Source organism: Ochotona princeps, chromosome 3 (genome assembly GCF_030435755.1).
Source record: "Ochotona princeps isolate mOchPri1 chromosome 3, mOchPri1.hap1, whole genome shotgun sequence".
Classification (NCBI taxonomy): Eukaryota; Metazoa; Chordata; class Mammalia; order Lagomorpha; family Ochotonidae; genus Ochotona; species Ochotona princeps.
Window position 1 is genome coordinate 25,276,962 of NC_080834.1, and position 142,517 is coordinate 25,419,478.

At 56.3% G+C, this 142,517-nt stretch overlaps 2 protein-coding genes across 17 annotated transcripts; one reads left to right on the plus strand and one right to left on the minus strand.

Moving 5' to 3' along the window:
* Window positions 1-14,405: 14,405 nt before the first annotated feature.
* Window positions 14,406-81,171, minus strand: PCBP3 (poly(rC) binding protein 3). Of its 16 annotated transcripts, none has more exons than XM_058661202.1 (14): window positions 81,066-81,171; window positions 41,279-41,430; window positions 39,836-39,859; window positions 38,043-38,075; window positions 37,570-37,686; window positions 35,781-35,912; window positions 35,165-35,293; window positions 30,481-30,555; window positions 27,999-28,040; window positions 19,834-19,909; window positions 19,180-19,236; window positions 17,377-17,429; window positions 15,164-15,333; window positions 14,406-14,532 (listed from the first exon to the last, which is right to left on the minus strand). In XM_058661202.1, the coding sequence occupies exons 1-14, from the start codon at window positions 81,073-81,075 to the stop codon at window positions 14,496-14,498; spliced, it is 1,107 nt and encodes a 368-aa protein (XP_058517185.1). In that variant the 5' UTR covers window positions 81,076-81,171; the 3' UTR covers window positions 14,406-14,495. The 16 variants fall into 16 exon arrangements, with proteins under 16 accessions (XP_058517185.1, XP_058517183.1, XP_058517184.1 ...); XM_058661200.1 differs by having other exon boundaries at window positions 19,180-19,239; XM_058661201.1 differs by having other exon boundaries at window positions 19,834-19,912.
* A 35,836-nt stretch (window positions 81,172-117,007) lies between these two features.
* On the plus strand, window positions 117,008-118,277 carry LOC131479800 (dynein heavy chain-like). Its single transcript, XM_058661226.1, has 2 exons — window positions 117,008-117,048; window positions 117,122-118,277. The coding sequence occupies exons 1-2, from the start codon at window positions 117,008-117,010 to the stop codon at window positions 118,275-118,277; spliced, it is 1,197 nt and encodes a 398-aa protein (XP_058517209.1).
* The last annotated feature ends 24,240 nt before the right edge of the window (window positions 118,278-142,517 follow it).

Consider the following 142,517-nt stretch of genomic DNA (forward strand, 5'->3'; position numbering starts at 1 on the left):
AGTGAACCCCATAGAATGCTGGGAGAGTGAACCCCCATAGAATGCTGGGAGAGTAACCTGTATGTGGAATGCTGGGAGGGGGTGAACCCCCATACAATGCTGGGAGAGTAACCTGTATGTGGAATGCTGGGAGGAAGTGAAGCTCACATGGAATGCTGGGAGAGTGAGCTCCAGAGGGAATGCTGGGAGAGTGAGCTCCAGAGGGAATGCTGAGAGAGTGAGCTCCAGAGGAAATGCTGGGGGAGTGAACTTCACAGGGATTCTGGGAAGGTGTGAGCCCCACATTGAATGCTGGGAGCATGTGAACCATGAGCGAGCCTCCTGCACAGCTTTGCTCCCAGCGTCTGTACAGGGAGTATCAGGGACCCAGCTTGCCCCATCGACCAACTCTGCTGCCATGTCCAGATCCTGCACAGTCCTCACACAGCAGCCATACACAGCCGTGTGCAGCCACGTGAGCCATGTGAGTACATGCATGTTTGAGTGCAATGTTGCCATCAACAACCATGTCGATGCTCATGTGAAATCTGAAGATCAACTTAGCTGTTGAAGGTTTTTGAAACTGACACACACTCCCGCAGCGTGTGGGTTTCTGAGCCACGTGCACACTTTCGCAGAGTGCATTTTCATGGATGCTCAACATGCCTCCTGGATGTGTCTGTGTGTCATACATGTGGCCAATGTGATGTGTGTGAGACATATATGGAATGTAGGTGTTATGTGTGTTGTGTGTGGTGTGTCACATGTGTGGTATGTCTCACATGTGGTGTGCATATGTAATGTGATGTATAGTATGTGTGTGTGGTGAGTAGGTGCCACGTGTCTGGCATGTTTGCGTGGCAAATATGGATCAGGTGTGTGCTATGGCATATGCGGTGTGTAGTGGGCACATGTCACACATGGACCTGTTACTTGTGTGGCATGTGTGTGGGGTCTGCGTACACGTGTTTCGACAACATCTTGTGTCTGACTGTGGTGTGTACTCCCACCAGGGATTAGAGGCAGGGGTGTAACTCAAGCAGTGGGCATGGCCCAGGGCCCCTTCCCTGTGTCACCCGCTCCTCCTGACGAGGCCAGACACCCAGAGGGACCTGTCCTCCCGGCCAGAGCGCTCAGCCCACGCCCACGTGCACAGGAAGGTGCCCCTGGCACAGCAAGTCTCCCCTGGTGTGACTGCACGCGCAGGCTTTGGGAACCGGCACAGTTTTTCACACAGGTCTCTGTGGACACAGGAAGTCCAGATGTTCTACGGGTTTCTGCTGTGAACTGTGCCCCACCCCTGACCTGGACTGGGGCCTTCTCTTGGGGTGTGCCCCATGTGGGTCCCAAGGAGAACCTCTCTGAGTCAGGGTGCACGAGAGCGGCCCGCAGCACCCACAGCCCTGCACCGCCTTGCTTGCTCTCTCCTGGCAGGGAGGGGTGAAGCGGTGGCAGGACTGCGAGGGGCGAGGCTAGGGGCTGGGCTGGTCCAAGGTCAGACAGAGTGGCAGGGGACACACCAGGGCTGGGGCTGGACTTCCCGGAGAGGTGGGCTCCTCCTCTTGTTCCCGCGGGCGGGAAGAGGCTGGCTGGGCAAGGGCTCAACCCCGGAGCAGCAGCTGGCTCGGGAGCAGGGGCTGCGGGTGCCCCACCCTGCCCTGCACGGAGCAACAGCGCCCTCATCCTCCGCCGGGGAGCCACTCGGCTGGAAGACCCCAACATGGGCGCAGCCAGGAAGCGGCAGGGCCCTGGCAGGGCGTCTTGAGGGGAATGAGGGGGTTCGGCGGCGGGGCGAGGTCAGGGTCAGCACTGGAACCCGGCCCTGGGTGAGCTTCAGTCTCCCATTCTCAGCCAGGGCACCCCGCGGTATTGTCCCTTGTGCCATGTGTCACCAGGGACACACCTAGGATGCAGCCTGCGAGGGGTGAAGACCCCTGGGGTCCCCATTTCCCCTCCGCCAGCCCAGCTCAGGTTTCCTGTGTCTTGTCCTCTCAGAGGTGGGGGACGCTGGGACAGCAGTCCTTCATGTTGTGCCCGGCTCTTGAACACCAGGCCAAGGGTCCCGGCGCCAGGGCCGGGGAACATGGCCCAGGGCGCTGAGGTGAGTGGAGCCCGGGCGTGGCCGCGGAGCCCTGGTGGGCAGTGGGGAGCAGCTGTGGCCCAAGGGTCTGGGATGTGTGCACCCCCGGGCATGCGCGCTGGCAGTGGTAGTCACACAAGAGCCCACTCTGCTCTGCCTGCCCACTCCTGTGGAGACAGAGGCGCCGGGGACTTAGCTCCCAACCTGGCACAGGATCCGTCAGGAAAGCTGTTTTCCACGCCAGGCCAGCAGCCCCCAGGGTGGCGACTCCCAGGCTGTCCCTGGGCCCTTGCCCTGCTCGTAGGCACACGCCTCGCTGGGCCTCTGCCCTTCCCAACCCTGGGCACAATCAGTGAGGGCCAGGTCTGGCCTCACTGCACTGGGCACAGCCCCTGTCTGCCCACCATGCTGTGAGTCACCTGGACAGGAAGGAGCCAGGCGGGACCCATTGCTGGGCTGGCACGGGGGACAACTGGGCCAGGCCAAGACTGAGGCGTGAGAGCCGCTGCCCAAGGGAGGCCCTCGCTCACACTGGCAGCTCACACATCATGCCAGCTGCCTTTCACCTCCGCTCCCTGGGGCCAGAATCCAGTGGGGTTGCTGGGGCACCCCACTGAGGTGTGGGGTCATGAGGGCAGCCCCCTGTGTTCCCAGAGCTGCACTGGGCACTGTTCTCTGCAGCTTCGTGGGCAACTGAGCAGGGAGCCCACAGGGCGAGCAGCCTCCTGCAGCGTGGGGACCTGTGTGACCTGTTGTCTCCCCAACCCCCACCTGTTTGTGTCATGTGACTGGATGCTGGGTCTGTCTCAGAGGTTCTGGGGGGATGCCGGCTGGGGAGGGGCTGAGCCTGGTCCTGCCCCTGCTGGTGTGCCTGAGTGGGTAGTGGGGGCGGCCCAAGGGCTCAGCTCCTGCACCGACATGGGGCACCTGCATGGGGCTCCCGGCTTTGGGTTCTGATCAGCTCAGTTTCGACTGTTACGGCCATTTGAGGTGTGAACCAGTGGATGGAAAAATCTTTCACTCTGCTCTTCAAATTAATAAAGAGATCTTTTCTCATCTTGAGACCTCAGTAATAAAGTCAGTGTGTGGTGATGTAAGGTCCTCTTGCCCAGGCTGAGGTGTGGTGGCCCCCAGGCCCTGCAGGGCTGGCGTGGGGCTGAGGGTACACGCACACGGGGCATCCTGCCCACGTCCCCTGCCAGGCCCCAGACCTACCTGTTGCTCTGAACCCTGAGGCCAGCGAGCTTGGCTTCCCCCAGAGCCCATCCCTGCTGACGGGATCAACTTGAGCCCCCCAGATGGGCTTGGGGATCCCCGGGGGAGAATGTTTCCCTCCCGGAGCCCCGCCGGGGTTGCCTCACCCTGGAACGCAGCTCCAACTACCCCACCCCTCCCCGGGCCCGTGGTGGGGCAGGGCCAGCAGCGATTGCATCACTGGTGTACCCTAACGTGGGAGGGTGATAAGGCCAGGCATCCGAAGGACAAGTAGGGGCCCTGCAGAGATGGGGTGGTCCTGGTGTGACCTGAAGCACAGGTAGGCGTGGCCCACAGATACTGCACCCTGCCAGTGGGGGGTGGGCAGAGCCTCCTTCCACTGCTGGCCCCGAGGCCCTGCCCAGCTGTGGACAGAGCTGTGTCTTCCCTGAGTGGATCTGGGACTGAGCCCAAGGGGATGCCAGGGCAGTGGGGGAATGAGGGGCTCAGACGTGGAGTCCTCCAGCCTCGGCAGCCCCGCGCCCCGCAGCACAGGCTCCTGGCTGCCCACACCAGCCCCTGTCCTGAGCGCTGTGGGCCTGAAGGGGTTAACCTCCCGCCTGTGCTGGCCTCTGCTCTGAACATCTGGCAATGATATTTCTGCAACGGCCGTCTGGAGCCCCCTCGCCAGATGCAGAGGGGAGGGGGGCTGGTGGGCGGCCTGCCCGGCCCCAGGGAGGACTCTCCTGGGAAGACAGCTCGGGCCAGCTGCCGGGCTGGCCAGCACATGCCAAGAGTAGCAGTCATTTCCGTCCTGCCGATCTTGGCTGGGAGACCCCGGGTTCTCAGTAGGTGTGGGAGCGGGGTATGGGCCTGGGGGCTGGCCCTCCCAGCAGCCCCGTCAGACAAGGGGGAGACAGCAGCCTATGCACCCCCATCCTGGGGCAGTCACCCCCTGCTGGGCAGTTACACCCCTGCTGCTCTCTGGCCACCTTTGAGAGCTTCCTCATCCCCGGACCCCACACTCACTCTGGGCCTGAGAAGGGGGTGACCTCCAAGGGGGCGCCCCAGCCCTCCAACGCCCGGAGCGTCTTCACCCAGGGCAGAGACTCCAGGCGGAACTCTGATCCCACCAGCCTGTGTGGGGTGGGGTGTCCTGCTCCCCGCGAGGCCCAGGGCCTTGGGGCAGGCACTGTCCCTCAGTCACCATGGGCCTGCCCGCCTGCGGAGCCTCATCCACCCAGGACCTGACACGTAAGGCTCCCAGCCAGTGACCACCACGATGTCCATGCAAGGGCTGGCGCCTCGCCGAGCGCCCCCTGGTGTACACAAGCTAAATTGACAGGTGGCGCTTTGTGGTCAGAGTGAGCTTGACCAGGCTGGGTTGGGTCAGGCCGCATCTCTGGTCAGCACCTCCATCCCCAACGCCCTCTTGACATTGCAGTCCAGGGATCTGCCATCCTGCAGACCCCCACAGCTCTTGCCCTGATGTGAGGAACTGTGTCCCAGCCACGTGGTGTCCGCCAGGAGCAGGTGTGATGGTCTGTTCTTGTGCGGGCCTGGGGTCTCCTCCCCAGATGCTAGGGCCTCTCCTTGGACTCAGTTGGCCTTTCGGATGGAAGAGGCTGCGAGTGCTAAGGCTTTGGTAAACGGCAGCTCCAGGGAGCCCGGGACTCTAGGCTGTGGTCCCTGCAGTCTGGGCTTGGGGCACTGGTGGCCCTGCTGGGGCCTCAAGGCGGCGGTGAAGGGCCTCATGGCACAGCTAGGCCAAGGCACACCCATGTCCCTGCCTGGGGGCTCGTGGAGCAGAGGTGGGGGCTGGGCTGTGACGAGGGTGGGGCCGCTGTGTCCCTGACTTTGCCAGTCTCCTGCCGTGTCCCGCCCAGCCCAGCCCCAGGTGCAGTATCCACAGGGCCCGTGGTGCTTGCCTGGCACTGCGGCAGGGGCTGGGGTTGGGGCTTGGCTCAGGAAAAGATCTCGAAGGCCAGCCTTCCCCGCCATGTCCGGTGTCCAGGCCCACCCATGCTGGACACCAAGTACAGACAAGGCCTCCTCTGGGATCCTTGGTCAGCTCAGGTGGTGCAGCCTGTCACCTGAGGCTGCAGGCTGGTGGCCAGCAGGTGCAGCTGGAGGGCTAGGCCTGGACTTCACATCAGAGTACATGGGACACATCCCATTGGACAGTCCCCAATGCTCCCCCGGTCCCTGCTTACAGCCCCTGTTGCCCAGGCCCCAGACTCCCAGTCGGGTGGCCCAGGCCTGTCCAACCTGCTGTCAGGGCCCCTGAACAGGGGCAGAGCGGATGCCTTGGTCAGTTGGAGCTCCGGACCCTGACACTGCTTCCCCGGACCTCAACGGGAGCCCTGGGGAAGGGTACATTTGCTCTGAGCCTGGGTGGGAATGGGAAAGCAGCCGGGCCATTAGGGGAGCCTCTGTGGGCCCCCAACTGGGAGTGAGTCTTGGCCTGCTGCAGGGTGCCAGGGCCCACTGAGGTCGCAAGCAGGGCTGGGCAGGCCCCCCCCTCCTCCCCCGGCTGAGGAAGGTCAGGCCTAGGGATGGGACAGAGGCCTCGGGCCAGTGAACAGGGCTGTAGTCACAGGGTGCCCGGGGAGGGACGACTGCGTGGAGCAGTTCTCACAGGGAGAGGAGAGGCAGGCCCCCATTGCAGCTTGAACACAAGCTGAGACAGGTTGTAACTTTTAATTTCAAGAGCTTTAAATCACAGAATAAAGACTGAAGCAGTACAAAAAGCCATCGCTGCATATCTCGCAGCCAACTTCCCGCTACTAACGTCTCTCTTTATTTATTTACTTTAAGATTCATTTATTCATTTGAAAGTCAGAGTTGGGGCAGCAACAGCCAGGATGGGACCAGGCTGAAGCTGGACACTTCTTCCAGGTCTCCTGCACAGGTGCAGGGTCCCAAGGCTTTGGGCCGTCCTCCACTGCTTCCCCAGGTCACAAGCAGGAAGCTGGATGGGAAGTGGAGAGCTGGGACTTGAACTGGCACCCATGTGGGCCGTGATTCTCCCGGAAAGTGTTATAACCTGTACCCTGAGGGTGCTGGCCTCCATTTGTCCTCCTCTGTCCTCCCTCCACATGCTTCCCTGGGCTGCCACCCAGTTGTTGCGAGCGATGCTGCTGCTCCTGCTGTGACTGCACCGTGTCCATGGTGTGTCAGCTCCGGCATCCCAGGCTAGTGGTGCTGGACAGTGGGACGCCAGCTGTCCTCACATGGCCCCGGAGCTGGCCTTTCTGGAGTGACCATCCTGACCCACATCCTGTCCGCCTACCCATCGCTGCCCTCTAGCTCTGGGGCCTGGGGTACAGAACCTCCTGGTGAGTGGCCGCTGTCCTGCAGTGCTGTGCTGCCTTCCTCTTACACTCCTGGCTCCTTGGCCCATTCTCTGCTCGCACACCTGCCACCTCCCTCCCCCAGCTCGCCCATCTCCCCTTCTCCCTATAGGAAGGTTCTAGAACACTGTGCTGACCCTAGGGCTTGGCTCATCCTGGGGTAGGGGCTCTGGGCACAGCACATACTGGACCCCTCCCTTATGTCCTAGGATGGGAGGGCCCTGCATGGGGTTTGCAGACAGGTCGAAGGCCCTGCAGCTTCCCTGCCCACCTCATGGCTGCCTGACCTTGTCCCTGGGGTGTCCCACCACACACAGACGTCAGTGGCCATGGCTCCTCGCCGTCCAGGGGCTGCCCTGGTCAGGTGACTCTCAGCTGCCAGGCAGTGTTCTCTGAGTCCCTGGGTCCATCGGCCACTGTGGCCTCAGTACACACCCTCCCCCTGGCTTATCTGAACTCTCAAAACTCGCTTCCATCTCGAGTGTGGACCTGTGGCCCCTACAGAAGTGGGCACTGCCATGGGGGTGCCAGGGCGGCGGGGAGGGAGTGCTGCCGCCTGTGGCCCACGGCGGGACGCTGTCATTCCCAGTGGCCACTGGGGGTTCCCAGCCCCTCTGTCCAGCAGACGTGCTTGCCGGAGCTTGTCCCCATGTGGACAGTAGTGCAGTACTGTCCCACAAACCCCAACATGGACAGACACGACCTGTAATCCTGTCATTGGACACTGTGTAGCATCTTAGAACGAGTTTTTATTTGCTGGGCTTGGCGGCAGCTCCTGCCACACTCCGAAACCCGCTACACTCTGGGACCTGCCACCGGCCGCATGGCTGAAGCTGGGATTTTTAAGAACTCATTGACACCCAGCAGCAGGGATGCCCAATCAACTCAAGTGCTGCAAACCAATCAACTTGTATCTTAGGCTAACCGGGTACAGAAGCAGATAGCTGTGTTTGGCCACGCTCAAAGCCTAGTGCTGCCTCGGGATGCCAGGAGCCAGCTGCTCGCGGAACACACCGCACCAAGGGACCTGGAGTTCTGCTCCCAAGTCACAGAGGACAGGTGCTGGGGAGGCAAGTTGCGGGACAGACCTGAACCCAGCTGGGTCAGGGTCGTGGGGTCGGGGGTTGCAGCCCCTTCTCACTGGCTCTCCCCAGAGTGTCTAGTTTGGGGTGCAAGTTCTGCACGCAGGGCTCAGGCCCCCGTGGCTGGTTCCTCCGGGAGAGTCCCGTGAGCCTGGGGGAAAGGCTTGGGGCTACAGGCGTGAGCAGGAGGGACCGGCGCAGTTTCTGTGTTTGAAAGGTTAAGAAACAAGCACAGATTCCAACTTGGTGAGCTCAAAGCATCCCTGATCCTGAGTGGTACTCAGAATCCACACATGGTTCCACCTCGGTGGGGCAGCCAGGTAGCCTTCTCCTGAGATGGCCCAGTCACCTGGGGCCCACATATCCTGCTTCCGTTCCCCTGTCCTTGGGAGCCAGCTGTTGTGGGGGCTGCGGCCAGAGGCAGGGCCCAGGGCAGGATGTGCTGAGATCAACACACAGCCCATGGCTTCCTGGGGACCCATGGGACCAGGCCACCCCGATGGGCGATAGACTCAGGGTTCTAATGTCTCCCAGAGGAGTGGGCACTGGTCTGCAGGAATCTGTACCACCCAGGCAAGGTGGGGCCTGCCGCAGCCCAAGGCTGACCCTGGCCCCTGGCCTGCTTGCTGCTAAACCCTTCCCAACCCGACACCTGTGGCAGGTCTCCGTGGGTTCGAGGCTCACATGACTGGGGATGAGGCCTGGCTCCATGCCAAGCTCTTGGCTGAGCATGGCCCCTCCTGGACACTGTGGGTCCCCCAGGAGCACCGCACGCGCTCGCTGCCACTCAGTGCCCCCAGCCCTGCTCCTCTCACCGGGCGCATGTGACCCACAGCCTTGAACTCAGCCTCGTGGAGGTGGAGGGGGAGAGTGGGGAGGGCGGGCGAGCAGAGGTGTGCGCTGCGTGCAGGCCCCTGAGCTGCCGGCGCTTCACTCTCCACAATTCCCGTCTTGGGTGTTCTAAAAGTCGCCGTGGGGAAGACACCCATGGTCGTGTGGGAGAACACCTGGGACACCCGTGGACGTGTGGGAGAACACCTGGGACACCCGTGGACGTGTGGGAGAACACCTGGGACACCCGTGGACGTGTGGGAGAACACCTGGGACACCCGTGGACGTGTGGGAGAACACCTGGGACAGCAATTAGCCTCCAGGTTCTTCAGTCAAGTATCTGCAACATTTCCAGCCACGCCCTGCGGCCACGTGTCTGCTCCCCTGGCTAATGGCGCGGCCTCCACCTGGAAAGTTCTGGACACCAACAGGCCGCAGAGGCCACTCTGTACCCATCCCAGCCGCCTACAGAGCAGGCCTGTCCATGGACAAGCTGTAGCAGCCTGGGGGCCTGGCCCTGGATGCCGCCTCACAGGGCAGCCGGGGATGCACTGTGGGCCACGGGCAGGGCAGGGCTGCTGGCTTGGGCGCTGGGTGACCATCCCTGCCTGCTCCCTGGCTAGATCCTGTGGATTGGGGGTGGTTCCCGCCCCAAGTTCCAGCCGCTGGGGCAGACCGGCCACATTCCCGGTGCATCCCTGACTGGGCAGGTGCTCCCGTTGAGGGCAGAGGCTGAGGGCCCCACAGGCCAGGGCTGTGGTGGCTCATCTGGCAGGACCTGGGGACAGGAAGACCCCACCAACTACCTCAGTGACCCCAGGGCTGGCAGGGAATCCCGTCAGGCTTGCCCAGCTGCAGGCCTGCACTGGGAGGTTCTGGGAGCTGGCAGCATGCGCAGGGCCACTTCACTAGAGCGGAGGTTCCAGGACCTTCCTGGTGTGGGCACGCAGCCGGCAGATGGCTACAGCCCCCAAAGAATGCTGGGTATGGACCGCACATGGGAGCCCAGCACGAGTTGCTCCATCAGCCCCACGAGAGCCAGGCCGAGAAGCAGACGGGCCTCAGGTGGGACACAGGCAGCCAGACAACCGACCCAAGGGCAGAACACCAGTTTCCAGAAAAAGAGACACTTCAGAGCGAGAGAGAAGACAACCCAGGGAGAGGCACTGGTGAGGAACACTTGGTCGCCATTGTTCGCCCTGTCTGAGGACACATGTGCAGCACACATGGAACCCAAGAAGAGAGAACATTCCAGAAGCTTCCTGAGCAGGCGCTGGCAGTTCCAAGGTGGAGTCTCTGGCCGGCTCAGCACCAGCAGCAACAGCAGCAGAAAGTTGCTGTGGAATCCATTTAAACAGTTTCAATATTTAAAAGTGCATATAGTTTTTATATTAAGTTTCTATATTTTGGGTCCAGTGCAATGGCTCAATTGATAACTCCTCACTTTAAAAGCGTTGGGATCCCATATGGGGTTGGTTCCTATCCCGGCTGCTCTACTTCCCATCCAGCTCCCTGCCTGTGGCCTGGGAAAGCAGTCAAGGATGGCCCAAAGCCTTGGGACCCTGCACCCATGTGGGAGGTCCAGAAGAGGCTCCTGGTTCCTGGCTTCGGACTGGCAAGCTGTTGGGACCATTGGGGATTGGTTTAACAGACAGAAGCTTTTTCTCTTGTCTCATCTTCTCTCCATAAATATGATCTACCTTGCCAATAAAAATGAAGGAAACTATGAAAAGGTTTCAGTATTTGAACAGGAAACAGTCTTCCCAGTCACTGGTTCTCTGCTTTACTGCCTGCCAGAGCCAGGGTTGGCCAAGTTGGACCAGGAGCCTGGAGCCCCATCACAGCACTGCATGGGAGTAAGAGACCCGAGTGCATGAGCAGGTACTGGTGCTCATGGGTGTGCACCATCCTCCCCTGCCCCTCCCCTGCTGGTGTGCACCGTCCTCCCCTGCCCCTCCCCTGCTGGTGTGCACCGTCCTCACCTGCCCCTCCCCTGCTGGTGTGCACCGTCCTCACTGGCCCCTCCCCTGCCCTTATTGGGTGTGCATCGTCCTCACCGGCCCCTCCCCTGCTGGTGTGCACCGTCCTCCCCTGCCCCTCCCCTGCAGTTACTGGGTGTGCACCGTCCTCACCGGCCCCTCCCCTGCAGTTACTAGGTGTGCACCATCCTCACCTGCCCCTCCCCTGCTGGTGTGCACCGTCCTCACCTGCCCCTCCTGCTTTGCAGTCTTAGGATGCTGCACTGGCATGGATGGACCTGCGTTTTGACCCTGCTGTCTTATGTGGCCTCACACTCACCAGCTGCTTCCCCTTCAGTACTCAGAGCCAGAAAGTTGCCCACCTAGGTCACTGTGTGCTGGACTCACAGGCACTCACGGTGACTCACAGGCTTGCCACGGCACTCACGGTGACACACAGGCTTGCCACGGCACTCACGGTGACTCACAGGCTTGCCACGGCACTCACGGTGACTCACAGGCTTGCCACGGCACTCACGGTGACTCACATGGAGACAATGACCCAGGGTGGCAGTGGTGACTTGGCAATGCAGTCTCAGCGCAGCATGTGATCTGTATTAGCAGCTTTTCTTTTGCTTTGTGTGAAGACAGCGCCACAGACACGACAGAGCAGGAGTGGAGACATTCTCTACCTGCTTGTCACTCCCCAATGGCCCAGGTGGCCAGCGCTGGGCCGGCCGCAGCCAGGGGCTGCATCTGAGTCTTGCATGTTGGTGTCATTCTGTGCTGCCCTCCCAGGTTGGTGCGGCCATTGATGTCCGTAAGCCATTGTGCCACAGTGCCCGCCCCCAAACAGAATTTTCCAGAATTTAATTGGAAAACAAAAAACCATATGCATCATGATCCAAAACTAAGATTGCACACATGGCAATCGTTGTGGGGTTGCGTGGTGCCCTCAGCTGTGTGGCAGGCACAGATGTCAGCACGTTTACAGTCTGTGGGAACGAGGATGTATCCCATTCGTGACATGCTGTCTTCCGTGGCTAGCCCAGTGAGAGGGACACATGATGTAACAGACGCTAGCATCGTCATTACACCAAGCGTTGTCAACCTTTAAGGACAGGGCGTGACGACCCAGACCCACCCACACCTCACCAGCTGCTAGAAAAGAAAAGCTGAAAGTGGAGAATGCCAACAGCATGCAGACCCCAGGACGGGGGAGAGGCTGGTCTCTGCAGGAGCCAGGCTGTGGGCGGGGACAGGGACACACGCTGGCCTCTCGGGCTGCCTGCCTCCGGGGAGCTCCACAGGCTGTGCCACGGCCTGCCCTCCTGCAAGTCACACGTTCTGCCTGCCCCCCAGCCCAGGCCAAGGACACAAGCTTTAAGGCTGGGGTGGGGGGTCACAGGAGCCTGGTCAGCAGACTCTGGGGCCAGTCCCCTTTCCTGTCACCATCCCTGGTCACCTCCCGTGAGGGTGGGCTCCTGGGGTGAGAGGGATTCACCTCGGTAGGCCAGGGCTCGCCCAAGATCTGCCATGTGAAACCGGGGTCACGCGGCAGCTGCATAGTCTGGGCAGCACAAGACGACATATCCGCCGTCGCATGGAGCAGAGTGGGGTCGCTCTGACAGGCAATCGGAGAGACGTCATCAAACCTGCTCACTAGCAGCCCGGCTGTCGCGTCCTCAGCTCTGTGGAAGTCCCCACAGAAGCACCATACCTTTACTTAGGCAGCCATGGACACTTACAAAACCAGATCTGAAATGAGAAGTTCCTCAAGGAACCCTTCCGGCCAACGTCCGGGAAGACGTGATTCGGTGGGATGTCGGTGCGCCGTCTGGGTGTTCTCCTTTCCACTTTTCTCTAACAGTTTGAGTGATTTAGGAAGGTCGGTTATTAAGGAATCTTGGTTTTTGTGTCAAGATCACTGGTCCTCAAATTGAAAAGTCAAACAACTACCTCAGACTGTGAGCGCTGAGACTGCGAAGCCCTGGTCGGTGCAGAAGGGCTAGTCGCACCTCCAGTAGATGCCCCCCAGGAGCACCCCCAGGACCCCCCGAAGCCCTGGTCGGTGCAGAAGGGCTAGTCGCACCTCCAGTAGATGCCCCCCAGGAGCACCCCCAGGACCCCCCGAAGCCCTGGTCGATGCAGAAGGGCTAGTCGCAGCTCCAGTAGGTGCCCCCCAGGAGCACCCCCAGGACCCCCCGAAGCCCTGGTCGATGCAGAAGGGCTAGTCGCAGCTCCAGTAGATGCCCCCCAGGAGCACCCCCAGGACCCCCCGAGGACCTGGAAAGAGTCCTGGCCAGATGCTGGCTGGGGGAAGGCCCCCAGGCTGTGGGCACCTTGCACTGTTGATTGAGGGATGGGGGACAGTCGCACACCTGGGAGAGCAGTGTGTTCAGGCCAGGTGCTAACCTGGGACTCAATAATTGCACATATGTGGGGTCTAGGGCTTGCCAACTGCTCCATCTGTGTCCGTGCAGGGTGCCTCTCAGCTGGAGCCGGCCAGGCTGGATATGCGCTGTCACTCACGTGGTCCCCTCCCTCTGCTGCAGAGACCAGAGGCTGTCTCGGCCTCCAGCCTCACCTCGCCCCACTCCGGGAGCGCCTGGCCCTGTCTTCTACCTCACTCACTTCAGTTAACATGCCATGTTCCTGGACACGACAGGCTCTAGCTGATCCTGATGGCTGCAGTGTGTCTATGTACCGCATTTCCATCTGCCGGCTCACTTCCCAAAGGGACAGAGTAGCCAGAAGCCCAGGACACCATCTGAGTCTCCTGTGGATGACAGGAGTCCACTGCACACTTAGGTGTACTGCAGGGGGTGCATCGGAGGTGCAGCAGCTCCGGCCAGCCTCCTGTCCATGGGTGCCTGGAGCTGGGTCCTGACTCTCCCGAGGATGGCTAGCTGTGAGGGCCCCTGTCTGCATCCGCCAGGCTCCGCCTTCCCTCCAGGGCCCTGTGACCCCTAAGATTGGGGTGAGCGGTGCCCTGGGGCCAGGACTGTATAGCAAAGGTGTGGGCAGCCTCCTTACCCTCCTTCATGGTGCCCAGCAGCCAGTACTGCCTCCAACCCCGACAAAGGGGCAGGGAGCATGGCACAGGGCAGGGACTGTGGGCCCAGCACTGGGGAGGGGCAGAAACAAGCAAGAGCCCAGTGGTGGGGCAGGATGTTCCCTGAACTGACTCCTGCTGAGGGTCTTCCTAGAGTCATGCCCTTAGCCCCCCAGAAGAAACCAGGGCTCCAGAGTGCCAGAGGGCCGCTAGCAGCCAGCCCATCCACCCAGCCCACCTGTGACAGGGGCCCCCAGCAGCCAGCCCACCTGTGACAGGGGCCCCCAGCAGCCAGCCCACCTGTGACGGGGGCCCCCAACACCCAGGCCTCCTGTGACAGCTGATCCCTAGCACTCAGTCCTCCTGTGACACGATCCTCCCTACCCAGCCCAACTGTGAGTGCTGGTCCCCACCACCCAGGCCACCTGTGACAAGGTTTCCTAGCACCCAGCCCACCTGTGACAGGGGGCCCCCAGCAGCCAGTCCACTTGTGAAAGCTGGCCCCCAGCAGCCAGCCCACCTGTGACAGGGGCCCTCAACACCCAGCTCACCTGTGACAGCTGGCACTCAGCACCCAGCCCATCAACCCAGCTCCCAGGGTCCTTGCTGTCACACCCCTGATTCTGGCATGAGTCATGTGGAAATGTGTGAGCTGATGTTGACTGGGACGGGCGTGACTGCCGGGATCTTTGCCCCGGGAGAGGCCAGAGCAAGACAACAACTCAGCGTGGGCCAGAGCGGGAGACCCCGAAGCATCTAGAACAAGAACACGCCAAGGATGCTGGAGCGTAATTGAATGTGTAATGTGCAGTCAGGGAGAGGGCTGGGGCGCAGCAGAGACCCAGTGGGGGTGTGGCTGCTCGGGTATACACTAGGGTGGGTCAACAACCCTCTCTGGGGAACCATGAGGAAGAGCAGGTGGTCTGGATGGTGTGAGTCCCAGGGGTGGAGACGCTGGGTGGGTTAGAGCGCGCCCATCCCGGTGACCTCAGACGTCAGCCTGGAAGACAGGGCACAAGGGCAGACACATCATGATGCTCCATTCACGGTCACCACTGGGGAGTGAAGGGCAGACGCAGTCAGACATCCTGGGGCGCCCCTGATACCCCCAGCCTTCCCATACTGGCTCCCCCATCTCTCAGGGAGCCCTGTCCCCGGATTCACTGCAGGTCTGCCAACAGCAGGCCTCTCCTCACTCCTGCCCCGAGGCAGGACAGCCACTGGCTCTGGATCAGGAGGGCGGGAAGGTGGGGAAGCACAAACTTGGGGCACAGGTGTCCTTGTCCTATAACCCCGCCCCCACCACACTAGGCTGTCAGGGCAAGCCCCAGGTTAGGGGTCACATGACCCATCAGGGAGGCACCCTGGCTGGGGGGCTCTGGCATGAGAGCATCCTTGGGTGGGTGGAGGGGGCTGTGTGGCCCCTAGACAGGGAGCTTGCTGGCCAGGGCAGAGTCAGGTGCCGCCAGTCTGCTCAGTGCAGCCCCTCACCAAGCACAGGGGACGCTGCTGGCAGTGGGCTGTGTGCTCTGAGGACGAGGTACAAGACCTCCCCTAGGGACAAGACCAGGCTGCCTGAGGGTCTGCCAGGCTGGGGTCCCAAGTCTGGTGCAGCCGCCAGCACCACCCACCTGGCGTTGATGAGATACTGAGCAAGGCTGATGTTGGCCGGGGTCCCCGTGATGGTGATCTGGCGCTCTGATGACCCTTCCGTGGCGTTGGCAATTTTGATCTGGGCTCCTGACATCTGTCGTATTTCATTGATTTTGGTCCCTTGGCGGCCAATGATGCAGCCTATTAGCTGGAGGAGAGACGGAGGCCATTCCTTAGAGAGCCAGCTTGGCCGTGCCCAACACGCGCTGGCCCAGGACGCTTCGGTCCCACCCATGCCACGAGCTCAGGGGTGTGGGGCACAGTGTCCTGTTCCACTACCCTGGGATGGGGCCCCGTGGCCTCTAGGCTGGGGCTGTGGGTGCCTTGCTGGCTGCATCCTTGGCGTGAGGTCCCCGTTTCCACTGCCTACTGCTGTGGTATCTGGAGCCAGAGCAGAGATAAACTGGAGGATGTGTGGCTGTCTGAGGGCAGAGCACACTGGCCTGTGGGCACCAGGTTGGGCAAGGTGGGCATCAGGAGTGAAGCTCAGGACTGGCTGGCATCCCATGTGGGCACTGATTCAAGTCCCAGCTGCTCCACTTCTGACCAGCTCCCTGAGAAAGTGGAGGATGGCGCAGGTCCGTGGACACCTGCACCTTTGCATAGGGAGAGCAGGCTGGAGCTTCTGGCTCCTGGCTTTAGGCTGGACCCGAGCTGGCTGGTCAGGCAGCTGGGGAGTGAGTCAGCAGACAAACAATCATTCTCTGTATTGTTTCAAAGAAATAAATCTTCAAACAGTAAGAGTGTATGAAGTAGATTGCGGGATAGAGGGGTGAGCAGGACCCCCTGCCTGATCCAGGGAAGCCTGAGGGCCTGGCAGCTGCACAGACTGCCCAACTGAGGGGACCACTGAGGAGAACCTGCAGGGACCAGCAGTGGCCCCTGGGAGCCTCATCTGCTAGGACAGTCCCTGGCGCACGGGCCCGGCCGGGGAGCTGCTGGAGTCTCTGTGCTGCCACCCCACCTAGCATGCGGGCATCTCCAAGGTCGGCGGCAGAGCAGCAGCTTCTGCTGCCAGGGCTGAGACTGGGCCAGGAGGGTAAACAGGAGGGAGAACCACTTCCCAGGGAGGCTCTTGGGGGTCACCGCTTCAGCCAGGACGCAGGAGGGTGCCCTGGACACCCTGGGGAGGGCTGCCAACTACACTCACTCCTAGGCCATCATCTTGCTTCTCAGGATAACAGGGGTCTCACCACACCCAGCAGGTCTGTAAGGGGTGCAGACCCCTCCTCACTGCACACCCAGCAGGTCTGTAAGGGGAGCAGACCCCTCCTCACTGCACACCCAGCAGGTCTGTAAGGGGGGCAGACCCCTCCTCACTGCACACCCAGCAGGTCTGTAAGGGGGGCAGACCCCTCCTCACTGCACACCCAGCAGGTCTGTAAGGGGGGCAGACCCCTCCTCACTGCACACCCAGCAGGTCTGTAAGGCCTCTCCTCACCACACCCTAGCCTGTCTTAACCAAAGGAGTGAGCACAGCCTCTCCCCTCCCTTCTCCACACTGCACCATGTGACCTCTGATGTCTTCTTCTGACTCCAGGCGACTCAGCCAAGCCAGGGCAGGTGCCTTAAGCATGGCTGGCAGCAGCTTGGTGCCCAGAACATGTGGGGTGAGCACAGGGAACAGAGGCCACGTGGCCTGGACGAGGCCCATGGCAGCCCTCAGAAATGGGGCTTCCCCGCTGGCCCACAGCTCCCCAGAAAGCCATGGAGCCCACACTGTCCAGCTCTTGCTTGGGCTGGGGACAATCCAGCAACGGAGACCATGCCCTAACTCCAGAGCAGAGCCCTGCACAGCCCAGGGAGCTCTGGGTATGTTGACGGGCACCTGCCACCACAGGTACAGCTGAGGCATGAACGACCTGGGCTGACACCTGTGATATCCAACCCATCTCAGGTCTGTGGGGCCAATCCCAGAGGTGCCCGTGGCTGTCTGCAGAGGACTCGGGGCTTGACTGGCATTGGGGTGGGGCCTTGGAGGTGGTGTCCAGCCCAGCTCCAGCACTCGACTCCCGATGAACCTCTGAAAACCCAACACCTTTTTCGGTCAGTATCCCAGGGGCACACAGAGAGGAAGGATCCACGGGGTCTTCATGGGGCTGGGCCTCTGGGGCCTTTCAGAGCCCGGCCTGGGGTCTCTGGGGGCGGCCAGGGTACATCGGGGTGCCTCAGGGTGTGAGGGCATACTTACATCATTGGGAATGGTGAGCTCATGAGTGCTGGCCGGGGGACTGGCGTCCAGACCTGGGCACACCAAGGAGACACAGTTAGGTGACAGGCATGCTGGACCTGGCCCCTCGTTCCCCTGGCTGGGCTCGGCGGTGCTGAGGAGGTCAGTACAGCCAAAAGACAAGACTCTGTGGGCTCCTGGGCCCCAGTTGCAGCTTGACCTCCCAAGTCCCCACTTGTCACAGAAGAAGGGAAGGGAGGCCAGGTAGGACAGTCCACTCAGTTCCAGCCACATCATGATTTCCACACCATCATAGTCCCCAACTGTCCTGCCACCCTCCAGGCCTGAGGACAGGGAGTCCAGCATGTCCCAGGCCCCGTGGGGCATCGGGGCACAGGCTGTGCTGCTCACATCACGCTAAATGCCATGTTCTGTGCTCGTAGTCAGCCCAGCAGAGGCCTCAGACCTGGGCAGAGGGGCTGGGCATGGCTGCCTGTGCCCAGCTCCGCCCCAACCCACACTGTGGGCAGTTCCTCCAGTCAGGAGCAGGGAGCCCTGCAGACCTCGGGAGTTGGAGGGGCCATGGTTCTCTGCTGAGGAACCATCGGGGCCTCACTTAGGACCCTGGTTAGATAGCTTTTGAGTTCAGTGACTACGGAGTGCACAGAGGCTGTCCAGCAGTGCGCCTCATCGCGGGGCAGGGCCAAGTCAGCCCCTGGGCTGGGGCTCCGTGCTCAGCACCCCCACTTCCTCCACAAGTGGCAGCTATCTCAGACCTTCAGAATGTTCCAGAACCTGAGCCCTGCTCCCACCCCACCTCCTCTCTTGGTCCCATCACTCTCCCCACCCCACCCCCAGCAGGTCTGATGCCTGCACACCTTCAAGGGGGCCCCGCTCTGTCCCCGGCTCCAAGCCGGCCTTTGCTTCTCCCTTCCTTCTGCTGTCTTCATCTTTTAATAGGACAACAGTCAGTGGCTTGTGACCAGGACCAGTGCATAATGGTGGCCTTTAAGGGCCTCCTGAGTGCTCTCCAGGCCCTGGCCACACAGCACCCGAGCAGATGAGGGCATTATGCCAGGGAACCGCGTTCACTCATTTCAGGACAACAAGCTCTGCGCTGCATGTGCACTTGTAGGAGGATGAAGAGAACCCTGCACCAGAGGTCCCAGCACTGCCTGCCAGGACGCCACCCATGCTCCGGGCATCTGCTGCCCACAGAGCAGTCGCCGTCCTCACCGCGCTCCACACTTCCCCTGCCATGGAGCGTGTGTGGGGGGATGTCACATTGACATGTTCTATGGCCTGGGTCAGGTGGAGAGGGCACAGTCTCACAGGGGACCCTTAGCCCACGCCCTCGGCCCCACAGTCCACAGCTCTGCAACATCTTAGCACAGTCACTCAACACTGACCAGCACAGGCGAACGCCTCTCCCAAGGGTGGGAGACACTTAAACACCACACACCCAGGCCACGTTCTTGCTCCACGCTCCCCTATGCTGCATTGCCAGCTGCACCCACGACAGTACCCCAGGGCCTCACCCTGCAGTTCACTTGGGGTGGCTGTGCTGTGCCCTGGTTCAGACATACTGCCTAGGAGCTGGTGGTGGCCCCACCCACCACTGTGGAGTTTGGCAGCTGCTGGAGACAGCTAGCTGCACACAGACCTAGTGCTGCGCCATGTGTCCCTGGGATGCAGGGACAAGTGAGGCCGTCCTTCTGCCCTGCACAGCCCCCTGCCTGCTCTCCCTCCATCAGGGTGAGACCACCCCTGTGCCTTGGACGGCCCCCTGCCTGCTCCCCCTCCGTCAGGGTACTTCTGCTTTACCTGGCGACTGGCCCATCAGATTTTGAGCTTCTTCGGAGGAGTGTAAAGGCAGCTTTTCTGCTGGAGAGCAAAGAAGAGACAGATTTAATGTTTGCCCTCAAGGAGATAAGCTAGGTCCCTTCAACTAGGGAAGCTCAAAATATGACTGGGTGTGGGTGGGTGCTCACCGGCTGGCCTGGGGTCTGGCTCTCACTCTGTGTGGGCCTGGGAGGCCCTCGGACTGCCTGCTCATGGCCCTGTGTTCCCAGGGCAAGTGAGTGCTGTCCTGGGGCAGGAGGAGCCTCCTGAGCGCTGCAGCCACGCCTGCCCAGCCGAGCACCAGCTCACAGGCTCACGGACAGGACTCCAGCAGGGCCAGTGGGTGCACTCCACACGGGACCAGGGGGCCTGTGAGGAGCACAGAGCCCTCAAAGCAAGTGTGTGTCCTTGGCAGGGTGGACATTTCTTCACCAGCAAGACCCGTCAAGGCCTGCGAGGGAAGAACCAGCCCACGCGGGAGATGGACCGACCTCCCCCGCCCCGGCTGGCCGTGGCTCTGTGCTGCCTGGCATGCCTGGCATGTGCTGCCCCTCTGCTACTCACTGTACTTAACAGACAGTTCACAAAGTCCCCAGGCGAGAAGAGGAGGTCAGCAAAGGGCAGCTGGGTACGTACCGGGGAAAGCGGGGTTGGTCTGTCCGAGGGGAGGAAAGGGGGTTTGCTGCATGGCCAACTGGTGGAGCTTGGTCAACTGCTGGGGGCAGGAGGGACACGAGAGCTAAGAAGGTTATTGTCATCGAGTACAAGTCACACCAAATTAAAATGGCAGTCACAGAACTTTGCACAGAGAGGGGGCCATGCGGACACATGGCAGACGCCACAGAGCTCAAGGACTTGGCCTGGGGGAACCAAGGGGGCTCAGGTTGCAGCCAGCAGTCCTTCTCCTCGGCTCCCTGGCAGCGCTGGCCAGAACCTACTGAGCCTTCTTCTCCCAGTGCATGTGGGGGAGGGTGGCCAGGGCTGGAGAGGAGGGCCTGAGAGCCACAGGGCAAGGCCAGCAGGGCTCCCAAGGACTCGGGCTGTGTACACAACCTCATGCTCACACCCATGGGACGGCCAGAGCAGGTGTTGGGCACCTTGGCCTGCTCCCCTAGCGCCCACAGGGCTCCCCTGTGGGTGAGGCCCCATGACTGCCCTGGGGTAGGGGACGCACGCAGGCTTGGGGGGCTGGGGCTCCTCCGGAAGCGGCTTGTGCCCAAGGCTTTGGGGGGATGGGGCTCCTCCGGAAGCGGCTTGTGCCCAAGGCTTTGGGGGGCTGGGGCTCCCCCGGAAGCGGCTTGTGCCCAAGGCTTCGGCGGTGCTGACAGCTGTTCGTTCCCTCTGTACCCCAGCACGGGCCCCGTTTCTCACAGGAACAACGAAACATGGAAGACAGAGGTTGGTGTGGCTGCAGGAGGGAACCGTCCACCTATGGGCCTCCCCGGGACGTGCGCCTGCACCGGGGCCCAGCCTGGGACCTCCTAGTCCCATGTCCAATACAGAACGTACGGTGAGTGGCTGATGGAGGCAGTCCTGCGTCTGCTGCCTTTCCTCCCCAGGAAAGTGGGGTGCTTACCTTGAAAAGCAGCCCCCCCACCTCCCAGGCTGTTCCCCCTTTCTGGCTATTTCAGGACCTGCTTGGGTGATGTGGAACACGGATGCTCAGATGAGGGGACAGTGACTAGGGTCAGGTTTGGCTCTGAGAGTTCCCACCTGGCATGTCATAGAGGGGCACACAGTGTCCTGCTTTGCACAGTTGGCGTCTGCGGCCACTTTAAGACATAACCCTAGCAAGTGCTGGGGTAGGTGAGCAGACACAGATAGGCACTGAAGCCCCTGTGTTACGGGGAGGGCAGCAGAGGACACAGTGAAGCAGCATCATGGGACGATGGCAGGCTGCCATGGCCACCTGCCACATGGCCAGGGCAGTGGCTGAATCACACCAAACCCAGCCCACAAACTGTGAACCCCACTGGGTGGACCCAGGAGCTCACAGCAAGCCACATGAGCCACATGGGGGACATGTCATGGGGCTGGGTTCCAGCATGCATGGGCACTGCAGATTCCTCGGACAGGGGAAGGAGCCCCCAGCCAAGGTCGGGGGCCCAGCAGGTGTGGCTCAGGGCAGCCAGACCTCGGAGGGGCTGCCTCCCAAGTCTGCTGACCCTGGCTGTTTCCATACTTTACTATTCATAACCAGAAACTCCAGCCAGGGTAGGTGGGCATGCTGTGGACATCTGTGGGCCCTACGTGTGTCCAGGGTCACCTGTGGTTGGACCAGAAGCTACCACATGCTCCTTCATTTACCAGCCATGCTACTGTGACAAAAGAGCCCCTCTTATGTGGCCCTGCACTGGTCAGGATGGCAAGCGAGCAGGGTGCAGGCAGCAGAGCCGTGCCAGTCCCGTATCTCCAGGCTTGGGAGTGGGAATTGTCTGGATGGGTCCTGTGGACGCAGCAACACCCGTGCTGCGCTGGCCTCAGGAAACACTGTGGAGTGCTGCCACGTGTCAGCTGTGGCCAGCAATCACTGTGGCCTGCCAGGGTTGCACCTGGCTACCTGGATGGCTGCTCTGTCCTCTCCCTTGTCTCCTGCTGGTTACACAGCTAAGGTCTGTGTATGACGAGTGGCTCCAGAACCCACTGGTGGCGTGTGTCACAGGTGAACCAAGCACCCATCAGGTCAGCCCCCCGGACCCTAAAGGCCTTGGCTGTGCAGCCACCTCATGGTTCTAACCTGTTGCATGTCAGCACTTCTCGTCCGTCTGCCTGGAGGTGTGTGAGTGCCCTTTCCTGCCACTGGTCACTGCCAAAGTTTACATCCAGTCTCCCCAGTCCTGTGTATGCTGCCCACCTGCAGCCTGACCTTGCGCCTGCTCATTCTGACCACACTGTGTGTGGACCTGCGTCCAGACTGGTGGGCCTCCAGACTGCCCGTTCTCATTGCCAGAAGGCTTCCCACTTCCTGGCCTCCCCAGTCCCTCGTGCATTTTCAATTGTCTTCGTGGGGTCATTTTCTTTTTTCCCAAAAGGTGTCCGTTAGAACGCTGTTGCCATGGGCTTGGTGGCCTGAGCCGCCTGAAAGACCCTCTTCCAATGGGTTTTCACGGATACAGTTCTTTCATTATCCCACGTTCTCCTGCTTCCATGGTTGCTGGCTCAAGTCGGTCAGGGTTCTTCCTTGTTTCACAGCATCCTCATTCTAATTTTAAGATCCAACTTTGGTTCTTGGCGCTTGCTGTTTTACTTTGAAGTATCTAGGATGTGTTTTCTTCCACATCCATCCTGCTTGGGACTCATGGGATTCATGCTGTGAGAACTGATTTCTCTTACTCAGTCTGGAAAATGCCCAGGGCATGTCTCCGAAAAGATCACTCTCCATCGAGCCCCCTGGCTCTGGTTCTGGTCGGATCCTTGCCCCTTCCCACTGAGTCCTCCAGCCTGGTGGCTCTCGGACACTCCCCAGGGACTCACGTGTGCTCTGAGGGGAGCAGCTGCAGGGATGGTGTGCTGAGGCCCACGAGGCCGCGCCTGGACCAGCTCAGCAGATCACAGTGTTGCTTGTCTAACCCAAGAAGAGACGCGGGGCAGGGAATGGGCTGGTGGGAACCAAGGCACAGGGATGGCTGCCCGCTTTCAAGATTGCAGTAGCACTGCTCTGGCAGCAGGTGCAGCCCTGGTCACTGACTCCAGAAACACAGACGTGAGGCCCCGCCTGGTAGCCAAGGGGTTCCCCACTCTCCTCCCACAGATTTGAATAATAGATGGAAAGCCCAAACCAGGGCCCACTCGTGAGCTCAGCAGCTGTGCTCGCTGGGCCCCAACGAGGGCCGAAACCCTAAACTGCAGGGTCTGGCCCAAGACTTTTTCTTGACACGACACACATCTCTGCACTTTTTCCAGAGCAGCCCACCAGGCATAGACTTCTCAGCCAAGCCTGGGAGGTCGAGCTCCCAGCAGCTGAGCTGTCCTCTCTGCGTGCCATCTCCTGAGTCTGCACTTCCTGTGTGCGATGGGTAAGCGCAGAGCCCGGAGAACAACATGAGAGGTGAGATCTCTATCGACCCTGTCCCACGGCCACAAATCCCCTTGGAGAGCAGGACGCCGAGTGAGGGCGTTGTGGATGTCCAGATGGCCACGCTGAGAAGGCTCAGGAGCGACACTCCCCCTGCAGACAGCCTCTGACCTGGAGTGGATCCTCTACTAACTCCTAACTCCGCGGTGCTTCGCACTCGGTGGACACTCTCCTTGCATCTGGGCTTTTCCAGGGAGGGCAGCACGAAGCCTAGGCTTCTTCTGACCCTGGCAGTGGCCGCAAGATCCCACCCCAAGGTCCTCATACTGTGGCCGCCAGCACACTCCACCAACGTCCAGCAGTCACTTCACCAACGTCCAGCAGGCGCTCCACCGACGTCCAGCAGGCACTTCACCAACGTCCAGCAGGCGCTCTGCCAAGGTCCAGCAGGCACTCCACCGACGTCCAGCAGGCACTCTGCCAAGGTCCAGCAGGCACTCTGCCAAGGTCCAGCAGGCGCTCTGCCAAGGTCCAGCAGGCACTCTGCCAAGGTCCAGCAGGCACTCCGCTGATGTCCAGCAGGCACTCCACTGACGTCCAGCAGGCACTCCGCTGACGTCCAGCAGGCACTCCACCGACGTCCAGCAGGCACTCTGCCAAGGTTCAGCAGGCACTCCGCTGACGTCCAGCAGGCACTCCACCAACGTCCAGCAGGCACTCCACCAACGTCCAGCAGGCACTCCACCAACATGCAGCAGGCACTCCACCGACGTCCAGCAGGCGCTCCACCAACGTCCAGAAGGCGCTTTACCAATGTCCTGCAGGGGATGCTAATGGGTGTTTTCAACATGGCACGTGTCTGCTGGGGTACAATTGCACCCTGAGTGGAGAGCCTGTGAGCTGTGACTTCTTCCAGAAGAAAACTGGGTGACACCCTGCATGCTATGGAGAACAGAGCCATCTGTCTTCCCTAAGCTGGCCCAGGCTCATGTGCCGGGATGTGGGCTGTTCTCCCTGGTCTCTGAAGCTGCCCTGGGTCTGACATGCCATGAAGACATCCTAGAGAACACGCTGGGTCAGATTGCGATGGACAAAGGCCCCAATGCCAAAGTCCGGCCTGCCATCAGCAGGACCTCATCACCCCTCCACAGCTGATGTGTGGGGAACCACGAGGACCTGCTGAGTGCACCAGGACTCAGTGAGCAGAGCCAGCAGGCAGTCTTCACGTGGTACACATTAGGCATGCTTCTTCCCAGGCGGAGAAACACTCAGCTCTGAGTGAGGAGTGTTCAAGACACATACTTTCACATCATCTGAATGGGGTTTGTGCAGTTTTTGCCCCTATGAGTCAGAGATGACATGCTACTGTGACAGACAGCAGATGCTTTCCAGAGACAGCTAAGGCACGAGGGCATGACAGCTACCGTGTCTGAGTGTGCCCTGCTGCCCACCTGCGTCACTGTGAGTGGCCCAGGTACACAGCCTAGGGTGCAGTCTGGAGTCTGAGTGTGCCCTAGCTGCCTGGGTCACTGTGAGTGGCCCAGGTACACAGCCTAGGGTGCAGTCTGGAGTCTGAGTGTGCCCTAGCTGCCTGGGTCACTGTGAGTGGCCCAGGTACACAGCCTAGGGTGCAGTCTGGAGTCTGAGTGTGCCCTAGCTGCCTGGGTCACTGTGAGTGGCCCAGCTACACAGCCTAGCGTGGAGCCTGGGGTCTGAGTGTGCCTTGCTGCCCACCTACATCACCATGACAGGCCAGGTGCACAACCACAGCCCGCAGCCTGAAGTCTGAGATCAATGCAGCAGTTAGTCCAGTGTCTGGGAGGCCAGGCATCTGCTTCGCAAGATGGCAGAGACCTGGATTGCTGTGTCCTCACATGGGAGCAATCCAAGGGGCAGCTGTTCTAGAGTGTCTTCCTGGAGGGCATCTATCCCAGCTTTAAGGCCACATTACCTGACTCTCCAGCTAGTCAGAAGGCCAGCTCTCAGCATGTCCACCCAAGGCTGCATGCAGGGAGGCAGCCAGAGCAATGCATACTAGTCCAAACCAACAGAAACACAGAGTCTGCGAAGCTCCTGGTGCGAGAACCCTGACAGCCACACGGGAGCTCCCTGTGTGTGAGAACCCTGACAGCCACACGGGAGCTCCCTGTGTGTGAGAACCCTGACAGCCACACGGGAGCTCCCTGTGTGTGAGAACCCTGGGTCAGCCACACGGGAGCTCCCTGTGTGTGAGAACCCTGGGACAGCCACACGGGAGCTCCCTATGTGTGTGAACCCTGGGTCAGCCACATGGGAGCTCCCTGTGTGAGAACCCTGGGACAGCCACACGGGAGCTCCCTGTGTGTGAGAACCCTGACAGCCACACGGGAGCTCCCTGTGTGTGAGAACCCTGGGTCAGCCACACGGGAGCTCCCTGTGTGTGTGAACCCTGGGACAGCCACACGGGAGCTCCCTATGTGTGTGAACCCTGGGACAGCCACACGGGAGCTCTCTGTGTGTGAACCCTGGGACAGCCACACGGGAGCTCTCTGTGTGTGAGAACCCTGGGTCAGCCACACGGGAGCTCCCTGTGTGTGAGAACCCTGGGTCAGCCACACGGGAGCTCCCTGTGTGTGAGAACCCTGGGTCAGCCACACGGGAGCTCCCTGTGTGAGAACCCTGGGACAGCCACACGGGAGCAGCAAGCTTTTCATCAGTAAAACTGCCAAAATCCCTCTCTCACAGGCACACCAGTACCCACCCTCTCCCATGAATTCAACCAAAGTTTCCTCCAAGCTGCTAATGTCCATTGCTGATCATGCGACGCCCACAGGGAGCTTGCCACCTGGCACCTGCCGTCAGAGCCACAAACTGGCCAGGCGGCCAACATTACCATGGTAATCTAGTGCCCTCAGGGATGCCCGCCTCCACATTTCCTTGTTGAGTTGGACATTAAATCCTGCTTCTGCCCTGTGCCCACCTTGTGCACGGCCGCTCTGGACTCAGCACTGGACGCAGCCAGGACACCCCAGAGGCCGGGCCTGGCCCCATGTGGCTTCCATGTTGAATTTCTTTCAGCCCCTTCTATCAGACAGTGCCAGCTGACCATGCCAGTGCCCTGCCTAGCCCTGGCGCACAGCCCCTGCTTTTCCAACCAACTGCGTGTCTGCAGCTCGCAGCCCGTGTGAGGCATGGCTGACTCAAGTTCTGATCCTGCAATGAGAGGACTCCGTCCCTGGCTGGCTGGGCGGCAGGGCAGCGCCTTGTCAGTGCTGGAGGATTTTCCTCCAAAGGAAAGGCCATCGAGATTTATTTTCTACTCAGCAGAAACTTCCTACAATGACAGGAAGTGGAACCTTTGGCTCATAGTTCAAGGTCTTGCTTTATCAACTCCTGAGAGCCCTCGTGGCCCTGCCTTCTGGTCTCACTGGGGTGAGCATCCCTGCTTGGGCCACAGTGCGCCTCCCCTGCCCAGCTGCAAAGGCCTCCAGGGCTTTAGAGGAAGCCACGATTGGCTGGAGAAGCCTTCTCAAAACTCACTTCCTGCTGCTAGCAGCATGCAGCGGCCTCCCCCACCCCACCCGCACCCACCAGCACATCCTCCCTGGCCACTCTCTCAGGTCATCTGCTCTCTGGGTCCCCAAGACCTTGAGCCCTCCTACCCCAGCCTCCTCCCCACCCACTTGCATGCAGGGTCCTATAGCAGGAAGTACAGGGCCTGAGGTCTTTCACTGGCAGCACAAGGGTTGCCCCCAATGGCCGTGTCACCATGAGGTGCCCAGGCCAGCCTGTGGGGAGCCTGAGGATGCCAGCACCCACCCGTGGCAACGACTGCACCCGGATATGACCCGTGCCGATCATCCCCATGGATTCCGCCAGAGTGACGGGAGACAGCTCTGCATCTGATGCTGCCCAGCAGCAAAGGCAAGTCCAACCCAGTGGTGACACAAGGAGTGGCACACTGCAGCTGTGACACCCCCCGTGGTGTCTCACGGAACAGTGCACTGCGGCCGTGACACCCTCAGCCCGCCTCTCCTTCGTGTTCATGGAGAGTCTCCATGTCCAGGCAGTTCTGGGAGGCCGTACCAGGCAACGGGCCTCGGTGGTCAAACGGCCCCAACCACAGAAAGGGAGAACCACCCTGCCAGAACTTCTAAGCCCCAGCCGCTCTAGGAGCCGGGTGCTGGTGGGGAGACCGCCCCACTCCCGGCTGGCACAGCACAGTCAAGTGCCCTGTGCAGACCGCCTGCTGGCTGAGCTCCTGCAGGTGTGCAGGCAAGGTGGGCATTCTTTAGTCTGCTGAGCACACAAGGCCTGCAGCCCCCATAGCACCTCGCTCAGCCCACAATGTAAAGGTGGGCTCTGTGGGCTGTGGCGGCTGGGCTGCAGTTTCTTCACAGACTGACCCTTTATCTCCACATGGTGCTGGCGGTGGGGTGGGGCTGGGGTACTGTGAAGACCCTGACAGCTGCCTGGCCCAAGGAACTGAGCTGCCCTCTCACAGGGTCCCTACACAGACAGGTGGCAAGGATACACTCTGCAGGTGCCCCATGTGAGGAGGGACACCTGGGGCTGCAGTAGACAATGGAAACAATTTGATATCAGGCCAAGTCCTCAACACAAGCAGAATTAGTGCTAAGAGGTTAAAAGGTTATTGAAGGCTATATAGGTACAACACAGGTCAGGACACTGAGAATACAGATTAATATTATTGTGTAATATTAATATTAGTAGCAATCAACAGCAGCATGCAGGTACGTAAATGATAATAAGAGAAGGGTTACAGGGAGACAAAATGAAAACTCACATCCGGGTGGGGTATGGCGTATTGTCCCTGGATCGTGTAGGCCTAGAGAGAGAGAGACAGGATCAGCTCCCACTGAGGCAGGCTTCAGGTATGTGGGGGACCCCTGCCTTGCAAACAGAGGGGCGTCAGGCACGTGGAGGATTCTCCTTCACACACAGCAGGGCTTCAGCCACATGGAGGACCCCCGGCAAACAGTGGGGCCTCGGTCACATTGGGGAATCTTCCGCCTCACAAACATTTGGGCTGTAGCCATATGGGGCACCCCCCTTTCCCGGAGGGGCCTCAGCCACATGGGGGATCCCCTCTCGCTAACAGCTGCATCTTGGTCATGGGCCTCCCTTGCAAATAGCTGGGCCTGCGCCACACAGGGGACCCCCCCTTGCAAGACATGGCTGGGGGGGGGGAGCCCTCTCCCTCAGCCTTCCCAGGAGCTTGGACAGAGCCGTCCTCTCAGACAGAAAAGGGACCACAGTGTCTTGGCGGCCACGCCCCGGCCCCTGCACCAGTCAGAAGGGCCTGGATGAACCAAGGCAGCCCAGGCTCCTCTCTCCTGCCCCGAGTTTCTTCTACAGAGAACCCCAAGAATGGCCTGGTTTACCCCCAAGGGGCAGTGTAGTAATCAACATCCTGAAAATCCAGTCCATTGTCAGAACAAATACTTTGGGAAATATTTATCCCAAGAAATCTAAAATAAATAAATAAATAAATAAATAAATAAATAAATAAATAAATAAATAAATAAATAAAGGAGAAGTTGAGAAAGTGACCAGGCTCAATATGGTAAAAGCTGGACCAAGGGTGTGCATCAGTTAGGGGGCCAATTAGCTTATCATGTACAGGATCAAAGCTTGGCGGGCCGTGGGGTGGGGCACAGCACACCTCAGCTGGGTGAGGGCAGGGTCCCAGGGGATGTCGCTTAGCCTCATCATTTCCTTTGCCTTCCGCAGTGGTGACTGTCCTCCTTCTGGCCCCTCTGACCTTGCAGATGGCAGCGCCTCACCTGCCCATGGGTCCCCCACAAGGAGCTTCCAGGGGACCCAGAAACTCACGGCCAAACCACAAATGCACCACAGTCAAGGGAGAGCAGAGACACCAAGTTGCATCTGAGTAGGGGTCCGGGAACGGGCTGTCGCTCCCAATCTTGGGCCACCAAGGGGCCTGCAATGAACACTTGGGAGGAGACCATGTCACTCCTCCAAGCGCCAGACCCTCCCTCAGGTTTGGAATCTGCAAGGACTGTCACTGGTGGAGAAGGTGAAGGAATCTTAGCAGACACCGCAGCGTGTCCTTGAGATGGGGTCAGTGTCTGGATCCCCCGTGGGGGCTGCTCCCCACGAGCTGGGGCCGTGACTCCAAACATGGTGTCACAAATTCCATGTGTGTTTATACAGTGCCTCTTCTCTCCATGAGGAAGGCCCATGTTTTAACAGGTGGGCCCAGCATGATTGGAGTGTGACAGGGAGGTCGGGTCCACACAGGCTAGTGACCCAGCGAGTCGTAGCCCTGGGGAAAGCCAAGGAGATGGATCAACGAGCAAGCCTCTTGCAGGGGGACAGTCCAGCCTGTCCCTGAGGTCAGCCTGGTTCTTGGGCAGTCCAGTGTTCCCAAGGCTGTGGGCTGGTAAGCCCCTGACCTGTGAAATGGAAGGTGGGACTGAGGCAAGTGTGTGCTGCTGCGTGTAGTGGTCCCGGCTCAGGAGACGGGGATGGGGCCGCCGGCAGGATCTGCCAAGACCCCCTTCCTCTGCAGAGACCACGAGCAGATCTGGACTTGCCTCCTGTCTCTCTCCTCCAGTGACAGCGCGAGACCCCAGGAGGGCTGCCTCTGTCTCCACTCTCCCCTGAGCAAACACACTGCCGCTCCTGGACCCAGAGCTCTTCCAGGCCAAGCCCGGCTTCCAAAGGCTGTGGGGCCTGGGGTGGGGCGGGGCACCCCCCTTGCTCTCCAGAGGCCCTACTGGGCCAGCACAGGCCGCTGCGTAAGCTCCACTGCCCTCCCGGCCCTTCCAGATCCTCTTCTGGCAGCAACTGGAACCCAAAGGCCAGGTTTGTGACTCCTGGTGGCTGGGTCTGTGAGCCCAGGAGGCCAGGTGTGTGACTCCTGGTGGCTGGGTCTGTGAGCCCGGGAGGCCAGGTGTGACCCCTGTGACTCTGCCCTTGTAAGGACACCTGCCTGGGGCCCTGGCTCTCCGGGGCTGGCTCTTCTCCATGGGCCTGAGCTTTTAACACTCCCAGAACCCCCTGAAGCATCTGTTCCCTGGGTGCCGGGGTGGGGCCTGGGCCGTGCTGCGTCTTCCCTGTGTGTGAGGGAGCCTCCCCCTTTCCTCCAGCCTGGCGTGGCCAGAAGAGCTCTGCGTCCTGTGCGTGGGCGGACACGTGCACGTGAGAAGGCGAGAAAACCTGAGTGCACTAACGGGCAGCGGCGGGTGCTGCAGTAAAAGGCTGAGGTTGGCAGTGGAGGCCGCGAGCGGGTCGGCTCTTACCTGACCACCTGCAAAAATGACAGGGGTGGAGGCGGGCTTTGGGCGGTAGGGGATGGTGGCACCTTTCGGTGGGGACTAGGAGAAGGGACAGGAGAGGGAGAGAGAGGTTAGAGCAACTGCATGTCCAGGCCCCTTCCCCTACCTGTCCCCCTCCCCTGGCCACAGCAGCCAGGTGCTCCAGGGGTGGGAGGAGTGAGCCAGCCGGCACAGCTCACCTGCAGGGACACAGAGCCACATCTCCCCCTGGACTCTGTCTGCCCTTCCAGCAACCCCCGACCTGAGAATGCCCTGTAACCACTGTGGCCCTGTCTGTCCCCCACTTAGCCCCTCCCTAGGCCCTCTGGTACCAAGGCCTTTGCACAGGAATCCCCCCGGGACAAGCTGAGCCTGCCCTCAGGTGTACAGTGTCCATGCCCACTGCGCCCATGCGCTTTGCTGGGCCAGAGGTGAGAGCAGACAGTCAGAGATGCCCGACCACAGTTACAAGAGGGTGCTCCCCAGCGCGTGGGCTGCATGCTCCACAGCCGTGCTGACGTCTCTCAGAGCTCCTCTTGCCACTCTCTGCCTGAAACACAGAGTTCCGGTAGCAGGATCAGCAACATCCTCCAGAACATTCCAGCCAAGCTCCCTTCTCCTTGGTGAGGTGACTAGCACCCCTGACCTCCTACGTGGCGTCCCCTTGCGGAGCGCAGTCCCAGCACACAGGTGGGCGGTGAGCCTGGGAGAGCTGCCCTGCTGGCAGACCCTGGAAGAACTTCAGCTGCCCCACCCAGTGCATACAGGAGTGGGCAGCACTGAGCACAGTGGCAGGCATAAGGACTAGACCAGGGCTGCTACACAGCGTCCTGGGTGGGGGATTGCAAGGTGGTTTGAACAGGCCAGGTGTGCTGACAGCGCCCTGGGGAGAGGCAGGGCCTTGGGGGGGGGTCTGATTTGACCCGGGCTGGGACCACAGCCTGCAGGCATCTCTGAAGAGGCTGGGGCTTGCTGCGGTCTCACAGCCCATGCAGGGCTTGCTGTGCAGACCCATCCAGTGCTGCCTGTCCCTCCCTGAGCTCCTTACCTACACTGGGGCTGTCAGGGGGTGCAGCCAGTGACAGCCAGCACCCTTGACAGTGGGCAAATGGTATGTGGCTGTGTCCCCTACCCTCTGTCCTGAAGGTGGGGCCCAACAGCAATGGAATGTAAATCCCATCCTTAGGAAGCCCTCAGCCATTTCCCCCACCACCTGGGTGGTCGCGCCTGCCCACCTGTGACTCTCATCTATCATCTGAGAGGGGGTGGTATTGCACTGTCGTGTAACCACGCCTCTCACAAGCCCCTATAAAGGCCCAGGATGAGGAGGGGCTCACGCTCTTGATGGAGTGCCTGGTCGTGTGCTTCCCTTGCTCTGGCTGCCCCAGGACAATGCTTAGGTAGGTCGATGGAGACAGCTGCTGAGGTCTGTGTAGTAGGTATGGACGACACGAAGGTGTGAAGAGAACAGCTCCCCTGTTTGGCAGGGCCCGGGGGAGCTTCCCGCTGCACGGCAGGGCCAGGCGGATGTCTCCACAACCACCTGAATGCAGTTCCACCCCCCTTTGCAAGGACACCCCGCCACCCCGCTAATTCTGTAATCTATTGAGGCATTGTTGTTTGCCCCTGCGAGACCGTTTCTACAACCAATGTGAGCTTGGGAGGTAATGCTGCCAACAACGTCGTGGTGAACGGGCCTTTAACAATGTATGCTGTCCCGGGTGCTCTGATGGCCCTTGGGCTGGAAGAGCTCAAGAACGTCTGTACTAACATCGTAATACATGCTTTCAAACTAACTTAGGGTTATTGAGTCCGTAGTTGGGAATCTATGTTTAGGGTTTTCTGTCCTTAATCTTTAGGTTTCTCCTTCTGTGATACATTTCCCCTCTAACTGATAAGTCGTAGAATGAGAATTGTAATAGGAGTGTATTACTGATTAATATGTGTTGTCTACTGAGGAATTCCTGGCTGCAACATCGAATGGATAACGCCCCGCCTTAAGGTGAAACAATTTGCAGAATTATCTTTGGAAGCACCCACTTGTCCATTGTAGAGTTGAAATCAAAATGGAGTAAACATGGTTCATTGCTAACTGCAATTCTTTTTGCCTTTGTAACTCCTGCTTTACTTGCCAGGCTAACAAACTGTGAGCTTGCAGGCCTAATGGCCAACACGACCTTAGTGCCAATGGCCCCAATCCCCATAAATCAAGGCTCCAGCCTTATTAACCCATACAGAATTCAAGATCGGGGTCTGGTTGTCACAGGTGGCGCCAAGGTTGGAGCCCAGACCTGAGGAGAGCAGGCAGGGGCTGGCAAGCTGAGACAAGCAGGGAATACATGATCCTTCCTCACTCACCTGTTGTAAATGGTGCCCCCCTTGAAGCTGTGTCAAACCGCCCCTAAAGAAAACTTTGTAGTTGTGCTGCTCGAGACCCGCACCAGGCGGTCCAGTGGGTGCAGCACCATGACGCACAATGTCTGCCTGAACTGTGACTGCTTCTGTATAAGTAAAGGGGACAGCTTCCTTGCATGGTCCTTTATGATCCTGAAATTGTAGTGGTCCAATTCTTTTCTACGCCTAATCCACGCACCCTTCGCGAGTCCCAAACTCGGCTGGAGTTGGCCTCTGGCAGATAGCAATGTTCCTTCTGGTTTGTGTGCTGTCAGGAGTTCCAGGTGAGGTGAGGCCTGGCAGTGATGGAATGTGGGTGGAAAAGCCGAGGAAAGGTGAGGGTCTAAGCTTTGGAAGTGTGTCCAGGTAATTCGTTGCATGTCTCTTAGGATAACTAACAATGCTGGGGAAGCTGGGACATAGGTCTTCAGCTTAACGCATAGACTTAAGGGTAATGACCATTTGTTCCTCTTGGGGTTATGTTTGGTTGGATTATGATTGGCTGGATTGCTGTATGGACTTGTGATTTGCTATTTCTAGTATGCTCTGTTATCACCAAGCCCGGGGAATAAAGGCTCCTTAATAAACCTTAGACATGTCTGTGTCATCTTGCTTGCACCCCCTAACAGGGCATCCCCCCACCAGTCCTTCTGGCCCCAAGTGACTGGCTTCCAAGCCTGTTCTTCCCCAACATGCCCTGGAAGAGGAGCGAGCGAGGCTACAGGCCCGGGCTGCCCTGGAGTGGTGGCTTCTGGCAGCTCTGGTGGCCATCCTCCCAGGCCCCAGCATACCTTCCTCACTTCCAGGGCACAGAGCATGCCCATGCCCATCCCTGCTGTGGGCTGGGGTCAGCAAAGAGGATTTGCAGAGCTGCTATGGGATTTAGCTGAGTTTCTTTCATGGAGCTAGTTGTGGTGTGACTTCTGCTCCCCTTTGGCCTGTATGGGCTGTGACAGCATCACAGCCCAGCACACAGCTGGCCCGCTTGTTCACCGTGCGCAGACCCACTGGCTCACTTCAATGTCAAGTTCCACGAGCAGGCAGTGAGTACCAGGCCGTGGCCTATGAGGCCAGCGTGCGGCCAAGGCCACACCAGGCAGGCCTTGCCATTAGCGACTGTCCCGCACATCACAGGTATGGTCTGTGTCCTCGCTTTCTGCGTGTGTGGGCCTGGACCAGGAGTCCCCCAGCCAGGTGGGACCCATGCAGCCCAGATGGCAGGCCCATCCCCTCCAGCCGTGGGCCAGCAACTGGGCACTGGCACCACGTGCTCAGTTCGACCAGAATATGGGGAAAGTTTCAGAAGGAGGATATTTGAGAAAACATTTTTGACTCTGCAGTGCTATTTTACTTCAGGAAAACAAACTTGCATTTTCCTGGAGAGGCAGCTGCAGCCATGAGGGAGGGGCCAGGAGGGGGCCCTGGCAGAGCTGGGGGTGAGCGGCCTGGCACCCTGGCTGGCCGTGAGGGTCCCTGGCAGAGCTGGGGGTGAGCGGCCTGGCACCCTGGCTGGCCGTGAGGGTCCCTGGCAGAGCTGGGGGTGAGCGGCCTGGCACCCTGGCTGGCCGTGAGGGTCCCTGGCAGAGCTGGGGGTGAGTGGCCTGGCACCCTGGCTGGCCGTGAGGATTCCTGGCAGAGCTGGGGGTGAGTGGCCTGGCACCCTGGCCATGAGGATTCCAGGCAGAGCTGGGGGTGAGCAGCCTGGCACTCTGGCCATGAGGGAGGAGGCCCTGGCAGAACTGGGGTGAATGGCCTGGCACCTGGCTGGGACAAGGCCTCCAAGGTACCCACAGAGGCCAGCAGCCAAACACGTCAGTGGGGATGGATTCAAACTCACATGTCATGGCTTTGTCTTCCTCCCACATTTGAGGGAGGTTTTCTTGCTCATCAGTGCCCACCTGGCATCTCTGAGTCCCCTCATTTCCATTCTCCACTTGGGGATGTGGCTGTCACCTGGGAGCCTCCAGTCTCGGCCCTCCTGCCCCAGGAAAGCCTTGGCTGGGAGGCAGATCTGGGCTCTGGAATTCCTTCCTGAATCTCTCTCTCCTTGGAACTCATAACTTCCTGTCCAAGTCCCCGAGTGTAGGGGTGGCTCACTCCTCCCTTCCCGCTCCCCTACCCCGGCCGAGTGACAGGGCGTCCACTGAGGAAGCAGTGTGCCCTGTCCCGTCCCGTCCCAGCCCCTGCCCTGTGGCACCTGAGGCACCCCAGCCCTGGGCGATGAGGCTGGGGAGCCACGGGCAGAGCACGCCGGCCCGTGGGATGCAGACGGTACCTCCAGCATGACCACACAGATCTGCTTGACACACTGGATGATGGCATCCGGGGTCCCCGAGATGGTCACCGCCCGCTCCGTGGAGTTGGGCAGCATGTCCCCAGCCACCTGGACCTGGGCACCTGTGGACTGCAGAGACTGCACATCGGGTGGGGCCAGGAGCACAGGCCGCAGCGGGCAGCACTATGCAGGACTTTCAGTAGACATGTGGCTAGCAGGCCCAGCCAGCACGGGGGCCGCGCCTGCTCTCCCACCACCCTCAAAGTTACCCCTTCACCCCCGTTCGGTCCCCTCCCCTCCTGGAGCCCCTCCCATCTCTCCACAAGCACAGATATTCCTTCAGCAGATGGAGTCAGCCTGGCCCTGTGAGTGACACCGGTTGGAGCATTCTCACGGACATGGGTCCATTCCAGCACAGACCTAACCTCCTGCATGAACGAGGCCCACCTACAGTCTGTCACTGTGGGTCTGCACGTCCTATGGACTTGCTGTCCCTGTTACAGCTCTGAGCTGCCATGGCCTGCAGGACTGGTGTGGAGCCCGTGGCATGCACAGTGGTCTGCTTTGCTGCTCGGGCTGGCACCCTCTCCCTCCCAGGCAGGAAATATCCTGTTACCTCCCTGATCTCCTTGATCTTGGAGCCACCTTTGCCAATGAGCGAGCCGCACTGGCTGGCCGGGACCACCAGCCTCAGGGTGACCGGTGGCTTGCTGGTGGCAGGGCTGTTGCTCATGGAGCTGATGATGTCCTGAGGAGGAACACGGAAGATTCCTGTCACAAAGGGCAGTGGGGCCACAGGGCTCCTCTTCAGCCGCAGGCCGGAAGCCCTTTGCCAATGCAGGAGAAGCGGCAGTGGCCAGGCTCTGGGAGGACAGCGAGATGGCCAGGGGAGACTCCACACATGCCCCCAGCACAGTGTGGGAGGTCCCTGGGCTGAAGGGGACTTGGAACAGGACACAGGGCCAGGGGACACACAGCTCTGGTCTGACCTTTGTCATACAGGTGTGGACAGGTGGACACATGGGACAAATGGATCCTGGAGTATGGGATGGTCTGGGGAAGACTGTGTGGTGGTGTCCAAAGTGGGGGTGCTGCACAGTGATGGGTCTGGGGGAGAGGATGTGTCACTGACTCAGAGCAATGAGGGGGTGTTTGGTAAGGGCTGCGTTTGGCAGGCGGTTCATCTGGTCCATGTTCCGATGCTCAGGACACAAACGTGCTTCAAGAGGGAGTTGGCAACTCATGTAGTAGCTTGTACCAGCAGGTAGCTCTGGCATGGGACCCTTTGGCCAGCGGGCAGTGAGCAGGTGACGGTAGCCAGGACCACAGGACTCTGGCCTCTTTCCCAGGTGCTCCACGCTACCTTTCCACGCCCTTGGGGCCAGCTGCCTCATGTGACAGGCACCCAGGTGACATAACACCCAGACCTCAGGCCAGAGCTGAACTCAGCTTCCGTGAAATTCAGGCCAGAGCGGTCACTACTGAAGGGCTTAGGGCCTCTTGGCCGCCGGGGGCCCCAGGTCACCTGAGTTATACATCTTTGACTCGTTCCACCATGAACCTGAAGCCAGATAGAGGCCCCATGAAGGGCCAGGTCTCCTGAGAGCCACGCCTTAGGTGCTGTAGGCCAGGGTGGCAGCCCAGGGCACTGGTCTGGCATTGACTTGGACTTGAAGGTAGAGACCAGAAGGGCAAGTCTTCACCTACCTCTACACGGGCAACTGACTAAGCAGACTGCCCGCTGGTGTTCACCCCTCGGAAAATGATCAGTTACTGAAGTCTACTGACCCACAATTCTAAATTCAAATTTAACGACAATCATGGAATGCCGGGCCAATGCCTCTGCTAAGGACACGAGCAGCCCACGCTGGCCTCGACCCTAGCCCCGCACGGCCCACAGCAGCTCCTTCCCAGGTCTGCATGTGCCTCTGCCACGGGCCACCTCTCCTGGCGCCAGGTCACCGGGTGCTTAGCACCCAGACTAATGCCTTATGCTCCTCAGGAACTAAACCAAGCTACACACCTTCCTGGAGACGCCCGCTGCTGAGACCTGGGCAAGACCAGCCAGAACGCCAAGGCCCACGTCACAGGGCTGGCTGCTCACTGGGCATCAGTGGTCGCAGTGTGCCCTGGGTGAGACATGGAGATTGCTGTAAAACCACACTGCACGTGTAGGTGCAGGTGAGTGAGACGGGTCTCTCACCATGCTCACGCCAGAGTGGCTGGCTTGAGGAGGAGGTGCTGGCCCGCCCGCAGGCGGACCAGGATGGGGCAGAGAAGCTAAAGAGAGGCCCTGGGAATGAGCAGGACATCTGGGCAGGCTGGACTGAGCCTGTGTCCGGAGAGCCTGCTGGGGATCAGGCCAGCTCACCACCAGGCGGAGGCATGGCGCAGCCGCTGCTTACCTCCTCAAACTTGTATGCGATCATTGCAAAGGCCTTGAAGATGGCGTCCGTCGGGCCTGTGATGGTCACGATCCTCTCTGGGCAGTTTCCTTCTGAGATGTTGATCCTTGCCCCGCTCTGGAGTGGGAGCAAAACAAGCCCAGAGCCAGGATCGAACCATAGGCCAGCACCGTAACTACCTGGCCCTGCCTGGCAAGCCTCAGCCCTCAGCAGTGATGTGCCCTTGAGAGACCTCCTTTGGAGGATCTTAGCACACAGCCCGAGTGATGCCTCGGGAGCCCATGTCCAGTGTCAGTGGGGACGGCCCCTGCCCGTGTGCCCTGCACTGGAGCCCTGGGCCAGAGACCCCATCCCTGCATGTGGGGGCAGGACACCAACAGGCCCCTGAGGGCATGGGCAGAACCACCTGAGACCCTCCAGCCTTGACGTTCTGCCCTGCCAGGTACAGAGCCTCCCCGGGGAGCCACGCTCACCTCCTCACGCATCTTCTTCACAGTCTCTCCTTTCTGGAATGAAGATCAGACACAGGAAAGAAGTGAGGGAAGCACAGAGCTCAGCCAGCACCGAGCCGTGGACCTGGCCCGGAGCTCAGCCAGCACCGAGCCGTGGACCTGGCCCGGAGGCGGCAGCCAGCCCAGTGTGGACCTGGCCCGGAGGCGGCAGCCAGCACCGAGCCGTGGACCTGGCCCGGAGCTCAGCCAGCACCGAGCCGTGGACCTGGCCCGGAGGCGGCAGCCAGCCCAGTGTGGACCTGGCCCGGAGGCGGCAGCCAGCACCGAGCCGTGGACCTGGCCCGGAGGCGGCAGCCAGCCCAGTGTGGACCGGGCAGAGCTCAGCCAGCCCAGTGTGGACCGTGTGGAGTTGTGTGCTGCCCCTCTGCAGGGCCCATTCTCACCACCACCGTGAGGGAGGGGGAGAGTGCTCTTGTCAGGGGATAGCTGGCCAGGGCGGGCAGGGGCCCCTGTGCCTGGAGGTCCCTGGCAAAGAGTGTGCAGGGCATGGTCCCCACTGCTGTAAGGGCACGACTTCCAGAGAGATCCCCCAGAAGTCCCACAGTATGGAGGATGGAGGGACCCTCGGAGGGGGTGACCATGCAACCAAGCCAGGGAGGTGGCTGCTGACCATGGGGTCTCCTCCTTTCCTTCAGCAACAGGCTCCAGAGCGGCCCTAACCTTCCCGTGGGCACACGCCTTCCCTTCTGACTGAAGCACAGGGTTCCCCACCCTCACTGCCACTGACCACAGCTGGCTCAGACCACAGTCAGGAAGTATCCTCACAGCAACGACCTGGGAAGGAGAACCTGGTGGGGCTGTGCCAAGGTGGGCCCAGGGGTGTGCCCGCAGCAAGCTCCCATGGGGCTGGGTCCCGCTGCCCAGGGGTGTGCCTGCAGCAAGCTCCCATGGGGTGTGCCAAGGTGGGCCCAGGGGATGTGCGTGCAGCAAGCTCCCGTGGGGCTGTGCCAAGGTGGGCCCAGGGGTGTGCCCACAGCAAGCTCCCATGGGGCTGGGCCTTGCTGCCCAGGGGTTTACCTGCAGCAAGCTCCCGTGGGGCTGTGCCAAGATGGGCCCAGGGGAGTGTTTTAAAGCAGGAGGGGAAACCCACAAGACAGTACAACAATGGTGCTCCCATGGGGGGTCCTAATGTCGCCCAGCGTGGTGCTGGGTGATCAATTAAAAGCCCCAACATTACATCAGTAACAGTTTATAACGTTATGGAATTAGTTGACATGGTATTAAGTAACCAAAATGCAAGTTCTGAACCACATCCTGTGAATTCTACATTGACATTTCAATTGTTGGTTTATATACAACCAGGTTCTATACACCTTAAAATGGCTATAGATTACTATTTGGCTGTCTCGTGTCTATTTTAATTTTAGTATTTAGCAGTTTATAGCGTTGAAGCATGATTTTGCTGAACCTGGCTGTTTTTCGGGTAGTTTAACTCTATAACTCTAACAAGACATATGTGAACAGTTTAGGTGAGCATGTTTAGGAGGGGTGTGCAGAGAAACCTTCAACACCCCAGTGAGGAGTGACTAATCTTTGTGTCCCACCCAGTGTGGTGTAAGTGCATCGCCGCTGGCCATTTTTGGTCTGTTTCTAAGCTTTCCTTGTTGTTCTCTATCTATTCTAGATTGTTTGTTTGTTTGTTTGTTTTGAGGGGCTGTCGGAGGAGCGTATCTACTGAGTACCACCCAGCACTGAGATAGTTACTGTCCTCCTTACAGAGACCCCAAGAAAAGGAGAATTTGTTCAATAGTTACCTTGCCAATGATGCTTCCAACTTCCTGTAGGGAAACCAGAGAAAGACGATGTCACAAAGCAGTGGGAGGAGGGGCTCAAGGACACGCCCATCGGGGCCAGTCCCCACCCCCCAGAGTCCTGAGAGGAGGGGCTCATGTCAGGCCGTGGAGGAGGCTGCCTCTGCGCTGGGCCGGGGGTAGCCGTTTTCTAAATGCACAGTTCAGAAGGCATCACGTATGCATTTAAGCCCAGTCAGGCCCAGCCAGAGGTTGCACCTGCCAGCCCAGTGAGACAGACTCCACACTGGGCAGAGCAGCCGGTGGGCTCTCCGCTGCGGAAAACCATCCCTATCCCAGTCAGACTCACACCCTTACCACAGGGGTTCTGACCAAGGACCAGTCTTCTTGGAGCCACGGGGGCGGGGGCTGTGCAGCATGGCACGACCCTGCTTCACCTGGCGTGCCCCTCCCTCCCGGGACAGTGGCAATCCTGGCTCCTGTTGCTGCTGGAGATGGGGACCTGGACACTGATGTTATGTGCGCACATGTGGTGCTGGGCAGGGCGTGGCTGTTCTCTCGCAGTGCCCACGTGTGGTGCTGGGCAGGGCGTGGCTGTTCTCTTGCCGTCCCAGGAGGGTGGGAGTGCCCTTTCTGCAGTGACAGGCACTGAAGCCCAGCCCTGTGCCCGCCTCCCCATGACACCACAGGCAGCGTCTCGGCAGAGAACTGGACAGGAGCTGGACAGCCCAGTGCTGTGGGCCCGAGCCGAGGTGTCAGATCCAGGGCTGCATATGGGCACGACCACGGAGACACACTTGTGGCACTGGTGTTCTGGGTCACTGTCCACAGAAGGACCAGGGAAGATCCTAGGACCCAGGGAGGGAAGGCCAGGATGTGCCAGGCGGTGCAGAGAGGACATGGAACTGTGCCCAGCACCCAGTTAGACCAGGACAAAACTGAAGTGGGAAAGTGTCGCGAGAGATGGGGACAGGGAGAGGATCACAGCCCCAGAGTCCACCAAGACGTGGACAAAGCAGTGGACGGCTGTGAGTGGTGGCCCACAGAACGTCCCTTCCAACCACTAGCGACCAGCACCAGCACCGCCTGGGCCAACAGGAAAGCTACTGCCATATCCGAGCCAAGGGCAGGGGGACCTGAGCCAGCCGCGGTGAGGATGCACTGCAGACACAGTGTGCAGACAGGATTGCACCAGGGCATGGCTCTGCCTGGGCACCTCGCACTGGGTGCTGGACACACAGGAGGCCAGTGTGTGTGCACAGTGCTGCCAGCACACTCATGGGGCACCGGGTCCCACCCCTGCAGGCAGGACGGAGTGGGGCCTTGGGCTTGTCTCGAGGCGCCCCTTGGCAAAGTGTCATCATTGCTTTGTACGTCTCTGATGACCACCTGGCCATGCCCCAGCCGGACTGGCCCCTCGCTCTCGGCAGACCGCACTCCTGTTACCTTCCCGTGCATGAGCAGGCGGATCGTCAGAGTCACGTTCAGGCCACCTTCTGAGACCTTGGTCTCCATGTCTGTCCCAAAGTGCAGCTGGGGGTGACGTACAGCACCAAGGGTGCTGTGAGCAAGGATGGACGGGGTCCAGATGGCGTCACCTGGAGAGAGAAGGTGCAGCAGCTGGGACCCAAGACTCGTCCCTGGGCCCTGAGCCTCTGGGCGCTTCCTGGCCTGCAGGAGACTGTCTCCAGTGGGGTGGGACGATACCAGGAGGCTCCACCTGCTGGGAAGGTTAGGCCCACCAGGTGGGATTCAGCCACATGGGACTGACCCCTGCCCTTGGCAAAGCTATTCAAGCTTCCAGCCTGGGTTCCAGGGAGGCAAGGAAGCCCCAGGCTGCAGAAGCATCTCAGAAGTGAGGCAGGGAAGCTGCAAGCCCAGCTTGCCCCAAAGCACTGGCCCCCTGCTGTGCCAGTCTCTATTCATGGCCTTCAGCTCTGCCACTTCCCCCATCACCTCAGGGCTCCCTGCCTCCCACCACTCTGTCATGTTGGGGTTCGCTGCCCCCCACCACCGCATCACCTAGGGGACCCCGCCTCCCACCACCCCATTACCTAGGGGCTCCCCACCTCCCACCACCCCATCACCTAGGGGCACCCCGCCTCCCACCACCCCATCACCTATGGGTCCCCCCCTCCGCCTCCCACCACCCCATCACCTAGGGGTCCCCCCCCGCCTCCCACCACCCCATCACCTAGGGGCTCCCCACCTCCCACCACCCCATCACCTAGGGGTCCCCTGCCTCCCACCACCCCATCACCTAGGGGTCCTCCCCTGCCTCCCACCACCCCATCACCTAGGGGTCCTCCCCTGCCTCCCACTACCCCATCACCTAGGGGCTCCCCACCTCCCACCACCCCATTACCTAGGGGCTTCCCACCTCCCACCACCCCATCACCTAGGGGCTCCCCACCTCCCACCACCCCATCACCTAGGGGTCCCCCGCCTCCCACAACCCCATCACCTAGGGGTCCCCCGCCTCCCACCACCCCATTACCTAGGGGTCCCTCGCCTCCCACCACCCTGTCACCTAGGGGTCCCCCCCCGCCTCCCACCACCCCATCACCTAGGGGCTCACCGCCTCCCACCACCCCATCACCTAGGGGCTCCCCGCCTCCCACCACCCCATCACCTAGGGGCTCCCCCGCCTCCCACCACCCCATCACCTAGGGGTCCCCCGCCTCCCACCACCCCATCACCTAGGGGTCCCCCCCCCGCCTCCCACCACCCCATCACCTAGGGGTCCCCCCCTCCGCCTCCCACCACCCCATCACCTAGGGGTCCCCCCCTCCGCCTCCCACCACCCCATCACCTAGGGGTCCCCCCCTCCGCCTCCCACCACCCCATCACCTAGGGGCTCCCCACCTCCCACCACCCCATCACCTAGGGGTCCCCCGCCTCCCACCACCCCATCACCTAGGGGTCCTCCCCTGCCTCCCACCACCCCATCACCTAGGGGTTCCCCGCCTCCCGCCACCCCATCACCTAGAGGCTCCCCACCTCCCACCACCCCATCACCTAGGGGTCCCCCTCTCCGCCTCCCACCACCCCATCACCTAGGGGCTCCCCACTTCCCACCACCCCATCACCTAGGGGTCCCCCGCCTCCCACCACCCCATCACCTAGGGGTCCTCCCCTGCCTCCCACCACCCCATCACCTAGGGGCTCCCCTGCCTCCCACCACCCTGTCACCTAGGGGTCCCCCCCACAACCCCATCACCTAGGGGCTTCCCACCTCCCACCACCCCGTCACCTAGGGATCCCCCGCCTCCCACCACCCTGTCACCTAGGGGTCCCCCGCCTCCCACAACCCCGTCACCTAGGGGTCCCCCCTCCCACAACTCCATTACCTAGGGGTCCCTCGCCTCCCACCACCCTGTCACCTAGGGGCTCCCCGCCTCCCACCACCCTGCCACCTAGGGTTCCCCATCTCCCACCACCCCATCACCTAGGGGCTCCCCGCCTCCCACCACTCCTGGCCCCTTCAGAAGCCAGGGAGACCCAGGGGATCATGCCCCCTATAGCTATTTGGTCACTTCTTGGGAGGTTCGGCCTCTGTCCACAGGGCTGCAACAGAGCAGTCCCCAGAGCAGCCAGCAGGTGCCGCTGTCCACACACACAGTCAGGTCCTCATGGATCCCACACTTCTATTGTTCAGTGCTCAACCCATGAGCCCCCAATGGAGGCTCCGTTTTCTGATTTCCAGTGACTACTCGCAGCAAAACTGAGTTACCTGGGCAAGCAAGATGATGACCTTTGAAAAGGGAGAGCCGCCACCCCAGAACCCCTGGTCCAGTGTGCACCAAGGGGCTCCCAGGGAGGAGCCAGGCTGTCCCTCCGGGCTGGACTGAGCAATGTAGGTCACCCCTACCATGGTGGGAGGACAGCTGTCCAGACCATGCCCTGGGAGAGTGCCATGCTACACCCCAGTGAGGATCAGAAAGAGACGAAAGCTAGTGAGGCAGTAGGTGGGTGGGGCAAGGGTTCCTGACACACTCAGGGGATACAGGACTTGGAGAGGGGGTACCCTGCTGCCTGGACCCTCCTGAGGGCATGGACAGCTCCTCTTGGAGGATGGAGGGGGTGCCGGCTTGGGGGAGGCTGCAGTGTGTCCAGGGCTGGCTTCCATAGGAGGCTGAGGATGCAGTTGGGGGCTAGGGGGACAGCACATGCCCCTGAGGGGTGGACAGAGGAGGAACCGAGGGCCGTGTTGATCACACATGATCCCATGAGGGCTCCTCGCTTGTGTGCTACTGTGGCCTCTCCCCACAGGCTGCCAGGCACTGGCCTTTGGTTTAACCTGGATGGACGAGAGGCCAGGCCACACCCACGAGGAGAGCCTGTGGGTGAGAAGAGGTGTGAGAGCACCTGTGTCCTTGTCCAATGGTGGAGTGCGAGAATGAGGGGCAGCCCTCCCCTCTGGGTGGTGTGGGGAGGCCGCTGGGTGCATGGGCAGACACATGGAGCAGACCCACGGACACACGGAGCAGACCCACGTCCACGGGCGCATAGAGCAGACCCACGGACACATAGAGCCAACCCACATCCACGGGCACATGGAACAGATCCACATCTATGGAACACCCCTCTGTGCAGTGTGGGGAGGCCACTGAGTGCAGCATGGGCAAACTCATGGAGCAGACCCATGTCCACGGACACACAGAGCAGACCCATGGACACACGGAGCAGACCCACGTCCACGGCACACGGAGCAGACCCACGGACACACAGAGCAGACCCATGTCCACGGACACACAGAGCAGACCCATGGACACAAGGAGCAGACCCATGTCCACGGACACACAGAGCAGACCCATGGACACACGGAGCAGACCCACGTCCACGGCACACGGAGCAGACCCACGGACACACAGAGCAGACCCATGTCCATGGACACACAGAGCAGACCCACGGACACACGGAGCAGACCCACGTCCACAGCACACGGAGCAGACCCACGGACACACGGAGCAGACCCACGTCCACGGGCACATGGAGCAGACCCACGGACACACGGAGCAGACCCACGGACACACGGAGCAGACCCACGGACACACGGAGCAGACCCACGGACACATGGAGCAGACCCACGTCCACGGGCACATGGAGCAGACCCACGGACACACGGAGCAGACCCACGTTCACGGGCACATGGAGCAGACCCACGGACACACGGAGCAGACCCACGTCCACGGGCACATGGAGCAGACCCACGGACACACGGAGCAGACTCACATTCACGGGCACATGGAGCAGACCCACGGACACACGGAGCAGACCCACGTCCACGGGCACACGGAGCAGACCCACGTCCACGGACACACAGAGCAGGTCCACATCCAGGGGCACATGGAGCAGACCCACGGACACATAGAGCTGACCCACGTCCACGGAACACCGTGTACTGGCCACGTGCAGCTTTGACCGTGACATCTGTTCCTTCTGTCATGAAATGGCTCACTATGAATAACAAACAGGGACCTGAACGGCCGCTGCATGGGAGTGTCACCCACCAAAGCTCTCAGCACCGTCCAACCCCGCCAAAGCGCCCGTTCATGTCAGCACTGAGCCCTCAGGGCCCTGCCCCCGTCAGTGCTGGATAAGACACTGGGTGTGGGGAGCCATGGCAGGTGCAGGGAGAGCCCAGGTTCAGAGGAGGGCAGGTAGGAAGGAGGTGGTGTTCCAAGGAGGGGGTGGCACTGGTCACCCCTCCCCCACGCTTCCACAGCGCCCGGCAGCCAGTGGAGTGGGGCTCACACCGAGGCCCTGCTGAGGCCATGTGTCAGATGCTGTGAGCCAGGCCATGCTGCGGCCAGTCTGTGCTCTCAGCCTCCTAATTAGAAACATCTCTGTCAGGGGGCCAGCAGGGCCCTGGGCGTCTGTTATGTAAATGCTTCTAGCCCAGCGAGGAAAGTGGGTCAGCTCCTGCCAGGGGCTCTTGGGCTGCAGGCTGTCAGCAGCCATCAGTCACACGGCCAGCACTGCCTTCTCCAGAGGGCGGAGGGAGAGCCAGGGCACCCCACGGTTGCACGGTGGGGGAGGACACTGTGGTTATGGAACCCCTGACCCTGAAGAACCCCCCTGCTCTTGCCCACTGCCTTGCTGCAGATGCCACAGGGCCAGTGAGGCACACACACCTGTCCCCTGCCTGTCCCTGATGGGCCAGGAATGACCCAGGCCTCCTGCCCACCTCAGAGGCAGCCGCTGTGCACCCACAGCGTGTGGGGCAGCTAGGTGGCCACCAGAGAAGAAAGGGCTGATGTCGCCAGGACGCAGGGCTGAAGTACGATTCTCCAGCACGCAGCCCCCGTGGAGCTGGCGGCTCTCCCTCCACTGAGCTCTCAGCCCTCCGTGCCTGGGAGTGGACAGATGTTCTCACTGTTGAATGGGAGGGAGAGGAAGGCAGGCATGGCTGCGCCTACAGGAGCCTGGGCTGCTCACTGTCCATGAACACCAGGCACAGACCCACCCGGCCAAGCACGCGATGCAGATGGACTCTTGGGGTGTCCACCCCCGCTCAAGGGTGGCAGCTGGGCCCACCTGGTGAACTCCTCTCCTGGAGTCTGTGTTTATTTGACGGCTTACTTGTTTATTGCTCCTGTGTCCAGTCTGCCACCAGGCCCCAGGGCTCTGCCTTCTCCCTGCCCATCCTTCACTGGGCAGCTCCGCTCTGCCCCTTCCCTGACTGCTGGCTGCACTCTCAAAGCCGCAGGGTGTTAGCTACAGCACAGAGTCCATTTCTGTAAGCCTGGTTCTGCTCCAAGCGAAGTCTGAGGCTGTGTCTCTGCCCTGCTGGCACAGGCCCCGAGCAGGACCCCCACACCCCAGAAGGCCCACCTTGGCTCCCTCCGTCCCCAGAAGTCAGCACCACCCTGGATCAGCAGCCATCTGGGTCAGTGCCTGCAGCGGCACTCAGCCAACAAGGGCGGGCAGGCGGGAGTGCCAGGCAGGACAGGCAGAGGCCATCAGGAGGGGGCTGGCGGGGCCCGGGCTTCCAGCAGGCAGCCCATCCGGGGCCTCCAAGGCCCCTGTGGAGACAGTACTGGACAGTGGAGAGTCAGGGTCCAGGCTGTGAGCACGGATCCTCGGAGGTCAGCAACCACAGGGCACAGGCCACTCCAGCTGTGAGCGAGGACCCACCAGGCCTGCCCTGCCTCCCACACCCACCCGTCTCTTCCGGGGCTCCTGCTGTGGGGCTGCTCCCTGGGGACACTGCTGTGCCCATGCGTGAGACACAGGCAGGGGCCCAGTGAGGCTGCAAGCTTGGCAGGAGGACAGCAGGCCTGCCAGGCACACACAGGAGGGATTAAGACTGTCTGAAGGGGGTTGGCACAGAACAGCAGTGGGTGGGCACCTACACATGTGGCCTGTGCTTCCGTGGCCTTCTAGAGACAGGAGGCCAACCAGCACACATTGGCCACAGCTCAGGCACAGCAGTGACCACAGCTGACCACAGCTGTAGTAGCGACCACAGCTGACCCAGCCGACCACAGCTGTAGCAGTGACCACAGCCGACCCAGCCGACTACAGCTGTAGCAGTGACCACAGCTGACCACAGCTGACCACAGCTGTAGCAGTGACCACAGTCGATCCAGCCGACTACAGCTGTAGCAGTGACCACAGCTGACCCAGCCGACTACAGCTGTAGCAGTGACCACAGCTGACTACAGCTGACCCAGCTGACCACAGCTGTAGCAGTGATCAGTAGCAGTGACCACAGCTGTAGCAGTGACCACAGCTGACCACAGCTGACCCAGCCGACCACAGCTGACTACAGCTGACCCAGCCGACCACAGCTGACCACAGCTGACCACAGCTGTAGCAGTGACCACAGCTGACCACAGCTATCGCAGTGACTACAGCTGACCACAGCTGACCACCGCTGACGCAGTGACCACAGCTGACCACAGCTGACCACCGCTGACCACAGCTGTCGCAGTGACCACAGCTGACCACAGCTGACCACAGCTGCAGCACGTGCTTTTCTTTGACCTGCAGCCTGTCCCTGCAGAGCTGTGTCCAGCTCCGTTGCCCTACCCTGTGCCTCATGTCCAGCTCCCCGCTGCCCCATCCCAGCAGCATCACAAACCTGCTGCAGGGAGCAGGTGGGCACACCTTTCCAAACATGAGGAGGAAAAGACTCAGCAGAATGTCCCCTCACCTGTCGGGGGACAGAGCAGCAGGACGTCCCCTCACCTGACGGGGGACATTGCAAATTTCTGGCAGTTACAGACCCGTTAGGCACAGTTGTGGAACGCAGGGGTCAGAGGAGAGAATTGGTGGGACAGAACGTGGATGACAGGCGATGAGTGAGGGGCTGCAGAGTGCAGGGCCGGGCGCTGTGCTAGGAGGGAGCCAAGGCACGCAGAACGGGGCGCACAGAGAAGGGCTGCGAGGAGGTGGGGGCAGAGACGGGGAAGAGCTTGTCCTCCCACTGTGTCCTCACGGGGCCCAGGGAGCACAGCGTCTCTCTGAGCACCTCCTGCTCCAGCTGACCGCCTGGTGACCCTGTGTCTGCCAGGAGGGAGAGAAAGCCTTTCAAGAATTAATGGCTGAAATTTCCCCAATTTAGCCTAAAGATGGAAAACAACAAATAGGAAAAAGCCCAAGGAATATACCAATGCCTGTCACAGGCAAACTCACAACTAAAGACGGAAGAATTCTGAGAGCAGCAAGTGGGGGCAGAAGGACCAGACTCCTCAGTGAGATCCCAGGGCCGGAAGGAGGTGCCCAGTGCCCTCGGGCTGATGGATGGAAGCCGAGTCCAGGGCAGAAGGGCTACAGGGGCCCCCCAGCATGCCCAGCTGCCTGTCCCTCCAGTAGGCAGGAGCACAATGGAGACAAAAAGCAGGGACCTTGGATCTCGCAGAAGCAAGAAAGGAGCAGCGAGCGCAGAGGGAGCGAACACGACTTTCCTTCTGTTCCTGACCTTGCACATGATGTAGCATGGCTGCGACCGAACCACGGTGAGGTGACGCGTGCGGGATTTTTAAAATATAATTTCATGTGGATTTATTTATTTACTTATTTATACTGGAAAGGCAGGTTTACAGAGAGGAGAAACAGAGGAAGATCTGCCCACTGGTAAACTCCCCAAGTGGCTGCAATGGTTGCAGCTGATCCGAAGTCAGGAGCCAGGAGATTCCTCAGGGTCTCCCACGCGGCTGTAGAGTCCCAAGGCTCTAACCGTCCTCTACTGTTTTCTCAGGCCATTAGCAGGGAGCTGGATGGGAAGTGAAGCACCCAGGACACGAACAAGAGTCCATATGAGGTCCTGGCGATGGAAGGCAAGGACTTTAGCCACTAGGCTATCATGCTGGGCCCAAGAACAGGATACTTAAGACAGAACACTTACGTTATAAATAGGAAAGGACAAAGAATTACGAGGGGAGCTAGGGATTCTTGCCTTCTCTTGAACTCATAATGCTGACAACAACAGAGCGTGTTGTCCGTGTGTACATGCAAAGGAATATCCTGGTGATAACCAAATTGTAGACTCTGCCACCAAAAATCAGGAAAATATGAAATATAGAGAACCAACAGAAAATCAAAAAGCAAAGAGCAAACTTATGCTCCAACATTGTACTTTGATAAAAATGACTTGATTGGGGACTGAGGAAGGAGCAGAGATCCACAGAGTGAATTAGAGAATGTGACCCAGCCATGCAATATAAATACATACAGATACCCTAAGGCCAATGTGTCGCCCCGTGCACTTCAGGAAGCGTGGGGCTCCGATAAACAGTGCAGGACACGCCTCTCCGAGAACGGACAAAAATGCATTCCAAGGGGATTAAGACTTAAACACAAGAAATGCAAACGTAAGTCTAGAGAGAGAACCTGGGAGAGCGGTGGGACTGGAGCAACCTAGGTGTATGAGGAGAACCTGGGAGAGTGGTGGGACTGGAGTAACCTAGGTGTATGAGGAGAACCTGGGAGAGTGGTGGGACTGGAGCAACCTAGGTGTATGAGGAGAACCTGGGAGAGTGGTGGGACTGGAGCAACCTAGGTCTATGAGGAGAACCTGGGAGAGTGATGGGACTGGAGCAACCTAGCTCTATGAGGAGAACCTGAGAGAGTGGTGGGACTGGAGTAACCTAGGTGTATGAGGAGAAGCTGGGATTGTGGTGGGACTAGAGCAACCTAGGTCTATGAGGAGAACCTGGGAGAGTGGTGGGACTGGAGCAACCTAGGTCTATGAGGAGAACCTGGGAGAGTGATGGGACTGTTGTGCACAGGGATTTTTCTTTTAAATCTGACCCAGTAGCACAGGCCAGAGAAGCAACAAGAAGCTTGTGGGATTATATTAAGTCAAAAACCTCCTCAGCACACATGGACTCAACAGAGGCCGAGGAAAAGGGAGCACGTGAGGAGACCCTGTGAGCAGACGTCGGGCGTGGCCAACATCCAAAGGCGGGAGAGTGCAGGCTGCACAGCCGGGCGCAGGTAGCAGACGTGCACCGCCAGGAGGCACGAGGAACAGGACTCAACGTCACCGACTGCCTCGCACCTGTTAGGATGGCTGTCTTAACAGACCAAGGATGGAAGTGCCGGTTGAGATGTGGAGGAGAGACCACCCCACAAGCAGGTGGGCAGCCACTGTGGAGAAGAGCGTGGCGAAGCGTGGAGGGTCCTCCGAAACCCAAGCCGACTGCCACAAGAGTCCCATCGGAGTGTGGCCAGCAGCCGCACACCAGGTCTGTCCACTGCGGCACCGTTCACAGAAGCCAAGACACAGAACGAATGACAGCGTCCACGAGCAGACACATGGACAGAGCACACTGTTTACACACATAAAAGGATGGCAGCAACACGGATGAAGCTAGAGGACATCAAACGGCCTGACCGGCCAGCCCACTGAAGCAGGGAGGAGAGCAGAGGTTGTCTGGGCCGGTGGGTGCAGGAGGAGTGGGAGAGGTGGGCCCAGCATCTGCAGTGGGGTGGCTCTCAGCAAAGCACCGCCAGCACCTGCTGAACACGTGACGACCACTGTCCACGGACTGATCGATGCTCAGCTTATCCCTTCCTGCCACACACAATTCATCTTTCCACCAATGTAAGGTTGGAATGTTTGAAACTCAACCACCGTGGTCCACTAATTTACACTAAAGCAGGAAACCCATGCAGGGACGCACGTAGCCACCCAAGGATCACTGAGGAACACAGGAATCAAGGGAAACTGCCTCACCTTGGGAAAGAACACGGGGCAGGGTTGGAGCGAAGGCGAAGCCCTTGCCCGCAACGCTGGCATCCTTTTGGGTGCTGATTGATGGCCCAGACGTCCCCCCATGACTCCAGCATCCTCTTTGGGCACTGGTTCAAGTCCCAGCTGCTCCATTTCTGATCCAGCTCCCTGCCAATGAGCTCCAGAACGCAGCACAGGATGGCTCAAGAGGTCCCTGCCACCCACACAGGAGCCCCGCTCTGGTCTGCCCTGCCGTGGCTGTTGTTATCATTTGAGGAGTAAACCCGAGGATGGAGGGTGCGCTCTCCTCCCACCCCCCACTCTGTAGCATTGCCTTCCAAATCACTAAACAAGAGCCAAAGGAGACCATAGCGCTGGTCTTCTTGGTCGGTGGCCCGGGGCACCCTGATCTGGAAGGAGGGCTGAGGCAAGTCAGCCATTAATACCGTTCGGATCATGTCCTCTGTTAACCTTGTGCCCACCCTGCTTACAATCTAAGCCAGGAGCAAGGCTCTGGCCAAGTGCCCCGGGGCCTCACCCGCCCTGCCGTCCACTGCTCTGCTCGCCCTTTCAGGGCCAGGCTGAGCTCCCAGCCCCCCGGCCTGGTAATCCTCTAGTCCTAGTGCCTTCTCCAGGCCCCGTCTGCTGAAGGGGCAGGCACCAGCCTGTCTTGGTGTACCTGTGATAAAATGCCCCGAGCTGGTCTGTCACACACAAGCAAGGCTTTGTGGCCCACATTCTGGTGGCAGAGGGTCCAGACAGCATGACACTGGCCTCAGCTCCATCGCATAAAGGAGCTTAAAGGGAACCAGCTACAAGTGAGGGGTCCTTGTTTCCCAACACCCTCTCCTGCGAGACCTCCCCCTGTGGGACCTGCATCGCCCTCTTAGGGCAGTGGGCGTGACCTTAGCAGCTCCACTTGGCCCCAGCACCTCACACTGGGAACCAAGCCCCAGCATAGAAACCTCTGGGAGATTGACGGCATTGCAGCCACAGCAGTCTCCTCCATTCGCCCCCGAACCCCACTGCTCCCTCAGACAAACATGTGAGTGAGTTCTGAGCCCAGGGGCTTAAACACACTGGGAAGCCAGACCCCACTAACGTCTGAGTGTGATTCTCACGAACATTCGAGATGACACCCCCACCCCCACACAGCTGGCCTCCAGCCCTGCAGAGCCAACCAACCACTCACAGGCAGTCCTTCAAAGAAAAACTCCAGGAAGCTTGGAGCAGAAGGCGGATGTGCCGTGTGCAGCACAGGCGGAGCCACGGGATGCGCTGGCCGGTGGCACAGCTGGGCCAGTGTACCCACACGCCACGGGGCAGTTCTCCAAGCACATTCGGCTCATGCTTGGCTAGGCCCTGGTGGCTGTGGCCACACTGAACACGCATGTGCACTAATTACTTCCCAAACAGCACAGTACAACACCAACACAGCAGCCATGTCGTGTTGGGAGACTCTTCTCTGCAGGGTCTTGAGCGGGTCTGCGGGGGTTCCCTCAGCCCGGCCATCTGCCCACCTGTCCACTGGGGAGTGCTGTGTGCTGGGTGAAGGTGCTGCACACGGCCACTGGCAGGAGAAGATATGGGAGCCCAGGACCCTGTGCGTGTCCCACACTCACTGGAGGCCCTGACTGGTCCTGCAGCCGGGAGAGTCTCCAGCCGGGGCATCTGGGAACAAGGCAGCTGCAGTGTCTGTCCCAGCTTTCAGTTGACATACAAACCACTAGTCACCACAAGAGGGCGGAGTGGTCACACTCAAAAAGGAATGCATCTGATTAACACCTAGAAAAGATGCAGAAACACGTCCAGGATGGCAGAACGGAGGCCGGCAGCACAGGGTGGACACGGGGCAGACACGGGGCAGACACGGGGCAGACACGGGGCAGCACAGGGCAGACACGGGGCAGACACGGGGCGGACACGGGGCAGACACGGGGCAGCATGGGGCGGACACGGGGCTGACACGGGGCAGCACAGGGCAGACACGGGGCAGCACAGGGCGGACACGGGGCAGCACAGGGCGGACACAGGGCAGCACAGGGCGGACACGGGGCAGACACGGGGCGGACACGGGGCAGACACGGGGCAGCACAGGGCGGACACAGAGCAGCACAGGGCGGACACGGGGCAGCATGGGGCGGACACGGGGCGGACACGGGGCGGACACGGGGCGGACACGGGGCAGCATGGGGCGGACACGGGGCAGCACGGGGCGGACACGGGGCAGCACGGGGCAGACACGGGGCGGACACGGGGCGGACGCGGGGCAGACACGGGGCAGGGCAGACGCGGGGCAGACGCGGGGCAGACGCGGGGCACACACGGGGCGCCTTGTGGCCGAGCCAGTCCATCAGCGAAGCCAGCACTGCCCTTGTGGCATCTCACCAAGCTCCGGCTGTGTGCTGAGTGGTCCGTCTGTCCTACAGTGCTGTGTGCTGAGTGGTCCGTCTGTCCTACAGTGCTGTGTGCTGAGTGGTCGGTCTGTCCTACAGTGCTGAGTGGTCTGTCTGTCCTGTAGTGCTGTGTGCTGAGTGGTCCGTCTGTCCTGTAGTGCTGTGTGCTGAGTGGTCCGTCTGTCCTACAGTGCTGAGTGGTCTGTCTGTCCTGTAGTGCTGTGTGCTGAGTGGTCCGTCTGTCCTGTAGTGCTGTGTGCTGAGTGGTCCGTCTGTCCTGTAGTGCTGTGTGCTGAGTGGTCGGTCTGTCCTGTAGTGCTGTGTGCTGAGTGGTCCGTCTGTCCTACAGTGCTGAGTGGTCTGTCTGTCCTGTAGTGCTGTGTGCTGAGTGGTCGGTCTGTCCTACAGTGCTGTGTGCTGAGTGGTCCGTCTGTCCTGTAGTGCTGTGTGCTGAGTGGTCGTCTGTCCTACAGTGCTGTGTGCTGAGTGGTCCGTCTGTCCTGTAGTGCTGTGTGCTGAGTGGTCCGTCTGTCCTGTAGTGCTGTGTGCTGAGTGGTCCGTCTGTCCTGTAGTGCTGTGTGCCGAGTGGTCGGTCTGTCCTACAGTGCTGAGTGGTCGGTCTGTCCTACAGTGCTGAGTGGTCGGTCTGTCCTGTAGTGCTGTGTGCTGAGTGGTCTGTCTGTCCTACAGTGCTGTGTGCTGAGTGGCCCGTCTGTCCTGTAGTGGTGTGTGCTGAGTGGTCCGTCTGTCCTGTAGTGCTGAGTGGTCGGTCTGTCCTGTAGTGCTGTGTGCTGAGTGGTCCGTCTGTCCTGTAGTGCTGTTTGCTGAGTGGTCTGTCTGTCCTGTAGTGCTGTGTGCTGAGTGGTCCGTCTGTCCTACAGTGCTGAGTGGTCCGTCTGTCCTGTAGTGCTGTGTGCTGAGTGATCCGTCTGTCCTGTAGTGCTGTGTGCTGAGTGGTCGGTCTGTCCTGTAGTGCTGTGTGCTGAGTGGTCCGTCTGTCCTGTAGTGCTGTGTGCTGAGTGGTCCGTCTGTCCTGTAGTGCTGTGTGCTGAGTGGTCGGTCTGTCCTACAGTGCTGTGTGCTGAGTGGTCCGTCTGTCCTTTAGTGCTGTGTGCTGAGTGGTCCGTCTGTCCTGTAGTGCTGTGTGCTGAGTGGCCCGTCTGTCCTGTAGTGGTGTGTGCTGAGTGGTCGGTCTGTCCTACAGTGCTGTGTGCTGAGTGGTCCGTCTGTCCTACAGTGCTGAGTGGTCTGTCTGTCCTGTAGTGCTGTGTGCCGAGTGGTCGGTCTGTCCTACAGTGCTGTGTGCTGAGTGGTCGGTCTGTCCTACAGTGCTGTGTGCTGAGTGGTCCGTCTGTCCTGTAGTGCTGTGTGCTGAGTGGTCCGTCTGTCCTACAGTGCTGAGTGGTCTGTCTGTCCTGTAGTGCTGTGTGCTGAGTGGTCGGTCTGTCCTGTAGTGCTGTGTGCTGAGTGGTCGGTCTGTCCTACAGTGCTGTGTGCTGAGTGGTCCGTCTGTCCTGTAGTGCTGTGTGCTGAGTGGTCCGTCTGTCCTACAGTGCTGAGTGGTCGGTCTGTCCTGTAGGGCTGAGTGCTGAGTGGTCGGTCTGTCCTGTAGTGCTGTGTGCTGAGTGGTCCGTCTGTCCTACAGTGCTGTGTGCTGAGTGGTCGTCTGTCCTACAGTGCTGTGTGCTGAGTGGTCGGTCTGTCCTACAGTGCTGTGTGCTGAGTGGTCCGTCTGTCCTGTAGTGCTGTGTGCTGAGTGGTCGTCTGTCCTACAGTGCTGTGTGCTGAGTGGTCGTCTGTCCTACAGTGCTGTGTGCTGAGTGGTCGGTCTGTCCTACAGTGCTGTGTGCTGAGTGGTCCGTCTGTCCTGTAGTGCTGTGTGCTGAGTGGTCCGTCTGTCCTACAGTGCTGAGTGGTCCGTCTGTCCTACAGTGCTGTGTGCTGAGTGGTCGTCTGTCCTGTAGTGCTGTGTGCTGAGTGGTCGGTCTGTCCTACAGTGCTGTGTGCTGTTGGTCGGTCTGTCCTACAGTGCTGTGTGCTGAGTGGTCGTCTGTCCTGTAGTGCTGTGTGCTGTTGGTCGGTCTGTCCTACAGTGCTGTGTGCTGAGTGGTCGTCTGTCCTGTAGTGCTGTGTGCTGAGTGGTCGGTCTGTCCTGGCATGCACTGTATTGTTAGTGTGGTCCCGTGGGTTTGAGTCTGCCCTTTCCTGGTCCTCCTCTGCTCAGCGCTGAGTGTGCCCTCAGCGCTCTGTGTCCACGCTCCCTGGCTGAGCTGTCATGCCCATCTGTTCCCCAGAGCACAGAAATGAGTTTTCTTTGAGGCATTAGAATTTCTACTTCTAAACTTTACAGTGAAATGTTTTCTGTCTGTCCATTCCTACTTCAGGGCATCTGTGTGATGGTCTCTCTACATGGGTCACCCCTGGGCAGCCTGGATGTATTGGCTGCTTAGCTGTTGAGTGTGGACAAAGGACTGTCCCTGGGATGCTGTGAATATTATTACAGATTATAGCTGCCACCTAAATCTTCCATAAAATGCTACTTTTATCTTATTAGGAATGGTTGGAGTGGCCGGTTCCAGCGCCTTCCGAGGCTCCAAGCTGTTCCCTTTGGGACTTCGGAGGGGTGCGTGTCCCACGTATGCGCCAGCTGAGGCATGCTGTTCTACTCTAGCCGAGCCTGACAGGTCACGCACACACCGAGGGGTCACGTCTACAAGGCCCCTTCTGCTTTCTGCACCCAAGGGCTCACCTTCTGGCCAGGGACCAGGGCCTAGATCTGTTCCCAGGCCACACACTTCTGGCACCTGTATCTGTGCCAGGACCAGGTGCCAGGTGCGAGGGGACGGAGTCAGAGCAGCGGAAGCAGGACCCCATGGAGGCACTGTACTCCGGCTTCGTGATTGTGCTGGAGGCCGGCCTGGCCCTGCTTCCCGAAGGCCTCACTGGCGCCTGGGGGTCAGGGGAGGCACAGGGCTGCCCCGCTGCTGTTGCAGCTCCGCCCTCCACACCACAGGCCCTCTGCGTCTGGCACTAGAGGCTGGTCAGGGGAAGGGACTCCTTGCTGGGTCTGCGTGTGTTGGCTCTTCCTGGCCTCTTGAGTCGCAGGCCGTGTCCACGGCCCAGCTGAGACCGAGGGAGGGAGAGACTAGTGGACACCCACACTGTTCTTACCAGAACCAAAACCTCACTTCAAGTTTACATTGGCTAAACTGCCAAGACCTGGTTCTAAGCAGTAGCGCTGCGGTGAGTCCATCAGGCCACTGGGCGCTGCTAGAGAAAGAGCCAACATGGAGCTCGACAGGCAGGAAGCAGGGAGCACGAATCCACAGGGACTTCCGCTGAGCCCCACAAAGCGCCCGTGTGTCCATGCCACACAGGAGGGGACAGTGGCTGACAGAGCAGGACAGAGTGCACACCCAGGCCAACTCACCACAGGAAGAGACGACTCACACTAGGCAGAAAAAAAGAAATGGGAATGGCTCACATGACAGTCCTGCAGTATACATTAGACATATAACCAGGAAAACTCCTGGGAAGAGGTTAGCACACTGCAGGGCCACAGCACACACACTGCTGACCACGGCCTCAGCACACACACTCCTGACCAGCCACAGCACACACTCCTGACCACGGTCACAGCACGCACTCCTGACCTGACCACAGCACACACTCCTGACCACAGCCACAGCACACACATTCCTGACCACGGTCACAGCACACACACTCCTGACTGTAGTCAAGGCACACACTCCTGACCACGGTCACAGCACACACTCCTGACCACGGTCACAGCACACACTCCTGACCACGGCCACAGCACACACACTCCTGACCACGGTCATAGCACACACTCCTGACCACGGTCACAGCACACATTCCTGACCAAAGCCACAGCACACACACTCCTGACCAGTCACAGCACAGCACACACTCCTGACCACAGCCACAGCACACACACTCCTGACCACGGTCACAGCACACACTCCTGACCACAGCCACAGCACACACACTGTTGACCACGGCCACAGCCCACACTCCTGACCACAGCCACAGCACACACACTGTTGACCACGGCCACAGCACACACTCCTGACCACAGCCACAGCACACTCACTCCTGACCAAAGCCACAGCAAACACACTCCTGACCACGGTCACAGCACACACACTCCTGACCACAGTCACAGCACACACACTCCTGACCACGGTCACAGCACACACACTCCTGACCACGGCCACAGCACACACTCCTGACCACAGCCACAGCACACACTCCTGACCACGGTCACAGCACACACTCCTGACCACGGCCACAGCCACACTCCTGACCACGGTCACAGCACACACTCCTGACCACAGCCACAGCCACACTCCTGACCACGGCCACAGCACGCACTCCTGACCACGGTCACAGCACGCACTCCTGACCACAGCCACAGCACACACACTCCTGACCACGGTCACAGCACAAACTCTTGACCAGTCACAGCACACACTCCTGACCATGGTCACAGAACACACACCTGACCACGGTCACAGCACACACACTCCTGACCACGGCCACAGCACACACTCCTGACCACGGTCACAGCACGCACTCCTGACCACGGTCACAGCACACACTCCTGACCATTGCCACAGCACACACACTCCTGACCATAGCTGTTGCACACACTCCTGAGCTCAGCCGCAGTCCAAGCATCACCGAGCAGGTAGTGGAGGTGCTGCCATAGGCAGCTTCGTCCATGCAGCTATATGAGGTGGACATGGCTGCCCACACTGACCATGGCCTCATTATCTGTGCTCAGTCTAGGCCTGTATTGAGGGCCTCAGCTGTCAGAAAGGGACCAGGGGGTGGTGCGCTCAGCCTTGACGCATTGTGTTTAACAGCTCAGTGCACATCAGCTGCATGAGGCAAGGGCAGCAGAAATGCCAAGGCTGATTAGCTGCTTCACTCCCCTTGAGAGACGCAGTGTGCACACATGTCCCCAGGGCCACCGGGGAAGGGAGGGCTCTGTCCTGTGTGTCCTGCCAGCCACAGTTAGCATTACAAAGACCGGGCTCTCCCAGCCCTGGCTTAGGAGAGAAGTCTATACAGCATGCTCTCCTGTCACTCACATACCAAGACAGACAAAGTGACAGGGCTATGCCCGTGACTGCTCACCCCTTTCTGTGCTGCCGGGACTGCCCAGTTTTCTGCCTCTCTGGCCCAGGCCCCTCACATGCTGCTGGTTCTCCATCCTTCCACCAGGGGAGAGTGCCCAGGGTTCTGGCACCTCCTCAAAATGCCCAAAGTACTTGACATCATCACATACCATGCTGATAGACCCCAGACAGGCAGTGGTGGCCCTTTACAGTGGTAACAGAGTGGGAAACTGCTGGCCTTGTGACTGACAGCCATGGTGCTGTCCCGGGCAACAGCTAACCCCTGTGTTTGTGGCCCTGGCACTGTAAGCAGACACACTGTGACTTGCAGGCTGTGTCAGGGCCACGCATGGCAGGCCGACAGTGGCATGTGGCTGAAACAGCCTCCAGCCACAGTGGGAGGCTGGCCAAAGCAGAGGCCCATCTTGGCCCATGGAAGAATTTGGGGAGACATTCCTCACATGACTTGTGTTTGCCCAGCTCTGACCAGCCCTAGGCACCGGAGCCACAGCACCATGCTCAGGTAGCTTACGGCTGGCAGAGAGCTCAGACAGTGGGATGCCAGAATATATTCGGCTAAGGTTCCTCTTCTGTCCATTTCCTACAGGCTCCTGAGTGAAGTACCCAGAGGGGACACAAGAGGTCAGCTCTCTTGGGGGACATGGAGGCACGCTTCCTGCGGCTGCAGCTCAGTGGATGAACGGAAGGGGAGGCTGACAGCCTGCCTGGCCCTGCCTCTGCTCTGGGAGAGCAGCCAGGACATCCCTCACTCTTGCCCTTGCTTTGGGCAAGGAGGGACGCCAGCAGGGGCCCAGAGGAGCTGGCCCAGCATGGCCTGGGTGATAGGTCAGCCTGTGTGTTCTGTGCTGTGTGACCTGCCCTGTGTGCCAGGGTCCTGAGCCTTGACCCCAGGAAGCTGCATCTGAAACAATGGCGAGCAGCTCAGAGCTGTTCCAGAGTGGTGGCTGGGCTGTGCTGAGGGGCAGCCCACTGGCTAGCAGCCAAGGGCTCTGAGAAGGCCCTGAGCAGTCGGGAAAGCTGCTGGCTTCCTGTGGGCGGGAAGGCGTAGAGTCAGCATGGCCACAGAGGTCGGTGACCTGCTCTGTGACGGGGCTCGCAGGAGCCCTGCAGTGTTGCCCCTCGGGGACATGGCTGACCGTGTGTTCCCACAGTGCACCTGCCTCTGAGACCCGGTGAGCCCCGTCTGGGATGCTGGAGGGTTCCCTGGACACTCCTGCACCTTTCACTATGGGAGAGGCCAGTGAGGAGAGAAAAGCCCAGAGGCCGTGTGCAGGCACTCAGAGCCCTGGGCTGCAGCGCGTGAGAGGGAACAGGAGTGGACCCTCCCACGCCAGCCAACTCAGACAATCACAGTTAAAGGGCTGCCTCTTAAGAGAACTTCAAAAAATTTCAGAGTTGGCATAGAGCTAGCGGATGTGTAAACATAGCAAGTCAGCAAACATTATCATGGGATGTTCTATCAAGAACCAGCAAACGTACATTGTCCTGACCACCGTCACCTCAGCCATTAATTCTCCCTGGCTGACCTACCTAATTCAAGCCTACAGACAGATTTTAAAAGCTGTGTGAAAACTCCTCGGGCCAGGAAGAGCTGAGGGAAAGGAACCAAGTGTGACGTCCTAGCTCCCAGGGAGGCAGCCACGCAGAGGGCAGCCGGGCCAGGGACAGCAGAGCAGAGCAGGGGAGGCACACACCGGCAGGAAGAGGCAGAGGGTGCCCCTCTGTGGACCCTGAGCTCACACAGGTCAGCAAGGCCGAGTGCACTAGGCCCTGCGGAGGGGTGACCACACAGCCAGGGAGTGCACGCTCAGGTGGGCAGCCCCTTAGTCCAGGGGGACACGCAAATAGGTTGCAGTGCACACCACATGACCCCCAGAATGGCCTAACACCCCAGCAATTTTCCAGGGACCAGCAGAGTGCAGAATGGCCAGGAGCCCTGCTTCCCACTCCCCTGCTTTCCACGGGGCACACTCCGGGGAAGAAAGCTGGTGTAGTCTAACAGAGCTGCTCATTTCAGCATTCTCAGCTGGCAGCGATGAGGAGCAGTGCTGTGCCAGGCCTCCGCGGAGCTCATGCTGGGGACACTGGGAACACCATCAGTGTCACAGACACAGATCAGAGCCACCATCGGCTGATTAATAATACCAAATAAAACATGGTGTGCCAGCCTGGGAAGGACCCCGTGTCTGGGGACAGAATGCAGTTCACGGCACATAGTGGCTAGCTGGACTTGAACCACACCATGAGCGCTGTCCATGGCTCTAAAACTGGGATCAGCACAGCACAGCACGGCGTGGTGCCCTGCCCCCTCCCTCACCCAGCACAGCACGGCACGGCGTGGTGCCCTGTCCCCTCCCTCACCCAGCACAGCACAGCACAGCACGGCGTGGTGCCCTGTCCCCTCCCTCACCCAGCACAGCACGGGCACGGTGTGGTGCGGTGCAGATAGGAAGCTAAAAGGACTATGGAGCTCAAGTTCACAGTGTGACTAAAAGTTACAGAAAGTCCAGCTAGAAAGCCAAGAGTGCCACAATCTGGTGGCCAAGCTGGGCACCTCTGATTGGACAGCGTTCTGCTCGTCCCATGGAACCCACGTGCAGGATGCTGTGCATATGGGGTTTGCAATGGGCCTGGCAGCCTGCAAATACTCAAGGCACAGCGAGCACACGTGTGCACACATGCCAACATGTGTGGGGGCTGGGCACACACATGCACACATGCCAACAGGGTCCTGGCAGCAGGGGTTCAGGGTGGCCTCAGCATGTGCTGCACATCTTGCTGGAGGCCTCACACACACACGCCCTAGTAGCAGCCACCTGTGACTGTGCACAGCTGGCCATGGGGCACAGGAGCAGCACACAACGGGAGGATGAGCTAAAGCTGATGCCGGGGTCCCTGGACCCCTGGACCCCTGGACCCCTGGTGGGGTCTGACTTTGGCAGCCTCAGGAGGAGATTGAGGGAGGGTGGTGGGAAGCATAGACAGCCCTACAACACAGGGGCCACAATGAGGGCTGACCCCACCTCCCTGCTCCTCAGCTGGATGCTGGGATTAGAGTTAATCCTGAAGATCAACTTTAATCCCCTGTCGGCCCCCAGCTGCCAGTCTCCTGCATTCTATTCTGGTTTTTATTTTTAATGTTAGCATAAGCATTGGAAAAAGATACGTATGTGTGTGGCAGAGACAACCTAGGACTTTTACCTGCTGACACACAAATGCAAACAGCACATGAACCAGCCAACAGAACACGCTCACTGGGTGTCAGTTGTAGGAGCTGGGTCCACAACTGGCCAGGAGAGAGGGACAGCACAGCTCCATCAGACCATGGTGGAATCGGAAAGGCAGGCTTTGGCCAGGCTGCCCTGAGCCAACCCACATAGAACGGGACTCCATGCCAGCACGATGAGACTGCCCTGATCAACCACTGTGCCCTTCAACCACGGTGCCCTGATATCACCACTGTGCCCTGCCCACTGTGCCCTCCCCAGCACTGTTTCCTGGTTTCACTGCACTCTAACACCAGGCAGTCCCTGGGAGAGTTCTGATGCCAGGCAGTCCCTGGGCAAGCTCTAACACCAGGCAGTCCCTGGGAGAGTTCTGATGCCAGAGTCCTGGGTGAGCTCTGATGCCATGCCATCCGTGGGCGAACTCTGACGCCAGGCAGTCCTGGGAGAGCTCTAATGCCTGCCATGGTGCCTAGTGCCACTGCTGCCTTCCGGGGGGTGTTGGCAGTGGGTGTCCGGTGCTTCCGGGCAGTCACCACCAGGGCCTCCCTCCATGTGGATGTTCAGGCCGCATGGTTTGCACTGTCTTCATGCCCAGCATCTCTGACACAAGGTGTCACGTCTGAGGTCATTCTCGCTGCTGCATGGACAGGCTGGATCCTCTCTGAGCTGCACATGACAGCGCCAGCCAGCTGAGGACAGCGGCCTCTGTGCCACAAGTGCAAATGTGGAGGGTATCCACGTGACTGTCTTCACGATGCCTGCAAGCCCTCACGGATCCTAGCTCGGTGGCAGGCCCTGGCGGGTCCTACACGGAGGGTCCTAGCTCGGTGGCAGGCCCTCGCGGGTCCTACACGGAGGGTCCTAGCTCGGTGGCAGGCCCTCGCGGGTCCTACACGGAGGGTCCTAGCTCGGTGGCAGGCCCTCGCGGGTCCTACACGGAGGGTCCTAGCTCGGTGGCAGGCCCTGGCGGGTCCTACACGGAGGGTCCTAGCTCGGTGGCAGGCCCTCGCGGGTCCTACACGGAGGGTCCTAGCTCGGTGGCAGGCCCTGGCGGGTCCTACACAGAGGGTCCTAGCATGGTGGCAGGCCCTCGGGGGTCCTACACGGAGGGTTTTAGCACAGTGGCAAGCCCTCGTGGGTCCTAGCACAGCCAGTCCTAGCATAGTGGCAGGCCTTCGCAGGTCCTACATGGCATGTCCCAGCAGCAGTAGCTATCCTCAGGCCCTGGCAGGGGCATTAGAAACCAGTGTTGCCAGCCCTCTCTGTACACACGCACACCCGCTGGCAGGTCACAGTGGGCTTACCCTGTGGAAGGCAGTGGTCAAGACGTTGTCCACAGCAAGCTTGGCAGCTCACCTCTGCCCAGTCTGCTCTCTGTGTGGTCTCCTGGTCTCAGCTCACTCACCACCTACACATCTTAGGAACAGTAGTCACTGTTCTCCCCTGACTGCTGTGGCCGCCCTGGCCTGCAGCTTGCTGCGTGGACGGCCTGTTTGATCCCACCCTCTCACTGTTCTCCCCCGCTGCAGGCTAGGTGGGAGAGCGGGGCCAGCCGGGGGCTGCAGCTGCGTGGCAGGCTGGAAGGGGCAGCCCAAGGTGGGCGCTCCCTGTGCGGCCCCCCACCCCCGGCAGGGCCTCCTCCAAGCAGGGGCTGCTGCAGCCCCTCATCCTTCCTGACTCCCTGCCAGATGGCCCTCTGTCTCTCCTTCCCAGCCGCCCGCCCTGGCACTGGTGAGCGAGGTCACGTTTCCCGCATGGCCCCATGGTCTCAGGTCCTGTCAGCAGGAGGGCAGGTGGACAGGGCACAGGCAAACTGGCTGTGTTCTCCAGCACAAGGGCCAACGTGGTGCAGACACACATAGTGGAAACACGTCGGCTGTCTCATGTCTGCCACATGTGAACGGCGGGGTCATCAGACGGCAGAGACGGGGCCACTAGGGAGGGTCCCTGCCTGGCTGCAGCAATTGAACTGTGACTCCCACACCATCTGTCCCAGACTCTCAACCTGACATCAAGGTCAAACCTCAGAGTGCCTGCGGGGAAGGGCAATGAGGACTGGAGAGTTCCCAGGCGAGTGTGAGGGTGGTGGTCCCGAGACCCCAGCGGGAGGACCACCAAGCTGCTACCACCAGCTGGAAGAAAGCGAGCCTAGCTCCTCCCCTGCTGGCCTGCCTACATTCAGGTGAGTCCTGTGGGTCCTGAGCGCCATGAACTTGGAGGACCCTCAGTGGGAGAGGGGCCAAAAGACCTGTGGGTGTGTCCTGTACCTGAGCTGAATGTGACCTGAGCAGTGACGAGGCTCTGTCGGGGCTTGGGGGCCATTGCAGGCAGGGCCCTGCAGTCCCTAAGTAACAACATGTATGGCTGACAGGTGCGTGGCTTGTGGGGTCCAGCAACACCTATGGCTGCAAGACCAGAAGCACAAGGACACTAGGAGGGCAGGGCTGGAGCTGGGGAGAGAGGAGCGTGGCCATCAGGCCGCCTGGCCAGGGCTCCTGCACCTTGGTTCTGAGAGGGAATGGGGCTCCTGCACTGCCATGTGTGGCGGCAGCATCTCCCAGACACATGTGCAGTCCTGCCTATGGCACAGGCTTTGCCTCCAGGGTTGGCTGCGTTCATCTGTCCCACACGGACAGCAGCTGGCCGAGGGTGGTCTGTGACCCATGACCAGCCAACACAGGCGCGGCCTCCGACCACAGGGCCAGGCTGTGGGGCATGAGCAGAGAGGAGACACGACCAGAACCCACAGTGACTTTCTCCAAGCATAAACAGCCATGGCATGAGCAGTGCCCACTTTTCTGCCCACCTTAGTGAGACAAGAGAAAAATGCCCTTTAGGCAAGATGTGGGGTTGGCTGGAAAGCACTCCTTCGGAGCACTGCTGCTGAGGCTGCGGCAGCCCTGGAAGCGACACTCCCAGGAAGCCGTGCTCCGGGACAGCCCGAGCTTTGTGCCGCAGCCCAGAGGCCCTTCCACCCCAGCGCGTGCTTCCATGAACCTGTCCGCGGATGCTCTCTGGAAAGCCAGTCAAAACACGGATTCCCGATGCTTCATCTCGGATAGACGAAAAACCATTTCCTGACAGACCTCACAGAGCATGCCATCCCGACCTGGGTCCTGGGAACTTCTGTCACAGTTGTACCCAAGCCAACCCTTACACAGGGAGCAGGGGCCGACGGGGGGGCCGACGCAGGGAGGGGACAGACAGACATTGCAGAGCCAATGCTCCTTTCTTCACAAAATGCGTCCATCGGAACATTCAGCTCAGGTACAGGACACACAAAATGTTGGTTTTGTGTCTGAGCTGCAAGACGTCACCCTAAATTCACATACTCCCCAGACTCCAGCCTGCGGGGATCCCACCTGAGCCTCCCAGGGTGGGGACCGTGTTATTTCCCAGCACAAGCCTGAGAGGTTCCGTGGCCATCTCATGCAGTGACACTTGCCAGCACAGAGCTTACTGCAGGGACCAGCCAGTGGCTCACCTGCCCGGCGCCGAGGGCAGTGTTCTCCAACAAGACGGATGTGCCAGTGCCCAGAATGTGCACGGTGGGAACCACGGTGCACCACACCCAGTGTCTCGGACCAACACAGACACGGACACTCCGTCTAGAGAGGTCAAGAGTAGGAACCGCATCACCATGGCGGAGGACCGAGGGCCCCCTGTGACCCGGGGCCACACCGTGCACACCGTAGCTGCTGCCTTGTTGGGAGGGAGCCCGTGCTCCCCAGCTGCCGGCCCACTTGTCCCTGACACCCTGAGCAAGCACCGGCCCTGTCCACCTTGCACGCATACCGGCGCCGGAGCCCAGGCTCTGGCTATACCCCTGCAGCCAGGCTCAGCCACCGGTGCCCGCACGCTGCTGCCGCCTTAGCCCAGGGCCCTCGGAATCCCCTTACCTCAGAACAAAGCAGCTTGGTGAGGTCGGCAAGGCTTGCCTGATGTATCAGACAGATGGCCACGGTGCCTGCTCAGAGATGAAATGCTAAGGGGGAGAAATTAGAGTGATGTTTTGTTCTCATTCGAAGGGGGCCACCATCCCATTGGCCTGGGGTTGGAAGCCGCGTGACATGGGACCCAGCACATGTGACCTATTTTTTGCCCAGCTCCCCTCACGCCCTTGCAGGGTGCACCCAGTGCTCCAGCACTGCTGTTCCAATGTCTCGTCCCCCAAGGGGTGGCCGCACAAGCCGGTTAGCCTGAAGGACAGACGGCACTTCAGTAAGCCCTGCCGGGGGCTGGGGCGGGCAGCGTGAGCCCCACTGCCCAGCGCTAATCCCATAGCTCCAGCACCGAGCTGGCTGTGCTGCACCCGCACCGACACTCTGCCCAAGGACATCGGTGGCACAAAGGGGTCCTACTGTGGACTGCAGGTACTCAGGGAACTGAGGCAGAAGCTGCTTCTCACGCGAACAAGGTACCTGAAACAGCACGGACCAGAAATCCCTCCCCCTTTCCCCTTCACTGTAGCCCAGGTAGCAAGCCCCACACATGTGAACGAATGCGCTGTGTCCCTGGGTGCCATGCTGTTGTACGGCATGACAAGGGCAGGTGGATGGAAGGTTCTGGTCAGGACCCGGCAGCTCGGACTCCAGACCACCGCGAGGAGGGACAGGGTACACCCCATTCCACCCCGCATGGGGGAAGGTTGTCTTGCAGCCCAGGGCTGATGGTTTTCACGGAGTTCAACGAGACAATGGACAGGGGGAACACGGAAGGCAGTGGCCGCACATGGAGACAGGGGCTGGTGGCCGCGAAGGGGCGCCGGGAGGTTGCTGAACCAGCCCCGGCGCACACAGCAACGGCTCCTGCAGCTCTTCGGGACCGGCACACTCAGCCTGTATGCCACAGATTGAGAGCAGCACAAACGTGCTCTCTCTAGAAAAAGCGGGGCACACAGTACGTGTGCTCGGATGGCCTCCAGTAAGTGACCCCCCAGGAAGGCCTTCTTCGCCCACCCAGACTTCACACAGCACAGCCGGTTCTCACACCGAACCACCCAATTACCCTGCTCCCTTCCCTCCGAGGGCCATCAGTGAAACAGTTTCCTTTATTTCATTTTTTAAAGATTCACTTGTTTTTACTTGAAAGTTACAAAGAAAGAGAGAGGGAGAGACAGAGAAAGATCTTCCATCTGCTGGGATCACTCTATGGATGGTTCCAATGACTAGAGCTGGGCTGGCTCGAATCCAGGAGCCAGGAGCTCCTTCTGAGTCTCTCACGTGGCTGCAGGGACCTAAGGAGTTGGGTTACCCTCTGCGGCTTTCCCAGGCCATTAGCAGGGAGCTGCTTGGCCAACTTTGAGGGGCTAACCCCAGACCTCAGGGTGAGGGCTGATGGCCCGTCCCCTGGAAGGGTGTGGAAGGAGGAGCACTGTGCCTCCTCAGGAGATTCCTTCAAGGGCAGTGATGGGGGGCACAGGAACAGACCTGGGGTGCAGGTGGGGTGAAGAAGCCGGCCAGGGTGGGGTACCCGTCTGGCATCACACCAGCCTGCAGGGTGTTAGCTGGACCCAACGGGGATGCCCCCTGGCCCATGGGGTTGTGCCACAAGCCTGCCCACTGTCTCTGTCCGTGGGATGACCGTGACCAGGTCACAGGTTAATGGGGCACACTCGGCCGTCCCTCTCTGCATGTGCCCAGTAGCACTGCCATTTCACTGTGCCTGCGACATGTCCATGGGGTCAGGTTCTGCTTTCTGGCTTTTGGGGTGATGCCTTCTAGGTGCTTCTCTCCTGCCAAGGGCTCCAGGCCCACCTGAAGCCAGCTGCGCCTCTACCAGGCCCTGGTCCCTTTGCCATCAGAGCCTTGCAGGCACAGCAGGATAAGAGGGCAGGTGAGCAGAGCTGTGGAATGCAAGTGAACTGAGCAGTTGTAACCGGCCCCTGTCAGGACGCAGCTTTTAATGGGATGGGATGGGAACCTAGCCAGAAATCAGTTTTAACCTCTGGTACAGGCAGTGGGTGTGAGCTAAACCTTCCACTCTCTTGAGCAGCAATGGTGACAGGGCCCTCTGACAGGGCTGGCTGTCTGCGGTGTGTGCTAGCGACAGGCTGCAGTCTCCAGGCCACGAGAGGGGCAGCTAGGCACACTGGTCCAGTCCTCTAGCAGCGCGAGGGAGGAGCCTGTGTCCCTGCAGCGCCAGGTCAGGCCGCAGACTTGAGCCCACGGTGAGTCCTCTCTGGTGCGTGGTGACAGTGGCCCTGGTCCTGATTCACAGCTACAAGTAGGACAGCGCTTGGCCACCCTGGGGTCAAACGGCCTTGGAGGCGACCTTGGACACAGCCTGGCAGTGGTGGCCATGTGTTCTTCTCCCATGTCTCTGGTTACGGAGGAGGTCGGATCCTGCTGTGGACCAGTGGGTGCCTTCCCAAAGGAGGCGCCTGGGCCACTGGTCACTGCAGCCTAGAGTCTGGGCTCTGGCGCTGAAGGAGCTGCAGCTGTCCCTGCGTTTGCTGCCGCATTGCTCTGCAGTGCCCGCCCTCACGGAGCATGGCAGCACACTCGGCAGTGCCCGGGGATGCCCAGAGACCAGGCGCAGCTGTCCCTGTGTTTGCTGCCATATTACTTTGCAGTGCCCACCCTCACGGAGCATGGCAGCACACTCGGCAGTGCCTGGGGATGCCCAGAGACCAGGTGCAGCTGTCCCTGTGTTTGCTGCCGCATTGCTCTGCAGTGCCCACCCTCACGGGGTGGGCAGCACACTCGGCAGTGCCCGGGGATGCCCAGAGACCAGGCGCAGCTGTCCCTGTGTTTGCTGCCATATTACTTTGCAGTGCCCACCCTCACGGAGCATGGCAGCACACTCAGAAGTGCCCGGGGATGCCCAGAGACCAGGCGCAGCTGTCCCTGTGTTTGCTGCCGCATTGCTCTGCAGTGCCCGCCCTCACGGAGCATGGCAGCACACTCAGAAGTGCCTGGGGATGCCCAGAGACCAGGCGCAGCTGTCCCTGTGTTTGCTGCCGCATTGCTCTGCAGTGCCCGCCCTCACGGAGCATGGCAGCACACCCGGCAGTGCCCGGGGATGCCCAGAGACCAGGTGCAGCTGTCCCTGTGTTTGCTGCCGCATTGCTCTGCAGTGCCCGCCCTCACGGAGCATGGCAGCACACCCGGCAGTGCCCGGGGATGCCCAGAGACCAGGTGCAGCTGTCCCTGTGTTTGCTGCCGCATTGCTCCACAGTGCCCGCCCTCACGGGGTGGGCAGCACACTCGGCAGACTGAGTATCCACGTGTAACCGAAGGAAGCTGGACGCTTACTTCACATCGTATTTAAAATGAACTCAAAATGTGTCTAAGGCCTGGAACCACAAAACTGCTGGAAGGAATCAGAGCAGCAGCTTCACAGCACTGGAGAGTGACCCTCGGGGATGACACCAACAGCCTGACCCACAAAGTCAAAACCAGACAAAGTGGATCCCATAGAACTTTAAGACGTCAGAATCAAGACACAAACAACATCATATGTCTCACAAATGGTTAATCCAGGTCATAGCAACGCCGCTACAGCTCAACAATATAACTCAATTTAAAGACAGGCAAAGGCCTTGGACAGACCGTTCTTCAAAGATTCACCAACGACGTCAGCACAAGGAAGGCTGGCCTCACGTCCAAACATCAGGTCAACGTAAAGGCTACCACGACGAGGTGCCTCACGGCCCCGGACGGCCACAAACGCCCAAGTGCTGGTCGGGGACAGCGATACGGCGGTCCTTAGGCACGGGCGGTGATTCTCCAAAAATGAAAGCAGAGTGACCAGACGGTCATCAGTTCTATTTTGGGTATATATCCCCTCCCCCAGTTGAGAGCCGGGCCTCAAAGACCCGTGCTCACAGCAGTGCTAAGTGCCAACAGCCAGATGAACAGGCACACGCCACAGCACACGCTTCCTACACGAGGGCTGGACCTTCACGGTTCATGCTAAGTGTAGTGAGCCAATCACCAAGAGACAGCCGGGTAGCTGGACTCGTGAAACCACACAGGTACAACGCAGGTGCCCAGGCTGGGGGACGGGGAGTGGGAGTCACTGCCGAACGGATGGTGATGCTGAATACATAGCAGTGTGGATGTACGTAATGCTGCTGAATTGTACGTTTAAAAATGGGGACATTGGCAAATTCTGTTTTATATACTTTAGCATAATAAAATGAAGGCAGAAAATGCACAAGCGTTGTGAGTGACACCATTTTGAATGAGATGCCATTTTTTAAAATGAGGATTACATGGTTAATCTGGGTGGGAAGGACTGAGGGTTAGGGAAAAATGGGTGAAATGATTACTACCAAATTTGCTATTTCTTCTTGTTTCTGGGGGAAGGAGGGAGCTACAGGGGGAAGCCACACCCAACCTCCCAAATGTCCCAGTCCTCAGGGATGGGAATCTGCCAGCCGATATCAACCCAGCGTCCCGATGTGATGCATGTCCCGAGGTTCTGCCCACGGGTGTGGATGGATCTGAAATGTTGTTGATTTTGCTGCTCCCTCCCATGGTCCACCGGCTGACAGTCGGCCTCAAGTCTCCACCCAGACTTTTGCTGTTGTTTGCTGCGGTGCTGTCCAATTTGCTCTGTCCTCCTGCTACAGTACTAAGTAAGCTGCCATATTTTCCGTGTGCATCAGGGTCTGTGTCCAGTGCTCTGCCTGGACCCCCACCTCCAGGGCTCATGAAACCGGCACCCACCTCGCAGTGGGCCTGGTGACCCGGGCCGGTGTCCCAAGCCCCGCCACAGTGAGATGCAGTGACAGCACACACAGCAGAACGCTCAGCAAGTATCAGCTGCTTGCACCCTGTGGGAACCCCGTGGAGCCAGGAGTGCACACTCCAGTCACCCTCGGCTGCTTGCACCCTGTGGGAACCCCGTGGAGCCGGGAGTGCACACTCCAGTCACCCTCGGCTGCTTGCACCCTGTGGGAACCCCGTGGAGCCGGGAGTGCACACTCCAGTCACCCTCGGCTGCTTGCACCCTGTGGGAACCCCGTGGAGCCGGGAGTGCACACTCCAGTCACCCTCGGCTGCTTGCACCCTGTGGGAACCCCGTGGAGCCGGGAGTGCACACTCCAGTCACCCTCGGCTGCTTGCACGCTGTGGGAACCCCGTGGAGCCAGGAGTGCACACTCCAGTCACCCTCGGCTGCACAGCGAGGCTCCAGGTCAGTGACGCTGAGCTGTTTTTTCTTTCTTTGCTGATTTTTGTTTGAAAAAACCTCCTTCCTTCCCAAGCTGCTGTGTGGTAGGTGGAGACGCTGAGGTAACACAGCCAGCCCACAACAGCACGGCTTGCTACAAGACTCTAGGGCTGAGCACACGTCTCTTCATTCCCTTGGCCTTTTGGGCATCACCACCTGGTGCTGCCACCCCACAGAATGCTGGAATTCAGTTGGTCACAAGTTCTTGTAAACACACTGCATCTGGCTTCCATGCCTGTGCTGTGACTGATACAGGAGACCAGTGTAATATCTTGGAGGTTTTTTAAAGATTTTTATTTTAATTGGAAAGCCAGACTTACAGAGAGGAGGAGAGACAGAAAGGAAGATCTTCTGTCCGATGATTCACTCCCCAAGTGACCGCAATGGCCAGTGCTGAGCCCATCTGAAACCAGGAGCCAGGAGTTTCTTCCGGGTCTCCCATGCAGATGCAGCGTCCCAAGGCTTTGGGCCGTCCTCGACTGCTTTCCCAGGCCACAAGCAGGGAGCTGGATGGGATGCGGAGCTGCCAGGATTAGAACCGGCGCCCATATGGGATCCTGGCATGTGCAAGGAGAGGACTTCAGCCATTAGACTACCGCATTGGGCCCAGTATCTTGGGAGTTTTAACTCAGTACTAGTGCTTCCTTGTGTAGCTGACGAACATACCAGGAACGGAATAGGGTAAGGACACGTTTAAGCAGACGGAAAAACATTTAATCAGGATGAAGTAGAGAAGACATATTTCAGGAAAAAGGAAGGGACAGAACAACAGCAGAGGGGTACTTGGAGACTGACAGACACAGGAAAGCAGCGGGCACAACAGGGTGGTGTTGCAGAGCCTGATACTCCAGCACGGCGATCTGAACTCCACCAGCAGCCGGAACTCCACCAGCAGCCGGAACTCCACCAGCAACCAGGTGGGAAGGGACTTTCACTGGGAGCTCGGGAGGTGAACCCAGACAAAGACCTGTCCGTCCTGCTGGTCTGTTTGATTTGACCAGGAGCAGAGACAGAGCAGCAGATCTCAGACGGGCAGTGCGAGAACAGAGTGGACTTCACAGCCCAGTCAGCCCCCTAGAGCTGAATTGGGCACCATTTTGCGAAAGGAGAAAAGGGCTAGGGAAGGGGCGGAGCATGTGCTGAGCTGGGAGTAAGCTCATTTCTGACTCAGTGAACTGCAGCAATGTGGCATTCTACGGGTTCCACCCAGGACAGGTCTGGGTAGCTCTCAGATCTGACAGCCAGCAGATCAAGAACTGTAGTGGTGGTACGGCAGGTGCCATTTTGGGCACTGTGGCAATAGCTATGGGACTGCAGGGGACAACAGTGAACTGCGCATGTGCTGATCTCGCGAGAACTTGCTGAGGTCCGTGACTGCACTGGTCGCACAGGAAAATAATACTGACTGTGGCATCGTACAGGTCAAAATAGGTCCGTGTGGCACCCAGACCTAACGTCCAACAGGTTCCGGCAAGATCAGCGCCACCAACAACCTAGCTATTTAGGACACCTGTGTCTCTCTAATCCTGGGACCTGCTCCAACCAGAAGTGGGAGAAAGGTTGCAGTGACAACGGTGCAGCCTCAGCACGGTATCACAGGAGGTGAAGAATGGTGAGCCAGGAGCTGGGGCTGTGGAGACCACGGGGGAAATCTAACATAAGAACCCAGACCTGGAACTCGCTGGAGGTTGTGGCACAAGTGGCTGCAAGTAAAGAAAAAGTTGTGTACCAACTGCAATAAGTAAAATCTCATTGTAGACCTGTGGGTGACAAAGCTTAGAAACCTGCCCCAAGGAGAAAACTCTGCTAACCAGAAGTGCAATGATCAAGAGCAAAAGAAGAGACAAAGGCACAATGAATATTACCAAAGACTCCCCTGCAAAGGAGCAAAACCCTATGCCAACCTCAGAGTTCACTGAGGAAGACATCGAGAAAATGGGGCACACAGAATCTGTAAGACTCATTTTAAAGATTCTGATCAACAGTGAGAAGCTCATGCAAGAGTTCAAAGAATTTAAGGAATAGTTTACACAAGCAATAACAGCAATAAAGCAAATCAAGGCTGATCTATCAGAAATTAAGAACACAGTAGAGCAAATTAAAAGTACAGTGGAGAGTCTCCAAAATAGAATGAAGCAAGCAGAAGAAAGAATCTCAGAATTGGAAGGTATTTCCTGTCATCAGGGAGAAGCAAACAAAAAGCTGGAAGCAGAGCTGGATCAGGCCAAAAAAGTATTCAAGAATTGAAAGACACCATTAAGAGGCCAAATACAAGAGTTATGGGAGTCCCAGAAGGTGCAGAAAGAAAAGCTGAGTTTGCAAATGTATTTAATGAAATAATAAAGGAAAATTTCCCTAATCTGGAGAAAGAATTGGGAAACAACATCCAGGAGGGGCACAGAACCCCCAACAGGCTTGACCAAAAGCGATCTTCACCAAGACACATGATAATCAAGCTCTCTTCAATTGAACATAAGGAAAAGATCCTTAAATGTGCACGTGAAAAAAATCAATTGACATATAAAGGAGTGCCAATTAAACTCACAGGAGACCTCTCACGGGAAACTGTACAGGCCAGAAGAGAATGGAGTGACATATTCCAGATTCTAAAAGAAAATAATTGTTGGCCTAGGATAACATACCCAGCAAAGCTTTCTTTTGTCTTTGAAAAGGAAATAAAATTCTTCCACAGTAAAGAAAAGTTACAAGAATTTGCCTCTTCCAAACCTGCCCTACAAATGATACTTCAAGATGTTCTCTTGACAGAGAAGAGGAATAGCACCTACCAAAACCAAAGGCAAATGCAAAGAACATCCCAGTAAAATGACAACAGAAGACTAAACCAATGAACAACCCATTCCTAAAATGACAGGATCAAATTAACACCCATGTACATTAAACTCTGAATGTAAATGGCTTAACTCAATCAAACGTCATAGATTAGTAGACTGGATTAAAAAACAAAACCCATCTGTTTGCTTATTGTCTGGAGGAGACACACTTCAACAAAGATCAGCAGAAACTATATCACATGGGTTTTGTTGTTTTCTGTTGGTTTCATCTCTTCAAAACACTTTCTTCTGATTAAATCATTCAGTGACTCATAGATCATGCGGTGGCATCATTTTGTTCAAGAAGGTTCTTGATTTTCATTTCTTCAGCTACATGTTAGTCATTTAATAGCATGTTATTTAACTTCTTGATGTTGTTAACTTTTTTCTTCTCCCGAATGCTGATTTTGTTTTGTGGCTCTTCATTTAAGGGGATGTATAGTAGCCGTGTAATGGAGACTGTCATATCTAGTAACATGTCATTTAACTTCAGGCATTGTAAATTTATATTTTTCTTTCTATTGTTGATTTTGAATCATGACTTTTCATTTAAGGGATGTACAGTAGCTGTGAAATGGAGACTAACATCCAGACGTGAGGATGCAGTGTGGTATGCATTTCTACTTCCAGACAAAGATGGACTTGCAATGAAACTGTTTATTATATCTTGACAATAGGATTCTGGACTCTCTGCCATTGTCCATGCCCGCAATGATGGACATATGACTGAGTATGAAGAACTATATGTTAGTAATGATATACAGGAACTGGGGGGAAGGGAACTGGAAGGGGATAATGGAATATGAAACTGTATTATAAAACAATAACAACAATAATAAAATGTATTAAAAAAAAGAAAAAAAAAGAAACAGGAGACCCACAGCATCTCAAAATCTCTCCTCCAAAATACTCAGTAATCAGAGGGACAATCCATCACTTGAGAGTGGAGGAGGCAGCACACATGTCCTTGGTTGTCCAAGCAACCGAGGTAAACATCCCAACAACAGATCCAATGACGTCACCCGCATATGACGCGCTTCACCTCTGGCATCCTTCCTGTCCTTGCAGATCATCAATCTACACAGCAGAACACAGCAAATCCGCCCCCCACAACCATGGGCAACAGAAGAACTGGGTCACTTAGAAGGAGGAAAGAACACAGAGCCTCTTAGAGCCACGTGGGCTCCTGGACCAGAAAAGACACGCTGCTGGGAAATGGATGGTGGCTGAGTACACCCTGCAGCTCAGTAGAGCCTGTGGGGTCACGGCCCTGGAAATGCCACAGTGATGAACACACTGAACAGGATGGCTTGCATGACTTGAGTGGGCCCCACAATCACGTACACAAAACGCGTGCATCCAGGGCTGTTTTGTTCCCTGAGTCTATGATTCTCCAGCCTGAGCTAACACTTTGATATCCTAAAATAAAATCCCTAAAAACTAAAAAAAAAAAAAAAAAAAAGAAAGAAATCTATCAGCTTTTTTTTATAAATGTTAAGATTTTTTTTAAAAAAGATTTGTTTTTTTTTATTACAAAGTCAGATATACAGAGAGGAGAGACAGAGAGGAAGATCTTCCGTCCGATGATTCATTCCCCAAGTGAGCCGCAACGGCCGGTACTGTGCCGATCCGAAGCCGGGAACCTGGAACCTCCTTGGGGTCTCCCACGCGGGTGCAGGGTCCCAAAGCTTTGGGGCTGTCCTCGACTGTTTCCCCAGGCCACAAGCAGGGAGCTGGATGGGAAGTGGAGCTGCCGGGATCAGAACCGGCGGCCATATGGGATCCCTGGGCGTTCAAGAGGAGGACTTCAGCCGCTAGGCCACGCCGCCGGGCCCCTCAGCCTTTTACATCTGCCCTTCTGTGAGCTGCTCAAGGCCTTTGCCTGTTTCCCTGCTAAGTGTGTGCTACCCTCTCGTTGTTCTAGAGGTGAGTGGTCCCCAGCAGGGCCTCTGGACCAGACCCCGGAGTGTGCTCCCATTCCTGGCCGGGCACGTGCAGGGGTCAGGCAGGGTTAGCCTGGGGAGAGGCCCAGCTGGCGACGGCTCAGCCTCGGTGCCCACTCCCTGCCCTGCTGCGCCAGGCTCGGCCTTCTGTCTGCTGCAGCAGCCAGCCAGGGGAGCTGTCCCCTGTTCTACTTTCTCTCAGCCTTTCTGACCTTACCCATAGAATTTTTCTTGGGTGTCTTTAATTTGGTAAAATTCAGGTTACCTGTTTTTTGGTCTTATTATTTTACTCTTTCAAGTTTCATTTAAGAAATCTTTTTTTGCTGCAGATAAAAAAGGTGTTTGTTTTTTCGGGCTTGGGTCTTTGTCTCACCATTCGGGCAGTTTTATGCAGGTAACTCGGTTGTAACTGCCCTGCACAGTCAGTCCACTTTTAGCTTTACTCTTGGTGTTGACTCTGTAGATTCTGGTGAATTTTAGAGGTTTATTGAGTTCCTCAAAACTGATCTGAATTTCTGACTTGGAATCCCAGTCTTCACTGAGGAGAACTGACAGGTTTAATTACAAGCATGCTGTGCACTGCGCATGAGCTCTGCGCAGGCTTGCTCCGCTCCGCAGCCATCAGAGCGGAGTGTTGCCCGCAGCGCTCTCAACAGGCTGACAGGGCCTCCCAGGCGTCCGTCCCTTCACACTGCGGTCCCTTCAGCTGCTGCGCGAATATCTCATTAAATACCTTCTTTGGATTCTCTAAGCTTTCCACCGTCATTCCCTAACTCCAGATCGTTTCTCTCGTCTCTTTAATGTCCCTGGCACAGTGAAACAGACATCTCGTACGGGGCCAAACCAAAGCCTCCCCTCCCCCCGCCTTGTTCCTCTTCCTCCCCGACAGGGTTTCCATAGATCGTCCAGCCCCGCTGGGCGCCCCCCAGGAACAGGCGCTAAACCTCCGCACGTGCCCTGTAGACCTCAAGCACCATGTGACCCTTCTCCAGCCATCCATAAAGCGGTGACCTGCACCGAAACATATTCTGTGGAGCCAGTCTTGAAATCTTACGATAAGCTTTACAATTTAAAAAATATATATAGTTGACATAGTTGAAAGAGAGGCACGCCCACGTGGGCCCCTGCCACGGTGCGCAGGCTCAGGTGTGGAGCGAGGTGTTGGGACAGGCGCCTCAGGGTTTTTGTGTTTTGTTTTTTCCTTTCCGGCCTGTGTCCACATGGGAGGCGGGTGCCGCTCCTTGCTGTCAAACTACATCAGCACCTGGGGCTGGGGGCTGGTCATCCGACAGGCACTTAGAGACCCTGGTGTGGGGAAGAGTGCTCCAAGGCTGTGAGTTGCGTGGTTCTGATAGTTCTGAGAAGTTGTTGGCTTTGTTACTTTGGGGTTGAGCAAATCTTTCCAAGGTCTGTTGGTTGATGAAGTCCACCTTAGAGCACCCTCAGACCCAGGGACGTGCTGCAGAGCCTGGCCAGGAGTGTCCAACCTGTCCTGCTTTCCCTCCTCTGAGAGGCAGTCATGTTCCTGCTGGCCTGGATGAGCTGGCCATTCTGCTCCTGCTGCCTCTGGACATGCTGCCCAGCACACAGGCATCAGCAGCAGAGCGGCCAGGTCCTAACAGACACCCCAAGGCTGACTACACACCCTGTGATTTTCTCTGCAGCCAGGGTCTGAGTCCAGATATCTGTTGGGGAATCCCCCAAGAAACCTCTCTGGGGTGACCTCAGACTTGACTCTTGCATGTGCCAGCCACTGCAGGGTCAGGTTTAGTCTGTTACCTGCACCAGCCAATGCACATACCTATGGGTACAGTCGCCTGGTCAATTCCTCCCTAGCCCCATCTCTCATATGAACCGATGGATGCTGCGGCCTTGCCCAGCCTAGCCCACCACAGGCCTGGTCCCCATTTATACCAGTGGGTGCTAAGCCATTAGGAGTGGCCCCCATTAACCCTGCCAGGACTGCCCCCAACCATGGTCTCTAGGCATGCCAGTTCCACGGCAGCCTAGCCCAACCCATATCCCATCCGGCTCTCATGCACACCCATGGGTGCTGCAGTTTAGCTCAGCCTGCCCCACCCCGAGATCCAGCCCTTACATACGCTGATAGGTGCTGCTGTCTTGTCCAACCTGGCCCGCACTAAGCCCTGGCTCTTGTGTTCACCAGTGACAGGTATAGCCTAGCAGGAAGTGCCCACAGTTCCCCTCCCAGGCACATTCCAGCTAGGCCTGTGCCCCATGCCCAGCTTTTGCATGAGCCAGTGGGTGGCAGGTCATGCTAGTGTGTCCATCCCAGGTCTCACAAGGGTGGGTGTTTTGGCCTGATCTAGACATGCCCTCCGGTCTCCCCCCTCTAAGCCACACATCTCACTCCCTTACCTAGCCATGAGTGCAGTGGCCCGGTCTGTGGAAGAGTCCAGAACTCATTCCTTCCTGTCAAGCATGCCCTCAGCCCATCGCACTACAACATGTCCTCAGCAGCCTGCTGCCGGGGGGACAGGGTGGCAAGTCCCGGCCTGGGGCTCCCCACCCATCTTAAAAAATAATAATAGTAAAAGGAACAAGCAACCAGGCTGATGCACTGGTCTAGTTAACCCAAATTTGCACAAACCAGGCCCAGAATACCCACCATCTGGCTGCTTTTTTCCTAGCAGTGTGACACGTGCCTAGGTACAAGGCAACCCAGGCAGATGCCTGCCCTGGGGATGACAAGTTATTCAATGTTTTAATCTAGAATTGTCTGGATTGTACCTTTAAACCCAGCACATTGATATTTCACACCGAGTTTTAAAGAATGACCTCTAATAAAGGGGCCTGTTCTCTTTCTGTTTTATTAGACCTGTTGGGGCAGTGCAGAGCTCTCTGATAGTATCCTACTTTCTGTCTAAGTAGAAGTGCTCCTTAGTTTATCTTTAAAGGTATGTGTGGAGGCTTATTTCGAACAGAAATTCTTTATTTTCATTTACATTTCTTTAGTATTTATCAGCCATTCAAATTCTCAATTTCTATTTCTCTTTTGGACTTTTTTCCCTGGGAAGTATTCAGTTCATCCGGGTTGTCAATGTCAGGACAAGATTGCTCACGTCCACTCATCCTGCTCAGCTCTGTCCCTAGCCGTCGTTAGTCGCTCTGCCTCGCCAGCACCGTCCCTCCCTCCACCACGCAGCCCTGCAGCAGCCTGTCCGCCCTCCCCCCCTCCACCATGCAGCCCTGCAGCAGCCTGTCTGCCCTCCCCTCCCTCCACCATGCAGCCCTGCAGCAGCCTGTCCGCCCTCCCCCTCCCTCCACCACGCAGCCCTGCAGCAGCCTGTCCGCCCTCCCCCTCCCTCCACCACGCAGCCCTGCAGCAGCCTGTCTGCCCTCCCCTCCCTCCACCATGCAGCCCTGCAGCAGCCTGTCCGCCCTCCCCCCCTCCACCACGCAGCCCTGCAGCAGCCTGTCCGCCCTCCCCTCCCTCCACCACGCAGCCCTGCAGCAGCCTGTCCGCCCTCCCCTCCCTCCACCACGCAGCCCTGCAGCAGCCTGTCCGCCCTCCCCTCCCTCCACCACGCAGCCCTGCAGCAGCCTGTCTGCCCTCCCCTCCCTCCACCATGCAGCCCTGCAGCAGCCTGTCCGCCCTCCCCCTCCCTCCACCACGCAGCCCTGCAGCAGCCTGTCCGCCCTCCCCCTCCCTCCACCACGCAGCCCTGCAGCAGCCTGTCTGCCCTCCCCTCCCTCCACCATGCAGCCCTGCAGCAGCCTGTCCGCCCTCCCCCCCTCCACCACGCAGCCCTGCAGCAGCCTGTCCGCCCTCCCCTCCCTCCACCACACAGCCCTGCAGCAGCCTGTCTGCCCTCCCCTCCCTCCACCATGCAGCCCTGCAGCAGCCTGTCCACCCTCCCCCTCCCTCCACCACGCAGCCCTGCAGCAGCCTGTCCGCCCTCCCCTTCCCTCCACCACGCAGCCCTGCAGCAGCCTGTCCCCCTCCCCCTCCCTCCACCACGCAGCCCTGCAGCAGCCTGTCTGCCCTCCCCTTCCCTCCACCACGCAGCCCTGCAGCAGCCTGTCCCCCTCCCCCTCCCTCCACCACGCAGCCCTGCAGCAGCCTGTCCACCCTCCCAGAGCAGGACAAGCAGCTCTAGGCCTTGTGCTCTGTAGCTGACTTTTTCTCGTTCCTTGATTCTTTTCTGTCTCAATGGGTTCTTGGCTTTGCTCTGTTGTCTTTCTCTTGGCTTACCTTGACATTTTTAGCTTTTCAGGTTTCTTAGCATCTTTCTCAGCACTGACTCAGCTGGGTCACATTCATTTAGATAAACACAGCATCCTTTCTTTCTTTTTTTTTTTTTTTTAAAAGGCTTATTTATTTTAAAGGCAGAGCAACAGAGGTGGGGAAGGAGGGAGGGAAGGAGAGAGCGACAAAGAGATGGAGACAGGCAAGCGGTCAGCCTCTCATCCCTGGCTCACGCCCTAAGTGACTGCAGCAGGCAGGCCTGGGGCAGGCGGGAGCCAGGGCCAGGAGCTGCACCTGGGCTGCCCTGTGGCCGGCAGGCACTCACGCAGCTGCACCCGGGCTGCCCTGCGGCCGGCAGGCACTCACGCAGCTGGGTGTTGTCTGCTTCATAATCACTCAACTCTAAGTTTCTTCAATTTTATGTATTTTGTTTGTAGCACAAGACATTTTGTAACAAATTGCTTATCTGTTATTTCTTCATCACTAGTTTCCTATAAGCTGAAAAGCACATTCTATTACACATTGTCAGATCTTGCAGAGGCTACACACATTCCAGTCATGTCAATATTCTCTTTATGCTTGAAAAGTAACACACGGAGTCCAAAATCAGCTTCACAACAGATGCCCACCTGTTCTATTAAGACACTCATCTTGTGGCCTAGTTTTCGCAACATGTAAACATCTCCCAACAGAGCTGCTCCCACTCTCTCTGCCACCACAGCTGGCCTGGGGGCAGCAGTGCCAGCCACAGGCGCCGCCTCTGTGGGGCAGTCTGCAAGCACCACACACTGCTGCCCTGGCTCTTCACTCCTGCCCCCCATCCCTGGTCTGCCCCCGCGTCCCCTGGCTCACCATGGCTGAAGCCCAGGACACGTGTCAAGGCTGCGCCTCAGCAGAAAGGGGCCCCCAGCCAGGTCCCAGCCACTGGCATCAGGAACCCGTCTCCCTCCAGCTTGTACAAGGACCCTTTAGGGCACATCTTGGGATGAACAGCCATGCTGTTCTACTCCAAATCCACTGGATTTCAGCCTGAGCCTGGCTTTGCCAATACCATCCTGGTAATCCAGCCAACAGATGACACCTAGCTGGCACTCACCTTCCCCCATAAGCACCACAGGCTCAGGGCTGACCCATGGACGGCAAGTGTTCAGACGCTGTGTCACTCGGTGTCCTCACGGAGGGTAGCCTGCTGTCGTGGGGCCCAGCTACCTGAAACACAAACACACAGGCCTGTGAGCTCCACACCGCTCCTCCGTGGGGCTGGAGCCGCTGCTGCTGCTGCCGCCTTCGAAGTTAAGGAGTTTTATTGCTGAAAAGAGAGTCAATTAATTCAAGTAAGTAGGAAGAAACTTTGTTTTTGTTTTTTTTCTTTTATTGTATTGTTGTTGACAATCTTTACATAGTTAATTGCGGTAAAAAAAAAAAAGGTTCAGGGGGATAGGGAAGTGGGTAATACTATTATGTCCATATTGTTTCCATCATGTATCTGAGGTAAAGGGGGATATTGAGGGAGAAGCCCCACCCGGTTTCCCACCCACCTCAAGTCCCGGATGTGGGGCATGCTCTGAGATATGTGCTCGAGTGGTGTTAATAGTTCTCCAGTTATGAATTGCTGCCAGTTTCGCTCGATGAGGTCGTCCACTGATTGATATGGTCCATCATAAAGTCTCCATTTGCCCCATATTTCACTGCCAACATATAGCTGAGGTGGTTGATTGACCTGTTCTGTCTTCTGTCTTTTCTTGATTAGAGTTCTGAGTCCAGCAGTTCGATTGGGGAGATCCCCAAAGAAACTTTGAGGTATTCCCAGACCAGATTCTTGTATGTTCTAGCAAGCACAGGGCCCAGCACAGTCCATCACCCCGATCAGCTGGTGGTTGCAATTGCTGGGTTGGTTCTGTTTTCAGCCCCGACTTCCACTGGAACCAATGGGTGTTGCAGTCCAGCCTGGTTCTGCCCAGCACATACTCGGCCCTCACATAAACCAGTGGGAGCTGCAGCCTAGTCGGGGCGACCCACAATAACCCCCACCAGGCCCGCCCCCTACCCTGGTTTGCCAGTATGTGTAGCAGTAGACCAGTCTGTCCCACATCCCATTTGGCTCTGGTACTTGTCAATGGGTATTAAAGCTTAGTTCCATCTAACCAACTCAAACATCCAGCCCTCACGGATGTTGTTGAGTGCCTCTCTGTCTAGCACCCCAGCCCCCATCCTAGTTTTCATGCCCTCCCGCGGGACTAGTGACTCAGGAAGGGGGAACCCACTTTTTCCCTCCCAGGTCTCTCTGTCCCGGTTTATGCACTCTTTAGGTGGTTCTGTGGTTTGACTTGACAGAATTAGTCCCCAGTGCCAGCTTCTGCCATCTGATGCTGTGGCTAAGCCCAAACATCCCTCACCCGCTCTAATTTATGCTTGCACCCACAGGAATAATCAGCCCAGCCTGGCTTTTCCCTGATCTAGTCCACATGAGGCGCACAGGTGTTGCAGCCTTGCTTAGTCTGGTCTGTCCTCATCCCAGCCCACACTCTCCAGTGGGAGTAGCTGTCCGGCGAGGGGACCAGCCCCTTAATCCCCCCCCCCCCAGCTCTGCCCCTCCCTTCCTGGATCTCATGTGTGCTGGCTGGGTGCTGCAGTCACATCCAGTGGCAACCTCACCCTGGCATTCCATAATGTGTACTGCTTTTGTCGCAACCAAACCCGGCTCAACCCACACTCTGTTCTGGTGTTCGGATTTGCCAGTGGATGACATGAACTGATTCAGCCTGGTCTGCCCCTGACCCACGCCGAATGTGTGCCAGTGGGAAACTGTCCATGTCCTATTCTGGGCTGTTTCCTATCATGCTTCTTGCGCTAAGCTGCAGGGACTGTGTCCTGCCAGAGGAGTTGCCCAGGCTCCTCCATCAGAACCCCTCCCAATGCCAGATTTTGCACATACCAGGGGGTCCTTGAGCCAACCCTACTCAGTTCACCTCCTGTCCTAGCAGGAACAGTGGCTTTTCCTGGCTGGCTTTCACCCCATTCTGGTTCTTGTTGCTGGTTGTTTCAGCCCAGCCATGGCTCGTCCATACCCACATAGAGCGCACACATGGCTCAGTAGGGGATTGAGACCCAGCCTAGTCAGTCCCACATCTACCCTGGTTCTCCATGACCCCAGATGGTGTTGGGGTCTGAACTGGCCTGGTGCATCCAATCCCAGCCCACACTAGTGCCTCGGGTGACTACAACTGTTTCCTAGATAGAACACAGCCCCCATTCCAGCACACGCGCCCCTTGGTGGGAACCTCAACCCTGTTAGGGTGTCCAACTAGGGGAACTTGTATTTCCACAGGGTTGGGCCCACACAACCCCACAGAGTCTACCCCCAGACCAAGTTCTCTCGCGTGCTGGATACAGTCTTGACCCTGCCAGATGTGACCACTCCACCACTCCACCAAACAGTTGGGTAATGGTACCCATCACTGCCAAAGAGGCCCCCATCCATAGTATTGGTGTGGGCTGGTGTGACGATCAGTGATGTTCTAGGCAAACAGGCCATTTCTGTATTCCGAATTGGGTTGGTGTATCTGACTAACCGTAATTGTCTCCTGGGTACTTCCCTCCAAACCACCAGGTCTCAGTCCCCACGCGTGCCTAAAACTTCCATGACCCTGTCATTGGGAATCACCCAAGATTCACTACTCACCTACACTAAAATTGAACTTAGTCATGGGTGTCCCCAGGCAACAAACATATCTTAAAAAGCCCCAGAGCAGGCCGCCGGGCAGCCAGCAGGCAAAGCCTGGCACCACATGGTGCACTTGCCGCCCTGGACGAGGCCGAGGACTCGTTCACTGCCTTGCGGCAGTGTCTTTGGCGTGAGCCCCCAGCATTGGGTCTGACCCGGCAGGGGCACCCCCCCACAGCCGCCACACTGTGAGGAGCGGCACTTGCCCCCAAACCCAAGGCCCGCACCCCTCCCAAACTCACCTAGCCGCAAGATCTTAGCAGCTGGGTGGAGCTGGAATTCTAATCCAGTTCCCAAGTTCCCTTATGGCGCACTTACCCTGAGGGAAGAGCTCTCTTGGGTCCTGGGGGAGGCCGAGGACTCGTTCACTGCCTTGCGGCAGTGTCTTTGGCGTGAGCCCCCAGCATTGGGTCCGACCCGGCAGGGGCACCCCTCACAGCCACCACACTGTGAGGAGCGGCACTTGCCCCCAAACCCAGTGCCTGAACCGGGAGAAACTTTTAAGAAATTAGATTATTGTTCTGTATAATAAGAAAGGCCCACAGCAGAAGGATGGTGATGAGAATCAAGATCCCATCTCCAGGCCTCACTCACTCGCAGTGTGGACCAGTCCCGGCTGCAGGTGGAGAGCTCACTCCGGGCGTCCGGCAGGTTCCGTCCCCTCCAGACCACAGGCTGTGCCCTGCGCAGCAGCACAGTGCCCCCCTCAGTGCTTCTTCCTGTGCTTCAGGGAGGCTCCGTTTCTACTTTTCTGTTTTCTATAAACCTTGTAATAATTTCATATCATCATTAAGGTTTAAAAATCTACCCCTGGGGGCCCGCCATAGTAGCCTAATGGCTAAAATCCTTGCTTAACGTGCCCAGGATCCCTATGGGCGCTGGTTCACGTCCCAGCTGCTCCACTTCCCATCCAGCTCCCTGCCTGTGGCCTGGGAAAGCAGTCGAGGACGGCCCAAAGCCTTGGGAGGCCTGGAGGAGCTCCTGGCTCCTGGCTCCAGATGGGCTCAGCTCCGGCCGTTGCAGTTTCTTGGGGATTGAATCAGTGGACAGCTCTTCCTCTCTGTAAATCTCACTTTCCAATAAAAATAAATAAATCTTAAAAAAAAAAAGACTCTACAGCTAAACTCTGTGTCTTGTTCCTCTATTGATCATTTTAATCTTTCTTCCTATATCTATTCACGTGCTTTTAAAATCAAAGTTTCCTGTTTAACACTTGGAGGCTGACCACTCATAATGGAGACCATTATTTGTAGTTTCTGAATTTCTCTTTGTGTTCATCTGCAACGATAATTTCTGACACTTTGTTTTTTAGACAAATTAATTTTAGGGTCATTTTCATTTGAGAGCTAAACTTTGATACCTCTTTCCCCCTTTTAAAACAGTTACTGTGTTATTCCCTGAATTATTACAGTAGTACAGTCCCCTGGGGACAATGACAAGATTCTCTCTGCTATTTAAATGTATTATGGACCTGGCATCCGGCTTGGTGGCTAGATCCTTGCCTAGCACATGCCAGGATCCCATGTGGCCATCAGTTCATGTCCGGCTACTCTGCTTCCCATCCAGCTCCCTGCCTGTGGCCTAGGGGGGCAGTGGAGGACAGTCCATGGCCTTGGGACCCTGCACCCATGAGGGAGACCTGGCTCTTGGCTTTGGATCAGTGCAGCTCCAGCTGCTGCAACCATTTGGGGAGTGGGCCAGTGGATGAGGGATCTTCTTGTCTGTGTCTCCTTGTCTCTGCAGATCTGCCTTTCCAACAAAAGTGAATGGAACTTTAAAAAAAATACTATAAACAGGGTCCAGTGTGGTAGCCTAGTGGCTGAAGTAATTGCCTTGCATGTGCCAGGATCCCATGTGGGCACCAGTTCATGCTCAGTGGTCCTGCTTCCCACCCAGCTCCTTGCTTGTGGCCTGGGAAAGCAGCTGAGCGTGGTGCAAGGTCTTGGACCCTGCACCTACGTGGGAGAGCTGGAGCAGGCTCCTGGCTCCTGGATTCAGATGGGCTCGGCTCTGGCCCTTGCAGCTTCTTGGGGAGTGAATCAGCAGGCAGAAGATCTCTGTCTCTCCTCTCTGGATATCTGACTTTCCGATAAAAATAAAATAAATCTTTAAAAACTTCTATAAATGTATTATGATGTGGTTGGTAGAGGTCAGAGTAGAAAATCCAGTATAATACTGGATGAGTATCTGCACGTTTCAGAATGGAGCTGCACTTTCACTCATGAGTAGAGACCCACAGTGCAACGCAACCTTACTTCCCAGTGTGAAGGAGTGAGGACTTGTCAAGGCTTTAAACTGGGACACATGGAACAGCAGGCTGCGCTGCTGCCGGGCCAGCACCACCCCATGCATCTCACCAGGCACCTGCTAAGGGCAGCCCCAGGGCCTGCGCAGCTGCTGCACTGCCCACCGGGGGGAGTTCTGGGATCCTGCTGCCCTCACTGCCCACCTGGGGGAGTTCTGGGCTCCTGCTGCCCTCGCTGCCCACCGGGGGGAGTTCTGGGCTGCCCTCACTGCCCACCGGGGGGAGTTCTGGGCTCCTGCTGCCATCGCTGCCCACCTGGGGGAGTTCTGGGCTCCTGCTGCCATCGCTGCCCACCTGGGGGAGTTCTGGGCTGCCCTCACTGCCCACCGGGGGGAGTTCTCGGCTCCTGCTGCCCTCACTGCCCACCTGGGGGAGTTCTGGGCTCCTGCTGCCCTCGCTGCCCACTGGGGGGAGTTCTGGGCTCCTGCTGCCCTCACTGACCACCTGGGGGAGTTCTGGGCTCCTGTTGCCCACCTGGGGGAGTTCTGGGCTGCCCTCACTGCCCACCTGGGGGAGTTGACCTGAGCTCTCCCCGGGCAACCAGGAACTCCCTGGCCACACAAGGTGTCTAAATGGAATGTGTCTGATCCAGTCACACAATGGTGGGAAGAAACACAGTGAGATAAAGGAGAAAACCCTAAGCATAACGACAGTACAGTCTGCACCTCGGGAGCTGGTGAGGGCTCCGGGCCAGGGATGCGCGGACCACAAACCACTGGCATGTGCACCTAAAACAGGATGCTCTGTGGCATGTAAATCATATTTCAATTTTTAAAAGAGAATAAATGTTCAAAAGGTAAAAACAAAGCCAAACCACCAGAACAAAAACCAGAAAACAAAGCAATGGGGGGGGCCCAGTGTGGTGGTATATCAGGCTAATCCTCTGCCTGCATTAAAATGGTCCTAAAGAAACAGTAAGGCAGAAATGCAGAAGCCGACAAGGCTACAAGAAGGAATGGTGGGAAGGGTTGCCCACCTGGCACTGGATGGGCACAGGCGACTTGGGAAGTCAGGAGAACTGAAGGTGACGCCTAAAAACAGAGGAGCCTGAGGGTTCCCGTGGACGCACACATGGTCCGGGGGTGTGTACATGGTCCAGGGGGGTGTGTACATGGTCCAGGGGGGTGTGTACATGGTCCAGGGGATGTGTACATGGTCCGGGGGTGTGTGTACCTGGTCCAGGGGATGTGTACATGGTCCAGGGGTGTGTGTACATGGTCCAGGGGATGTGTACATGGTCCAGGGGTGTGTGTACATGGTCCAGGGGATGTGTACATGGTCCAGGGGGGTGTTTACATGGTCCAGGGGGGTGTTTACATGGTCCGGGGGTGTGTACATGGTCTGGGGGTGTGTGTACATGGTCCAGGGGGATGTGTACATGGTCCAGGGGGGTGTGTACATGGTCCGGGGGTTTGTGTACATATCCAGGGGGATGTGCACATGGTCCAGGGGTGTGTGTACATGGTCCAGGGGATGTGTACATGGTCCAGAAGGGTGTGTACATGGTCCAGGGGTGTGTGTACATGGTCCAGGGGGGTGTGTACATGGTCCAGGGGGATGTGTACATGGTCCGGGGGTGTGTGTACATGGTCCAGGGGATGTGTACATGGTCCAGGAGGGTGTGTACATGGTCCAGGGGGGTGTGTACATGGTCCAGGGGGATGTGTACATGGTCCAGGGGGGTGTGTACATGGTCCGGGGGTGTGTGTACATGGTCCAGGGGTGTGTGTACATGGTCCAGGAGGGTGTGTACATGGTCCAGGGGGTGTGCACATGGTCCAGGAGGGTGTGTACATGGTCCAGGGGGATGTGTACATGGTCCAGGGGATGTGTACATGGTCCAGGGGGATGTGCACATGGTCCAGGGGTGTGTGTACATGGTCCAGGGGGGTGTGTACATGGTCCAGGGGGTGTGTACATGGTCCAAGGGTGGAGGGAAGTGGTGAAATGAGGGTTAATGGCCACACAGGTGGGGAGGCCGAGGGCTGGGCCTTGGCACAGCTCACGTGAGCCCACATGGAGCTCTCTAGATTTCAGCCCGAAGTCAAGAACACACGTCCCTGAGCAGAGCACCGGGCGCAAGCCAGTCAACAGCAAGGCAGCCGATCACACGCCAGGACATGGGGACGACCGCGGCTGCTGCGCAAGAGGACACAGCAGGGCTGGATGAAGGAGGCCCGTCCCGGAGTGGAGGCGGGAAGGAAGGACACAGAGAAAAGGATACTTCTCACAGAATTCGAAGGCCCTGACTCAGCCCGTTTGCCCAGGTGCCACGTAGCTCGGACAAGGAAACGCCCTTGGACAGGGAAGCCTGGCCAGCTGCCCCAGGTCCCTCCACAGCCTTGCTTGTGAGCAACCTCACCAGACACTGCTGCACGCTCACCCGAGAACAGACAGCAGAAAAGAAGGGGTGCACAATCCCCTTAAATCATCTTCCCAGAGCCACCTTGGGGCCTGTCGGAGTCCATGAGAAGGACCTGCAGAACCGTAGGGCCATGCCAGTGGACGGGGCAGCTCTCAGCCCAAGGCAGAGGAGGCCAGCGCTGCAACAGTGCACGTGGTGAGACGCCAGGGATGGAGAATCAGCACAGACCAAATGGGAAGCTGTGAACACCTCCCGTGAAACTCAGGGGCAAGACAAAACTCAGCGCTCGGGACGGGACTAAGTGCTTGGGATGGGACTCAGTGCACGGGACGGGACTCAGGACAGGACTCAGTGCTCGGGACGGGACTCAGGATGGGACTCAGTGCTTGGGACGGGACTCAGGATGGGACTCAGTGCTTGGGGTAGGACTCAGGATGGAACTCAGCGCTCGGGACAGGACTCAGCGCTCGGGACGGGACTCAGTGCTCGGGACGGGACTCAGTGCTCGGGACGGGACTCAGTGCTCGGGACGGGACTCAGTGCTCGGGACGGGAATGCATAAGGGCCACTGAAGAAAGGATGGAAACTCCAGGAAAGAAACAAAGCAAACGCCTAACAATGAGTACAGGCAAGACAGACCCAAGATGCACATCTCAGAGTGACCCACTCCCCACTGGGAAAAAACCATGAAACACAGCTAACAAAATTAACTGCTAGAAACGCTTGAAGGGAACGCAGCTTCTGAATTGCACAGGCGTGGACTGGCCCACGAGGGCCACGCTAAGGCACAGGCCACTAGTTTACTAAGACATCAGGAGAAGACACTTGGGGCTCTCAGCAGAAAGACCACCCAGCTCTTGCTGAGATACTGAAGCCACTGCACGTGTCTGCGAACCCCGCACCCATGGATTCCACACACTGTGAGCAGAACACTCAGGATAAAAACTGTGTCCACGCTGGACATGCGGGGACTTACTTTGTGTGTCAGCACTCCCTGCAGGTGCAGTGCCGTGTACTGAGTGTCAGCACTCCCTGCAGGTGCAGTGCCGTGTACTGAGTGTCAGCACTCCCTGCAGGTGCAGTGCTGTGTACTGAGTGTCATTACTCCCTGCAGGTGCAGTGCTGTGTACTGAGTATCAGCACTCCGGACAAGTGCAGTGCCGTGTACTGAGTGTCATTACTCCCTGCAGGTGCAGTGCTGTGTACTGAGTGTCAGCACTCCCTGCAGGTGCAGTGCTGTGTACTGAGTATCAGCACTCCGGACAAGTGCAGTGCGTATGCTCAGTTGTTATAGTGCACTGTGCAGGCTGTAGAGCCGTCTCCCACACAGCGGCCACAGTGCGTCACGCGTGCCTGCTCAGCACACACACGGTGCATTAGGTATTACATGTGATGTGGGCTTTTAGAGCAGAGGGGTGACTGTGCTGTTTCCAGGCACACACTCTCACTGTTTACATACGTGCTGTGATGAGCAGCAGGTTAGGTATTTCTGGAGGGTTCCAGATGAGCAGAGATGACTTGAAAGGTAACCAACTGAAAAAGAATGCAACCCTCCAAAAATGCCAAAAACAATAAAAAGAAAAAGAAAAGATACCACATTACAAAAGAAAAAAATCACAGGATAAAAAGAACAGAACCCACACACTGACACGGGAGCACACCGGGTGACAGCTGACACTGAAGAACCCACACACACTGACACGGGAGCACACCGGGTGACAGCTGACACTGAAGAACCCACACACACTGACACGGGAGCACACCGGGTGACAGCTGACACTGAAGAACCCACACACACTGACACGGGAGCACACCGGGTGACAGCTGACACTGAAGAACCCACACACACTGACACGGGAGCACACCGGGTGACAGCTGACACTGAAGAACCCACATACACTGACACGGGAGCACACCGGGTGACAGCTGACACTGAAGAACCCACACACACTGACACGGGAGCACACCGGGTGACAGCTGACACTGAAGAACCCACACACACTGACACGGGAGCACACCGGGTGACAGCTGACACTGAACAGAACCCACACACACTGACACGGGAGCACACCGGGTGACAGCTGACACTGAAGAACCCACACACTGACACGGGAGCACACCGGGTGACAGCTGACACTGAAGAACCCACACACTGACACGGGAGCACACCGGGTGACAGCTGACACTGAAGAACCCACACACACTGACACGGGAGCACACCGGGTGACAGCTGACATTGAATCTGTCACTCGCAGGCACAAATTATACATGCAGAATACATGTAAATAAGTTCAACTTACTAATAAGAGCTTCAAAGTGGCTCACAGGTCACGCTCGGCTTCATACACAGCGCGGCTGCTAGAGGCCAGCAGAGGCAGAACAGCAGGCAACGTCTCCACGTGCAGCAGAGATGAAGACGCACGCCCAGCAGCTGGCCTCTGAGATCCAGCAACACGGTTGTGTAACACATTTACCACGCCACAGTCAGCGCAGGCAGGGAAGGGCCAAGCCAGGGGAATGTAGGAGCGAGGTAATCCCACAGAGCACCCCCAGGGACACGCACACCGACCCTGAGTTCCAGACAGTTGACACAGTCATTTACAGAATAAGGCAAACCTCACTAAGTTATCTGAAACAGCAACAGTGCATGAGACAGTCTCTGACAACAGGTAGTGAGATCATAAATCAGTGAGTTCAACATGGCGAGATTAGTGAGTTAGCGAATATCAGCAATTCACAATGCTACAGAAATGTCTGAAGAGACCGGCTTTACAAAATACACCCCACAGAGTATGACATCACTAAGTATGTCACAGAGTGCTTAGTGATGTCACAGAGTATGACACAGAGTGACGTCACAGAGTATGACACAGAGTTTGACATCACTAAGCACCCTAAGCTTGAAAACTGAGAACACAGCATGGCGGACAGACACATTGCTGCAGCGCCAGCAGCTCCAGTGTTGCCAGCAGCCCTGTGGGCTGGAGGTGAGCCGAGGCCGAGCTTGGGGTGTGTGTGGGGTGACTGTGAGGGGAGGACGGAGAAGGTGCTGGGAGTGCCCACGTCCTACTCCCCGCTCTGCAGCTCAGAGCACATCACGAGTGATGGTTTGCAGCATCTTGGTGCTCAGCCTGCCACGAGAGATCAGCTTCAAAGGCCAGCACCCTGAAGGACACCGTGTTCCCTCCTGGGCACAGTCCAGACAAAAGGGGTACGCTCAGCTGCCAACTGTATGCACACACACACAGACACACACACAGACACATACACACAGACACACAGACAGATACATACACATATACAGACACACAAAGACACACAGACACAGATGCATAGACACACAGAGACACAGACACACACATATGGACACACATAGACACACAGACACATACATAGACACATAGACACACAGACACACACACATAGACACATACATACAGACACATACACACAGAGACACACACAGATACACATAGACACACACAGATACACACAGACACACACAGACACATGCACACAGACATAAACATAGACACATACACTCATAGGCAAATGTACACATGGACACACACAGGTACATAGACACGTGCACACGCAGGCAGGTGTACACAGGTGCCTAAACACACACAGGCAAGTGTGCACACACACACACACCACATACACACTGTGCTCTGTGCTCATGAACAACTCTCCTTCAGCAGGAGCTCGATAAGCATGGCTGTCTGCGGGCTTGTCCCACATTCTCCCCTCGCCTCGCAGACAGGCCTTAGGACAATGCCGGGTTCAGGAAGCCCTAACTGAGATGCCCCCTTGCTGCTATGGAAGCCACGCACAGGAGAGCTGAGCCACGAGTCGCCTCCCTAGGTGCCGCACGGCAACCATGGCATGCTCCATTCAGGGAGAACAGTCCAGACAATCTCCATGCTGAAGCCTTGATCTTCTGAAAAGGAATCCGAGAATTCACAAACGCAAGGCTTGGCTCAAGGCAGCTGTGTTGGATCTTACACAGGGCAATATGAAGATGTGAATACTCTCAGAGGTAGCTTGCTCCTCATGAGTCTATCTGGAAGCAAAGACGTTCAGTGTGCACACGCACCAGGCCCTAACTTTCCATGTTCGTGACCCAACACGGGGAAATCTCCCAGCGCCCCCACAAGTAGGAAGAGGAGAGCATGTGGCTCTCACTGGACGGCAGGTGGTTACTCAAGATCCGTGTTCAATGAACCATCGGCAGCACCCACTGCCGAGACACTGTGGGTGACGCCCAGTGCCCCGACAGAGACTGGCTGATGCCCAGTGCCAGAGTGTGGGTGACGCCCAGTGCCCAGAGTGTGGGTGATGCCCAGTGCCCAGAGTGTAGGTGACGCCCAGTGCCCTGAGACTGGCTGATGCCTAGTGCCCAGAGTGTGGGTGACGCCCAGTGCCCCGACAGAAACTGGCTGATGTCCAGTGCCCAGAGTGTGGGTGATGTCCAGTGTCCCGACAGAGACTGGCTGATGCCCAGTGCCCAGAGTGTGGGTGACGCCCAGTGCCCAGAGTGTGGGTGATGCCCAGTGCCCAGAGTGTGGGTGACGCCCAGTGCCCCGACAGAGACTGGCTGATGCCTAGTGCCCAGAGTGTGGGTGACGCCCAGTGCCCCGACAGAAACTGGCTGATGTCCAGTGCCCAGAGTGTGGGTGATGTCCAGTGTCCCGACAGAGACTGGCTGATGCCCAGTGCCCAGAGTGTGGGTGACGCCCAGTGCCCAGAGTGTGGGTGATGCCCAGTGCCCCAACAGAGACTGGCTGATGCCCAGTGCCCAGAGTGTGGGTGATGCCCAGTGCCCCAACAGAGACTGGCTGATGCCCAGTGCCCAGAGTGTGGGTGACGCCCGGTGCCCCGACAGAGACTGGGTGACGCCCAGGTGGCACTCTCACAGGAGAGGAAGCTGTATCAGTTACTCTCTCCTACTTCTCGAATTGAACCAAATTCCAACTTGGCAGCTAGATCCTAAGGTCGGGCCAATGAAGGATGCAGGAGTAGAGTGGGTTCCCTGGGTCCCTTCATTTGAATCTGGGCACATGGGGGCCACCAGAGGGGCGTTGCAGAGCACAAAGCACTGCCCACCCATGCCACCGTGAAATGACAGAAAGTCTTTAGGTCTGGGACTCGCAACGACAGTGTCCAGCTGCGTGTCAGTACTCAGGGCAGTGATGGTCGACTCCCCTGAAGTGGGCTCACCCCAAACTCAGTGGGTAACTCATCTCACAGGGCGGGCCCAGGAGCTGGTCGTGGGACCACCAGGCAGCTGGAGGTGAGGCTGCCATCCTAGATAAAACACCCAGCTGACAAAACACAAGACGCCAGGGAGAGGGACAAAGAGATACTAGGGAGAATGCCCCAAGCTGGCCCCGGGGCTCACAGACCACTAGGAGGGCGCGTCACTACGGGGAGGCCATGTGGCAGTGAGGGTGAGCAAGGGAGCGCAGAAGGGGCAACTGGATGGACGGGGTGTGCAAGAACAGGTCGGGGGCAGCTTCATACTGACTGGGTGCCGGGAGAGGCAGGCTGACAGGGAGGGGCCTGAAGCATCCAGTCAGGAGCCGCCAGGAGCTGCGCCGTGTGGGCACGGCCCGAGGGTCTGATGAGTCCCAGCAGAGCCTGGCCGGTCAGCGTCCAGACATCAGCACGCACAAGTACACACCAAACATGCAGGAAATACCGGCGACATGAGTGGGCGCCCCCCAAAGCGCCCACAGAGCAGGCTGGGTCCCCAGGGGCCAGAGTGGAAGGGAGTGTGTGTTAGGGAGGGGGGCTCTGTGGGCAGGTCTTAGCTCAAGGGGGAGTGTGTTCTCAAGATGGACTAAGGGAGCTCTGGCCCGTACCAGCCCTGGCTTGTGCTGTAACCTTGGACTGCCAGGACCCAAGTGCGGGCACAGGCCCTCACTCCACAAAGCCTCACATCCACCTCACCAGCCTGGCCACCACGGAGCTGGCCTGAGGGTGTCCCCAGCATGTCAGCAATAAGGATCAGAACAGAAACCTAAAGTGGAGGCACCAGTGACCACACTCCAAGCAAGAAAGACTCTCCTGGGCACAACATGGGGAAGGCCAGTGGGCACAGACACGGGGAAGGCCAGTGGGCACAGACACGGGGAAGACCAGTGGGCACAGACAAGGGAAGACCAGTGGGCACACTCCGGCCACAGACACGGGGAAGACCAGTGGGCACACTCCGGCCACAGACACGGGGAAGACCAGTGGGCACAGACAAGGGAAGGCCAGTGGGCACAGACACGGGGAAGACCAGTGGGCACACTCCGGCCACAGACACGGGGAAGACCAGTGGGCACACTCCGGCCACAGACAAGGGAAGACCAGTGGGCACACTCCGGCCACAGACACGGGGAAGACCAGTGGGCACACTCCGGCCACAGACACGGGGAAGACCAGTGGGCACAGACAAGGGAAGGCCAGTGGGCACAGACACGGGGAAGACCAGTGGGCACACTCCGGCCACAGACACGGGGAAGACCAGTGGGCACACTCCGGCCACAGACAAGGGAAGACCAGTGGGCACACTCCGGCCACAGACACGGGGAAGACCAGTGGGCACACTCCGGCCACAGACACGGGGAAGAGGCAGATTCCCCAGCTGCCGGGACCAGGCAAGTGCTCCACGGCTAGGCTACAATCCAACCTACTAGATGTGAACAGTCCATGTTCTGTGGCTCCTGGGCCCTGGGCCACTCGGCAGGGACACAGAACCTATCACCTCGTGTAGGCAGGAAGGACGAATGAAGGCGAGTCCTGGCCAAGCAGATGGCACGGAAATGCAAGGCAAGGTGGTGTTCCGGGGACCTTGCATGTGCTGCCTGGGCCCCTCTGTGAGACGGCTGGGCCTGCACACTGTCCTGGCTCCTGAGCACTGGTCTCTGCTTGCCACACCCTGGCCATGGTAGGGGAGAGTGAGGTGGGCCCTGCTTCATGTCCTCAGCAGGTGCTGAGAAGGCAGCCAGCTTGGCCTGCAGCCCAACCCCCCACTTCCTCCCCCTACGTGCCGGCTGTGCAAGTACCAGGGGCTGGGAGGACCCAGACCTGAAGCACCGAACCTGCTATGATGCCTCAAGGAAACAGGCAGTCACACATCCTCGGCTTCATCCAAGAGCGAAAACAGTGGAAGTTCTCAGGGGAAAACTAATGGCAAGAGAGCCAGAAACACACTGCACTGTGGAGGCTTCCTTCTGCCTGCCGACCCTGGGAACCTGCACGCCCAGCTTGCCTTGGGCTCCAGGTCCATGGACAACACCCTGCAGCCCTATCCAGACAGCCCAGGAAGATGGGTCTGTGTGGAAGGCATGTCCTTAGAGGATGGATGGGGCCATGTGGACATGTCCAACAGCATGTGTGGCCATTAGCCTGTCAGATCAGTTAAATATTGAGTTCTGCCTGCAGCCACCGTGGCAGAGTCTTAGAAAATGACTCCCGTGAGCCTCAAGGAGCTGGAGGGCTGCAGTTGCCCGCAGGAGGCTGAGCACTGCACGAGGCTCCGGGAAGCCCGCAGAGCTGGCAGGGGTGCTGCACAGAAGGTCCAGGGGACCTGCACCCTGGAGAAGGCCCCTCAACACTCCTGGAACCTGAACCAGGTGGGCCAAGGGGGACCACCAGCTGCTGGCACAGCTGCGCAGTGTGTTCAGCAGAAACACTGGGACAGAACCAAGAAACGGGATGGAAGATCAACCTTAGAGTCTAAGATAAGACCAAGGTCCCACTCTGAGCACACCCTCCACCAACGTACGCAATCCTGGCAGGAGCTAAACAGCACGAGTTGGGGCGGACGCTGCTTGCTGGCAAAGACTCTGAGGTCCTACCTCCAACAGCCTGGGTCCATTCCCAAGGCGGGCTCCTGGCTCTACCTCTGACAGTCTGGGTCCATTCCTGATGTGGGCTCCTGGCTCCACCTCTGACAGTCTGGGTCCATTCCTGATGTGGGCTCCTGGCTCCACTCCAACAGCCTGGGTCCATTCCTGAGGCAGTCTCCTGGCCCCACTCTGACAGCCTGGGTCCATTCCCGAGGCGGGCTCCTGGCTCTACCTCCGACAGCCTGGGTCCATTCCCAAGGCGGGCTCCTGGCTCTACCTCTGACAGCCTGGGTCCATTCCCGAGGTGGGCTCCTGGCCCCACTCCAACAGCCTGGGTCCATTCCAGAGGCGGGCTCCTGGCTCCACCTTCCTGATGATGCTGACCTCAGGAGGCAGCAGCGATGGTTCCTGCCACACAGGGGTGGCCCGGCCCGAGGCCATTGCAGGCATTCAGCGAGTAAGCCAGGGACTGGTAGTTCACTTTATCTCCCCACATCCCCCCCATTCTTCTCTCATCCCATACTGGGCTCTGCCTAGGAACTTCTGACCAAGAAGACAGCATGGACACCTCGTGGCTCCCCTTGGCCTGCAGACCCAGGCTGGCCACAAGCAATGAGGGCAGTGCACCTCAGTGGACATCCTCCCCAAAGCCCACAGCTCCGGGCCAACCATTAAGAAAACTGCTATGAGAGACAGCCTACAAACCGCCTCACATGGCCTTCTCAACTCCACGGTCACAGTGACAGGGAGGTGAGGAGCCTGCACAGAAGGGGAGGCAGGACGTCCTGTCACGTGACCTTCTCAACTCCACGGTCACAGCTCACACAGAGAGGAAGGCGGACGTCCTGTGACACTAGATGGGACGCCGGGACAGAAAACAGAAACCGGGGCAATGCAAGCACAGACGGGGTGACACTCGGCTTATTAATACAACAAATAACCACCAAAGCAGGACGCTAATGCCGCCAAGTGCGATGCCCAATGGTTCCAGGGAGGACTCCTCTGTCGATCTCAAACTGTCCCAAGGTCTATTTTCATAAAAACATTAACAAAACAGAGGCAAAATAGCCCGAGGAAACAGGCATAAACCTCAGGAAAATGATGCAAAGGGCTTGTTTTGAAGGATGAGATAAAAAGTTGGAGACATGTAAGATGCAGCTCCACAGTGGCCGTGGCGCGGTGCCAGCGCAGAGGCGAGCGCAGGAGCCTGGGGCTGCGGCAGGAGAACCAGGACGTGGGTCCCAGCACAACCAGCAATGCTCCGGGAGACCCGCTGGGACACCACAGCACTGGCCTCCGTTGTGGCCAGGCTGGACACTCGGCGTAGGTCACACCCAGGTCGGCCCTGGTGACGGAGCCCACGATGGCCTCAAGGAGCTGTCCCCAGCCACGGTCACCTGTCTGGCTCAGAGAAGGGCACGCAAGGGTTCCTAACACCACCTGGTCACCAACTGTGCAACCTCACTGCACGCAAGCTCCCGACCCTGGCCAGACTGCTGGCAGGTGACCTGAGGGGGCGTGCCGCAGTCGCTGCTTCCCCCAGGGGCATCCTGCCAGTGAGGAGGCTCTTTTTGTGGTAGGTGCATGAGCTCAGTGAGAGCCACCTTTGAACTAAACTCTCGTCCCCACCCGAGCCAAGGCCGAGGACGGCCCCTGTGGCCTCCCACTCAGCGCCTGGCAGCAGTTGGCTTCTGCTCCTGGGTGCTGCCTCCTGCACCTGCAGCCCCGCAAGCAGACCCGGCACATTCCCATAAGGGACTCTGCCCACGAGCCCTATTTCCGCCTGGCGGAAGATCACAGTAGAGTGGCCAAATGCACTCAGGGCTGCCTCCCAGGGCCCCAGTTCCCACCCGCCTCTGACCTCTGCCACCTGACCAGCATGGGACGGACGCTTGCAGGGTGTGGAGGCCAACAGCTGGCCACAGGCCAGGAGCCAGCAGCTTCGGCTAGGTCTCCCTCGGTCTTCCTCCACAGCCTTTCCCAGGGCGGTGTGGGGCAGCCCGGCCTCCCCCTGCAGGCTGCCCTCGCCCTCTAGTGGTCAGTATTGTTCCTCCCCTCACTCCTGAGCTGCTGTCTGAGTACCCGGCTGCTTCCTGGACACTCCAGGCTCCGTACCCACACCCTGCTAATGTGCCTGTGCAGGCTGGCCTGGCTGGGCCGCTGGCACACCTATGGACATGCAGATGGAGCTGCCGATGTTGGCCAGGCAGACCCGAGGGATAGCAGGCATCTGGGAGTCAACCCTAGATAAAGGGTTGAAAACTCTGTCCACTCACATCCCTCCATCTACGCTTCCTTCAGCATGCGTCCAGCAGCAGCCGCGACACCACACAAGGTCCAGCTGCAGCGTCGGGTGAGCAGGGAGCACAGCCGGAGGGGGGACAGTGAGGGCAGGAGGACCGGTGGTGTCAGCTCCACAGAAGGCCCGTGAGCTCTTGGTCTCCTCTTCCGTCATCAACAACACATAATACTCTCAAACAGAGAGAGGAGGAAGATAAGAGATGGTGGGACACAGAGTGACACAGTGGGTGAGGTCACACGTGGCACTCAGGGTGACACAGTGGGCGAGGTCACGCATGGGACTCAGGGTGACACAGCGAGCGAGGTCACACGTGGCACTCAGGGTGACACAGTGGGTGAGGTCACATGTGGGACTCAGGGAGATGTTTGGTGAGGGTACGCGTGGGACTCAGGGTGACATGGCGGGCAAAATCACATGGGACTCAGGGTGACTCGGTGGGCAAGGTTACACGTGGGAGTCAGGGTGACACAGTGGGTTAGGTCACATGTGGGACTCAGGTGACTCGGTGGGCGAGGTCACACGTGGCACTCAGGGTGACACGGTGTGTGAGGTCACACATGGAAGTCAGAGTGACATGTGGGCGAGGTCACGCGTGAGAGTCAGGGTGACACAGTGGGTGAGGTCACACGTGGCACTCAGGGTGACACAGTGGGTGAGGTCACACATGGAAGTCAGAGTGACATGGTGGGCGAGGTCATGCGTGAGAGGGTGACACGGTGGGTGAGGTCATGCGTGGCACTCAGGTGACACGGTGGGCGAGGTCACGCGTGAGAGTCAGGGTGACACGGTGGGTGAGGTCAGACCCTGAAGGGCACCATACATTGACTGAACAGACTTCAATATTGTCAAATCTCCATTTAGGTTCAGCTATGGAAAGGCATTTCTCACTCCTTACAGTTTCTAATTTAATAGAAATCTAAGTTGTTAGAAAAGTGGCAGAGGCGTATGTCTGGAAGTCAGCCTGGCCCCCATTTCCCTTGGTCCCCCAGATGGTCCAGTGTCAGCTGGCCATGCAGAGGGCAGAGGTGGATCGGCTGTGCAGGAGGCGGTTAGCCTGCGGCACAGCCACTGACGCTGAGCTGACAGTCGGGAAGCCTTCCGGAAGCAGAGGATGCTTCCCAAGAAAGGGTCTGGCCTCCAGAACACCTGCTCCTCCTCCGGCCCTGGACCTCAGCGCTGCGACTCAGGAGGCATTAGGACCAGCGGGTCCTCAGAGTCCCACATGCTCGCCTGATCTGCTGCCTCCTTGTCCTTCCCAGCAACACCCCTGCAAGGAGGCTGTGCTGCCCTTGGCCCCACTCCTTGCAGAACTCTGACTCAACAAGGCTGGGTAGAATCCCAGCTGTGAGGACAGGTCGCTGCCACCAGGTGGCGCCAGAGCTCTACTGGTTTAGCTACAGTTCCTTCAGAGAGACCCGTGCTGACCACTTCTCACTGGCAAGGTGCTCCGGGGCCCAGGGTGGCACGCTGCCCCCGTGGCGCGAGGGTGATAGGCACACACCCATCACGCACTCCACATTCAGAGCTGCCCCCGGCTCCAGGGCCAGTCCAGGCTGCAAAGGCTGAACTGCCAATGCAAAGACTTGCGCTCTGGACTTCCCAGAAGCACGCCGCTGTGCCCCCCCCCCCCCCGTTCTCCACCACGGTCAACACAGCATGTTTGGGTCACTGCAGTGCCCCATCTGTAACTGGGGGAGGGGCCGCTCAGCAGAGACGGGGCGAGCTGGCAGAAGCTTACAGGCTGTGTAGCTGTAAAAAGAGCAGACTCCCAAACACCGTGTGATGGACAGGGCATCAGACCAGCAAAGCCCAGTGAGGCCGGGTGGGCACAGCTGCCAGCCACCAGTGAGACCAAAGGAGCAACAGTCACACTGCAGCCATAGGGCCAGGGTAGCCCTAAGGCCGGGGTGCAAGAGCCAAGGACATGCAAGGAACACTTGAAAGCTGCATTGAAAGACGGCTCCACCTTTCAGGGAGCATGAGGAACCTCCGAACAGGCTCTGGGCAGAGCTGGTCCTTGGCCCGGAGGCTCTGCAGGAATGCCCGGCAGCAGCTCCACATGGGTACAAGGCTTCACCCACAGCTTCCCGGGACAGCCTGGAGAGGTCCCCAGGAATGGCATGGGGCACCCTCAGAAGGCTGCTGGGTGGGCCCAGCTCTCTCTTAACGACGGCGCCTACATGTGACAAACTGGACCTGGCCCAAGGCCATCTCACAACATCTGATGTCCTTGCATGGCCATCTGGTCACATTGGTGTCGTCGCTCAGTGTAAACATGGAAGGGAACGCCTAGCAGTGGCAAGGTGATGCCCTGGCCTTGCATAAGAGGTTGACGCACGAAGGCCAGGCAAACCCGTGCCCAGCGAGATGCACTGGAAATGGTGGGGCCGGCTGAGTCAGGCCAGGAAGGTCACTGACATGGCGTGGCCCCGAGACACCATAGCCATCTTCCACCGTAAAAATCAGCCTGTCAGCTCTCACTGGCTGTCCCAGGGTTGGACCGCAATGCCAGTCTTCCCACTGTTTCCAACATTTTGTTTTTCTAGGTCAGCTTGATCGTCCCAGTAAGCACGGGGACACTCTAGGACGCAGTCCTGGGACTGGATCAAAGGACGAATCAAATGACAGTTTAAGACGCAGAGCCTTCTCTCCACACGGCCACCCAGGCTGCCATCCGACGACCCAGGCTGGTGGCCTGCAGTGACAGTGTCTTGTTGCACCCAGCGTGGGCAGCACAGCTCTCCTCAGGCCCCTTTCCTCGGCGTGCCCATGCCTGCTTCTCCCCACGTCCCCACACGGGGGTCTCTCTGCGCATGTCTGTCCTCACCTCCTCTTCAGACGCCAGCCAGGCTGGATTAAGGACAACCCTCGTGGAGCATCAAGGTTCAACCGGCTGCTCCTCCACCCGCAAGACCGTTGTCCCAAATGGGCACCAGTTAGCGTCCCGGCTGCCCCACTTCCCATCCAGCTCCTTGCTAATGGCCTGGGAAAGCAGTGGAAGATGGTCCAAGGCCTTGGGACCCTGCACTCATGTGGGAGATCCAGAAGGGGCTCCTGGCACCTAGCTCAGATCAGCTTAGCTCTGGCTGTTGCAAGGCCATTTGAGGAGTGACCCAGTGGATTGAAGATCCTCCTCTCTGTATCTCCTTATCTCTGTAAATCGGCTTTTCCAATTAAAAAAAAAAAACTTTTAAAAAGGACAACCCTAGTGATTTCATTTTAACTGTCACCTTAAAGGCGTCCTTCAAGTCAGCACCTTGTCCCTGGGTTTGCCAAGAGGCACAGCTCTGCTCTGCTCAGCAGGGAACAGGCGTCCACTCCCTCACCCCGTCTGAGTACACTATTAGCTCGTTAGAGGGATACGCTCCTGAAACATCGTCTTTGTTTCATTTTTCTAAATCAAATTAAGAACCTCTGTTCTTAAATAATTGCTTATTTTGAGATAGGAGTTTGTGACTTCTTTGTTATCAGCAGTAACAGAATTAGTTCAACTTTCCTTCATGACGTCAGGCTGTTTCCTTCTGTAATGTGTGGCCTGTGTGAAGTATATTTTGATCTTACACTCACGTCTAGATACTGAGCTAGGTCCTAATTGGGGAGACTCGCCCTTCCTTCCTGATTGATATTTCTAAGAAGATTTAAAATTGGAACAGACTGGATTAGGGACACAGACTCCAGTTTGCACCATTACGTGTGCCTGTCGCAGCAGCTGCACTGTCTTGCCTAAGGTCATGACCCTGAGCACTCAGTCGCGGTGACCACAGAGTGTGTCTGTGTGTGACCTCACCCTCCTCAGGAAGAGGGCACAGGGTCACGCCCAAGCCTCATGTCCACTCACAGCCACACCTCCTCCCGGGCATCCCTGGGGGCCCAGCAGCACTGCTCGGGCTCGGGGCAGCACCCGCCCCTGGGGACAGTCTCTCATCTGGGCTGCAGGTGGGCCTCAGGTCTTCAGCGGGCGCAGGTCCTTCCTCCATCCCAGAGCACTTTCTGCAGCAGGCAGTGCCATGAATTCACTGTTTGACCCCGTGACAACCGCTATTATTACGTGTAAATCATCCAGAATATTCCAACTCCACAGAAGAAGAGAGGCTGGACCGCAGCCCCCAGCGGCAGCTGGGCCGAGCAGTTGGCCCCTACATCCAGGCATTCTGAGCAGAGGCCACGTTACTCAAGGCCTGGCACCTGCAGGCAGTCAGCAAAGGTGGGGCAGGGAGGCAGCAGGCTGCTGGGGAGGGGAACTGCAGCCTGCTGCACACAGCTGGACCAGAGCAGAGCTCACAGCCAGGCCCGGAGCTGGGCCTGGAGCCAGGCCCGGAGCTGGGCCCGAGGCCCTGGCTCAGAGCCTACTGCAGGTGCCAGGCTGTGCTTGCTGCCCGGAGTGAATTCTCCAGTGGCCGCCCACCAGGAGGGCCTGCAGCCCAGGACCCCTGAACGGAGCGGTCACGCACAGCTGGCCATGGGAAGGCGACCAGAGGCACAGGCCTCATCACCAAGAGGGCTGATGCTCCTGTCAGAAACAAGCAAACAGGAAGACAGAACGTGGAGCAAAGCAAAGGAGTGAGGTGGGACAAGACCACCGGACAGAAGGGAGAGGAGAGGAATAAAAACCAGAGCAATCCCACGCGTGCGAGCCGCAGGACCTGGGGAAGCAGGGCGCAGAGGGCCCTGCTGGGGACAGAGCAATGCTGTCGGCAAGGGCCCTGGTCTACAGATATCGGGAAACACGTGACAACAACATCTGCACCTGCAACGCATCTCCGCAGCTCACCTCTTCACTGGACACCGCTGGCCCGGCACACAGCCAGGGACCGATGGCCAGGGTCCAGCACCAAGGGAGAGTGGACACTGCCTGCCAGGCCCCGCCTTCTTCAGGGCGAGCCCAGGTGGTGAGGCAGCAGAACATGCAACAGCCACCAGGGCCCCCAATCCTGAGGTGGAGGGCGACACCCCTCCTCTCATGTGAGGACTCCTCACTCCTGTGGGCTGCACGGCCCACTGGGCTCAGGAGCACATCCTGGAAGGACAGGCGTGTCCAGAGGAGCAGCCGCTGGACACAGCACCCAGCTGTACGCAACCTTTAAGTAAAACCAGGAAACTCTTGAAATGTGGTCAGGAGAGACACCACTCCCTCCACCAAGCCTCATGTTCACCTCCCTCGGTGCCATGGCGCCTCAACACCCACCAGCTAGCCCAGAGACCTGTGGGAAGCTCCAGGTGACTGGGCTCAGGGAGGGGTCTGATCCTGGCCAGGGAACACCTAACGCTAACGCTAACCCACGGCAGTGCTGAGGAAACAGGTCACAGGGCCCCCAAGTCCCCGCAGGGGAGCTGTCCCAGGCCGGGTCACCCAGACTCCCTTGCCCTGCAGGGGACGCAGTCAGAGCTCAGTGCACAGGACCCTGCGGACTCTGCTAGCACTCTGAGCAACGTAAGAGAGGCCAAGACGAACCCCAGTGTGACAAAAAGAGCCTTTACACATGCAAGAGGGGTCAACATTCACATGGATCAACAACAGAATGAATGAGGCAGAAGAAAGAATTTCAGAATTAGAAGATAGTTCCTGTCACCATGAAGAAACAAGCAAAAAGCTGGAAGCAGAGCTAGGTCAAGCTAAAAAAAGTATCCAAGAATTAAGAGATATAATTAAAAGGTCTAACATAAGAGTTATAGGAGTTCCAGAAGGTGCAGAAAGAGAAGTTGGGATTAGAGGCGTATTCAGTGAAATAATACAGGAAAACTTCCCTAATCTGAGCAGAGAATTGGAAAGTAATATACAGGAGGGCTACAGAACTCCCAACAGAGTTGACCAAAACCGAACTTCATCACGACACATGATAATCAAGCTCTCTTCAGTTGAACAGAAAGAAAAAATTCTTAAATGTGCACGAGAAAAAAATCAGGTGTCATATAGGGGAACCCCAATTAAACTCACAGCTGACCTTTTAGAGGAAACACTACAGGCCAGAAGAGACTGGAGTGACATATTCCAGATTCTAAAAGAGAAAAATTTTCAGCCCAGAATAACTTACCCTGCAAAGCTCTCCTTTTCCTTTGAAAATGAAATAAAATTCTTCCACAATAAAGAAAAACTTCAAGATTTTGTCTCATCTAAACCTGCCCTACAAATGATACTCAAGGATGTTCCCATGAAAGAAAAAAGAAATAGCAACCACCAGAAACAAAGGCAAATGTGGAGAACATCCCACTAAAAGGCTAACACAAGACCTAATTTAGAACAACGCATCGCCAAAATGACAGGACCAAACTGTCCCTTATCCATAATAACGCTGAATGTAAATGGATTAAACTCATCAGTCAAATGCCATAGATTGGAGGATTGGATCAAAAAACAAAACCCAACTATCTGCTGCTTACAGGAGACGCATCTCACCAATAAAGATCAGAAAAAATTGAAAGTGAAAGGATGGAAAAAGATATTTCAAACTAAAGGTAAGGAAAGACGAGCAGGTGTAGCCATTCTTATATCAGATGACACAGACCTTGACGTGAGGAGCCTCAAAAGAGACAAAGAAGGATACCACATAATGATCAAAGGATACCTCCAGCAAGAAGAGATCAGCATAATAAATGTTTACGCTCCAAACGCCAAAGCATCTAGCTACGTGAAACAAATATTAACGGGGTTAAAGGGAGAAATAGACTCCAATATGATCATAGTGGGAGGCCTTAATACCCCATTAACGCAAATGGACAGATCAAAAAACCAGAAACTCAGCAAAGAAACGACAGAACTCACCCGAACTCTAGAGCAAATGGACTTAGTTGACATCTATCGAACCTTTCATCCTACAGACACAGAGTACACCTTTTTTTCATCAGTACATGGAACTTTCTCCAGAACTGATCATGTTATAGGCCATAAAACAAGCCTCAGCAAATTTACAAAAGTGGAAATCATACCGTGCACCAAGGAGTGAAGCTTGAGACCAAGAACTCAAAACACCAAGGAAGATTTACAAACATATGGAGGCTGAATAATATGTTACTAAATGAGCAATGGGTTAGAGAGGAAATCAAAGGGGAAATTAAAAAATTGCTTGACTACTCCCACTGGAGAGCGTGGGCTGGGATAGAGACAGACCAGACTAAGCAGGGCTACAACACCTGTGCGCCTCATGTGGACTAGATCAGGGAAAAGCCAGGCTGGGCTGATTATTCCTGTAGGGGCAAGCATAAATTAGAGTGGGTGAGGGTTGTTTGGGCCTAGCCACAGCATCAGATGGCAGAAGCTGGCACTGGGGACTAATTCTGTCAAGTGAAATCACAGAACCACCTAAAGAGTGCATAAACCGGGACAGAGAGACCTGGGAGGGAAAAAGTGGGTTCCCCCTTCCTGGGTCACTATTCCCGTGTGAGGGCATGAAAACTAGGACGGGGGCTGAGGTGGCTAGACAGAGAGGCACTCAACAACAACCGTGAGGGCTGGATGGTTGAGTTGGTGAGATAGAACTAAGCTTTAATACCCATTGACAAGTACAAGAGCCAAATGGGATGGGGGACAGACTGGTCTACTGCTACACATACTGGCAAACCAGGGTAGGGGGCGGGCCTGATGGGGGTTATTGTGGGTCGCCCCGACTAGGCTGCAGCTCCCACTGGTTGATGTAAGGGCCGAGTATGTGCTGGGCAGAACCAGGCTGGACTGCAACACCCATTGGTTCCAGTGGAACTCGGGACTGAAAACAGAACCAACCCAGCAATTGCAACCACCAGCTGATCGGGGTGATGGACTGTGCTGGGCCCTGTGCTTGCTAGAACATACAAGAATCTGGTCTGGGAATACCTCAAAGTATCTTTGGAGATCTCCCCAATCGAACTGCTGGACTCAGAACTCTAATCAAGGAAAGACAGAAGACAGAATAGATCAATCATTCATCTCAGCTATATGTTGGCAGTGAAATATGGGGCAAACGGAGACTTTATGATGGACCATATCAATCAGTGGACGACCTCATCGAGCGAAACTGGCAGCAATTCATAACTGGAGAACTATTAACACCACTCGAGCACATATCTCAGAGCATGCCCCACATCCGGGACTTGGGGTGGGCGGGAAACCGGGTGGGGCTTCTCCCTCAATATCCCCCTTTACCTCAGACACATGATGGAAACAATATGGACATAATAGTATTACCCACCTCCCTATCCCCTGAACCTTTGTTTTTCTTTAACTGTAATTAACTATGTAAAGATTGTCAACAACAATACAATAAAATAGATTTAAAAAAAAGGAACTACAAAAACAAAACAAAACAAAAAAATTGCTTGAAACAAATGAAGGCATCAACACAACTTATCAAAACTTATGGGACACAATCAAGGCCGTGCTGAGAGGAAAGTTCATTTCAATCAGTGCTTATGTCAAGAAACAAGAAAAGCACCAAGTAAATCAGCTAACCTTACAGTTGAAGGAATTAGAAACACAACAACAAAGCAATCCCAAGATTAGTAGGAAAAAAGTAATCATCAGAATAAGGGAGGAAATAAACCAAATAGAGACCAAGAGGACTATACACAACATCAATCAATCAAAGAGCTGGTTCTTTGAGAAAATCAACAAAATAGACTCCCCACTAGCTCGACTAATTAAAAAAAGGAGGGAGAAAATACACATCAATAGTATCAGAGATGAGAAAGGAGATATAACAACAGATACCTCAGAAATACAAAGAATCATCAGGAACTATTACAAGCAACTATATGCGAACAAATCAGAAAACCTAGAGGAGATGGATAGTTTTTTGAACACATACAATCCACCAAAATTGAGTCAAGAAGCAATTAACAGTCTAAACAGCCCAATAACATGCATGGAGATTGAATCAGTAATTAAAGCCCTCCCAACCAAGAAGAGTCCAGGACCAGATGGCTTCACCGCTGAATTCTACCAAACATTCCAAGAGGAACTTACCCCAATCTTACACAAGCTTTTTCAAACAATAGAAAAAGAGGCAATCCTTCCAAGCTCTTTCTGTGAAGCTAATATCACCTTAATACCAAAGCCAGAGAGAGAAACAACAGAAAAAGAGAACTACAGACCGATATCCTTGATGAACATAGATGCAAAGATCCTCAATAAAATACTAGCCAACAGGATCCAACAACACATCACACAGATCATTCAACCGGACCAGGTGGGATTCATCCCAGGCATGCAGGGATGGTTCAACATTCGCAAAACAGTAAATGTGATATATCACATCAACAAATTGACAAATAAAAACCATATGATCCTCTCAATAGATGCAGAGAAGGCATTTGATAAAATCCAACACCACTTCATGTTAAAAACCCTAAACAAGATAGGCATAGAAGGAACATTCTATAACACAATCAAAGAAATTTACAATAAACCCAATGCCAGTATCATACTAAATGGGGAAAGATTGGAAACCTTCCCGCTAAAATCTGGAACTAGACAGGGATGTCCACTCTCACAGCTACTCTTCATTATAGTTTTGGAAGTCCTTGCCAGAGCTATTGGACAAGAAAAAGCAACTAAAGGAATACAAATTGGAAATGAGGAATTGAAATTATCGCTATTCGCAGATGACATGATTCTCTACATAGGAGAACCAAAAGACTCAGTGAAGAAACTATTGGAACTCATAAGAGACTTTGGCAGAGTAGCAGGATACAAAATTAATGAACACAAATCGATGGCACTAGTGTACACAAATAATTCCACTACTGAGAAAGAAATTGTAAGTACAGTTCCCTTTAAAATAGAGGAAAGGAATCTTAAATACCTAGGAATTAAGCTAACTAAAGATGTGAAAGACCTCTATGATGAAAACTATAAATCATTTAAAAAAGAAATAGAAGAAGACCTTGAAAAATGGAGAACCTTACCATGTTCTTGGATTGGCAGGATCAACATTATCAAAATGGCCATGTTACCAAAAGCAATATATAGATTCAACGCAATCCCAATCAAGATCCCAACAACATTCTTCTCAGAAATAGAAAAGATGATACAGAAGTTCATCTGGAATCACAAAAGACCACGAATAGCTAAAGCTGTCCTGAAAACAGAAATCAAACTGGAGGAATCACAATTCCAGACCTCGAGACATACTACAGAGCAGTGGTTATCAAAACAGTCTGGTACTAGTATAGAAACAGAGAAGAAGATCAGTGGAACAGAATAGAAACACCAGAAGGGAATTCACACATGTATAGTCAACTAATCTTTGACAAGAAAACTGAAAACAATCCAGGTAAAAAACCTGGTCTATTCAACAAATGCTGTTGGGACAACTGGATGGCAGCTTGCAGAATAAAGAAGCAAGACCCGCACCTGTCGCAGTACACAAAAATCAGCTCTAACTGGCTGAAGGACCTAAATCTACACCCAGAAACCATCAAACTATTAAAGGAAAACATAGGAAACACACTCCAGGATATAGGAACAGGGAAAAGAAAAGACTCTTAAAGCAAAGGCAATCAAATCCAAAATGAACAAATGGGACTACATCAAACTAAAAAGCTTCTGTACAGCAAAGGAAACAATTAACAAAGTGAAGAAGCAACCAACAGAATGGGAGAAAATTTTTGCATTCTACACGAGTGATAGGGGACTAATATCCAGGATCTACAAAAAGCTTCAGAAACCCAGGGACAGTGAAAAAAACCAACCCTGTAGCAAAATGGGCAAAAGAAATGAACAGACATTTCTCAAAAGAACAGGTTCAAATGGCTAACAGACATATGAAAAGATGCTCAGGCTCCGTAGCCATCAGAGAGATACAAATGAAAACCACCTTGAGGTACCACCTAACTCCAGTGAGACTGGCCTACATTCAGAACTCGAAAAACAACACCTGCTGGCGTGGATGTGGGGAGAAAGGCACCCTCCTTCACTGCTGGTGGGAGTGTAGGCTAGTACAACCACTGTGGAAATCAGTATGGAGAGTGCTTGGAAAATTGCAAATAAACCTGCCATATGACCCAGCTATCCCGCTCTTAGGAATATACCCAAAAGGAGTGAAATCTGCATGTGAGAAGGGGATCTGTAACCCTATGTTTACAGCAGCACAATCTACAATAGCAATGACATGGAAACAAACCAGATGTGCGTCCAAGGAAGAGTGGTTAAAGAAACTGTGGTACATCTACTCTATGGAATATTATTCAGCTTTTAACAAGAATGATACTATTCTATTTACAACCAGGTGGTCCCAACTAGAAGCCATTATGCTCAGTGAAATGAGTCAATCACAAAAGAACAAATACCATATATTCTCTCTCATATAAGGAAGCCAACATGGAAAGTGTAACTCCAACAGTCCAATCTATACTTTTTTTTGGGGGTGATTGTCTGCTCTTTTGGCTGTATCTCATATGTTTTGATGTTTTTATGTCAGTTTGTTCGCCTCCAAATAATCTCTATTCTCTAGTAGAATTCATCCAGTGCTCATGAAGTATACGAGGGCATCACATTTCCCAAAAGACTTCTGTGTTTCCTTTTAGTTAAGCATGTGTTGCTTACTCAGTGGCACATTATTTTAGCAGGGTGCTACAATTTGTTGTTGATGTTGTTGTTGTTGTTGTTATTGTGATCGATGTGGCTGTTATGAAATGATGTCAATCCGAAAAACAGTAATATTATCTCAACCCCAAACAGCCTGTATCTCATGCAATAAGATATTGTGAAGTAACCAATGATATGAGGCAGATTGCTTATGATCTACATCAAAGAACTGTAAAACCTAATGTACTTGTAAGGCCCCATGATACTTGGAAATGGGGAAGGACAGCAGAGAAATCTTACATCACCCTAGAAGGTGTGAGGAAGACGGGAAATATAACCTATCAGGATCATAACTGGTAACTCATAGACAACAGACTTGAATTAGCATTAGACAATAGTAAAACTACAAAGGCAAATGGGGGAATCAGGAGTGATCCTAACAACCTCTTAACAGGAGGTCATGCGCATAGAGCAGGGAGGGGTCCCCAGAGTGGAGCAGGCAGACAGGAGGAGGTTTTTATCCCAAACCTGAAGACTCCCAGATCCTCACCAAGGACTATCAGTATGAGCACCGAGGACTACATCCCAAGGAGACCACGGGGAAATGGAGTGCCTTCAGAGACCAAGAACTCTGAGGTCACCCACCCCCAATTGGACCTACCACAGGGGATGGAAGAAGCCCAAATCCTGCCTTGCAGGATCCAAGGCCATTGGAACAACAGCCAGGATCCCTGAGCGGTCCGCAGAAACAGAAGAACAGTAAACTTCCTTCGGGACTAGGGAGAGGCGCTTTCTCTGGTCCTTGCCTGCTTCCAATTTTGGGTCCCCATCCCCTTTTGTAATAACCATCAGGAGCGCTCCAGAAATCCCTCAAAACAAACAAACAAAACTAGAATAGATAGACAGAGAACAACAAGGAAACTCTGTCACCTGGCCCTCTGCTTCTAGCCTGACTCCAGCCCCAGGGTCACAGAGCTCAGGTCCACCCAGACCATCTTGCTCTGATAAACTCCAGGTAAGATGATTCAAAACTTGAGCTCTGCAAGATGCTGCGATGGGCCCCATGGCACAGTGGGACCCCCAAACTCCCTGTCAGGGCCTGGGATCAAGTTCGCCTCAGCTGCCGGTCCAGCAGCCTGCAAATGTGCCTGGGAGTCAGTTTGGATTCCTATCTGCCCACCCCTGCCCCCGGAGACACACAGCTGGAGTGCTCGGCTCCCGGCTCGGCCTGGTCCCACTAGGCACCTGGTGCAGGTGTGGCAGTGGCAGCCCTCTGTCCTGCTCCTTCCGCTCCTCCCTCCCTCACTCTGTGTCACTCTGCTTCTCAAATAAACACATAAATCTTCAAAAAGAAAACAGGCAATAAAAAAGAAAAACATGACAAAAAAACCAAGCAACCCATGACAGACACCAAAGTCCCATAAGTGACCCGAGGGCTATGTCCACGTGCGGCTTCTGTCCATGTGCGGCCTCTGTCCACGTGCGGCCTTAGTCCACATGTGGCTGCTCTGTCTACGTGCGGCCTCTGTCCACATGTGGCCTCTGTCCATGTGTGGCTGCTCTGTCCACATGCGGCTGCTCTAAGTACGGCCTCTGTCTACATGTGGCCTCTGTCCATGTGTGGCTGCTCTGTCCACATGCGGCTGCTCTGTCTCCATGCGGCCTCTGTCCACATGTGGCTGCTCTGTCTACGTGCGGCCTCTGTCCACATGTGGCTGCTCTGTCTACGTGCGGCCTCTGTCCACATGCGGCTGCTCTGTCTACGTGCGGCCTCTGTCCACATGTGGCCTCTGTCCATGTGTGGCTTCTGTCTGCAGTGGCTGTGGGGGCCTCTCTCGGCGGGGGGGAGGGGTGCATGCAGGCCTGCACACCAAGCAAAAGCTTTGAATCCTTTGCGTGGTTCTGAATGGAGGGAGACGCCAGCACGATGCCTAGAGCACTAAAGGAGAAGCAGTCTTGGAAGTCAAGTCTATGACGGGCAAACAGGTGGCGCACACCGACACAGGTGCCAGAGAACAAAGAGGCTCCAGGTCCTGGCACACGATACTGGCTCTGGGGGCGGGTGCAGAGTGCAGGGTGCTGGGGAGACCAGGGCCCCCTGAGAGTCAGATGTCCTCCACGGGCCACGCCCACACCTCCAGCTCTGTGTGAGAGGACACAGGGGCAGGGTTTGGATGCAAGCCACCCTCTGGCCACACGGGACATTACAGGGACATGGACGCCCTGCTGACTGCCTGCAGCCAGTCCCCAGGGCTGGATTCCTCCAGTGGCAGCTCCTCATTCTGAGCCAGGTCGATGAAATAGCCACCTTTCAGGATTGTGAGGAGTGCTCTGTAATTTACAAGCTGCTATACAAATGAGGGAATTGAAGCCTTTTACCCCAGTGTAATCCTGAAGTAAAAATAGCTGTTGAGAGAAGGGCGCAGAGAAGTCTGTACACCCTGGGCACCTGGGCAGAGCCCGTCTGACCTGGTGTGCCAGGCTTCGGCTTTGCTGGTGGTGAGGCAAAGGAAGGGAGACCCACACCGTGCACCGTGGGCACCTGGGCAGAGCCCATCTGACCTGGTGTGCATTTCCTGCCTATACGCGGATGGGTGGCTGTGGCAGCCCCAAGCTCTCGGCCTGCCAGGGATGGAGAGGCTGCCCATCCAGGGGTGTATGTGGCCACGGCAGCCCTAAGCTCTCAGGGAGGCAAAGGCTGCCCACCTAGCGCACAACTGGCATGTGAGTAGTCACCTGGCTGCCCTGGTGACTGACAGCTGCCAATCTCCACAGAGACCTTCCCAAGCTGTGCCGTCCTCAGGCACGGCACACTTGCTCTCTGACCAGGGTTAATTTTCTGCCTCGGCAAGAAGTCACTGACAGTGTCTAAGGAGAATTCCTCACCTGGGGCACTTCCTCAGCACTCCTCAGTACACACTGACAGCAATGGGGCACAGCAACAACGCTGCGTGGGTGCAGTGCAGGCACACATTGCACCGGCAGCTATGGGCACTCTCAGCAGCCCCACAGGAAAGCTGGAACTCCATGTCCCCTGACACCCCAGTGTCCTTGCAGTGGGGAACCACACGTGTCCCCTGACACCCCCTGACACCCTCCCATGATGGTGCAGCAGTGCTATGGGTCGCATCCTAGAGCAATGGCTCCAGCCATGCTGAGATCCAGACACTGTCCACCAAGAGCCCTAACCCAGACGAACACAGCCTCACGCTTTCCACGCTGCCCCTCTAGGAACTGTATCTGCCTTCTCCCTTTCACACAGGAGGTGCCAACACAGTGAACCCCAGGTGAACACCATGTTAAAGAGGGCATAGCTACACCAGGGACCTCTGATTACCACTCTATGCCATGACCAATTGCCAGGCAGGTCAGGAGGCCAGCAGAGAGCCAGGGGCCACCACCAAGGGGCCTGCCGGTGAGAGGGCATTCCAAAGGCAGGAGTGCACATGTCCTAAACACCTGCCCTCAACACAAGCCTGCTCAGGGAGCTCCTGACTACGGCCATTGGCTGTGGCCTAACACTGGAAAGCGGCCCCCCTTCTGAGCGACAGGCAGAGGCATCACTCGATAGAAACCAACAGCGTGAGCACCAGCACGCAAGGCATCTCACAGCTTCCTCAGAAAGCTAAATGGCCGAGACAGCACAACACCAACTTGAAAACAGCACTTGCCATGGGCCCACACGATGGCTCAATGAGCGCATCCTCCTGTTGCAAGCACCAGCATCCCACGTGGGTGTGGATTTGTGTCCCGGCAGCTCCACTTCCCATCCAGCTCCCTGCCTGTGGCCTGGAAAAGCAGTGAAGGACGGCCCAAAGCCTTGGGACCCTGTACCCGCGTGGGAGACCTGGAAGAAGCTCCTGGCTCCTGGCTTTGGATCAGCCCAGCTCTGGACATTATGGCCATTTGAACCAGCAGATGGAAGATCTTTCTCTTTAGCTGTCTTTTCCTCTGTATATCTAATGTGCCTGTTCAATAAAAGTAAATAAATCTTAAAAGAAAGTAGAATTTGTCATGCCTTCTGCCAACTGTTCCGGTTACTGTTCTCCAGGGCTGGCCTAGTCCCTCTCAGTCACTCCCCAGGCTGTAGGGAAGCCACGTCCCCATCGCAGTGGCCAACTAACACATCTCGTCCCTTGGGATATAGGATAGACCCAACGTCTACCTGCAGACTGAAACTGCCATTATGTGAAAGGCTGCCATGCTTACGGGGAAAGTGCATGATGGCAGCTGTGGCAGTGCAAACAGCCTACCCCCTGCCACGGGCAGACGGCCCCAGCCCCTGGGCATCCACCTGCACACTGGCACCAAAACCTAGACAGACACGGCCCAAGGCGACATCAACACAGCGCCTGCAGCTCTCCAGAGTAGGACCAGCCTGCAGCAGTCTGCCATCAGCCTACAGGAAGACTGCAGGGGACATGAGTCTAGGCTGGCTGGCTCAACACCACAGCACAGGACTCACCTGCTGAGGTCATAGCGATGGTGGCAAAGCCAGGAGAGAAGCCACGCCACGGGCTGCTCCTGGACACAGGCAGGGCCTCTGGGACTCATCTCTCCAGGGTTCTGGCTTCTCCTGCTGCCGCAATGAGCAGATGCGCTGCTCAGCAGGTGCCAGGAGTCACATGCGCTGAGCGACAGTGCAGAGCCTGACTCCTGCCTCATGTGCTGCGAACAGCAGCTGGCAGGCACTTGCTCTGCACACAGAATGGTGCAGCCTCTGCTCCCTTCGGTCCCAGAGAAGGTGCCACCCCAGCACGGGGACCCACAGTTTCCTCGTCCACCAGACTGTTCCGAGGAGTAAAGTCCAAACAGCCTGGTCACCGACCGGCCCTGGGGAACAGCGAGGCCTGCCTGGTCATCCATGCCTAGCCCACCTCTCCCTGTCCCGGAGGCTGGGGGCAGAGGGAAGAAGAGCCAGGCTGTTTCTGGAAGGGGCTTGCGAGGGACTTTCCATGGGTATTTCAATGAAGTTAAGGAATCAGAACAAGATTTTTCATAACAAAATAAAGAATTCCGTATTCAAACTATGATTGTACAATGCACATTCCACTCTTCGTGTAAAACAAGAAAAATAAAAACCATGTAGGGAGGGATTCAAGAAGAAATATCTGCCTACTGTGAAAAGCACAGGCTGAGTTGGCCATCCTTGACAAGGAGCCGTGAAGCCTCTCCCGGAGGAGGTGGCCTTGCCCAAGGCTGTGGCCTCCCTGCCCCCAGCCCCACCAGCCTGGGGTCCTGGCTCCCGAAGCGCACACTGCTCCCTCTTCTCTCGGGGCCACTCCTCCTGCAGTGGCAGGAGCAGTCTCAAGCTCAGATCTGCCCTGCCTCTTCAGCTACAGGAGAAAAGGCGGCCCACCCCAAGGCCCAGTCCACCTCCCTGCCCCTCCAACCTGCTTCACTCAGACCCTCCCAGATTCTTCTCCTCAGGCCGCATGCACGTGACCCTCTGCTCTCAGAGCCCACTGGGCCACCCTGTCACTCTCAAAGCCAACGCAGGTGCTCAATGAACTCAATGATGCTAATGAGCCGTAAACCAACAAGGGGCAAGTGAAGATCATTCTGACTGTGGAAAGTAGGATGCTTGGACTCAGAGGACAGCAAGGAGGGACGCGGCTGGCCAGCACACCTAGCCCAGCACCCCACTGTGGCAGGCAGGGCTCCACTGGGCTGCACCTAGCCCAGCACCCCACTGCTGCTGCAGGTGGAGACAGGCAGGAAGAGCTAAGGCTAGGCCATGGGACCTGTAAGAAGGACAGGGACCCTTTCAGCCCCCTTGCTAAGAAGTCGCAGCCTTCATCATGAAGATGCCTTAGGAAGAGTAAGGTAGAAACCCAGAAAGGACCACAGGGATGACTCCAGGGCATGGTGTTTGGTTTCAGTAGGTCAGAGGACCACAGCACAGGACTGGATTTCCACAAACGACTTGTGTCTGCTCCGTAGGTCTTAACCTCATCTTGCATTCACAAGTCAAACATTTGCATGAAATTCATTAGCAAATGCAGTGATGACTCAGAATAACACTTGCTGTCTAGCTTCCCTCCAAAGCAAGCCACAGCCAAGGCTGAAAGAGTGTGTGTTTGGGGAGGCACACTGCCAGAGCACACCCACAGTCTGCCAAGCCAACAGTATAAAAAAGGTGTGGTTTCCAGTCACGCAAATGAGCAAGCTCATTGTGACCAAAACCACACCAAGTGCTGTACGTATGAGCCCAAGAAACTGTTGTCCAGCAATGCAACCACACCAAGGACACAGAACGTGGGACCTGCACGGGTGTCAGCCTGGCCTCGTGGCCACCCTTCACTGCCTTCCAACCAGGACACAGAGCGTGGGACCTGCACGGGTGTCGGCCTGGCCTCGTGGCCACCCTTCACTGCTTTCCAACCAGGACACAGAGCGTGGGAACTGCACGGGTGTCAGCCTGGCCTCGTGGCCACCGTTTACTGTCTTCCAACCAAGACACAGAGCATGGGACCCGCACGGGTGTCATCCTGTCCTTGTGGCCACCCTTCACTGCCTTCCAGCCAGGACATGGAACATGGGACCTGTCCTCAGGGCCACCCTTTCCCGGCTTCCACCAAGAACATGGAGTGTAGAATCCATGGATTTCATCCTGAACCTGTAGCTACCAATGCACTGGGTTCTACCTGCTCCTCTGTAGCCTCCTACACCAAGGACCTCAGCTTGCAGGGGGCAGGCAGGCTAGGATTGGTCTTTGAAAGACTGGGCACCAGTACCATGTGTGGGGACAGAGACCCAGTGTAGGTCAGGCCAGCAGCCCAGGAGGCAGACCCAGGTCACTGTGAGGCCTCCTCCATGTCGCAGATTCCTGTCAGAACTGGACCAGTGAAGGGCCCCAGGACAGCCCTGATGAGACATGAATGTGTGAACTTGCCAGGAGCCTCTGGCTTGGTCCTGATTCCAGATAGCTCCACATGAGGACCTGCCTCCAAGACCTCTCCCAGAGCCTAGGGGAGGGGGCTGCCTGTCCCAGTCCCCGCCCCATGGCAGTCACCACAACTCCAGCCATGGTCAGGCTGAGCAGGTGAGATCACCTCTCCACATGTCAGTGAGATCACCTCTCCACATGTCAGTGAGTATGCCTCTCCACATGTCAGTGAGATCACCTCTCCACATGTCAGTAAGATCACCTCTCCACATGTCAGTGAGATCACCTCTCCACACGTCAGTGAGATCACCTCTCCACATGTCAGTGAGTATGCCTCTCCACATGTCAGTGAGATCACCTCTCCACATGTCAGTGATATCACCTCTCCACACGTCAGTGAAATCACCTCTCCACATGTCAGTAAGATCACCTCTCCACATGTCAGTGAGATCACCTCTCCACATGTCAGTGAGTATGCCTCTCCACATGTCAGTGAGATCACGTCTCCACATGTCAGTGAGTATGCCTCTCCACATGTCAGTGAGATCACCTCTCCACATGTCAGTAAGATCACCTCTCCACATGTCACTGAGATCACCTCTCCACACGTCAGTGAGATCACCTCTCCACACGTCAGTGAGATCACCTCTCCACACGTCAGTGAGTATGCCTCTCCACACGTCAGTGAGTATGCCTCTCCACATGTCAGTGAGATCACCTCTCCACACGTCAGTGAGATCACCTCTCCACACGTCAGTGAGATCACCTCTCCACATGTCAGTGAGATCACCTCTCCACATTTCAGTGAGTATGCCTCTCCACATGTCAGTGAGTATGCCTCTCCACATGTCAGTGAGATCACCTCTCCACACGTCAGTGAGATCACCTCTCCACACGTCAGTGAGATCACCTCTCCACATGTCAGTGAGATCACCTCTCCACATGTCAGTGAGTATGCCTCTCCACATGTCAGAGAGATCACCTCTCCACACGTCAATAAGATCACCTCTCCACACGTCAGTGAGATCACCTCTCCACACGTCAGTGAGATCACCTCTCCACACGTCAGTGAGATCACCTCTCCACATGTCAGTGAGTATGCCTCTCCACATGTCAGTGATATCACCTCTCCACATGTCAGTGAGTATGCCTCTCCACATGTCAGTGAGTATGCCTCTCCACATGTCAGTGAGATCACATCTCCACATGTCAGTGAGTATGCCTCTCCACATGTCAGAGAGATCACCTCTCCACATGTCAGTGAGTATGCCTCTCCACATGTCAGTGATATCACCTCTCCACATGTCAGAGAGATCACCTCTCCACATGTCAGTGAGATCACCTCTCCACATGTCAGTGAGTATGCCTCTCCACAATGTCAGTGAGTATGCCTCTCCACATGTCAGTAAGATCACCTCTCCACATGTCAGTGAGATCACCTCTCCACATGTCAGTGAGATCACCTCTCCACACGTCAGTGAGTGTGGTGTGTGTGAAAATTAATCTTTAAGAAAACACACAAAAATTTTTCCTTTCAAATATTAAGAAAAAAGACACCTTGTAGAACATCAGAAAGACATGCCCGCAAAAAATATGAAAATTATCATGTAATATTATCCTAGTACTTTTAGCTTGCTAAGAAATATTCAGATTATACAAGGCATTAAAAGTATAAATCAGAATCAGAAAAATTACAAAATGAGGTCATAGAATTCAAGACAGAATTCGTTTTAAATTTTTTAAAAAATAAAATTAGAATACATAAAAAGTCCAAATAAATACAGCACAGGAACAAATCAAAAAACTTAAAAACTACAAAGAAACCAGAGCAATGAGAATAGGACAAGTGATGAGGGCAGACAAGCAGACAGAGCAGTGTGAGCATGGCAGCATGGGGACACTAGGCTGGGGACAGAGCACACAGCCTCCACCACGCCCAGCTTTCTAGCTGTGGGACACTGGGCTGGGGACAGAGCACACAGCCTCCACCACGCCCAGCATTCTAGCTGCGGGACACTGGGCTGCGGACAGAGCACACAGCCTCCACCACGCCCAGCTTTCTAGCTGTGGGACACGGGGCTGGGACAGGGCACACAGCCTCCACCACGCCCAGCATTCTAGCTGCGGGACACTGGGCTGCGGACAGAGCACACAGCCTCCACCACGCCCAGCTTTCTAGCTGTGGGACACGGGGCTGGGACAGGGCACACAGCCTCCACCACGCCCAGCATTCTAGCTGTGGGACACGGGGCTGGGACAGGGCACACAGCCTCCACTACGCCCTGTGTTCTGAGAGCTGCGGGCTCACCTGTTGGGACATGGGGCTGGGACAGGGCACACAGCCTCCACCACGCCCAGCTTTCTAGCTGTGGGACACGGGGCTGGGACAGGGCACACAGCCTCCACCACGCCCAGCATTCTAGCTGTGGGACACGGGGCTGGGACAGGGCACACAGCCTCCACCACGCCCTGTGTTCTGAGAGCTGCGGGCTCACCTGTTGGGACATGGGGCTGGGACAGGGCACACAGCCTCCACCACGCCCAGCTTTCTAGCTGTGGGACATGGGGCTGGGACAGGGCACACAGCCTCCACCACGCCCAGCATTCTAGCTGTGGGACACGGGGCTGGGACAGGGCACACAGCCTCCACCACGCCCTGTGTTCTGAGAGCTGCGGGCTCACCTGTTGGGACACGGGGCTGGGACAGGGCACACAGCCTCCACCACGCCCAGCGTTCTGAGAGCTGTGTACTCACCTGCTAACATTTCACTTACAGTTACGCATCTGTTATTCAAGGTTACAGTCACCTGCAGATGCCTGAACACAGCAATGCTGAATTCATGTATCTCTTGAAGAATCTGGAACTTTCTAAAGTGGGTGTAACCTCACAGGTGCACTGCCTCGGCGGGGTGTGGCTGTGCCACTGGGCCTGGGTGCAGATGGCGGTGTACCAGCCACCTCACAGGGACAGGCCACTCAGACGTGCTACAGTGCTCTGCACTTACACTCTCATTAGAAAAATATTTGTTGCAGTCCAATTTTAAACTCCTTTGCAGAGAAACTACACATGGCAGTGTTAACACTCTAAATTTTCTTTGATCAAGTGGCTAACAGGTTAAATGTTTTATTGACCGTTCTTCAAAATCCACGACATGTGAAACAGACTGCCATGTTAGACTCCATCTCCCCTGTTACCATTCGTTTTTCCTACTGTTCTCAATATTTTGAAATTCTTTCACTAGTATTTGGAGTCATCTGCCTAATTCATTTACCCAAAATGTTCTGGTTTCCTGGCATTTTCTTCTGAGAACTGCTTTGGCAGGCTGCTTCATGTTTTGACATGCAATGTTCTCTCATTTTCGTTACATTTTAAACAGCTTATGCTTCATTTAAAAGCATTCCAAAATTTCCAAGTGTATAAAGAAGTCTGGGTTATTTTTGGCTGTCATTTTTTGGTTATTTTCCATTTTTACCATTCTTTATGATTCCTCCCTTTGAAAATTAAGATTTTCATTGAAATCAAATGCATAGCATGTTTGTGAATAGTCCTGGTGGGTTTATTCTCTATTGAGAACAGTTAGTTTGAGAATGCTATTTGAATCTTTCATAACTATTTGAATTGTCTTGGTTTGTCCCTGGAGTGTCCCTTTGTGATACTGTATTTACCCATCTCTTCCTCTTGGATCTGTCGTCGGCCAGCAGCGACACTACCTACGAGGCACAAGCTTGAGGGGCTGGGGAAAGCCAGAACCGCAGCCGGACCCCTTATTGCCAAAAGCAGCTGCGTTTAAACCTTTCCCTCCGCTGCCTTTTCTCTGTTGGCCTTAGCTTTTCTCCCTGCTTCTCCAGCCCTCTCTCTGCCGCTTTTCCCGTTCTTGTCCCCACACTTCTCTCTCCGTAGGCCTTACTGCTTTCGTACCCCTCTCTCTGCCGCTTTTCCCGTTCTTGTCCCCACACTTCTCTCTCCGTAGGCCTTACTGCTTTCGTACCCCTCTCTCTGCCGCTTTTCCCGTTCTTGTCCCCACACTTCTCTCTCCGTAGGCCTTACTGCTTTCGTCCCCGCTCTGCCGCTTTTCCCGTTCTTGTCCCCACACTTCTCTCTCCGTAGGCCTTACTGCTTTCGTACCCCTCTCTCTGCCGCTTTTCCCGTTCTTGTCCCCACACTTCTCTCTCCGTAGGCCTCACTGCTTTCGTCCCCGCTCTGCCGCTTTTCCCGTTCTCGTCCCGTCCGTCGTTCTTCCCCCGTCCGTCTCCTCCTCCTCCTCCTCGTCCCGTACGCCTTAGCTTTCCCCTTAGCTTTTCCATCCCTCTCTGCTGCCCCGTTGTTCTCGCTCCGTCCGTTGTCCATCCCCGCCTACTCCTCCTCCGTCTTACAGCTTTTAGCGGCTGCTTTTATACTGCTCTCCACCAATCACTTCTCCCCGTGGGTCCACTTGGCGCTACCTGATAGGCCAGTAGCAATGACATAATCGCAGCGAGGGCCAGCCTATCTCCCTGACTTCCTGTTTACCCTGGGAGCCCAACCCCACCTCCGGGCCCTGGGCCAGCCGCCATCCTGCGGCGGCCTTTCCTATTCCTGCTCCCCACAGGATCAATTTCTCACATACATGTCATGGCTGCATAATTTTGTGCATGGAAGTTCATGATCTTACTAGATTACAACTTATCAAAATAAACCATCTTTGTCTATTTAATACCTTTATCTTCTTTCTTGAAAATCACTCTGCTAGGCCTACGTTCTGGTGAGCAGTGTTTGCTTGTACTGTTCCCTTAAAACGTTTTCTGTTTCTGGATCATTTTTAAGACAAGACGTAATACGTTTATATATTTGGAAGACAGGATGACAGAGAGACAGAGACAGAATGAGACTGTTCATCTGAGAATTCAGTTCCAAAATGACCCCAACGCTGGAACGGTGAGGCCGGAGCCAGGAGCTGGGGCTCCAGCTGGGTCCTGCCCATGGAGGCTTGAGCCAGCTGCTGTTTCCCCAGGCGCATTCGCAGGGGGCAGGATGAGGAGAGAGCAGCCTGGACTCGGATGTGGGGTGCCAGTGCTGCAGGTGGCAGTCTAACCCACTCTCCACAACACTGACCCACTTAATTGGGCTAATGCCCACAGAAGATCTTGCCTCACATAGCTCTATACTTTGGAATCTTTTCCCACCTACTCCGTCACTTGATGAAATGAGGTTTTCTTTGTCTCAAATGTTTCCTCTATAGGACTGATAACCATCCGTACCTGCTACCCAGTGCCCCTCACCAACCACACCCACACTCAGCACGCAGCAGCAACAGATCCCCCTGAAGGTGGTGTGATGTCAGAAATAAACTTGGTACTATATGGATACACAGTGAGATGAAAATTCAAATGTCTACTTTGCCTATCAAGGCTCATTACATGTTTCACAAGACACTTTCTTGCACTCAGACCCGCAGACCTCGTCTTCTTCAGCTGGACACATGACAGGACGAGCTGACACTGAGTGCTCTGACTCTTAAAGACACCTCGCTTTATGTTTTATATTGTGTTTTAGTCAGATTTTGTCACAACTTACAGGTTGGAAATAATTTGCACCAAACACTGAGTAATACGTTACTAGACAGTGTATAATTTTATGTTGATAAGTCTGAGCACAAACGGCAGGCACATCTTTACAGAAAAACAGGTTTCCATTAGCATATCATCTGAATCCTGTAACAGGTGCTCACCTACAGCACCTCCCAGCCCTCACCTACACCTACCAGCCCTCATCTACTGCACTGCTCAGTTCTCACACCTCCCAGCCCTCCCCTACACATCTCAGTTCTCACATACACTTCTCAGCCCTCACCTATACCTCCCAGCCCTCACCTACGCCTTGTTAGGGTTGGGTTTTGCCAACTCCCCAGAAACAACAAAGAGTCTGGCTGGTACTGCAAAAGCAGGCAGAGTTTATTGTGCCAGCATGCTGGGGTCAGACCATTCTTGGGGCACGCAGGCCAGACAAGCAGAGGTCAGACTCCGAACTAGCAAAAGGCTAGAGATAAGGCCCCTTTTTGGCTGTGACATACATCAAAAGTAATAACTTTAGACATGTTAATTTTTATGGCCTTCATGTGCAGGTAGCCTGCTCCGTTCCCACAGTCGTTATCTTTTATGGCTCTTCCACTCTCACACCCTTATCTTTATAGTTCCTCCTTTTCCTGGGACCGGAGACTTGCGCCTCGGCTCTCCTGCACCTGGGTTAGTGACACTGCTCACAAGCTTGCAGCGGAGAAAGCACAGATTTATCACTAAATGGATATCTTCCACAGTCCATGGGGCTCCTGGCCTAGCAAAGTAGCAATTTCCCAGCACAAAAGAGCCTAACATTGCCCGACCTAAGATTCCATTCTAACATCCTAATATTCTAAGATCCTAATATTCTACCAACACTCTAACAACCTCCCAGCCCTCACCTACACCTCCCAGCCGTCCCCTGCACCTCCCAGCCTCACCCTGCACCTCCCAGCCCTCACCTATACCTCCCAACCCTCCCCTGCACCTCCCAGCCCTCAGCTACACCTCCCAGCCCTCAGCTACACCTCCCAGCCCTCCCCTACACCTCCCAGCCCTCCCCTATACCTCCCAGCCCTCAGCTACACCTCCCAGCCCTCAGCTACACCTCCCAGCCCTTACCTACACCTCCCAGCCCTCCCCTATACCTCCCAGCCCTCAGCTACACCTCCCAGCCCTCAGCTACACCTCCCAGCCCTCCCCTATACCTCCCAGCCCTCAGCTACACCTCCCAGCCCTCAGCTACACCTCCCAGCCCTTACCTACACCTCCCAGCCCTCCCCTATACCTCCCAGCCCTCAGCTACACCTTCCAGCCCTCAGCTACACCTCCCAGCCCTCCCCTGCACCTCCCAGTCCTCCCCTGCACCTCCCAGCCCTCAGCTATACCTCCCAGCCCTCAGCTACACCTCCCAGCCCTTACCTATACCTCCCAGCCCTTACCTATACCTCCCAGCCCTCAGCTACACCTCCCAGCCCTCAGCTACACCTCCCAGCCCTCCCCTGCACCTCCCAGCCCTCCCCTGTACCTCCCAGCCCTCCCCTGCACCTCCCAGCTCTCCCCTGCACCTCCCAGCCCTCAGCTACAGCATGGCTCAGCTCTCACACCTCTCAGCCCTCACTTGCATTAGCTCCGTTCCCACAGCTTGCAGTCAGCTCCAGTCTAAGTAAGTGAATTGCTGAGCTGCACTTGTTTCTGTAGATCTACATCTGTAGTGGATGTTGCCCTCTTCATGCAACCACCGATTCCTCCATTTCTTTCTTTGCATTATTGAAGTTACTCTGGTTGTTCCGTTTTTATCTGCATTTTGCCTTCCAACATAGCGTTCCTTGAGCAGCTCGCTCTCTGTCATCTACCACAGCTGTGAGGGTCTTCCTCACCATTCTCACTCTGCCAGCTTCCTCAGTCTTGTGATGGCTCATCTGTGCCCACAGTGTTTCTCTTTGAATCTTGATTTGCTTCCTGGACACAAGCTCCTTCATTCTTGCCTACCTCTGGTGTTGCAGGGAGGGTGAAGAATCTTCCATCCTCAACAAGTAGCTTCCCAATTCAAACGCTCAGGAGCTGGTATCTGGCCAAGACCCAGTTCTGAATGGGCTTGACTCCAGCCCGCGTCTGCACCCTCCCTGAAACCTGCCGCCCAGTCCTGCAGGGCGGGACTGTCGCTGGTCCTCTGGGATAATGCTGTCCGTCGGTCCTCCGCAATGCCTCAAGCCCACAGAGCCCGAGTCATGACTTAGTCCTCACTGCTTGCCCAGCAGGGCCTGTCTGCACGTTTCCTGTGATGTCGGTGTCTATCTCTTAATAAGTAATACTTAATCAAAATGCTTGGTCCTCGAGGTGATGCTTTATCCTTTCTCCTAGAAAATCATCAATTTCTGTTGCTGTGATTGTTCTAAAATTTCTGTCTTTTCTGGGAACTATGCATTGAGTCACAGCAATCAATATTCTCAGGCAACCACTCTTCTATTAGTAAAAGGGTAGTTTGCACTGATTCTCGAAAAAGAAAACTCCAATCAAGATGGTGGAATAGGGTAAGGACATGTTTAAACAGACGGAAAAACATTTAATTAGGATGAAGCAGAGAGGACACATTCCAGGAAACAGGAGAAGACAGAACAACAGCAGAGGGGTACCTGGAAACTGACAGACACAGGAAAGCAGCGGGCACAACGGGGTGGTGTTGCAGTGACTGATACCCCAGCAGCATTCAGCTAACAGTGATCTGAACTCCACCAGCAGCCGGAACTCCACCAGCAACCAGGCGGGAAGGGACTTTCACTGGGAGCTTGGGAGGTGAACCCAAACAAAGACCTGTCCGTCCTGCTGGTCTGTTTGATTTGACCAGGAGCAGAGACAGAGCAGCAGATCCCAGACGAGCAGTGCAAGAACAGGGTGGATTTCACAGCCCAGTCAGCCCCCTAGAGCTGAACTGGGCGCCATTTTGCATAAGGAGGCAAAGGCAAGGGAAAGGACTGAGCATACGCTGAGCTGGGAGTAAGCTCATTTCTGACTCAGTGAACTGCAGCAATGTGGCATTCTACAGGTTATACCCAAGACAGGTCTGGGTAGCCCTCAGAGACAATGGCCAGCAGATCAAGAACTGTAGTGGTGGTACGTCAGGCACCATTTTGTACACTGTGGCAATAGCTATGGGACTGCAGGGGACAACAGTGAACTGCGCATGTGCTGAGCTTGCAAGAACTCACTGAGTTCCGTGGATCACACTGGTCCCACAGGAAAATAATACCGACTGTGGCATCGTATGGGTCAAAATAGGTCCGTGTGGCACCCAGACCTAACGTCCAACAGGTTCCGGCAAGATTAGCGCCGCCAACAACCTAGCTAAATAGGACACCTGGTGTCTCCCTAATCCTGGGACCTGCTCCAATTGGAAGTGGGAGAAAGTTTGCAGAGACAACGGTGCAGCCTCAGCACGGTATCACAGGAGGTGAAGAATGGTGAGCCAGGAGCTGGGGCTATGGAGACCACGGGGGAAATCTAACATAAGAACCCAGACCTGGAACTCGCTGGAGGTTGTGGCACAAGTGGCTGCAAGTAAAGAAAAAGTTGTGTACCAACTGCAATAAGTAAAATCTCATTGTAGACCTGTGGGTGACAAAGCTTAGAAAACTGCCCCAAGGAAAAAACTCTGCTAACCAGAAGTACAATGATCAAGAGCAAAAGAAGAGACAAAAGCACAATGAATATTACCAAAGACTCCCCTGCAAAGGAGCAAAACCCTATGCCAACCTCAGAGTTCACTGAGGAAGACATCGAGAAAATGGGGCACACAGAATCTGTAAGACTCATTTTAAAGATTCTGATCAACAATGAGAAGCTCATGCAAGAGTTCAAAGAATTTAAGGAAGCAATAAAGCAAATCAAGGCTGGTATATCAGAAATTAAGAACACAGTAGATCAAATTAAGAGTACAGTGGAGAGTCTCCAAAATAGAAAGAAGCAAGCAGAAGAAAGAATCTCAGAATTGGAAGGTATTTCCTGTCATCAGGGAGAAGCAAACAAAAAGCTGGAAGCAGAGCTGGATCAGGCCAAAAAAGTATTCAAGAATTGAAAGACACCATTAAGAGGCCAAATACAAGAGTTATGGGAGTCCCAGAAGGTGCAGAAAGAGAAGCTGAGTTTGCAAATGTATTTAATGAAATAATAAAGGAAAATTTCCCTAATCTGGAGAAAGAATTGGGAAACAACATCCAGGAGGGGCACAGAACCCCCAACAGGCTTGACCAAAACCGATCTTCACCAAGACACATGATAATCAAGCTCTCTTCAATTGAACATAAGGAAAAGATCCTTAAATGTGCATGTGAAAAAAGTCAATTGACATATAAAGGAATGCCAATTAAGCTCACAGGAGATCTCTCACAGGAAACTCTACAGGCAAGAAGAGAATGGAGTGACATATTCCAGATTCTAAGAGAAAAAAATTGTCGGCCTAGGATAACATATCCAGCAAAGCTTTCTTTTGTCTTTGAAAAGGAAATAAAATTCTTCCACAGTAAAGAAAAGTTACAAGAATTTGCCTCTTCCAAACCTGCCCTACAAACGATACTTCAAGATGTTCTCTTGACAGAGAAGAGGAATAGCACCTACCAAAACCAAAGGCAAACGGGAAGAACATCCCAGTAAAATGACAACAGTAGACTAAACCAATGAACAACCCATTCCTAAAATGACAGGACCAAAGTACCACCCCCATATATATTAAATTCTGAATGTAAATGGCTTAAGCTCAATCAAACGTCATAGATTAGTAGACTGGATTAAAAAACAAAACCCATCTGTTTATTGTCTGGAGGAGTCACACTTCACCAACAAAGATCAGCGCAAACTATATCCCATGGGTTTTGTTGTTTTCTGTTGGTTTCATCTCTTCAAAACACTTTCTTCTGATTAAATCATTCAGTGACTCATAGATCATGCAGTGGCATCATTTTCTTCAAGAAGGTTCTTGATTTTCATTTCTTCAGCTACACATTAGTCATTTAGTAGCATGTTATTTAACTTCTTGGTGTTGTTAATTTCTTTCTTCTCCCGGATGTTGATTTTGTTTTATGGCTCTTCATTTAAAGGGATGTATAGTAGCTGTGTAATGGAGACTGTCATATCTAGTAACCTGCCATTTAACTTCATGGCATTGTAAATTTATATTTTTCTTTCTATTGTTGATTTTGTATCATGACTTCATTTGTGGGGATGTACAGTAGCTGTGAAATGGAGACTAACATCCAGATGTGAGGATGTGGTGTAGTATGCATTTCTGCTTCCAGACAAGGATGGACTTACAATGAAACTGTTCATTGTATCTTGACAATAGGATGCTGGGCTCTCTGCCATTGTCCATGCCCACAATGATGGACATATGACTGAGTATGAAGAACAACTATATATGTTAGTAATGATATAGAGGAACTAGGTGGTGGGGAGGGAATTGGGGAGGGGATAAGGGAATATGGAACTGTATCATAAAATGATAATAATAATAATAAAACGTAAAAAAAGATTAAAAAAAAGAAAAAGTAAACTCCATTTCAGTTTTTGTTTTCATTGGTAGTTGGCAAGCTACCCAAAGCCAGAAACGCCCTTTCAACATGTGGCTGAGATAGGCCTAGGTGTGGCCTGCACCACCTGGCCTGTCCTGGGAAAGGATGCCTGCAGATACAGGGGCTGAGAGGGATGGAAATCCACTTGACTCTCAGGGCACAAGGTGACTCAGCCAGGTGACCAGTCTCAGCAGTGGCTGTGGCCCAGGAGCTGGCATGGTCTTGGCAGAAGGCTCTGCTCCTGGGTGCAGCTTAGGGCTTGGAAATGAACTGCAGACTGACTTTTGGGAGCAGAACCTAACCACAGCCACTTCGTATTTATTGAAAACCTGCCCTGCAATTTGTCTGTTGTTGTAATTACTTGGTGCCATTCTATCAGATGTGCTGTGTGGTTAAATAGTTGACAGTTACTATGGAAACAAAGTCCTGTTCTTTAACATGACGTAGTAGTTGCATTTTACAAAACCTCCCAGTTGTATTCTACTTGGATAACACCTGGGTTAAAACCCCACCAACAATATGTTTGCAAGGAAACAATCTTGATTGAATTTGAACTGTAATACTGCATCAAGGTGGAGGAATCCACCAGGGGGGAGGGGAGGGGGAGGGGTGGGGGGATTCCCAGAGCCTATGAAACTGTCACATAATGCAAAATAATTAAAAAAAAAAACCCACCAACAGAAAGGCAAGCTGAGTGGGTCCTGTACTTCCTGCATCTCAGCACCTCCCCCTGCCCAGCTCTCCCCTCCCCTCCCCCTGCCCGACTCTCCCCTCCCCTGCCTGACTCTCCTCTCCCCTGCCTGACTCTCCCCTCCCCTGCCTGGCTCTTCCCTCACCCTCCCGGCTCTCCTCTCACTGTGCCTGACTCTCCCCTCACCCTCCCGGCTCTCCTCTCACCCTGCCCTCCCCTCCCCTCCCCTCCCCTGCCCAACTCTCCTCTCACCCTGCCCTCCCCTCCCCTCCCCTGCCCGACTCTCCCTCCCCTGCCTGGCTCTTTCTTGCCCCTGCCCAGTTATCCCTTCCCCCTGCCCAACTCTTCCCTCACCCTGCCCGGCTCTCCTCTCACTGTGCCCGTCTCTCCCTTCCCCTGCCCAGCTATTCCTTCCTCCTGCCCAGTTCTCCCTTCCCCCTGCCCGGCTCTCCCCTCCCCCTCCCCCCTGCCCGGCTCTCCTTTCACCCTGCCCGACTCTCCCCTCCCGTGCCCGGCTCTCCTCTCCCCTGCCCGGCTCTCCTTTCACCCTGCCCGGCTCTCCTCTCCCCTGCCCGGCTCTCCTTTCACCCTGTCCGACTCTCCCCTCCCCTGCCCGGCTCTCCTCTCACTGTGCCCGGCTCTCCTCTCCCCTGTTTGGCTCTCCCCTCCCCTGCCCAGCTCTCCCCTCCCCTGCCCAGCTCTCCCTTCCCCCTGCCCAGCTCTCAGCATCATCACTGACATCTGTTTGGCTCCCTCTGTCCTTGCTTGCGTCCCTCTCCTTGATTGGCATTGTCACACCTCTGCTAAAACACCACTTTCCACCCCTTCCACGTGAGACTGGTGTGGCAGCACACCGTATGCAGGGCACATGCCAGAGCACACACCAGCCATAAATGCCAGGAACCACAAGCCCTGCCTCAGCCTGGTCAAGGCCCAGCCCCATGTCTTCCAAATCCTCCTAACAAACCATAATTTGGACTGCATGAAACTGCCTTTATGGGAAAAGAGGTGAATACACAGATTTCATATTAATTCCTGTGTCTTCAAACTACCATTTCCAAACAGCTAATGCCTGCAGAGAAAGGCTTCTTGGGATGGACAGCAACACCCTAGCACACACACCACAGTCCTGATGCTGGCGCCATGCGAGGCCTTCCCCTCTCATAGCCCAGGGCTGACCCCCCTGACCATCACAGGGTCCAGGGCTAACCTGGCCGACCAGACCACTCCCCTCCGAGTCTTCCTCTCACAGCCCAGGGCTGACCTGGCCGACCAGACCACTCCTCTCCGAGTCTTCCTCTCACAGCCCAGGACTGACCCGGCCGACCAGACCACTCCCCTCCGAGTCTTCCTCTCACAGCCCAGGGCTGACCCGGCCGACCAGACCACTCCTCTCCGAGTCTTCCTCTCACAGCCCAGGGCTGACCCGGCCGACCAGCCCACTCCCCTCCGAGTCTACCTCTCACAGCCCAGGGCTGACCAGCTGACCAGGCCACTCCCTGCCGAGTCTACCTCTCACAGCCCAGGGCTGACCAGCTGACCAGACCACTCCCTGCCGAGTCTACCTCTCACAGCCCAGGGCTGACCAGCTGACCAGAACATTCCCCGCCGAGTCTACCTCTCTCACCCAGCCCAGGGCTGACCCAGCTGACCAAACCTCTCCTCGCTGAGTCTTCCTCTCCCAGCCCAGGGCTGACCCAGCTGACCTCCTGCCCTCCACAGCAGCTCTGCCAGTTGTCAACACCTGCACAGAAATAGGCTACTGTTTCTCTGACTCTCAAATAAAATGCATTTATTTGGCTGCCTTCTCTCAAACGGCTCTAGTAAAACTGTGCAGAACCTGGGCCCAGTGTCTGCCACCTGTCTCTCTCACCTGCACTCACCCTCACTCCCCACCTGCCTCTAATGCAAAACCGTGCAACAGAACCAGTGACCCACAGCAACTCCGGCAGCAGCCGTGGGCAGGGACAGAGACAACCCCTCCCTCAGCAGCGAGGCGCTGTATCAGCTCTCTGGCTCAGGCCCGGCCTGCTAAGGCTGGAGCAGCACAGGCCGGGCCTGATTCCTCCCTCTCTACTGACACCCCCTGGATGGATCTCACAATTTCTGCCATGGGCAGTGTACTAACCCTGCTGGTCCCCCTCTGTACCACCTGGTGTCTCACCCTGACCGTTCTGTCTGCAGCTATGCAGCTGGCTCCCGTGTCCCAGCCTGAGGCCTAGGACCCAGCCCAAGCTTGCCTCCCATCTTCCACGCCACTCCATCCTGCTGGATGCCCTAACTGGCCCTGCCCTCGGGCACTCCGTGACCACCTGGACTCAGTCCCCTCACCTGTCTCCAGGTTCAGGGTGCAGAGGGTCTCCACTTCCATCCCGGGTCCCAGAAGCCAGAGTAAGTGAGTAAGGTCTTAATTCAACTGAGGATACTCATCTGCTTAGAACACCATGTAATGGCTGTCACTCAGAGTGGAGGGGCAGGGACATCCCAGTCCACAGAGATACCCTCGCCCTCGGGGCACAGACCCAGTGCTGGTCCCTACTCACGCCACCTCCTGGTGTCTTCTGCACTGCCACTCCCTCCACCTGGACTGCTCTCCGCCCTGGCTTCCTCCCCCTCCCTCACTTGACTTACACACCACCTTCTCCAGGAGGCCACGCCTGAGTGCACAGGACATGCCCACACAAGTGCACAAACACACTTTTTGCAATCCACATACACACTGCAGCAGACACGTCTACACACAGGCACACACGCACTCACACCCATCTATGGTCCTTGTGTGTGCTCACATGTGTCCTTACAGGCACACGCACTCACTCACATATGCAAACACACACGGACTCACTCCCCCAACTCCCCTTGGCTCCCCCGTCCCCTTTCTCTACTCTGTCCTGACACTCAGCACAGCCGCGGGGACAGGGCTCGCTGACACACTGGCAGGGAGGCTGTCTTTTGCCCCTCTTGGCTGGATGCATCTGCTGACCCTGGACAGTGATTCAATTCTTCCAGATCATTCAGTCACATCTCCTGCCCTTTCTGTTTCTAACAAGATTGCAGGAGCTGTCAACATTCTGTGCAGATGCAAAGTGACAGCATACACTCCAGGTCATTTTCTCCTTTCATTACAAGTTAATCCGTTACAGAAAACAAACACAGGGAGGCAGATCAGCACCCCATTCAGGGAGCTCGTGGGACACTGCCATGAGGAATGACCTGAGGGAGAGTCAGGTGAGAACCTCCAAGGAGAGAGCCACGCAGAGGGAGCAACGCAAGTGGGCAGAGATCTGGGCTGAGGGCATCAGCCAACAGGCACCGAGGACAGGCAAGACAGGCACAGGGGACAAAGCAGGGCAGGGCAGCAGGGTCACCGTGGCCCCGTCTGCACTGGGCCAGGCAGGCAGGCAGGCAGGGTCACCGTGGCCCCGTCTGCACTGGGCCAGGCAGGCAGGCAGGCAGGGTCACCAGTGGCCCCATCTGCACTGGGCCAGGTAGGCAGGCCAGCAGCCCGCAGGGGTAGATGAGAGTGCCTGGGAGTGACTCCCTCTTGTGGCCTAGGAGCACCTGTCCTGCCAGCACACCTGCTGCCTGAGGGCAAGACTACCTGTCTACCAAAAGGCAAGGGAAAAGTGTCACGTTATATGTTGACCCTGAGAAGACCCACAGGACACACCCTGACCCTTCGCATTCCAGATCATTCTCAATGTGGGGGTATGCTCCGGCCAGCAGAGGCAGTAACGTGGACAGGGAGAGGGTCTGGGGATGAAGCACCTACAGGAGACCAGTGATGGTGGAAGTCTCTCTGAAGCCTCCCTTTATTACTCCTTTTATACTCTTTCCCCCAAGCCCTTTAACGGAACAATAGGATGCCAATGAGTCCGATTAGACCAGGTGCTTTTAGCCACAGCCCATTTCCTGTTACTACTCAGCTTAATGAAGTGCTGATCAACTCCTTAGCCCACAACAGGGGTACACAAAACACTTGCCTGCCTGGAACTGGGGACTGTGTCTATCTAACATGCAGGACACTCTTCTTAGGTCCCTGGCCATGCTGCCCCTCCCCAGAGCCTGTTCCTGCTCTGTCCACGTGGAGAGCTTTGCTCCTCCCCAGCTGCAGCGCTGCCCGAGTGACATCCTGAAGTCTGTGCTTACCGAGACTTCTCATGTGAGCTGTTGGGAGTGTGACTCTCAGTCATGACAGAAAAGCTGTTGTTTTTTAATGTGGAAACACACCGGTGGAAGGTCCAAGCATGGGCAGGCTGGCCAAACCGTGCTGTCCATGTGCACGTGACAGGAAGACTCCATGCCATGGACAGCTCTCAGCCCCACATGACATCCCTTCTACTCCAACCAACACAGCCTCTGCAGAAACTCCTAGAGAGAAGGCAGCAGGAAATGCCTCCAAGAAACCCAGATGAACACTCAAGATGCACTCGGGGTGTGTGTCCTAGAAACAGGTCCAGATTATGAAAAGCTGCATTGTCTTTAAGGTCGGGAAGCCAACAGTTCCACAGCACCGCATCATCTCCACGCATGGTCAGGTCCAATACAGACTTTCCCAACAGGGCCCCGCACAGTAACATCAGGTTCAACAGGAAAGTGGGGGTACCTCCCAGGGCAGAGTCACAACAGCCAGGCCAGAGGGTAAGCGCAGGCCTCCCAACCCAGCAGGTGCCTACCTCCCAGGGCAGCCACAGCAGCAGGGACATGGAGATGGGTGCTAATACTCCCTTCAAGGGGGGCGGCGAGCTAGGACATGCAGCTGTTATATGCTTGTGCTCCTTCCAGATGGGAGCAGGAATGAGGACACGCTCTCAGCTCTGCCGGTACCCCTGTACCCTAGCTCAGTGTGCACCACCACATGGCCCAGCTGCAGCTCTCCTGATTACTATATAACACCAACATACCGCAAACTGGGATGAACACAACAGGATAAACTCCTTTATCAGCAACAATAACCACGAGAACATTCGCTAGGTAGTTTACTTAGCTCTTCAAAATGATAACTATTTCATTATAAACAGAAACAGAAACCAAGGCTCTGCTCCAAAGAAGAGATAATACTCCATGTGGATCCAACCAGACGGGCAACTGCTACAACAGAGGTCACATCACAGAGATCTTAACACAAGACATACAATACTGTGCATTTTCAAGTGACATGTTCGCCAACAAGCCAAGATGCATGTTTGCATCACATTGATGATGGGAGCGCCACACTTGAGTGTTAAACATGAGAGCATGTGACTCAACATGCGGGCACAGGTGACCACTGCATCCCCACCCACGTGTGCACTAATGACCACTGTCTTCATGTCCCCACCCACATGTGCTCTAAAGGTGACCATGTGTCCCCACCCATGTGTGCTCTAAAGGTGACCACTGTGTCCCCACCCACGTGTGCACTAAAGGTAACCACTGCATCCCCACCCACGTGTGTACTAAAGGTGACCACTACATCCCCACCCATGTGTGCACTGACTACTGTGTCCCCACCCACGTGTGCACTGAAGGTGACCACTGTGTCCCCACCCACGTGTGCACTAATGACCACTGCGGCCCCACCCACGTGTGCTGTAAAGATAACGGGTATCTCTCAATACCATGCTATTCTGCTCCCCATCGTGTATTTCATCATATTAGACGTGGATGTTCACCTCATTTTAAACATTTTAAAAATTATAAACATCTGGAGGCATTTTTTATTTTGTAAACAACTGATTTATTTACTTATTTGAAACACAAAATCACAGAGAGGGGAGAAAGAATAGAGGTGACAAGGGAAAGAGAGAGAATCACTTTAGCTTTTGGCTGAATCAAGTGAAAACACACAGTTGTTCCCCAAATGGCCTCGACACGGGTGGCTCAAGCCGGGAGCCAAGGATAGGTGCTCCAGCTGTGTGTTCTCCATGGGCAGGGCAGGCCCTCTGGCCATCCTCCACTGCTTTCCTGCTTGAATCAGCAGGGAGATGGATAGGAACTGGAATAGCCTGGACTGCAACGGATGCTATGCAGAATGCCAGCGTCACAGTGGCAGCTCAAACAGCTGCTCACAAGGCTGGCTCTGTTGGCACTGTCTTGGCCCAGTGCAGAACTACAACCTGTCAGAACAGTCCTGCAGCTGATTCTCCTGGGGCTCAGAGGACGAGGGTGACCCCCTCCTCACAAGGAGTCACCATGCTAGCCTGCACTGGACCCAATGACGCTCAGTTCTTTATGCTTTAGGGAACCTCTTACAGGTCTGTGTAGGACCCCATGTGCGGATCCCCAGGCTATGGGAGCTGAGCTATCGGCTCTGTGGCTCATCCACCCCTGCCCCGTCCCCTCCACCACTCTGTTAAGGGGGCTTGGAGTGTAAGCTCTGTGGTTCACCAACTCTGCCCCGTCCCCTCCACTGCTCTGCTAAGGGGGCTTGGAGTATAAGCTCTGTGGTTCAACCACCCCGCCCTGTCCCCTCCACTACTCTGCTAAGGGGGCTTGGAGTGTAAGCTCTGTGGTTCAACCACCCCGCCCTGTCCCCTCCACCGCTCTGCTGCCCTTTAGCTTCCTTGTTAGATTTTTCACTGCACTGTGTTACTGCATTTGTGGGTCCCGACCCATTTCTGTGGTGCCCCTTCTGCGCCTCTCCCCTGCTCTCCTTGGCCCTGATTCCCTCTTCAGGGAGCCATTTCCGCAGGGTCCATGAGGACCATCATGTGCATACTTGCCTGCTTGGAATGTGTTACTGAAGACCTTCTTGTGAGATTCTGAGTATTCTGACACCCCTTTTTAGTGTAAAACTCATTGGAAGCTTAGGGCCAGCACGACTATTCTCCCTTTTAGTTAGTGTGGACATAAATGGGAAAGTGAATAAAACTGAAAAAAAGGAACACTTCTCAGCAGAGACGATCCAGATTTTCAACAAGCACATGGAAATGTGCTCAGATTCAATAGCAGGCAAAGCTACATGAATTACACCCAAAAACAGATGCACGCACCAGCCAGCCGGCTCCACATGGAGTCTGGTTACAGCTTGCCCAGCCCTGGCTGGACAGAAGCAAAGGGCTCACCAAGGCTGGGTCTCCTGTTCTGAAAGCTTTCTACAAGGAGGGGAACATTCATTCATGAAATTAAAGGGAACGTATGATGGAGGGGCTGTGGCATGGCACATTGAGTCACCACTTCTAATGAGGACAGCCCAGACTGGAGTGCTGGCTTGAGTGCCAGCTCCTCCACTTCAGATCCACCTGCCTGCCACTGTGGCTGGAAGATGGCCCAAACGCTAGTTCCTCTAAAGGGTCAGGGTGAAAGTGGCTGCCAGAGCGGGAATTACATGTGACAGCAGCTGCTTCGCTGGCAGGAACACACAAAACAGATGAAAGATGGGGGTGGCGCCACCAGCAGAAAGGGACACATCAGCAGCAATGAGTAGCCATTTCACCTTGAGCCCGGCTGCCCAGCGCTGTGTCCATGCATGGACCAGAGGGCACGTGTGGCAGCAGGCTGGGGCAGGGTAACGGGCCATTTCACCTTGAGCCCGGCTGCCCAGCACTGTGTCCATGCATGGACCAGAGGGCACGTGTGGCAGCAGGCTGGGGCAGGGTAACGGGCCATTTCACCTTGAGCCCGGCTGCCCAGCACTGTGTCCATGCATGGACCAGAGGGCACGTGTGGCAGCAGGCTGGGGCAGGGTAACGGGCCATTTCACCTTGAGCCCGGCTGCCCAGCACTGTGTCCATGCATGGACCAGAGGGCACGTGTGGCAGCAGGCTGGGGCAGGGTAACGGGCCATTTCACCTTGAGCCCGGCTGCCCAGCACTGTGTCCATGCATGGACCAGAGGGCACGTGTGGCAGCAGGCTGGGGCAGGGTAACGGGCCATTTCACCTTGAGCCCGGCTGCCCAGCACTGTGTCCATGCATGGACCAGAGGGCACGTGTGGCAGCAGGCTGGGGCAGGGTAACGGGCCATTTCACCTTGAGCCCGGCTGCCCAGCACTGTGTCCATGCATGGACCAGAGGGCACGTGTGGCAGCAGGCTGGGGCAGGGTAACGGGCCATTTCACCTTGAGCCCGGCTGCCCAGCACTGTGTCCATGCATGGACCAGAGGGCACGTGTGGCAGCAGGCTGGGGCAGGGTAACGGGCCATTTCACCTTGAGCCCGGCTGCCCAGCACTGTGTCCATGCATGGACCAGAGGGCACGTGTGGCAGCAGGCTGGGGCAGGGTAACGGGCCATTTCACCTTGAGCCCGGCTGCCCAGCACTGTGTCCATGCATGGACCAGAGGGCACGTGTGGCAGCAGGCTGGGGCAGGGTAAACCTGACTGCTCTTGCTTTTTTTCAACAAAGGGTGGCAGACCCTGCCATGAGAAACTTGTCCTACTTGTTTGCCTACTTGTTGTACTCAGGCAGGAAAGTGCCTTCTAGGTCTGACTGTATGTCTTCCAAGCCTTTGGAGAAGCCCCGTGCCTTTACCTCAGTAAATATTTTTGTGGCATCGCTACACCCCGACTCTGCCTCCTAACCCGCCTGTCCCACTCTCCCTCCTGCGTCAAGCGCAGTTGGCTGTGCGGGCTGGCTCTCACTCCGGCTCTATGTGCCATCTTCTGTTTCCAGCTCTGGGTGCCCCCTGACCGCTGTACAGATCGCAGTCTCCGGCTCTATGTGCCATCTTCTGTTTCCAGCTCTGGGTGCCCTCCTGACCGGTGTACAGATCGCAGTCTCCGGCTCTAAGTGCCATCTTCTGTTTCCAGCTCTGGGTGCCCTCCTGACCGCTGTACAGATCGCAGTTCCAATGAGATTCTCTATCTTTCATCCACTTTCCATCAACTCCTTTTTGAACTTATCAATCTTAGTTATTTCAAAGTGTTTGCCTGCTAAGGCAACTGCATAAATCACTTCTCTATTTCTCATCTGTTTTATTGACTCATTGTTGCTGTTAGTATATTTCAAATTTTCCATTGGCTACTAACCTTGTAGTTGAAAAATAAGCTAAGGCCCTGCACAAAGCAATCTTGCTTCAAGCAGGGTAGCTTTATCCGGCCACGTCCGTAACAACCACAGCAGTAACCGGGTGTGAGGATGCCGGGTGCGGGCAGACGCGCATGTTTAACAGCCAACTCTTGTAATCCTTCCCCCCTTTCCTCTCTGCTTTAGCCCTGACTCCAGGCAACTATTGATTTTTTCACAGAAAATTTTGTTTTTCAAAAAGTTTGCATGAACGTAATAAGCTCTCTTTGGTCTTCCTGTTCATACCCCGCAGGATCCTCCTGAGACGGCTCAGGGTTTAGTGTTCCATCACACAGATGCCCAGTGTGGGCATCTGCTGCCCAGTGTGGGCACCCCTGCTGCCTGGGTGACTGCTGCCCACAGGGGACACACTGGGTACAGCCCTGGCTCCCGTGGCTGCTGCCCACAGGGACACACCAGGTGTAGCCCTGGCTCCTGTGGTTGCTGCCTGCAGGGGACACACCGGGTACAGCCCTGGCTCCCGTGGCTGCTGCTCACAGGGACACACCGGGTACAGCCCTGGCTCCCGTGGCTGCTGCTCACAGGGGACACACCGGGTACAGCCCTGGCTCCCGTGGCTGCTGCCTGCAGGGGACACACCAGATACAGCCCTGGCTCCCGTGGCTGCTGCCTGCAGGGGACACACCAGGTACAGCCCTGGCTCCCGTGGCTGCTGCCCACAGGGACACACCAGATACAGCCCTGGCTCCCGTGGCTGTTGCCCACAGGGGACACACTGGGTACAGCCCTGGCTCCCGTGGCTGCTGCCCGCAGGGGACATACCGGGTACAGCCCTGGCTCCCGTGGCTGCTGCCCACAGGGGACACACTGGGTACAGCCCTGGCTCCCGTGGCTGCTGCCCACAGGGACACACTGGGTACAGCCCTGGCTCCCGTGGCTGCTGCCGCAGGGGACACACCAGATACAGCCCTGGCTCCCGTGGCTGCTGCCCCCAGGGGAGACACCAGGTGCAGCCCTGGCTCCCAGGTCTGGCCTAGTTCAGCCCTGGTTGAGTGGGATGAATCTTTCTCTCTTTCCTTCCTTCCTTCTGCCACTCTGCTCCTCAAATAAATAGGTAAGTCTTAACCAAAAGAAAAGATAGAGAGAGACTAAATTGCTGCAAACATTCTTGTTTAAAGCTCTTGGTGGCTACAGGTGCTCATTACTTCTGGGTGAATACCTTTTAGTGGAATGCAGATAGGTGTATATTTAACCAGTTTTTGGCTTGGCTGCTACAATGTCTGCAAGTGGAGCATGCCAGCCCACCACAGCATGGGAGAGCTGTGCCCCATCCCTGGCAGTACCTGGTATGATCAGCCTGCCTCCAATCTGCATTTCCGCAATGAACAATGAGATCAAGCATGTGCACACGGGCATATTCTGGGAAATGTTGCTCGTATCTTTAGCGATCTGTAATTAATCTGTCTGTGTTCCTAGCACTGCATTTTAATAGCTTTGTAACACATTCCAAACCTCTTACACAGGGGAGTCACAGACGCCGCCCCCCAGCTTTGAGTGGGGCCTTGACATCCTTGTTAACATTAGCTGGACCTCACAATCCGGAATCAGGGCCCAGCCACCCTTGAGAGTGTCCACTGTCCTCAGGGTGCCTTACACGGTGCCTCCTGACAACACACCATGCGGACTACCCGGTAGAGCCACAAGGATGTCTGTCGACATCAGGCCAAAGCATGCCCAGGGGGCACAGAACCAACATCCATGCCCACCTGTCAAGCCCTGCCAGGGCAGGGTAAGGACTCACCGCAGCCGCTCTCCAGCCCAAGCAGGGCACTGGCACTGCAGCATAGTGAGCAAAGCTGCCACCTCACCACTGGCATTCCATATGGGCACCAGTTTGTGACCCAGCTGCTCAACTTGTAATCTAGCTCCTTGCTAATGGCCGTGGGGAGGCAGCAGATGGCCAAGCGCTTGGACCCCTTAACCAGATGAAGTTTTTGGCTTTGACCTGGCCCTGGCCCAGCTACTGCAGCCATCTGTGGGGTGAACCAGTGGATGAAGGATTTCTCTCGCTTTCTCTGTCTCCCTCCCTCCAATTCTTTCAGATACATAAATGAATCCTAAAAAAGGGAGAGAGAGAGAGAAGGAGGAGGAGGGAAGGAAGAAAGGAAGGAAGGAAGACAGAGAGAGACTGGATCAGAGGTAATCTCTCAACATTTCTTTCCAAGAGCAGAAAATTGGTAATTTGATGAAATCTAATATACAAATTTCCGTATTTCATGGATAACATTTTGAAAGCTATAGCTTATAAAACTTTGCCTAATGTTAGACCATAAGACCATAAATAATGCCTCATGTCTTCTTCTAGAAGTTTGTTTTTAGTTTTAAGCTGAGATTTCTGATCCACTTTCAATTTTTTTTTTTAAAAAAAGGGACTTTATTTGAAGGGCACCATTGAGGTGGGGGGAGATAGAGAGAGAAATCTTCCATCTACCGGTTCAGTTTCCAAATGAGCACAACACTCAGGCTGGGCCAGCTGAAGTCAGGAACCAAGAGCTTCCTGGGGGTCTCCCACATGTGTGGGAGCAGTTTTTCCAGGCTCATTAGCAAGCAGCTGGGTGGGAAGTGGAGCAGCTGGGACTCAAACTAACGCCCATGTGGGCTACACAGGTGGCAACTTAACCTGCTGCAGCACAATGCTGGTCCCTCTTTTAATTTATACATATATAATGTGAGGTACAAATAAAAGTTTTCTTTTTGTTAAATCTAGAGATACAATTTTCCAGTACTGTTGTTAAAAACCGGCCTTGCAATGTCTATCACCAAACTCCAATCCAATCTACTTTTCTATGCTAACACCAATATCACACTGTTTTTGACGGGTGTCATGTACAACAGGTTATAAGACTAACTTGTTCTAGTCTTCAAATGTCTGATTCTAACTCACAGTCCATCTGATAAGGAGGAACCACATGGCAGAGTTAGACAGGAGCAGTGAACTGCAAGTTCTGCCAGCTCTGCACTCTAACTCCACACCCTTTCCTGTCAGGCTGGCACACCCACACTCCTGTGAGGCACCTGCTGTCTTGTTTGGACCAGGAAGCAACAGAGGCCATAATGACCATGGAGAAGTTACATGCAGGGCCTGAAATGCCCAGAAAGCCTCACCTGTGCCCAGCTCCACTCCATTTCTGTACTCAATTACAGTAGCACCCCAGCCCCATAAATGGAACAGATAATGGGGGGCAGTCTTCTTTTGTTCTTGGGCTCCTAGACCAGGCTGATGGACCCGCGCAGCTCTCAGACTCACCCACCACGGGGAACTCTTCACGCGGTGTGTCCCCCGTTCACAGATGAATGCCCGTGTACTCACTCTCCCGCTCTTGGATAAATCCTGTTCTTACCTGTGCACGGTATTCACACCTGCCTGGGAGTAAGAACCTGGAGTAACAATTGCAAGACAGCCTATAACACAGTGACTTAAACAGGTAAATGTGGGGAGAACTGAATCTAGAACACAGTATCTCAGTTCATTGGGACAGTCAATAGTTTCAGCAATGTCTCATTCCTTCAGTGCTCTCAAGAGCTGTAAATCTTTTGTTAGAATTTCCTACAACTATTTTAGTCCTAATGCTACTGAAACTTTTAATTCTAAATTGCCTATTGCTAATGTATCATTGATTTTTTGTGTGTCATTGTGCACGCTAGAGCCGGTTGCTACAGCCACTAGCAATTCTAGTAACTTTGTGTTTTTCGTAGGCTATTCTTCAAACGTGTTGACTAAAAAGCCAGTTTTACTTGTTGCTTTCCAATCAATGCCTCTTACTCCTTGCTTTGCTCAATTTGCTAGTGTAGAAATTAGCATAAATGTGTCAGAGGGACCCAAGGAAATACAATTTTTAAATACATATATTTCATTAGAAATGTACTATTTCACTGATCTCAACCACCCACCCTTCTCTTTCTTTTTCTGATTTATAGCTTTGCTCTTCTGGAATTACACGGGGTTCTCACCTTGCATATGACTCCTAAAATCCTTGTAATCTTCAAGGTCCCATATCCCCTCAGCATGCCAAGAGCTCTCTGACGGCTGACGGCCTCTAGCAGGCTTCAGAACCAGAGCTGGTCCCTGCAAGACCAAGGCTAAAGGGTTGGGATGCTCCTCCCACGCAGGCTCCGGGGAGCAGCGAGGGGCCGGTCACCAACGCTCATCAGGCCTGAGCAGTGAGGCTTATATTAGATCCCAGGCAGCTTCCAGGGAGCTGAACATTGGCAGGTTCCTGGAGAGACGACCAACGTGTGTTGCTCTGTGCTTCTCTCCCTTCATCCTTAGCCCCTATACCATCTTTCCCAACAAACCAGGAAACTGTTCCCTTAAGTTCTGTGCCCAACTAGCAAAAGGAAAGGAACTCAAGACAGGGGCTGAAGGAACCTAAGCTGCAGCTGGGCTACCAGATGCACTAGCCACAGCCTGGGTCTTTGGACAGGCATCAGAACTGGGGTGAAGCAACCTTGTGGCCTAACCCTCAGCCTGTGGGGTCTGGGGCAGCATCAGTGTCCACTGCTGCAAGTCACCTTGCTTGGTGTGTGCTGGGGCAGTTCCCACATCTGAGTCAGAGGACACCCAGTGTCCACTGCTGCAAGTCACCTTGCTTGGTGTGTGCTGGGACAGTTCCCACATCTGAGTCAGAGGACACCCAGTGTCCACTGCTGCAAGTCACCTTGCTTGGTGTGTGCTGGGGCAGTTCCCACATCTGAGTCAGAGGACACCCAGTGTCCACTGCTGCAAGTCACCTTGCTTGGTGTGTGCTGGGGCAGTTCCCACATCTGAGTCAGAGGTATTTTGAGTTGTGAGAACATGAGGAAAACATTGTTTTCTCCCTACTCAAAAT

What these genes read in the sequence shown, in the direction of transcription:
- PCBP3 (XM_058661189.1), bottom strand. An exon ending in TCTGTGTGGTCATGCTGGAG is followed by an intron (nt 30,556 to 35,164) that starts GTACCGTCTGCA and finishes CCCTTCTCCTAG; the next exon opens with TCCCCACCGAAAGGTGCCAC. An exon ending in TGCAGCACCCGCCGCTGCCC is followed by an intron (nt 28,041 to 30,411) that starts GTTAGTGCACTC and finishes CTCTCTCTCTAG; the next exon opens with GCCTACACGATCCAGGGACA.
- LOC131479800 (XM_058661226.1), top strand. Translation starts at nt 117,008, where the DNA reads ATGGCAGTCACCACAACTCCAGCCATGGTCAGGCTGAGCAG. An exon ending in GCCATGGTCAGGCTGAGCAG is followed by an intron (nt 117,049 to 117,121) that starts GTGAGATCACCT and finishes TCCACATGTCAG; the next exon opens with TGAGATCACCTCTCCACATG.